Source organism: Lytechinus pictus, chromosome 3, assembly GCF_037042905.1.
Source record: "Lytechinus pictus isolate F3 Inbred chromosome 3, Lp3.0, whole genome shotgun sequence".
Taxonomy (NCBI): Eukaryota; Metazoa; Echinodermata; class Echinoidea; order Temnopleuroida; family Toxopneustidae; genus Lytechinus; species Lytechinus pictus.
The window spans coordinates 69,900,848-70,045,026 of NC_087247.1; the positions used below are offsets into that span (position 1 = coordinate 69,900,848).

The 144,179-nt window shown below is 35.4% G+C and overlaps 4 protein-coding genes and 1 non-coding gene across 5 annotated transcripts in view; 3 read left to right on the forward strand and 2 right to left on the reverse strand.

Moving 5' to 3' along the window:
* The first annotated feature begins 8,756 nt into the window (after positions 1–8,756).
* On the forward strand, positions 8,757–27,699 carry LOC129255369 (folylpolyglutamate synthase, mitochondrial-like). The gene is made up of 12 exons (XM_054893730.2): positions 8,757–9,038; positions 10,841–10,963; positions 13,008–13,126; positions 14,393–14,594; positions 15,317–15,378; positions 16,318–16,420; positions 20,829–20,906; positions 21,660–21,822; positions 22,755–22,859; positions 23,845–24,071; positions 24,700–24,769; positions 25,379–27,699. The coding sequence occupies exons 1-12, from the start codon at positions 8,757–8,759 to the stop codon at positions 25,705–25,707; spliced, it is 1,863 nt and encodes a 620-aa protein (XP_054749705.2). The 3' UTR covers positions 25,708–27,699.
* TRNAL-UAA (transfer RNA leucine (anticodon UAA)) lies at positions 16,010–16,081 on the forward strand. The gene has a single exon. It is a non-coding gene; the product is annotated as a tRNA-Leu (tRNA).
* A 7,697-nt stretch (positions 27,700–35,396) lies between the features above and the next one.
* Positions 35,397–43,662, reverse strand: LOC129256126 (uncharacterized). Its single transcript, XM_054894406.2, has 3 exons — positions 43,389–43,662; positions 41,405–41,678; positions 35,397–39,000 (listed from the first exon to the last, which is right to left on the reverse strand). Exons 1-3 carry the CDS (start codon positions 43,434–43,436, stop codon positions 38,615–38,617), a joined length of 708 nt encoding a protein of 235 aa, XP_054750381.1. The 5' UTR covers positions 43,437–43,662; the 3' UTR covers positions 35,397–38,614.
* Positions 43,663–60,205: 16,543 nt separating this feature from the next.
* On the reverse strand, positions 60,206–69,013 carry LOC129255368 (uncharacterized). Its single transcript, XM_064096068.1, has 3 exons — positions 68,915–69,013; positions 65,168–65,372; positions 60,206–61,251 (listed from the first exon to the last, which is right to left on the reverse strand). Exons 1-3 carry the CDS (start codon positions 69,011–69,013, stop codon positions 60,206–60,208), a joined length of 1,350 nt encoding a protein of 449 aa, XP_063952138.1.
* A 52,061-nt stretch (positions 69,014–121,074) lies between these two features.
* Positions 121,075–144,179, forward strand: part of LOC129255367 (laminin subunit beta-1-like) — a 42,953-nt gene continuing 19,848 nt past the window's right edge. The window contains exons 1-13 of the mRNA XM_064096069.1: positions 121,075–121,147; positions 122,771–123,402; positions 124,249–124,512; positions 131,449–131,572; positions 132,512–132,700; positions 133,632–133,805; positions 135,685–135,794; positions 136,313–136,537; positions 137,856–138,011; positions 141,559–141,686; positions 142,414–142,534; positions 143,295–143,487; positions 144,011–144,154. Of these exons, the coding sequence (XP_063952139.1) occupies positions 121,075–121,147; positions 122,771–123,402; positions 124,249–124,512; positions 131,449–131,572; positions 132,512–132,700; positions 133,632–133,805; positions 135,685–135,794; positions 136,313–136,537; positions 137,856–138,011; positions 141,559–141,686; positions 142,414–142,534; positions 143,295–143,487; positions 144,011–144,154 (2,533 nt within the window). The remainder of the gene's footprint in view (positions 121,148–122,770; positions 123,403–124,248; positions 124,513–131,448; positions 131,573–132,511; positions 132,701–133,631; positions 133,806–135,684; positions 135,795–136,312; positions 136,538–137,855; positions 138,012–141,558; positions 141,687–142,413; positions 142,535–143,294; positions 143,488–144,010; positions 144,155–144,179) is intronic.

Sequence of the window (144,179 nt, forward strand, 5' to 3'; positions counted from 1 at the left end):
TCCCATGAGGATAAAAATTGGCAATTTTGGCGGCCATCTTAGGCCTATATTTTTCATGAAAGTCAATTGTTTTCATATTTTTGCCCACAGGTTGGGAAAAGTTTAAAATAATACGCTTGTCACTGTGTATTTGAGAGTAGAAATTGATTGTAATCGTTTATTGGACAGGCCTAGTGACAGTATTTGGGAAAAATTAGATTTTTTTGCCAAAAAATTCCATGTCTTGCGTTAAAAATTTAGATGTACATTGCTATCTATCTGTTTTAATGTGTACATCAGTAAATAATGCATAAAATTTATGAAAATATTAATATGTTTCATGGCAGTATTTATGTCTTAATTTGTTTAGATAGGGGGCAAATGCGTCAGAATACTATTAGTCCAGGATAGAAGAGGCATAACCTTGTTTTTTCATATATACAATATATTTTGATGGTTTCTTGTCAATTCGAGGGTGCTGATTACGAATCTGAATGATGCCACTCGTGTAACCTTGAGCATTTTCCGCAAATTGGCAAAATCCAATATGGCCGCCAAAATATGCATATTACCCATGGAAATCATACAATTGCCAGCAAATTGGCTATAAAATGTATTTATTTGTGTTGCAGGAGTGAAATACTTTCTGAAAAAAAAATTGACAAAATATTTATTTCTTGATATTCAAAATACCCTATAATGTACAATATGAATAGGGGAAATTAATATTTCACAAAATGATCGATTAACTGCAAGTAATTGTGATCTATGGACGAAGTAATATATGAAAATCATCAATGGTAACATGATATATTATTTATTATGTCATGTATGGGAAAATTGTTGTATTTAATAATCAAAATAGCTGCCACTGGCCCAAATAGTGTTATTTTTTATGGGAAAGGGGCCAACAAAATTCACAACAGTGAGCACTAAAATGCATATTATTAAGAGAAACGAGTGGAATACTGACTAAAAACACAATTGCTAACGAGATATATTATTTAATATGCCATGTATGTGATAAATGCTGTATTTTCATATTCAAAATGGCCGCCGAAGGCCCTAACAGTATTATGTACAATGAGAAAGAGGACCAACGAAATCACTAGGGTGAGCACTGAAATGCATTTTTTTGTGATGAATAAATGGGATACTGTCTGAAAAAACACAATTTTTAACGAAATTTATCATTCTGGTTTAAAGTTTGTTTTTAATACTTTATTTTAACTTTCAAAATGGCCGCCATAGACATTAATTGTTTTATGTACAATGCGAACTAGGAAATAAATTTTCACACGAGCACCATAAATGCACGTAATTGTGATCTATGAGTAAAATATTGTCTGTAAGCATAATTTCTAACAAGATATATCAGTTCTTATGCCAGGTAGGTATTAAATACTGTATTTCAAAAGTCAAAATGGCCGCTACAGGCCCCAACAGTAGTATGTACAATATGAATGGGGACAATTGATTTTAACAGATTTTGGCTTTGCTTGACTAAATGGTGTTGTATGAGTAAAATATTGTCTGAAAACATGATTACAAACGAAATATATCATATCATCTAAAATTTAGATGATAAATGTTATATTTAAAAATTCAAAATGGCCGCCATATGCCCTTTTGTGAAAATTATCTGTCCTCGTTCAAATTGTACAGTAATGGCACATGGCGGCCATTTTCCATTTCAGAATGCAGCATTTATCACCTTAAATGCACCAGATATGATATACCTCGTTAGGAACCGTGGTTTTAGACAATATTTCACTCTTACATCACAATTATATGCAATACTTATAGTCAAGCAAAGCCAAATTCTGTCAAAATTATATGTCCCAAATTACAATGTACATAATACTTTTAGGACCTATGGCAGCCATTTTGAATGTCAAAGTACAACATTTATTACCTCCATTACCAATATGTTATGTATTTATTTAGAAATCATGTTTAAGACAATATTTTTACTCATGCATCACAGTTACTTGCATTTTATGATTTTCACTCTTGTAAAAAGTAGATTCCCTATACGCATGTAACATAATTTAGTTAGGGCTTGTATCAGCTATCTTGAATGTCAAAATACAGTATTTATCACTCACATGGCAGAAGAAATGCTTTATTTCATAAAAATCACGTTTTCAAATAATATTTTATCATACAACAAGTAAATCCAAATTCTTACAAAATTACATATCCCCATTTACACTGTAGATAATACTGTTAGGGCCTATAGGGGCCATTTTGAATTTCACAATACAGCATTTATCTCATGCATGACAAAAGAAATGATTTGTTTCGCTAGAAAACATGTTTTCAGACATTATTTTACTACTACTAGGTGATCACAATTACATGCATGTTATAGTTCTTACTCTTGTGAAAATCAATTTCTCCAATCGCATTGTACATAATGTATAATGGGCCTATGGCGGCCATTTTGAATGTAGAAATACAGCATTTATCACATAAATTGCATTTTCGTTAACAACTGTGTTTTTCGCCAGAATTCCACTCGCTTATCTTAATACTAGTAATATGCATTTTAGTACTCATTCTTGTGATTTTCTTTTGTCCCCATGAACATTGTACATAACACTGTCAGGGCATTTGGTTGCTTTTTAAATATCAAAATGCTTCATTTATTACATACATGACATAACAAATGATAAATTTCGTTAGTAATCATGTTTTCGATCAATTATTTCACTAAAAATCACAATTACTTGCATTTAGTGCTCCCTTTTGTGAAATTTTGTTTTCCCCATTCATATTGTACGTAATATAGAATGCATGTGGCTATGGCGGCCATTTTGAATATCTAGAAAATAATTTTTTGTAAAAAATCTTTTTTTCAGAGAGTATTCACTCCAGCAACACAAATACATACATTTTATAACCAATGTGCGGGCAATGTTATGATTTTCATGGGTAATTTGCATATTTTGGCGGCCATATTGGATTTTGCCAATTTACTGAAAATGCTCAAGGTTACACGAGTGGCATCATTCAGATTCGTAATCATTACCCTCGAATTGACAAGAAACCATAAAAAAAATTGTAGATATGAAAAAACAAGGTTTGGTCATTTTTCTATGGGGCCTATCCTGGACTATATTCGCTATTGCGCTAACATGAGACCAAAGGCAACCTCATCCTTGCAGCCACAACAATGAAAACAACTACAAAGCGTTTGATGTCCTGGGGGCGTTTCATAAAGTTGTTCGTAAGTTAAGAGCGACTTTAAGAACGACTGGTGAACCTTTCTTACGCACTTAACCATCACCAGTGAATATACCATTTACCTGCACAAGAATTCAAGAAATGATCACCAGTCGTTCTTAAAGTCGCTCTTAACATACGAACAGCTTTATGTAACACCCACCTGGGTGGTGTTTCATAAAGCTGTTCGTAAAGTAATACGCACAACTTTACACACGACTGGACCTATTCTTAGGCGCAAAATCAGTTACATAGGGATATAGCATTTAGCACAAGAAAGGGTCACCAGTCGTGCGTTAAGTCATTCGTAACTTACGAACAGCTTTATGAAACGGGCCCCAGGTACGTGGGTGTTACATAAAGCTGTTCGTAAGTTAAGAGCGACTTTAAGAACGACTGGTGATCCTTTCTTACGCGCAAAACCCTCGCAAATGAACATTTTTGTGTACACCATTTACCACAAGAAAGGTTCACCAGTCGTTCTTAAAGTCGCTCTTAAAGGGGAATCCAGCCTTGGCCATAAAATGTTGTGTTGGGAAGGAGAAAATACATTTAACAGAATGGTGAAAGTTTGAAAGAAATCGGACAAGCAATAAGAAAGTTATAGCTGCTTAAAAATTGAGATCACTAATAGTATGTAGATTTCAAATTGGCAACTGGGTAAGTAAATTATGACAAGGGGCAAGGACAACTTTTCCATAGGCCATGTACTTTATTATCAGGGATTTGTGGTTTTCTCCTAAGTACCCATTCCCCTGGGGCAGTAATCTAAATATAACCCAGGTAGTATATTGTTTTATGTCCTCATGAAAGAAAAATATAATTTGAAATAAAACTTTTGGGGAAAATGACATTTTAGCCATAATATGTATTGGAGTACATAGAAGAGTAGTCCTTGCCTTAGATCACTATGACATCCCATATGCGGCCAATTTGAAGTCTCCATGGGTATAGTGATTACCAATATTTACAATTTTTAAAAATTCATAACTTTCTTGTTGTTTGTCCAATATTGTTCAAACTTTCACCTATCAACTTGTATGATTTTTCTCTTTCTTATAAAAACAAGTTTTTATTTGGGTTCGATTCCCCTTTAACTTACGAACAGCTTTAGGAAACGGCCCCCTGGCATCGTATTGTTTGTGTAGTACAAGTGATGTACGTAGCAATAGAAATGTACATTATACATAATAATCAAATTCCACCATCTTAAAGCATGTTCCCCACCAAGGAACAAATAGCAGATTTAAATAAGGTTATATAAATTAGGCTTATATGAGATTATTTTATATTTATGTTGATTTATAAGCATAAAGCTTAACGTTAGAAGTGACTATTAGGAGTACCCCTTCAAAGAAACAAACAAAAATCAACTTCGAGCGGCCGATCGGGGAAAACGTGGCTGAAAAAATTCCGCCGCCCCCCCCCCCCCATTGGCGAAGGCTGGATCCGCTCCTGCCCAACCGATTCCTTATTGCGACCCTGTATTCGAAAATATCATCTTTTTGGAACACCAATTTGGAAGAAGGTCGCTTATATGCCATACTATAAAGGTAAACGATTCTTTTATTTTGTATAAACATTGAAGAAGGCATTACTGTCTTTACAGTTTACAAGTTACATTTACAGATGATTTCCAGCACACCGAAGCGTCTATGTGGGAGCCTTCTCAGGTTCCCCATCCCTTTACGTATTCGACATAAGAAACACCCCATGGGGGGGGGGGGCGTTTCTGCTATAAATTCACTTTTATTCATTTTTTCCCAAAAAACCTCTTCATATTTTTCAAAGGGGTTTTTAAGAAGATTTTAAAGACGGGGTCTTATACAGCGCGTCCCCAAAAAATGTCCCTCTGGCTGAGGGCCGAATTAATTAAAAAATGTGGTAGTATTCTCAATTAAATGTACAGGAGTAGAAAGCTCATTTCATAATCTAACTTCTATAAAAATTTCATTGGTCTCGCTTCAGCGGTTTTGAATAGCCCATTCCAAGTTTGCAGCATTGATACATTTCTTCATTGTCTATGGCATGTTAACCCCCAATTTTACATCCAGGATCTGAGCATGGACACTTCCCTAATCCTATCCAGACTCTTCAAATCATAATCTTGGGCGTGTTCAGAAGGAAAAGAAAATTAAAATATGAAGTTTGTTTGATGATTAACATGATTAAGGGGAATCAGTGCACCAACTTGAAAGAAATTATGAATGATGGATGGAGTAAAATAAGGTGAACAATGAAGGGGAATCCACAAGTTACACATTGCGTAAGGGAACTTTACCAGTGGAAAGAAAATCATTTAAAAGAGTACATTGAATTAACTTGACTTCAGTAGCTTATAAAGGAAAAAATGAAAACAAGAATGCAATATTCTTTGAATTAAGCATGAAACAGACATGACCTGCATGTTGTCTCCATCATTGTGCATCTTTAATTGTCAAACATGACATGAACACTCAAATGTTGTTGTTGTTTTTTAGCCCTTCTGAACATGTTCAAGGTTGTGATTTGATGGGCCTGGTTAGATCATGGAGATTTCCCTGGTCAGATCAGGGAATTCTCTGGTCAGAATGATCAGTTGATAATGCTCGAAAGTGCAGAACATACAGCAGTGCTGCATGCACGTAAACTTGGAATGCGCTGTAAAGCTCTCATTCATAAGTTGTATAACAGTATTACTGCGTGAGAAGTGATGTCATTCTATCCGTAACTTTGACCGCATTTAATCTATTCAAGGAGTTTAGTTTAAAAGACGCTGGTCGGTTCTTGAGTCGCGTGTTATCATGAAGGTTGTTCCACTTTAAACACATTTTTGATCGTGTAGATTTCTCGTCAATACTTGTCAAGATATGAGCGCGGTTTGTACCAAAACTATATAGACAAATTATTGTTATATACTCATTATTTAACAAATAATAACAATTATATACATATTGACATGTTTTTTGTAATAAAAAAGATTGTTACTATATAATATAAAATGTTCTTTCATTATTATCTAGAATTACAATTCCATGTTCCATTATCTATATAAATAATAGCAATTCGATTTTTTACAATATAATAAACTTTATAGATATTACAAATGATTTTTGTTTTTCATTATTCAAAATAATGACATTATATACTTCGTTATTTATAAAAAAAATATATATTGTACACTTGATATTTACAAATAATGTTATTTTGTTTTTATCATTGTCCAGTTTTCTTTTATTGATAGATGATAATCATTCATTAATGATGACAGTTCAAAATTCTTTATTCATGAATAATTTTCCGCTGTTGTACATTAATTATAATTACTTTTTTAGTTTTCCATTATTTATTGATGATTATTTGTTAAATGATGATATACTTCATTATATAATAAATATCTTGTTTTAGCTTTATTTATAAATGATCATCACCCTCACACGCACTTGGTTTCATTAATGTATGTCTATATTGTGCTATTCGTTTTATTAAGATGATTGTCTTTGCCTTGATATTGGTACATTTTTATTTACAGATTTTTTTTCAACTGATTGCTAAGATGTAATTGAATGTCATGTGTGCAGTTTAAAAGGAAATATTCTTTTCGAAATATTGAATTAATCAAGGTGATATCTCAGGGACTACTGATGATAATCCAGAGAATATAGCATTTTACAGAATTTAGAAAACAATTGAGAAAGTTATTGAGTACTGAGTCAATGGCAAAGAAATATTGGAAACATGTTAAAAATAATCGCTAGAGGGTATTCATTTGTCTCGCAATCTACTACATGGTCAACAAGGAAATTCGTGATCACTCTCGCAAAAAGTGTTCACTAGCTTACAAGTTCACGAGCTTTTGAGTGCCGCTGCAACTCTTTATCAAGTGACGAAATTTATCTGATAACGAAGTCTATTTATACCAATCCCCAGGACCGTACGCACGAACGCGGGAACAATAGGTGGGCACTGATCCGTAATGTGATTGGTCGAGCGTATATGCAAATAAGCCGGAGGTATATGCAAATTGCCGACTCGCGGCGTATTGGTTCTCATCCAGAAATTGGGAGAGTGATCGCGAATTTCCTTGTTGACCATATAGTCGATTTGCCATTTTCCGAACCTAGAAATGTTCTTTCCGATTAAGTTTTTTTCTTGATTCATGTTCCTATGGGGTCCTAGAACAAATTCAGCTTGGTTGCCCAAAGTTGCCGTTTGGGCAATTTCGCTAATTTGCATAAATCCAAAATGACGAAGAATAACTCCTTTTTAGGATTGTGTAGAATCCATTTCTGTTATTATTTTTGTAATATAAGGTCATATTCATGTCAAATCCAAGATGGCCGCCATCAGATGCCATCTTGAAAAAATAAATTTGAACCCTTTGCCCCAGAATTATGAGTAATACCTTTGTTTCGGGGATTTGGGGTGTGTAGAATCTATTTCTGCTATCTATTTTGCAATATAATGTCATCTTCAGGTCAAATCCAAGATGGCCGCCAGATGACACCGTCTTGAAATATTAACTTTTGAACCCTTTGCCACAGAATCATGAATAATAACTCTGTTCGTGAGTCATTTGGTATGTTGATTCAATTTATGCTGTGATTTTGCATAAAGGAAAATTTTCAGATCAGATCCAAGATGGCCGCCAAACGCCATCTTGAAATAATACATTCCGAGGCTTTTACGTGTAAGAGCTAATGTAAAGGGATATCAGTAAAAATACTCATTTGTTTTGTTAATTCCCAAGTCTTAGGTCAAGGTGGAGTCACATCTGAGATGTCAGATTTCGGCATTAACTGCTCACCTTAGAATGAACCCTCTTTAGGTTTGGGCTATGATCCATTTCGCGTATATTTTTAGTTGTTTAATGTCCATCCATACTTTTGTACTAAAGAGGCTTTTAGAGTCTTATTTGAATTTGAAAGTGTTTTCTCCATATTTTTCCGAAGTCAATGTGTCAGATGATTGGTAGGCATCAGTTCGTCTTAAAAGACGATGGTGTAGTGCTAGGTCTTACATTTTCGAGAGTGGCTGTAAGTGGCAGTCTCTATAGCAAATTTGTGCAGATGAAGGAGAATGACGCTTAGACATGTTTAGATGGAGATGCTGTCCTAGCCTTCCTCCTCGGTCTTTGGTCTGCCAATTTAGCATTCCGATTATTTCCTGACGTCTTGACCCCTGTACTTAGTAGCTCTTCATAGAATGGTGACTATCATCTACATCTTCATAAGTGTTAGTGTCTATGCCGGCATGTTTTATGTCACGTTTGCAGGTGTAGCTGGGATGAGACCAATCACACAGCTCACCTTACCTGGGCGAATCGCTTCTGGGATTCGCCAATGTTTCATGCGGCGAACATGCCCAAACCACTTGAGGCGCCTTTGACTAGAAAGCGAGAATAAACTGAGGATGCCAGGACGTACGCTGAAGGCCTCTGTATTTTTTTTACTTTGTCCTGCCATTCAATGTGCATGATACGTCCGAGGCAGCTGACATGAAAGGTGTTTAGCCGCTTTTCTTGGTCGGCGTACGTTTTCCGGGACTTACTTCCGTACAGGAGCTTTGCCATGACTGTGGCGGATTTTCCTATTCTGGTGCTTATCTCATTGTCCAGTGAAAAGAAGCTAGAGACAGATAGTCGATCCAAGGTAGGTGAAGAGTCCTCCACAACCAGACGAGTCCATGCTGTTGATAGAGATATCTGGAGGACAGTCCGTGTCTTGAGTCGATCAGGATTTCTGTCTCACAGGCTGATGGGTGATCCAAACTCCTTACATGCACAGGACAGGCGGCTGTATGACTATTTCTTGTACTCCCGCTTCTTAAGAGGCAAGGGCGACATCGTTTCCGTACAACATCTTACGAATGAGAACCATCCTGACCATTGTTTTGGCACGTAGTCGGTCTCTGGTACGGATATAGAAGCCTTTTGTGCATTCGCCAAATGCATACTGGTGAAACATTGAGAAGAAGATCCCAAAGAGTGTCAGGGCCAGGCGCAGCCTTGCTTCACGCCACTGCTCACAGGAACTGAGTGAAGTTACCAGATGTTCCAGCGTTGTAGCAAACTGTTGTCATGGAATGATACGACCATGGAACAGTCTTGGGGAAGCCTATCCTCTGCAGGAGGCTAAATAGTGCACTCCTGCTGACCAAGTCAATTGCTCTTGTCAGGGCGAAAAGTCCGATGATTATAAAGGAAGGTAATAAGTTAACTAATTTTCTGAAAAATCACTTTTTAATTCAAATAACACTTCGAAGTCCTTTCACTAGAAAAGTATAGTTGGACGTAAAAAAATGATATGGACTCCCGAAATAGATCATATAGCCCGAACCTTGAATTGTTTCAATCTAAAGTGAGCGGTTAATGACGAAATCTATCAACCTTCTGACCATCTTAGACATGACTTAACTTCGAACTAAAGATGGAGTGATTAAAAGAAATGAACAATTTTTACTGAAATCCTCTTAAATGAGCTCTTACACATAATAGCAACCTCTTCAGGAAAGCGTGTACGCTTTAAGGGAGAGTACTTCTTTACGGTTCAATAGTCTCGGGAAGTATTTTTTTAATATTGCGTTTAGCGGCCATCTTGAACATGTTGGATTTGATCTGAAGATGATCCAATATTGCAAAATTATTAACAAGAATGGAATCAACATACCAAATAACTCACGAAAAGAGGTATTATTCATGATTCTGGGACAAAGGAATCATAAGTTAATTTTTCAAGATGGCATCTGGCGGCCATCTTGGATTTGACCTGAAGATGGCCTTAAATTGCAAAAATGATGATAGAAATCGGTTCTACACACCCCTAAACCCCTACAAAGAGTCATTATTCATAATTATGGGGCAAGGGGTTCAAAAGTTAGGTTTTCAAGATGGCATCTGGCGGCCATTTTGGATTTATGCAAATTAGCAAAATTGCCCAAACGGCAACTTTGGGCAACCAATCTGAATTTGTTCTAGGACCCCATAGGAACACGAATCAAGAAAAAAAATTCATCGGAAAGAACATTTCTAGGATGGTGTATTGAGCCTATGGGACTGTCAAATCGACTAATAGTAGATTGCGAGACAATCACGAATACCCTCTAGCGATTATTTCAGTCCGCAATAATGAACCTATTTAGTATGTTAAAAATAGATTTGATATTCAATTAAGACCGAATCAAGGAGAGAAGGATGGTATACCGGCAGATAAAGGTATGAAAATAAAAGGCGGGAATAGAGAGTGTCAAGAGTTAGTGGGCAGAGAAAAAAATAGAGATGAGATAAGAGGTTTATTCATTCAGAAATAAAGCGGTTATATTTATTCAATTTGTTTTACGACTGACGTTTTGTAATCATTTATATATTATGTACCAAAATACCTCAATCTATATACGTTAAAATATGATTGTTAGTTTTTATAACCAAAGATTGATGTGGGGATGGGTATTAATAAAATGGTTAATCATATGGAATATGGGAGAATTATAAACGCCTCGTGTTGATGCTTGTTATTAAGGTCAATGCTTGCCTGTTCACGAACAGCTATAATTCAGAAATTCTATAACCTAGGTGATTTGTAAATAATACATGGATTGAATTGGAGATATGTCCATTCATTCATGGTTTATTTGTCTTTTTCATTTTATCCTTCAGTTATTTGTTGAAAAGCACGGGGAGATAAAATATGAGAAGCAGCTGTATTGTCCAAATAACAAGGATTTCAAAAGATACATCGGTAATGATCACAGAATCTTCTTGGAAAGAGTTGGAGTTACGGTAAGATTTGTCCAATGTTTTAATATTATCAATCTGTACTAGTGTGCCTGCAATCATGAATTATGCCTATTTGAAGTTTGGAACACGCAATATGACAATCAGACTCTTGTAAACTTGTAAAAAATACCAAGTCACATAAAATTAATGATTAGGTTTCAGAAAACCTTTATTATAGTAAACTATTCTAACAAGGATTACAGATTATGTATGAACAGATTTTTTCATCTTTTTCATTTCATCTATTTTCCACAAGTCAATCAGAATACAAAGCATAACTGAATCTAAAATAGTATAAATGATTACAAAGGTAAATATAAAAGAAATACAATCTTGAGCGTTGCATTTAATGTGGATGGACCAAAATCAAAGCAAGAGCTTGTTGTGAATAAGTCCTTAACAAATAAATATGCAATTATTCATAGACAACTGGGAATAAAATATAATAAAGCAAAGCTCGGAGAAAGAACTGCACAAAGACAAAGAACTGGGACACACAGGTTACTTCACAATACAAGGAAGGGAAGAAAAAAAGAAAAAGACCCGTCTATACTATTGCCATTCAAGTTTAAAATGATCAGAGGGGGGAAAGGGCATCTGCAGCTGTAAATATAGATACAATGTAATGTGTTTACATGACAGACGGAGAGACAGAAAGAGAGCGACCGGTAGACAAGAAAATAGTATCAAAGGAAACAAACTTTAAAAAAAATATTATGTAATTCATGGCAAAGTTTCCCTGACAACCGGATGCCCAACACAATCCTTCTGACTGTCTGACCGTCCTATAAACTGACCTATATACACAAGTGAATGTAAGTAAATAAAAAATAGATTGTGTTACAAACTGTTTTCTACTGACACATGGGTTCTATGAGTTACAATACAGACTCAAAAGAGACGTCTTCAATTTTCTTTTAAATACAGTTAAACTAACAGATCTTTTTATCTCACAATCAAGGGAATTCCAGTATTTAGGACCTGAATAAATAACTGTACTGTGGGCAAGTTTTGTTCTAGTTTTCGAAAGATGAAACGAAAATGCTTGACATGTTGGATAATTATGGAATTGGTTGTTGTTAATGAACATATAACTAAGTGCCGGATGCAGGTCATTAATGTTCAATAATATTAAAACGTAAAGGAATTACCCAACTGCAAATTAAAAATATCGGACTCTTTAAATAACCCCATTCATGTCATTATGTCTCCTTTTTTGGTTATAAGGCTTCCCTTTTCCGGGATAATCCTAAGAAATCTGACTCAGAAGTACATTCTAAAAAAAGTTTACCCAATATAGTAAAATGAGAACATGCATGTTTGTTGAGTAAAAATATACCAAATATTTTGTAAAATTTACGCAATGTTACGTTGAAATTCACTCTTCAAACATGCATTTTGCCCAATATTGGGGAAAAATTACCCAGCAAACATGCATGTTCCCTTTCTTCCAAATAGTGGGTAAATTTTTACTCTGTGTAGCATGAGTAGTGTAACGTTTGACCATAGACCTAGGTCCATGCTTGTAAAGACTTTCACTGGACGTTTTCTACTTCTTCCTAGGAATTTTGTTCAGAACTTTGGAATGTTGTACTTCTGCATTCATAAACAAGTTCATAAATGACATACATATTCAAAAACAGCATTGCATGCATTACACAATGATATGAACAAATTATTTCATTATAATCAATACACATTTATAATCACACAATTATAAATTCATTATCACATGACACATATAGTAAATATAGTCATTTCTTGACAATAAGGTATATAGGTTCAGGATTTTTTTTAAAGAATCACATAGGCCTACAAGAAAAAGCGTTATGTAGATTTAAAAAAAATACGCGATACACACATACTTTTTTCCTTATTTGTTGAAAAGAATGTTATACATTGAAAGGAAACAACTGAAAAAAAACATGAAAACTCATTCAAAACAGTTTCGATTATATATCAAGTTTCAAATAAAGATATGTGGAGGGCTATTCTTGATATTTTTTAGCTTCTATGATGATCAATCCGGTATACATATTTCCTTTAGAGACATGATTTGGACTCTTTGTCGTGCATCCATGTAGCCGGCACCAAGGGAAAAGGCTCAACATGCGCTATGACAGAAAGGATTCTGAGGAATTATGGTTACAAAACAGGTCTCATAAGGTAAGTTTCAAAATAAGTGGAATCCTTTTGAATTTTTTGGAGTACTGACTGCAATTCGACAATCTTTACAAACTTAATTTAATTTTTTATACCCAGTCCATGGAAAGAAAATTTGAGGAGGCCTATGGATGGCAAGGAAGTAAGACTTTTCTTGAGAGGGATTTTACAGGCTGATCAACATTCATATTTTTGATATATCATATCAATGTTTGATGAATAACTCTTTTAGGTATCTCACTGTATGAATTCATAGTAAGAAGGCGAGTCCGCTACGATCTTCCAAAAAATGAAAATATAAGGTACCATAATAGTACAATAGAATCACCTCAAAAGAATTTGCCTAGCGCCCACCAGGTACGGAGGCTTACATGTTAGTGTCAACCAGATAACGATTTAAGGAGACGAGAAAACGAGTTAAATGACGAAAAGACGAATTGTTGGAACTCGGCGAGTCAACTTGATAAGGACAAGAAGACAAGATGATGAGATGGTGAAATAAAACTTGGCAAGTCGACTTGTTTGAGACGAGAATTTAAATACCGCCCATACTATTTATATCAGTGATTCATAAAACGACACTTAACTTCAAAATTGTGTAACTTTCTTGTTTTACGTCATATTTCGTTGAAAATTGACACATATGTCAGTTATAAATTGTACTCTACCTATTCAGATCAATTTGATATGTGAGCAAACGTGCGTTGACGTATACCCCCTCCCTACTCTTGCCGTTCTCTCCTCACCTTTTTCCGGAAAAAAGTTGCGGCCGTGGTCTCCCCCCAAAACGTACGGATCAACACGCTCGGTTTGCTAGTAGGTCCATGGTGTGACCAAGGCTTAAACGCAAACGGGCCATTAAAAACCGAAAAACTCCGAACTTCTCGTTCTGATTTGTGCTTTGGGCTTAAACTTGATCGTCGCAGTACACATAAAGGAGTTTGCTATTGGAGATCATTCTTAACGTAAACATTTATTTGCAGTTCAGCAGACGAATGAATATGAATATTGTTTTTACGTATCGTTGTGACTTCATCGCTAAAGTTGCATGCAAGTCAACGCCAAGTTGAGGTCTAACCATATCCAAAAACATTAAATATGCATTCAATTGAGTTTTTATACATTGTTTTTGCAAAAATTGATAGAAACTAATCTGCCAATGAGTTGCAGGAAGTAAAATATTTTTTCCTGCTTGTAAGCTTAGAACTTTTCAAAGATCTTAAATGAAATCCATAAAATATATTCTCTTTTTCTTTTCTTTTATTTTAGTTCTCCCCCTCTGTTAGAAGTACGCGAGCGAGTACGAATCAATGGGGCTCCAGTTTCCAGGGGCAAGTTTGGAAAATACGGATTAGAATGCTTAGAACTACTAAAGAAGAACAAGGGAAAGTATGGTAAATCGTTCGTAGATATGCCAGGAACATTTTCGATATTCACCATCGTTGCATATTACACACTCGTCAAAGAAAAGGTAAGTTCGCTGTCAAATTTGTACATTATCTGCACATCATTACGAAATTTTCTTTCAAAGACTCTTACATCTATTCTAACACACATACCGTCTCTCTTTTCCCCCCCAATATACATTTCAAAACTGTCAAAGTTTAGACCTTCATGAGGTCACAAAAACACACACATGCAAAACCTCATTTTTTTAAATATTTTATATAACATGCGCAAATAAGTTGCCAAAAACGACTTCATCAGCGTGATTTATAATGAAAGAACAATAAAGATGAAATAATATACTCGATTTTAGTACAGAAATTGAACCCCGGTCTTTTCATTTGCGAAGTCAGGTGCCTATAGCTCCTCACCTTAATCACTTTTTCCTCCTTTCTCTCTCTCCCCTTCTCTCTCTCCCCCTCTCTCTCTCTCTCTTTCTCACTCCTACTGCTTACGACATCACGTAATCATATATTTTTGACCATTTATTTGTTTATCATTCATCACCGCCATTATAATTGTAATATAATAATCATTATAACAATTCACTGCAAGATTGACAATGCTCCTTAAAAAATAAAGCGAAACAGGTTTGATTGAGAAATAAATATCCTTTTCAAATTTGTTTGAGATTTTTGTAATTTCTGTTCAAACTTTCTAGTCAAAATTATTAGATGTGAGATACCAGAGATTTCAGAGATAAGAACAAGACATGGTAGTTTTGATAATAATTGCTCATCCATGCAGGTTGATGTAGCTGTTGTGGAAGTTGGACTTGGAGGTGAATACGACTCAACTAATGCTATTTGGTAGGTGCCAATGTCATCCAATCTTACTAAGATATCAAGAAATCACATGTTTAAAGGAATATTACCATTCCGACCACAATCGTTTTATTTGGGTCTCTGTTTTTCCTCTATCTAGCTATAATTGACCATGACGGTAAGTATTAGTTTATTTGAATAATTGGTATAGTGTCGAAAATCTGTCTATCTGACGGTCAATCGGATCGGGGTCGCCTTAGCCACTAACCCGTCTCTGTGGTCTAGTGGTTAAGGCACCGGCGTTCAAAGCTGGAGGCCCGGGTTCGATTCCCGGCAGAGACATTTTTTCGGCATCACCAATTTTTCCAAAGGGTAGATAGCTCTGGGGAACCTTGATTTAAGCTACGCCTACCATTGTTCTCTTCAATCATTTTTTTACAATATTTAAAATAAATAGACTTGCCAAAGCTGTTGTACATGTATAACTTCACACATTTGTTTACTTTCTCCCATACGTGTACTGTATCAAATCAATAGCTTTGATCCAGCTGAGGCATGGCGGCTTGCATTGTTCAAAACCCACCTTCACCCGACAAAGGAAATTATAATTGGTATAGTGTCGAAAATCTGTCTATCTGACGGTCAATCGGATCGGGGTCGCCCTAGCCATTAACCCGTCTCTGTGGTCTAGTGGTTAAGGCACCGGCGTTAAAAGCTGGAGGCCCGGGTTCGATTCCCGGCAGAGACATTTTTTCGGCATCACCAATTTTTCCAAAGGGTAGATAACTCTGGGGAACCTTGATTTAAGCTACGCCTACCATTGTTCTCTTCAATCATTTCTTTACAATATTTAAAATAAAAAGACTTGCCAAAGCTGTTGTACATGTATAACTTCACACACACATATATATATATATATATATATATATACTGTATATGTGTATTTTTCTACCTGTTAACTTTAACACCACATTTCCTCTGAAGGTCTCCGACTGTTACTGGAGTTTCTTCCCTTGCCATTGAACACGCCTCTCTCCTCGGCAACACACTGGCTGAAATTGCCTGGCATAAAGCGGGTATATTTAAGGTAAATTTACATTTTTATACTTGAATTATTAGTTTATTTGAATAATGATATTTAAAGGGGTCGTGATGATAGTGCTTTAGACTATGTAGGTATGTTTATTTAGGTCAAGTCCACCCCTGAAAAATAAAGTCAAACCAGCATAACGCTGAAAATTTCATCAATCGGATGTAAAATAAGAAAGTTATGACATTTTAAAGTTTTGCTTATTTTTCACAAAAATATGCACAACTCAGAGATATGCAAATGAGACAGTACATGATGTCCCTTACTCAATATTTCTTTTTTTTCTATTGTTTGAATTATACAATATTTCATTTTTTAAAGATTTGACAATAAGAACCAACTTGACTGAACCATATAGTATTTAAAAAATGCTAGTTCCACATGTTGCAGGGAGGAATTAATCATTGTTTCAATTGACAATGAGAAGAAAATTACAATATTTCATATTTTATATAATAAAATTCAAACGAAATAGGGAGTGGATGACGTCATCAGTCTCCTCAATACCGACCAGGATATAAGCATAGAACTGTTTTGCGAAATTAAGCGAAGCTTTAAAATGTAATAACTTTCTTATTTTACTTATGTCTCAATGTATATGCACCAACAAAAAAAGAACGAAAAGAACAAATTTTATAAAATGCTTAATGTTTGGTTAAAAGATGTAAAAGATGAAGATGATATAATTATTGCAGGTGGTGACTGGAATATAGTTCAGAATAAAAAGGTAGATACCTGTGGACTGTCATATACGCATTCAAAAAATGAAGTCTTTAATTTTTTTCAGCAAAACAATAATTTGAGTGATATTTGGAGACAATTTCATCCGTCAAAAAAACAGTTCACCTGGAGACAGATGTCTTTAGGTATCTTTTCACGTCTAGATTATTGGTTGATAGCAAAACATTTAACTTGTAAGGTACACTCCACAGATATCAGGCCAGCATTGAAATGCGATCATAACGCTATTTCTCTTAAACTGAAAATGTGTAAACAAAATAGGGGTAAAGGGTATTGGAAAATAAATAACTCTCTTCTAAATGATGAGAAGTACATTGCTGAGATAAAATGTGTTATACAGAAAGTAAAAGCAGAATATTCATATTTAAATGATCAACTGAGATGGGAAATGTGTAAGATAAAAATTAAAGAATTAAGTATTAAATATTCTAAAGATAAACAAATTAGAAAGAAAATGTACTATTCCAAATTGGAAAAGGAATATACAGACATTTGTGAGAAAATTGATGTCAGTGCAAATGTACAAGATATTGAAGAGATGGAAAAAATAAAATATGAGTTAGATGCCTGGTATAAATATAAATGTAAAGGTGCGTTTGTGAGATCTAGGGATAAATGGCTAGAGCATGGTGAAAAGTGCACGAAATATTTTTTACAGTTGGAAAAAAGAAGAAGTGTTAAAAAAGAAATAAATTGTGTAGAAATTAAAGGTAAAATAGTACATGATGGTAAAAAAGTTTTAGAACATATATTAGATTATTATGAAAATCTGTATAAAGGGGATTGCAATCAAGATCAAGAGTTCGATGAATATTTTACAGGATTAAAATTAAACACTTTATCAGAAGAGCAAGCAAATTTATGTGAAGGTTTATTAACGGAAAGGGAGTGTTTTTATATACTCATGTCAATGAACACGAACAAAGCACCAGGTAGCGATGGCCTGAGTGTAGAGTTTTACAGGTGCTTTTGGAATGATTTAAAAGATATGTTAATTAGTAGTTTAAATACTGGTTATGAGGAGAAAAAAATGTCATCCTCCCAAAGTCAAGCTGTTCTCACATTGTTATATAAAAAGGGTAATAAAGCTTTATTAGAAAATTGGAGACCAATATCACTCCTTAACATTGATTATAAAATAGCTGCAGGTGCATTGGCAAAAAGAATGAAACAAATTATTCCGCATATTATTTCGGATGATCAATCGGGATTTAGGAAACATAGGTCGGCATTAGAGAATGTGCGACTTGTACAAGACGTTATTGACTATTGTAAAATGAATAATCAATCAGGTGTTATCATGTACATAGATTTTCAAAAAGCGTTTGATAACGTTAGACACGATTTTCTGTTCACTACTTTACGTAAGATGCAATTTAAAGAGTCATTTATTAATTGGATACAAACGTTTTACACAAATGCAAATGGTAATGTCTTGAACAATGGTTGGTTGTCACAAAAATTTTATTTTAATCGAGGTGTAAGGCAGGGATGCCCGTTGTCGGCTCTATTGTTCTTGGTAATTTCTGAAATATTAGCTCAAAAAATTAAACAAAATCCATTGATTACAGGTATAGCTGTACCAACTAAAGAAATATCTCTAGTCCAGTACGCCGACGATACTATAGTATTCGCCAATGGAACAAATTCTGTACAAAATATAATGACTGAGATTAATAGATTTGGAAATATAGCAGGGCCGAAAGTCAATTGGTCTAAATCTAAAATAATGAAGTTAGATGAAAATATAGAGTTAAATGACCTAGAATGCACGGTCGATCCAGTAAAATGTCTTGGAATATATGTTGGTAAAAACCATGTTGATGTAGAAAAAAGAAATTGGGAAGGGAGACTTGGAAAAGTCGAAAATATACTTAATTTATGGAAAATGAGAAATCTGACTTACTTTGGAAAAATATCTGTCATTAAGATTTTAATTGCATCACAATTTGTTTATGTTGCTTCGGCAGTTCCTGTGCCCGATTATATTTCAAAGGCATTAAATAAAAAATTATATACATTTTTATGGAATTCCAAAAAAAATAAAGTTAAGAGAAATGTATGTTTAAACAAAGAAATTGATGGTGGGTTAAACATGGTTGATATGAAAGCCAAATTTTCATCACTTCGATTAGCATGGATTTATAAATATATGGATGAAATAAAGGGAGCATGGAAAACTCTTTTTACCTATTGGACAAATAAGATTGGTGGTTTTCCATTATGTTTACATTATAACTGTAATAGTGTAGACATTGTTAATTTAGGGAAAAGGTATAATCTACCCTCCTTTTATATCGATTTTCTATATGTTTGGGCAAATTTGAGATACCAGAATTTTTTTTAAATTACTGATATTCCAAAACAAGTTTTATGGAATAACAGTAATATAAAAATACAAAATGAAACACTAAATTTTAAAAAATGGAGGAAGTCCGGTGTATTAATGGTAAATCATGTTATAAAAGAAGGTAAATGGAAAAACCTCAATACGGTATTTGATGATTTTGAAAACAGAAAATTATTATACAATTTTGAACTACAAAAGTTGAAGAAAGCATTTCCCAACACCTGGCTGGAAAAAAGATCAAATGCACAACAAAAGGAAATAACGATTATACCTAATCTTATTGAAATCTCAAATGGTGATTTAATTGATGTAAATATCTTGAAAGCTAGGCATTATTATCATTATTATTTAGAACATAACAAAACAGAAGCATCTTTCTTTATGTTTTGGCAAAATTATTTGGGACTTCAGATAGAAATTAATTGGGACAAAGTCCTGTATTTTAAACTTAGACAAATAAAAGATAACAAAGTTAGAGAATTTAATTTTAAGCTCCTGCATAAAATACTTCCGTCCCAATCAAATTTATTTAAATGGAGTTTAAAAAATGATGATAAATGTAATCTTTGTTTACTTAAGGGAACAATTATGCATATGTTGATAAAATGTGAGAATATAAAACCTCTATGGAAAATGGTAGAAGACACAATTCTTTCTGTTTCTAAAGTACAGGTCTGTGTTAATGAAAATATAGTAATTTTAGGTTGGAATATACAAGAACCGAAATACTGGTTAATTGATATCATTTTGAATTTTACTCAATACACCATTTACAGAAATTATATTGAAACGAGTATGAAAAAAGGTTATTACTTTGTTAATGTAAATAGATTATGGATGAATTTGAAAATGAAACTGAGATGGTATTTAAGTTCAAAATATGTTACCAAAAATAAGAATACAAAAGAAATTGACAAATTGATGGAACTCATTTATTGATTGATTAATTTGATTACTGTATATACTTTGTGATTTGTAAATTGTATTATAGAGATGTAAATAAAGTCCCTCGAAAGAGGTTTAAAGAGAAAAAAAAACTTTCTTATTTTACATCCGATTTCGATGAAATTTTCAGTGTTATGTTTGTTGGATATTTTTTCTTTTTATTCAAATCAACTTTTGTTGGGGAGAAATTGTCCTTTAACGCAAATGACATTATATAAGTGAACAAATAAGAAGAAATACATTGATAACCTACGGTGAGAGAAAGAGAGAGACAGAGAGAGCGGGGGAGAGAAAGGGAGAGTGAGAAGGAATAGAAATAATTTTCTTTAGACTTCATATTCTTACAAGATTTGTTTATTTTATTTTCAGGATGGTCGACCTGCCTTTACAGTTCCTCAAAGGGAGGAAGCAATGGAAGTTCTTATTAATAGAGCAAATGAACGAAATGTAAGTCACATGTAATAGAATTATTAAAGGCCTATATAACAAACGTAAACGTCGAATTGAGCTTTGAAAAATAATATACATGAAAAATATGGTTATTTGATACAATGGACACCATAAAGTAAAAATACTTGAAGATTAAGACAATATTGGTTATCAAGACCAAACGTGGTTTATAATTTTAAACATGATTTGAAACTCTTTATTGTATTTGAGCGCCATCCAATTCATTAATCTTCTCTAAAGTATCAAATATAATAAATTTATTTCATTTGAATATAGCGAATCCAAGTAAGACCTCTTTGATAGACTACTGAATTAATTCAAAAATAAAATATTCTCAATTAAGAGATATAGAATGCCCAAATAATTTTGTAATTTGTGTGAAAATTGGTCTTGAAACATTGGTGATCTGATTGGGCTTTTGTAATATATACACTTAAGTGAGAATGAAACTTAAATTCGACAATATTTGTATCAATTATTGTATGGTCTATGAGAAGTATGTTTATATTATGGGGACACGGTACATTATATCAATCTCTTTACTTTGCACTTTATTTAGTATTTCACTATACTGTTCTTTAAGATATTATCGAACGTCATTTATTGTCAAACACAAGAATCTGATATGTCTTCCATGATATCTATTAGGCCTAATATCTATACATGTTAATGACTTAAATCAATCAATTTAGGTGTGTTGAATATCAATACCCATGATCAAAACAGTAAGTCATTATTCATCCTATGCAGACGACGTTACAACTATGTCCTCCACTGAGTGCTTATGAATTTAATGACGACAGTGTCCAGTTAGGTCTCGCTGGAAAACACCAACGATGTAATGCTGCTTTGGCTGTTCAGCTAACTAAAACATGGCTCGAGGAGAAACATCCAGGGAGTGTTCATTTCCAAGGTATGCAAGAATGCGATTGATAGAGCACACACCATCCAATTAAAGATACTCATGATATTTAACAGTTTTATTGTATAATCAAAATCATTAATTTCTTTTATTTTTCAAAGACGACAACAATATTCCAAATCAAAAATTCAATTTTAGATGCTCTCTATATAAAGAGCCTAATCATGCTAATGGTAACGCATTGCTTACATAATAGCAGCGAACGTTATATCCTCCAACAAATTCGAAGGAATATACAATAATTCCGAAAATAAAGAGAAAAGGAGAGAATGGAGATAAGCCCAACATGCCCTCAGTTTGGAGTGATAAACTTTTGTTTTTTGGGTGTATTTTTTTTTCAGGAAACCAAGCGCCCTTCGTTTGGGAGTGATGACCTTTTCTTTTTCTTTTCTTTTTTGCTTGTAAATTTTTGGCACGAAATGCACCCCATTATAAAAATAATGAATGAATGACTATTTATTTTCATTAATTTAAAAATTCCCCTTAAACATTCATAAAAAAACTGTACGCCTACTGTTGTCATGTTAGAAATTGACCTTAGCCTCGGGTCGGAAATATTGAAGTCCTTGGTCCAAGCCTCGGCGTCAGAAATATTGAAGTCCTTAGCCTTGTCCTCGGCGTCCGAAAAAATTGAAGTCCTTGGCCTTGGCCTCGGAAATATTGAAGTCCTTAGCCTTGGCCTTGGCCTCGGGGTCGGAAATATTGAAGTCCTTGGCCTTGGCCTCGAGGTCGGGAATATTGAAGACTCAGACCTTACCACAAGGTCGGAAATGTCGAAGTTCTTGGTGTAAGTTCTAACCTTGTGTATAGCCTTGTGAACAGTGTATTTATCGTTAGGATGAAGATTATTATTTAGAATATATACAATTAGGCCTACTGATATATTTTGAAGAAATTTTTCACTAATATATCCTTATTTGCAGTAATAAAATCAACTATTGATGACTGTACGATCAACGGTGATAATATCAAGGAATGCAAAGTTCGCAGGGCGACGCCATTTGTAATCCCAGACGAATTCTTACAAGGTGATTATTTCTTTATTCATGATTCATGATTTATTGATACAAATTTATATACCATAGTAACGAGTATTCGTTATCCGTTTTAATGAACTTAATATGTTTGTTCATTACTTGAAATTGTGGGCACTGAGCATGTTGAATAGTTATGAAATGATTCCAAATTAATGGCTACATTTTTCTGCAGTGTTGAAGGACAAATCCACCCCAACAGAGAATTTATTTGATTAAAAGGAGAAAAATCCAACAAACATAACGGTGAAAATTTCATCAAAATCGGATGTAAAATAAGAAAATTATGAAATTTTAAAGTTTCGCTTAATTTCACAAAACAATATGCACATCCTGGTCGGTTTGCAAATGAGCAGACTGATGTCACCCACTCACTATTTCTTTGTATTTTATTAAATGAGATATGAAAAATTCTAATTTTCTCCTCATTGTTATGTGAAACAAAATTTTATTTCTCCCTGAACAGGTGGAATTGTCATTATTTCAACAGTTTATTGATAAGTCAAGTTGGTCCTTATTGTCAAATCTGTAACAAATGAAATATCGTATAATTCAAATAATAAAAAACAAAAGAAATAGTGAGTGAAGGACATCATCGACTGGCTCATTTGCATATCACAAATAAGCAAAAATAAAAAAAAGTGTCATAACTTTCTTATTTTACCTCCGATTTTGATGAAATTTTCAGCGTTATGCTTGTTTGATTTTTCTCTATCGATTCAAATAAAAAAAAATTATGGGGTGGACTTGACCTTTAAGATAGAGAAAAAGGTCTATTATAGTGTAAGGTATGCAAGATGATAGATAATTGGCGGGGATTAAAGTGCGGAGGGTTTTGCTGAGAAGCACTTTAAATGTGTAAAATGTGTTGAATTGAACTTATTTATTTCATATTTTTGATAAATCAGATACTCTTGAGAATACATTATTCATGTTATTTACTGATTATTGTGATTTATGATTTGTATGTTTTATTCAGGATTCGCGTTAGCTAAGTGGCCGGGACGTAACCAAACAATCCGAAAACCTGGAGTAACCTACTATATTGACAATGCCCATACCCAAGATAGTGTAGCATTCTGTAAGAATTGGTTTGACGAAGAAGCATCAAATGAAGCAAAGACGATCCAAGGAGTTGTCAAGAAAATACTTATCTTTAATCTAGGAGGAGAAAGAAGTGCCTACAATATCATGCCACCACTTGTGGTATGTTCCTTTTATTCACTTTAATTGTTTGTCGAAATCGACACATATTCAAATAGTGACAATGATAATGTCATTTACCCAGGGTAAGTTGTGAAACCGCACTACCTGATTGCTCTGCATAACATGTTATCATTGACCCTCTCCATTCTAAATCTAGAGTTCCTAGCATGATGGCCTGAGGATACCATCTCTAAAAATTGTTTATGACTCGGTCAGGAATCGCATTCATCACCTCTCATTCATGAGGCGGATGCGCGTCTATATAGGCCCTAATTATGAATTATTCTACTTGATGTTTCCCCTTACTGTAGAATGAAAATATCTTCAAAATTTACTGATGCATTCATTAGGCGCAAGAATTGTGACTGAAAATATGTATTTTAAAAAATATATCGAAGTATTTACTGAATTAAAATAGAGTGAACAAAAAGTTAGGATTGAACGAAATATATCGGGCCTTGTATAAAGAAATTAAAGAAGAACATATAACATTTTGCGTTTACCCTGATAAATTTTATCAAATTTCTATTTCTTTAGTTATAATCTTGAAATTCAACAGAAAAATAATTTCCTTTTAGGAAAATGTCGATTCAATTTTACCACATTTTCCATCTATTTCCGTATTCAGGAATACGGATTTGATGGTGTAGTTTTCTCTGTTATGAGGACTGTAGAACATCAAGAAAATGAAGTAAGAGGTAGGTAATCATCTCATGCCTGTTGATCTATTTGGATTGGAAGTAAACACGACAAGAATGGACAGATCTAAATGTTTCGTTCATATAACGTTATTAGTATATGGTTTATCACGGGGGCCGCGGAACGGTTTTGAAAGTGCGGGGGCTGAGCCGAAAGTGGGGGTGCTGAGCATGCAAAAAATCATAATCAGATTGTCATTTTTTACGTTTTTGGACATGGTTTTGGAATAAAACGTGCAGGGCTGAAGCCCCCGCAGCCCCACCCCCGGTTCCGCGGCCCCTGTATCATACTCAAGGGGCTGTATAATGAATGATTAAGTAATATGTATCAGACATTTTTTCACACTTTTTATTGACCGTTTCATCATGCTTGTGACATGTCTTATAAAGTAACATGGCAATATACAGCACATTCAAGTGTTCTTTACATTTTGTTATTTTCTTATTGGGTTATTATGACATACACTTTTCATGATGGAGAGTTAAACAAAAATATCACAATATCATTGAGAAATTCCTTTAGAATCCTTCATCGTATCTGCTTTCAATAAAGCGTTTTTCTTTAAAAAAAAATCACTAAGAGTTTCATTTATTGTAAAACTTACACAGATTACAAATCCGATGACTCGTTGGATGATCAGTTGATCAAATGCCAGCAGCATCTAGCAACCTTCAAGAAGCTTCAAGCTGAAATGTGCAATTCAGTCTCCGGTCAATCACCAATCTTCAAAGTAGCATCTTCTGCTACAGCAGCTCTTCAATGGATTTTAGGTTCTCGTCTTGAAGAAGATGGTAAGGAGACGGCTGAATTGCCATATGGGGAAGGATTCTTGCAAGAAGCTGACCATCTTCAGGTTCTGGTCACCGGCAGTAACTTCATCGTAGGATCGGTTATTCATGTAATCCAACCAAATATGCTCGAAAATATCAAATATTAAATTCATAGTATATAAATATAGAGAATAAAACGATGCAAGTGCTTCATGTTAAAACACGTACCGAACAAAGGTACTCCTTTTTTTTCATTGGGTCTCCCTGGTTTTTTGTGATAATCAAATTTACACATTTTCATTCAGTTTCAACACTTGCATCAAGACTTGATGGTGGGAGGCTTTTCTGGTCATTATCGTAGTTCCATGTGATTTATCCCATTTTGAAATTCATGATTTTCTGCTTTTCTTTAATTGCTTTTTTCCTACGAAGTTCTCTCAGTAAAATGAAAAACGAAAAATAATATTTTCATGTTCTTTATTTGTCCTTCATGTCTTCTCTGGGCCCTGATGAAATAAAAAGAATACTGTTGACAATACTGCTGACATTACTGCTTACAAGTCGAATAGCGGAAAATATGTGCCGGAAAATGATATTTAACCGATGTGCACATATACCTTCCCATGCCCTTAACCTTTTTTGTTTTCAAATTTATAATTTGTAATCTAAATTTTATATTGCATTTATTGCTTTACTTTAATTGCTAATTTGATTGATATATGTATAATGCATGGAATATATGTTTGTTGGAAATGAGAAATGATAAAAACTGAAACCTACCTCACACACAATAAACTTTCTTAATTCCCCATCACTAGGGCCAATTTTTATACCATATGCTATTCCACCGAGTTTCATTTTTAGGAGGCTAATGATCTAATGATAAATGATATTATTTGTTCGGTATTCAATATCGTAACAATAGCATTTAATATATAGTTTATAGATCCGCGTATTTACAGTATACAATGCGTCCCAGAAAAAAAGGGAAACAGGGTTTCCCACATATTCTTCCTTCAAAGGCAAATTAATTATATGTCATTTACATCTTCGTATAATTCAATTATTCCTCTACATTCGATACCTAATATGTGACGAACAGTTCTCGCATTAATGAGCAAGACGAGTTTTAAAATTTCAATGTCAACATCAGTTTTCGCAGAAAAAATGGACAAGATTGATTGTTGACACGACAGCCGTGCTTATTTGACAATTGACTAATTAGCATTTATTTTGTATTCTTTGTTAAGTTTCTCTCGCTGATTCTTGGAATGAGGGGTCACGCGTGTATCGTGTGTTAAAATATCAGTGAAAAATATCAAATTAAAATATTTTCGAATGTTGGGTTGAGTCGAATGAACATCATTTGTCTTCCTGTTGTAACAAGGCTCATGGCACCATGAATGTGGATTCAGATTAACACTTGAGTTTCTGCGCAAATCGTTTCTGATAGGCCTCAATATTTATTGTCTGTAACCTGCCATGCGTGAATGATTTGCTAAGCTGTTGGTCTGAAATTAAAGATGAGATTTCACTTTTACCATAAGTATCAAATTCATACTAAAAGAATGTTCAATAATTGTAATATCTGAAAACGGGTTTCTTTTTTGTGGGTCGTACTGTAGAGTAAGTTACTTCACAGTGTGCTAAGGGTTTTTTTTTTACTTAAAAGTGTGTAACATAAATTCAACTGCAGCAAGTGGACTCAGTAAACACACATCTCACCATTCCCTCTTTTCCTCTCTTATTCTGTTATATTTTTGCTCCGAAAGTACTTTGTGACATACTTGATAAAGATTTTTGTGCTGTGCAATCCTTACCATTTCAAGTGATAGTCATCGTGACTTAAAAACATTTTCTGTAAATTAATAACTCATTGAAATATACATTCATTATAATATACCAGTGAATAATTTCTAAATACTTGATAATATTGATTAAAAATATGTATATCGATGTATACCCTTTGAATAATTATTGTGTGTTATAATCTATATTGAAACAAATTATGGTTATAATAATAAAAAATTTAATTTTCATCACAAGTGTATGAGAGCTGAAATGTAATGAATTATTGTGTGTTGTGTGTCATGAAACACGAATGAGATATTCTATTGACTAAATATGACTAATAAAATCAACTCTTCATTATCTTCTTATATCTTGATATTACATGAGTTCACGAATGAATGAGAATGGAATATTACAGTACAATGAATTTGAGATTATAATTTTTTTTTTATCCATTCTGAATTGATCATGTGAGCTCTTGGGAACATGTTTATCCATCAAAATCCACAAGCATACAATCAGTAGCGCCCAATTAGAACATTATATCTATGGGTTTACCATAGCAACAAGGCGACACGACATGTGCTCTGACGACAATTGCTCCAGTCCAGGGGCGGTGATCCGGAGGGAGGGGGGGGGGCACAGTTCCCCCACTTTTTGAAGCACTTGAAAGTGCCCTTTTTTACGCAAGAAAAATGACCCCCGTCAATAATTTGTACTGTGCCCCTTTCACATGAGAAGGACCCGTTTTATGTGCTACCAAGTGCCCCGTCTCGTATAAGTGCCAATTTTTACAAAAATACCCCCTCACGAACGTGTTCTGTGCCCCTTTCACCTGATAAGGACCCGTTTTATGTGTTAAGAAGTGCCCCTTTTTCTTCTGATAGGTGCCTGTTCTTCATATCAGATAAGTTGTCCTTAAAAACCGCTCTTTTCGTGCCCGATGAGTACCCGGTTTCTTTATTTTATCGTTCTGCTTCCTTGTGCAAGTGCATCCTTTAATCGCATAATCCCTTTCAAAATATGATTTCCCCCTTTCGCTACTTCTTTTTTTTTATAATGAAATTTATCCCTTTTAACGTATATCTAAATGCCCTACTTTAATATGCCCTTATTTACCTATAAAATGTCACTTTTCTATTCTAGATTGTTAAAATGTTCAGTCTTTTAATGTTCTGATGGCTTTCCTTTTCCTTTAGAACAAGTGTTTCTGTTATATGATTCTAGAAAAACGCATTTTAAATTGATGAATTTCACATAAGACACAACTATTGCCAAAATATTGTCGACAGTACAATACACTTTGGCAATTCCCATAAAAAATAGCATCATTGGTAAGACCATGGTCCATGGTAAGACACAAGAAAATAATATTCTCATTTTAATAGGTTATTACTTATTTGTTCAACCTCGCTCCGCCGCCCCTGATCCGGGCTTTATTTCGTCTAAGATACAGGGATAAGGGTTGCAATAGGGCTTAATGATAGGTTTAGGGTTAGGTTAGAATAGAATAGGATGTAGTGTTAAATCCAGGGTTGAGGTTGGTAATTGCATTAATGTGAGGAATTTGCAGCTGAGCAATTGTCGCCGGAGCAAATGTCATGGAACCAGTATAAACAGACACTTGTGTTTCTTGACCAATCAAAATAAATTAAATTTTGTTTTAGATCTGACAACCTGGCAGACGACAACATTTTAAAAAGGCGCTCATGATGTTTGAAGGTTTGCATGGTTGTGTTGGTATGGTATCGCTAAGAATAGTTAAAGTATAATATTGACCATAAATAACAAGGCGAACTAACATTTTTGGGACGAGTGGTAAGAACGTTTTTACCACAAAAAAGTTGTCTGCATTCGAATTTGAATTGTCTTTGAACCACCCATTTTGCCAAAAACAAAGTATGAAATATTATCAAGACAAAATTCCTTGCAATAATTATAGCTTTTTATCCAAGAATAAAAATATTGTTAATTCAGACATGATAATAATGTTGAAGATGATGATGATGATGGTGATGATGATGTGATGGTGATGATGATGATGATGATGGTGACGATGATGATGATAGTAGTAATGGTAGTAAAGATAACTACTTTTCACGAAGGTTAGTACAATCAGCTATAGACAGGGGCGGCGGAGCAAAGATCAAAGTGGGGGCGGGCACAGAAAATCCGAAAAAGAGGCACCTTTTCTTTCGAAAAAAAAAGTATCTACCCCACTCACATGATTCATGAAACTAAAGGCACATGGGATTATTCTTACAAGCTTTTTCCTTCATAAGAAGTAACATCTAAAAATGAAAATGTTGTTTTCTTGTTTCATAACCAATGATGCTGTTTCTTCATGGGAATTTGCCAAAGTATTGCTAACGCTGGCTGTTCCTGTCGACAATTTTTTTTTTTGCAAAGGCTGTGAGGTCCAGAGCTGCCCAGAACACGTTCGTGGGGGGGGGGCACTTATCTTGGGTAAAAAGGGGCACTGATACGAGAAAGGGCACCTATATTATAAGAAGGCAAATGAGCACTTGCTCACACATAAAACGGGTCCTTCTCAGGTGAAAGGGGTGTAGAACACGTTCCTGAGGGGAAACTTTTTGTTAAAATCGGCACTTATACGAGAAAGGGCACTTGGGTGAAAGGGGCACAGAATACGTTCTTAAGGGGGCATTTTTTTGCGTAAAAACGGCACAGTTTTCAGTGCTTCAAAAAGTGGGGGCACTGTGCCCCCTGCCTCCCCCCAGTGTCGTCGCCCCTGGTTATACGCTGATCTTTTAGCGGGCATGCATCAGATAGGCCTACTTCCAATATCATTAACCTAGTTTTATTCTTTTCATTCTTACTATTTTTATCAGTTAACTACTTGTATTATACAAGGAGTGATGAAGACACGGTGAACTGCAAATATTTTATCATGAATATCTTAAAGGGATGGTCCGGGCTGAAAGTATGTATAGCTTAATAAATAGAGTAGAATTCATTGAGCAAAATGCCGAAAATTTCATCAAAATCGGATAACAAATAACAAAGTTATCGAATTTTAAAGTTTAGCAATATTTTGTGAAAACAGTCGTCATGAATATTCATTAGGTGGGCTGATGATGTCACATCTCCACTTGTTCTTTTGTATTTTATTATTTGAAATTAGGTTTATTCAAATTTTTTCCTCCAAGAACTAGAAAAATTGGATTGACAACTGATTTAGTGCATTAGCTATTTATTGCTGCAACTTATTTCATTATAAGGGAGACATATTATTCACACAAGTATGAAATAATGAAACAATTATGATTTTATGTAATAACATAAGAAAACGGAAAGTGGAGATGTGACATCATCAGCCCACCTAATGAATATTCATGACAACTGTTTTCACAAAATATTGCTAAACTTAAAACCTCAATAACTTTATTATTTGTTATCCGATTTTGATGAAATTTTCGGTATTTTGCTCAATGAATTCTACTCTATGTATTAAGATATAAATATTTTCAGCCCGGACCATCCCTTTAATATGATTATACAGCTGTGCTCACTTGGGTTGTGTATAGTATATTGCAATCACCATCATGAATATGCGAAGACAAGTGCAATAGCATTGTTTCGAAATTTGTAAAGGGTTAGAAATTACTTAACCACCTGAATGTAAGCTCGCACGGATCTCAGTGATGTCACCAACTGTTCGTCTCTTATTGACTCTGTATAAATCTCAAAGTTCCCACTTAAGTTCTTGTCTTCCCTCTCTCAGACCAAAGTCTCTTCACGCCAAATATGTAAACTAAATATCCCTGCATGCGTCTATGTTCTCTCACAGGTAAGGAGAAGCAAACTGATATAAGCAGAGCAGACTTTTAGGTTAGGCATACCCATTTATAAATAAGATAATCGACGAATAATACACAATCCAACTACACTCGATTGAAATGAACTCCAAGATATGCCCGAGAAAAACTGCTCTCAAAAATTCGAATTACCATCCTTTTTATGAGAGCTAAATCGAGCAAAGCATCCTTGAGCTAGTTTATATCCTTTCTATCATGTAAATTAATTTACCCTAAACTTTGAATATTGGACTTACTCTTTTGAAGGTATAGTCGATGCGCCAAAGTTGGCATAATAAAGGTTTACATTTTCATATTTTGTGTGTAACAAAATGATGCCATCAAGAATTATCCAAGGGTGTTCAAAATTGACTAAACTAAAAGAAAATTGGAATTAAATCAGCAGATTGAATTTTACAAAAATCATTTAATAGATTGTTCTTTTCATAATCTATGATTAAATTCATTTCTCAATTTTGTGTAAAAATAGTGATCATATTATTTAAGGTACGATTGACGATGATTATCTCAAGTTACATCAAATTAACTTGCCGGTCATTCAGTCAAAAGAAAACCCTTTTTAGAGTGTTTACAGTTGCTGAAAAAATAACAAGGGTTTTTCGCATCCACAACGCACGATCGATTCAAGAATAAAGAAAATGTATTGACAAATGACCTTCGTGACAACGAACAACCAACAAGTCTTCGTCGAATATTGGTTACTCAAAACAGCAATTTTTCGTAGGAAGAAGCTGTTGTTCCTTTTCACCATTAAAAAAAAGATCTACTGGATGTTCATTGTCATTTGATGGGCATTTTCGATACATCTTCTGTTGTCTTGAATCCACCGTGCGTCATAGCCCCCCCCCCCCCCAAAAAAAAAAAAAAAAAAAAAAAAAAATCCGTTATATCTATTCAGCAACATAAACATTCCTAAACTATTCTCTGCCGGTGTTTTTATCAATAATACTATAATCTTATGATCATCTATCCTAGAAGGGCAATAAGTGAATTTCCTTTGTCTAATCAGGGAAAATATATCATAGTCAGGTCCAGATTTGAGAAAAGTAGACTGCCTTAGGCAAATCGTGTTAATGCTGAATTTAGAAGTGTTTTAGCATAATTTGAGGGCGCCGAGTCCAAATTTGCTGTTTGCTTACCTTGATTATTTTCAAGATGGCGTCTAAGATGGCCGCCATTAAATGAAAATTAAAATAACCGACACTTTATCTACCCTAGACATCGTTTTCGGTGCATACATTTATTCAATGGTGGAGGGGGTAAAAGGAAAGAATGAACATAAGCACTCCAGGGTACCTGAAAATCCAAGATTGTGTAAAAATGGCTGCCATGGCCTAAAAATTCACAATTCATCTATTACCTATTTTAGTGTCTTATTTTGGTTTTATTCATTGGTGATTTCAAGGGACAGGGAGTAATCTGGGACAAGTTACAAGGACAGTCAACGGTCCACTATGTCCTAAAGGCCCCCTCACACCTAACCGAATTGCCTGAAATATGCCTTGCGATGGCTGGCGAAAGGCATTTTTTTCTAAATCGTTTTCAATGGTGACTGATATTAAATCATATTTACCCTTCGTGTTTGGGTTCGTAGATCTTCTGAACCATGTGAACTAACAGCTGCGATTATTCAAGTTCGCGCGGAAATTTTGAACATGTTTAAAATTTCCCGACGAGTTGAAAAATCGTTGGTCATCTGTTTGAATTCACATCTCTTATTTAGTCTGCGGTAATCGTTCGTTTATCGTTCGTGTGTTTTTGTCGCGCATAGTCCCTCTTCGCGCTTTTGCCACAGTGGACCGATCTCGAAAGAACCCGTAACGAAACAACACGATGACACAACGAACAAGATTGCCTGATCTATTGCCTCGTCTTCGTTTCTAATCGCACGCCATATCAAACCATTGCTCACTGTTCCTTCGTCTTATTGGGTTATATCAACCCTTCGCTCGCCTTCGGTAGCAATTTTCTCAAAGAGCTGAACCGAAAAATCGATATCCTTTGCATGTCATATTTATCCTTCGCTTATATACCGTTCGTTGATAAAATTGGACAATAGTTACTGATCGCATGATTTGACGGAAATTTTCGTTGAATTCGCGTGCATTTCGTCCATTTTCCCATTCGTCACCCTTCGTCCGCCTACATTCGGTCAGGTGTGAGGGGGCTTTTAAATCCAATATGGCTTTCAAAATTGGAGTCTAAAATAGCTGTTTTTATCTAAAAACCCTAAAACCCGACATAGTCATGATAGTTTGTTTAATATCTGCCTTGAGGATATGATGTTGGTGTCTAACCCATGGATTTAATGGGTCAAGAAATACGTTGGGACAAGTAACAAAGACAGTTCATGGTCCTCCATGTCCAAAAATCCAAGATGGTTTGCAAAAATGGAATATAAAATGTCTGTCGTTAATTACAAACCGACACAGTTTGTCTAATAACCGCCTGGAGAATATGATTTAGTATGACCCATGGTTTCAAGGGTCAAGTATTACATAGGGACAAGTTACAAGGACAGTTGGTTGTTCCAGTATGTCCAAAAACCCATAATGGCTTCCAAAAATGGAGTCTATATAATGGCCGTTCTTACCGAAAAACTGACATAGTTTGTTTAATATCAGCCTGGGGTATATGATTATGTTGTTTAACCCTTGGTTTTAAAGGGTCAAGTATTATACTAGGATACGTTACAAGGGCAGTCGATAGTCCTGTCTGTCTAAAAATCCAAGATGGCTTCCAATAAAGGGGTCTACAATGGCTGCTGATACTCAACAATTGACATAATCCATTTAGAATCTATCTGGGAGATAAGATTTTGGTGTCTACACTATGGTTTCAAGGGTTAAATAATGCCTTTGGTTTAGTTACAATGGTATGAAGCTGTCAATTTTGCCTATTACTCAAAGATGGCTTTCAAAATTAGTCTAAAAAGACTTCCATCACCTAAACATACTCATAATTAGGTGAACAAAAACTACCTTATTGTGGTTTGAAGGCTAGAATAATGAATAGGGACAAATACCATGGATGGTCAGTTTTCCTTTTCGTCGTAAAAAATCCAAAGCGACTTCTAAAATTGCGTAAAAATAACTGCTGTCCCCTTATCATGAAACCATATATACGATAGTCCTATATAAGCACTAAAATGACGTGTCTTGAAATTATTTATGGAACATTTTAGGTGAAAGTGTACCTTATTTTTGAAAGTTTGTTTTTCGGATATTTATTTATTGTTGCTCCACCATCTAATTATGTTACTAACTCTTGTAAAACATATTTTTAAGAGTCTTAAAAAACATGAGTATAAAAAACAGAGACACCAAAATAGTGGCGCTAGATGGGATATGAAGTATTGTAAGTTTTGTATCAATGGTGGCCAAATGGAATGTAATTTTTGGAGTGTTCCACTTTTTTTTTTTTTACAAAATAGACAACAGCGTGTCCTTGCAATTCGAAAATTTTCGTGAATTTTTTCGGACCGCGCCGCTCGCTGACTTTGTAGCTTGAAGTCTCGCGCAACTTTTGAAACCTAAATTTGTAATAATCGGGCATGCAGTTATAAAATTGGGCAACATTATGGACTTTTATTAACAGTCATTTGATTTGATGGTATTTATGATTGAAATAATTTCCCCGAAGATTTTTTTCGAAAAGCACTAGAAATAAAAAAGAAAAAAAAAGAAATACATAAGAATTTTTTTTTTAATAATAAATTACATAATAAATTGATTTTCCTACCAGATTTGTTTTCAATTATAGTTGTTAAAATGTCATAAAGAATATTTTCACCAAAAATTAGCTTTGTAGGAGCTTTATTTAGTGAATAGAAGCAAAAATATAATTGTATGAATAAATTAGCATAATTAATTCATATAAAACATACATGAATTTCGTGTGATTTACCTATGCAATAGTGTATACATTGATATGTCATTTTCTACCTTCGTGCCAATTTTCGTCACGATCGCGCGATCCGCAGCGGAAATCTGGGAGGGGGGGTGGTCTAAAATCCCCACCCCCGGACTTTAAGCTCTCAAAATGGCCCAGGTAAGTTAGGGTTCAATGGTCAGATATAAGATATGAGATATATTTTCTTTTTACTGGTGGTAAGCATCACAGTATCCCTAATTTAATTCTTATATATTTAATAAGTAGGTTTGCTTACGGCTATAATGACACGAATGCCTATCGGGAAACAATTAGAGATGTTACTCCTAAATATATTCACAGTCAAATTTCTAAACCAATTTCTTTATTGTTTGTCTTATAGTAGCGCAAATATAATACTAGGTTACATTTTTACTATACAGATTTCATGCAGAAAAAAAATATGTCACAATCACTTGAATGATAACAAATTTCAGTGCAAACCAATTTAGTACATTTTCACTACAGAGAGAACTGTTTGCAAATAATAGATACAATATATTGTTTCGCCATCATTTTCCGCTATTAACATGATTAAAGACATCACCGGGTTCTTAAGAATACTTAAAACAAAATTTCAACTTTTGTATTATGTACTTTAAAAGGGAACAGGGTATGCGTCATCATCTACCCGAATTCAATCATTAGAAATCTATGGGGTTCTACTTTCTTTAGAAATGAAGAATGGCCAAAGGTGATTAACATTAATACATTTACAAATTTACAATATAAAGGACGTGACAACTCCGAAAGCACATCTTGTAGCGAGAGTTCCATACAAAGTAGACAACAAAAACAAAGAAAAAAAAAACAGTAAAAAATAACGACCAAAACATGGCAACTATACACATTATGTCAAATGAAACAGTTAATGAATCGTAAACAAAAAATCCCACACTGAAACAAAGCAAACCCCTCAATATTGGGAACGGACATATTTCATTAGTCTAAACTTAAACCAATTTAAAGATTGTGCATTTCTGATGTCATTAGATACTTCATGTACTTTGTTCCACTTTCCCGACCTATAAAACGAATATTATGTTGATAAATACACGGCTTTTGTCTTGGCAAAAGTACGAATGAAGAAGAGCGTGTATTTTATCTGTAAATCCTGATTTGTATTAAACAAAATGCACAGGCATAAGCCGATAAAAATGAATCGCTGGTAGGTGGTAATATATTTTAAAGTGAGCAGCTTAAGGCCTGGTCCCACTGGCCGACGGACATAAAACGTATTCATAACGGATACAGCGGACAAGCACAATCGGGGTGGCTCCATCCGTTTTCATCCCCCGGTTTCATCCGCTCCAGACAATGGACAAAAATGGGCGAACAATGAAATCACATTGGACGGATAACGTTTTCTAACGGATGGCAAGATTCTTTTCCGTTTACATCCTCTCTGCATCCGTAAGTGCAGTTGGACCAAACCTTAAAGTCCTGGATATTATTGTTGTACTAACTTTTGATCTAGCGTTTGCTCCAGCTATGATTCTTACAATTTTATTTTGCTTTGTGACCAGTTCTTTAGATTAGACAGAACGTACTTCCCCAAACTAACAATTAGAAAAGTACAACATTCGTAACATATGAGTTGGTAAAAGTACAATTATCTGGATTTTCTTCTCTATAAATATATTGTTCTGTATGTGAAATTTCCATGTTAATTTTGAATCAATAGTTACACCAAGAAATTTTGTTTTTTCAACCTTGGGAATCTCCACACTATTCAGTTTGAATTTTACAGACTCTGTTATGTAACTTATTACGATTACTGAAAGTGATGAAGTTTGACATCATTTTAACACTCATTTAACAGATCGCCTTTTTGCCTGGAACCACGTGCTCAGCCCACCTGTTCTTGCAGAGAAGCTAGATCTTTACCATTTGACAGTATATTTGTATATCATCAGCATATAATATGAATGATGGGATATTTGACACATTTACAATATCATTTATGCACAATATAAGTAATAGAGGCCCTAACAAGGACCCTTGTGTCACTCCGGACACTATTTTGTTAGGTTCTGGAAAGCAGATATTATGTTTATTATATACCAACTATGTGCTAGTCCTCAAATCCTGTGGTGCATTTGGCTAGCATGATATCATTATCAAAAGCGTTTGAAATAATAATAATAACGTAGTTCTTGTATAGCGCATATCACATTATGTCATAACGTCCCTATGCGCTTCCAAAGGACTTGGATATTATTACCCTGACTTAACCCCCGCAGCCTTTTTACAGCGCGGTGGCATTTCAAGGAATAAATTCCTGCCAGGTATCCATTCATCTCACCAGGGGCCGTATTCTGAAAATTGTCTTCAGAAATATTCTTGTATCTTTATAGTTACAATAAAATCCGTATTCTGAAAACTCTTGTATCTTATCTTGTAAATTTTCTTGTAACTTTCACTAATTAAGCGCTTATGACGTTAGAGTTACAAGTGATGCGTTAAGTTAAAAACGGAGCATATACCTCTGTGCGCAAGATAACAGTCGAGATAAAAGGTATTCTGAAAATTATTATTCTCTTATCTTTGTGTTCTCTCGGTCAACAATGATAATTTCTTGCTGCATCCCGCAAGAACTTCATGTTTTACAAAAGGAGACATTCCAAAGACGTTATAACGACGGATTGGTAGACTTTTCAGCAATTGAAAATTGGCATTCCAGATGATGAATCTTTTCAGAGAAAATGACTCTGAGAAAAGCCACGTGTATTTTAGCACAGTAACGTACAAGCATAAGCGTCGGTGGCGCAAAGGAAATTACGCCGCATGTCAACAATGCGCCTAATAATTTTTTTTTCTTTTTTTTGGTTGACCGAAACATATAAAAAGTTTAATGATTGGTTGATGATAAAATATTAGGCGTGTCAGAGATTAAATAGGGGAAGTCCTTACAGAGATAAGACAATTTTCAGAATACCGATTTAAGACAATTTTAGCGGGTTGGTATCTTGCTGAGTTACAAAGAAAGTCAAGACAATTTTCAGAATACCACCCCTGGGTTGAGTGCAGCACAACGTGGATGAATTCCTTGCTGAAGGAAATTACGCCATGGCTGAGATTCGAACCCACGACCCTCTGTTTCAAAGTCAGAAGACTCATCCACTGGGCCAGAACGCTCCAAATATCTATAAAAACACCCACAATAAAACAATTGGGTTCAAAATCGCGTCTACAAACTTTTCTACAATAATAATAAAGGCCATAAAAAAATCTTGTTTCGAAAGCCACACTGATAGCTACCCATTATACTAAATTTATTTAGAAACCTAACAGTGCGTTTATATACAAATATTTTCCAAAAATCTGTAAAGAAACAGCAGAACAGGAATGTTAATTAGATTGTTAACATTTATCAACACTCTTAAACGCAAGTGATACTCAAGCAATTTCTAGTTTACCCGAAAAGATTCCCTTCAAGTGTGATCCCATTTTTCACATTTGTTTACTTTCCACCAAGATTGAAAAAAAAATTACCTTATGACACATCATTTTCCTATTTTGAATCGACCAACACCGTGAGTAACACTATTATCAAGCCAATAATCAAGACACCGACAACAAGGAAAACTTGGTATTTTGGTGACCTCTGAATATTCTGACAGACACTATTCACTAGGTCATACAGCATGTACGGGTAAATGCCTGGGATATGCTCTGGTGATTGGCTAGCATCCATGAGGAATGCACGTAGCTCCTCCCACTGACTATTACCAAGCTCCACCTTCTCATCTAGTTTCCCTCCCACCATGATGAGGTTAGCGCATTTGAAGGTTGTTGGCTGCTTGGAAAGAAACGCATCCATCTGATTGCGGTACTTCTCGACCGTGTCCAGGTTGTCTGCTCTGAAATCGTGGACTAAAACGCAGATCTTTGTTTTGCCTGTTGATAAATGTAAAAAAATCATTAAATAAAATTTGTGTTCGTTAGATTCATAATTTCTTTTCAAGGTTTCAACGGGCATGGACACGGAGAAGCGGGGTGCTGCGTATATTTTTTTCCATAGGCAGCACCCCCTGGAATTTTGGTAGGTGTGAATTTTTTTTCAGCTTAACAAATTTACATCAGCACCCCTAGTAAAAGTATACCAGGATATAAATAGGTAAAGTTATACATGTACAACAGCATTGGCAACTCTTTTTATTTAAATATTGTAAAGAAATGGATAAAGAGAACAGTGGTAGGCGTAGCTTAAATCAAGGTTCCCCAGAGCTATCTACTAGTGTGCTTTAATAATTTATTATCATTTCAGAAGTTCTTTCATTGCTATTAGATATATAGAATGCGGTATGGTGTGAAGGATATATATATATATATATATATATAAATCCACATATGAATAGTGCAAATCACCATGTTAAGAGTGCTCGACTATATAGGAGCAATAAACAACAAGTAGAAATTAGTGTAACTTCATGCACTACAGATCTGTTACAAAGTGAAGTGATCTACTAAATCACTTCACTTTGTACCTGAAGAGTGGGAGCGGCGTTCTTGCTGTTCCTACGAAACAGATCTATGTAGTGCATGAAGTTACACTAATTTCTACTTGTTTGTTTATATAATAGATATATATATATATAAACCCCTCAAAAACAAGTTTGGAAATCTGAGTTTGGCCATTAATTTCTCCCAACTTCCAATTTTTACACAATGCATATTTGACATCATTTAAAAGATCATTTATTTCTCTTTAAAATGATACCATGCTTGTTATGATCATGCCATCAAGAAAAGAGCAGGATTCAAAAGTGTTGGATGAGGTCTGAATTGAAAAGCTGCAAAACGAGCAAAAAAAATTTGGAAATCTGAGTTTGGCCATTAATTTCTCCCAACTCCCAATTTCAAACAATGCATATTTGATATCATTCAAAAGATCATTTAATCTTCTTTAAAAAGATACCATGCTTGTTATGATCATGCCATGACGAAAAGTGTTGGATGAGGTCTGAATTGAAAAGCTGCAAAAGGAGCAGAAATAGTCATGAACAGAGGGTCAATACAGAACATGATTCCTTTGTCTGTGTCAATAGAGATGAAAATCCATTCAAATCAAGCCCCTGCTTCTGTAGTGATGGTTCTGTGAGATAACATGGTTTGAGTCGTGGTTTGAAATACCCATGCATGTTTGTTTGTTATGTGTTTGCTTGTGCAGATGTGTGTTTATGTTGATGAAAACAAAAGAAACCGCTGAGAAAAGAACAGTGACTTTCAATATTGTGTCATTTTGCAACTTTTGAATTTTGACTTGCCCCACATTCCAAGGAACTGCACCTCTATGTGAACAATAATCACATCATGTAGGCTATCACTTCAAAGAAAATTAAATGATCTATTCATTGATATTAATTACACATTGATATTTACTAAAACCGATGAGGAATTATCGATTCAAAGTCAAAAGAAACCGCAGAGAAACTCACTCATCACCACGGAAAAAACAGTGACTTTCAATATTGTGTAATTTTGCAACCTTTGAATTTGACCTTGCCCCACATTTCAAGGCACTGCACCTCTATGTAAACAATAATCACATCATGTAGGGTATTACTTTAAAGAAAATTAAATGATCTATTCATTGATATTAATTACACATTGATATTTACTAAAACCGAGGAGGGATTATCGATCAAATTCAGATTTCCAAACTTTTTTTGAGGAGTTTATATATATATTTGGAAGATTATGTCTCCTCACGGCGTTGTCTTCTTTTGTTTCTATATATATGTGTGTGTGTGTAACCAGGCATCTTCTCCTTAACATGACTACTGTGTATATATATATAGTATATATATATATATATATATATATATATATATATATATATAAATGTGTAAAGTTTTACATGTAACAGCTTTGGCAACTCTTTTATTTAAATATTGTTAAGAAATGGATGAAGAGAACAATAGTAGGTGTAGCTTAAATCAAGGTTCCCTTTGGAAAAATTGGTGATGCCGAAAAAATGTCTCTGCCGGGAATCGAACCCGGGCCCCCAGCTTTGAACGCCGGTGCCTTAACCACTAGACCACAGAGACGGGTTAGTGGCTAGGGCGACCCCGATCCGATTGACCGTCAGATAGACAGATTTTCGACACTATACCAATTATAATTTCCTTTGTCGGGTGAAGGTGGGTTTCAAACAATGACAAGCCGCCATGTATATATATATATATATATATATATATATATATATATATATATATATATATATATATATATATATATATATATATATATACATATATATATATAGATAGATATATATATATTTGTTGTATACACTAACCGAGCGCTCTGACGGCATTTGGCAGGAATTCATCATAAAGGGCATCAGTAACATCTGTGATGGCGAACCTTCTGTTGTTGATAGAGTGACACAAAATCATGACGTCGATTCCCTTGTTTCGAAAACTAAAATGATCAATATCGTTGTAGGGTAGCTCGAAGTAGCGAACATCGCTTACGATATCGGTATATTTCAGAAGCAACACATCGATGAAGGCTTGGATGTTGAATACTTGGGCAGAAGTACACACCGAGACACGAGGCCTTCTGGTCGTCTAAATATAAAGACGGGTCAGGGGATTCCGGAAATAACATTTGAAACAGAAGCAAATTATGAAACAAATCAAATCGTGAATTATATCAATCGCATTGCGTATCCCCCTCCCGTAGTTTTCCATTGAGCCCTATCCTATGCCCAAGACAACCTTGATTTGGGTCTATTTTATTATTATTATTATCATTACTATTATCATTTCTATTATTACAATTACTAGATATCATTATCATTATTAAATATTATTGTTGTTGTTATTATTTCTTCTTTATCCCCTTCTGTAGTTGAAGGAATGGTAAATAAAAAATAATGATAAAACATGAGTACAGAGATGGCAATGCACAATATTACGTCATAATGATGAATAAGATAGTGCCTACAACAACAAAATACAAAAATAATGATTTTCATGATAACAATAATGATGATAAACTTAGTAAAATGATATTGATAATATTTACAAAATCATTATTAATGACAATAATGATACACAGCTACTCATTACACTTCTACTGATACTAGAGCTTAAGCATATTTAGGCTTACCTAATTCTCTTAGTTGGTAATATACATCAATTACAATAATGATAGAGAAATCATGTGACTAGTCCATTATCTCACATCACTTCCTTTCTCAAACATGTCTATTAAAAATAATGTAGGGAAATGGGATTTACAGTGAAGCCTTCCACAATAGCGTACATGCCTGTGAGTAATGTCTGATCCAAAAATAAAGAATCCGTGAGGTGAAAAAATTCGAGAGGGACTCTTTTCCACGTAATTAAAAGGCAAAAGAATATTATGCAAAGATATTTTTTTGTCTTCGTGGGAGGTATTCACTAGCGTACCTACGGGGGGGCAGAGGGGACAGACTGCCCCCCTGACGAGTCACAACCCATGCAAGGGACATATCCATGCCCCCCTGACGAGTCTTGAAGACTTTTTTTTGCTTGTCAAATTTTTTTCTGGTACGAAATCCTGTATTTGTGGTTGAAGACTTTTTTTTTTGCTTGTCAATTTTTTTGGCGGACGAATTGGCCCCCCCCCTGTGGAAAATCCTAGGTACGCCACTGGAGGTATTTATGACATTTAATTTAAAATCGACTAGCAAAGAAATCTATACCAAATACAATAGAGGTCCCCATTTTACATCTCTTTGATTTCACTGTCTTTCTGTTGTACTGATCTTATTACTCTTTTTCTAGAAATCTCAAATTAATGACCAAATCTCTTTTTCAATTAAGTTTTTTATTAACTTTTTTTTTTCAAGCAAAGAGACATCTTTGAAAACACTAAACTGCCCAAAGGCACCTCTGTTTTCATGGTAAAAACAAAATCAATTTATAAACTAAAAAAGGGAAATATTTTTTAAAAGAGAAACTTATTTACCAATGCTGATGAACAAGACAGGCCCTGTCATTAATGATTGCTTTTAACTTTTCATAAGTGAGAAAAAATCTAGAATAGATTTTTTAACCATTTAATTTTTCACAAGCCCTTGGTTTCCATCCTATGATGAACAGTAGGCAAAATAAATTAGGAACATTACAGAAATCGCAGCAAAATTTGATATACGCCTAAATGGGAGTATATTGGACTGCTAGACAGTTGTGTTTGAGGTAATACGATATATAATAAGTGTTTGCCATGCAAGGCTAACTGCTGTGTACTATATATTCCCCTTGAACATAACATTAAAATATGAATGTTACCTGGTTCATGTTTACGACAGTGTCGTACCGTCTGTCTCGAGATGGCATAATTTTTTGTCACTCCTCCTTCCTGGACTGAATCTATAGCTTTTTTTAATCGGTAAACTGTCGGTATACAAGTTTTTATGGATTTAGTCTAAAAGAGAATATCCTGTGTGAATCTATCTCGATTTCCCTGTTGACAACCACCAACTATGTCTACACTACATAGGTTTCGTATACAATAGAACAACGATAACATTCGGGGGAATCCCCAGCACTATACGCCGAGTATGTTTTACATCGGTTATTATGGTGACCGTGCAGGGTTAAAGTTCACTTGAAATTACCATCATCTACAGTGTTAGAGATACAATTATGATATGAACTCAAAGCCTAACAAGAGGAGTATGCTAATATTAAGAGAAATTTTGTACCTTTTAAGATGCTGATATTGACAATAATGATTAAAACGATAAAGAAAACAGGGTTACAGTAATATTGCAATACTGATGATTTTACTCCCATGTCCGTTTGTAGGGCTAATTTACCAATAACTTGTTGTTTCTCCAAAGCAATGAAAAAAAATGAAAATGCCTAAAACTACAAATTTCTTCAGATTTGAGGAAATTTTGGTATTTTGCCCATTTGATATTACTCTTATAATTCAAATCATCTCTTAGCCGATTAGTACCCCTCCATTGTCACTTTATTCTTTGATTGTACGGATATTACTAGTATGATCTAATTTCTAATATTTTTCTTGCACACAAATATCAATTATTAAATTTTCGGAAACAAAATTGAGATTTCAGACCAAAAAAACGAGAGATTCTAAGTACTTTTCTAATCATGATGAGTATAGGTATAAAACTATACAATCGATGCAAGCGCGAAGCGCGAGCGGAAATAAAAATGAGATTTCAAACCTAAAAACGAGACATCAGTGCACTTTTCTAATCATGAACAGGATAGGTTTGTAACTATACAATTGATGCGAGCGCAAAGCGCGAGCGGAAACAAAATTGAGATTTCAGACCTGAAATGTAAATCAAGAAAATGATGGGTAATTGGATATATTCTTAAATTAATAATGTGAGCGCGAAGTGCGAGCAGAAAATTTTCAATATTCTGATCTGAAACTCCACACTGAATGTAAAATGGTTTGAACAGATAAAGAATACTCAGACGAACATAAGAATAAAGATTTGATCAAAATCAGACAAGGAATCACAGTTATTGCATTTTAAAGATTAGCATTATTCCCCACTTGTTCTTTTGTATTTAATTATATAAAATTAGATTTATTCAATATTTTCCTTTCAAGAACCAAAACAGTTGAATTGACAACTGATTTAGTCCATTAGATATTCTTTGTTGCAACTTATATATATCATTCATTCTGGTATGAAAAAAATGAAACAATTTTGATTCCACAAGGAACAGCTAGGATAGTGGGGATGTGACAGCAATGATCAGCCCACCTATTAAATATTCATGACGACATGCATATCACCATTTTCATAAAATATTGCTAAACTTTAGAATTAAATAACTTAAGTAATCGTTATCAGATTTTGATAAAATTTATTTATTTTGATAAAATGTATTTGATATAAATATTTTCAGCCCGGAGTACACCCCCCCCCCCCCAATCAAGCTGCGTATCTGAATAAAACATGCATGCGCGTGTTTAGAGTTAGACCTATAGTATCTGGGCATTCTAAATACATTTTTTATGATAAAAATAAATAATGCGAGCGCGAAGCGCGAGCAGAAAACATTTGATATTCCGATCTGAAAGAGGGTGAATTTAAACACTATTTCAAGTAATGTGTCGGAAAATTCTGAAGGGGGGGGTCTACAAAACGTCGTTCATTTTAATTACATATCTGTCATTTATCATACCTACCACTAGATTTCTAGGAGATGCGCTGCCTATATATATGGAAAATAACACACGCAGCACCCCCAAATTTTGGGGGTGCTTCACCCCCCAACACCCCCGATTCCCAGCCCGTAGGGCCATGGGACAGGGCGAAAAAGACTGTGAAATTTGATTTCTATTACTTGTAATTTTTGTATACAATACACGGGCGGTCGGGCGCGCGCTCACTAAATTGATTCGACATAAAACCTGGAAGTTTCAAGTCCAACCACCCCAGTTTGTATCACGTATTGCGCGCGACTACGTCTGTATCGGAGTGCTGCCCCGCTGGAGCTTGATTGAGTCGCGTTATATAGGAGGGATGTTATTGGAATATGTGAAAGACTATGTAAATGATTTGCGATTGTCTGATGTGATAATTATGTACATTATAACATATAAAAAAAAATACAGGGGGAACCTGATTTCGTGGGGGTGCTGCCTATGGAAAATAATACACGCAGCACCCCCAGGATAATTTCTGGGGGTGCTTCAGCACCCCCAGCACCCCCGCTTCTCAGGTCCCTGACAAAGCTAGGTACTGTTTGTAAAGACTAGATCTATAAGGCGAGCGCAAAGAGTGAGCTGACATTGATGAATATTGTCGGTTTTTATGATTACATGTAGTTCCCTTTTATGCACTCTTTAAAATCTCATTTGTTTGTTATGTTAATAATGATAAAAATACAAAGCGCTTTTTGCCCGAGGATACAAAGCGCTGCACTGCAAAAACTCCGGTGTTGATTTAACACCAGCCCGAAATCTATATATGTCCACACCAGAGAAGTGTTAAACAACACCGGTTTTGGTATTAGTCTAACACCAGATAGGTGTTTATACAACACCAATTGGTATTAAAACAGCATCGGTTTGATTCCAAGCTGGTGTTGTTACAATACTTCTCTGGTGTGAACATATATAGATTCCGGGCTGGTGTTAAATCAACACTGGAGTTTTTGCAGTGTGCTATTATTACCCCGGCTTTAGCTCGAGCTACCATCACCGGCGCTTAGTGCATGTTCTCCACATATTTGACATAATAAACCTAAATAAAGGGAACTAAAGAAAAACGGGGTACACCCTATGCGCTAGGTTGTGGGCAGGGGTAGATTTTAAAGATATAATGTCATATAAAAGAGATAATGTCATAAATAAATTATAATTTCAAAAAGGAATAGTTTCATTCAGTAACAATAAACATAACTTACGAGAAAAAAAGTGGAACGCCTCTGGCAGTCTCGCCTGCATTACGCGATTCGATATAGCAGCAGTGCTGACTTTGAAAACAGCTATTAAATAATTATTCACAAAAGAATACTATGTCCATTGACCCAACATGACCTTTGACCATGATCATGTGACCTAGGACATGTGCAAAACAATCATTCATACTTGATTACCCTTATGTCTATGTTTCATGAACTACATGTGTAGATCCAAACACTTTTTAAGTTATGATGCAAATTCAACAAATACCCCTAACATGGCCAAAGTTCATTGACCCTAAATGACCTTTGATTTTGGTCATGTGACCAGAAACAAGCACAAGGTAATTAGGGATACATGGTTACTCTTACGTCCCAAGTTTCATGAACTAGATTTATAAACTTTAAAGTTATGATAATTCCACCAATACCCCCAACATTATCAAAGTTCGTTGACCCTAAATGACCTTTGATCTAGATCATGTGACATGAAACTTGCACAAGATGTTCAGGGATACTTAATTGCTCTTACGTCTAAGTTTCATGAACTAGATCCATAAAATGTCAAAGTTATAATGACAATTCCACAAATACCCCCAACATGGTCAAAGTTCGTTGACCCTAAGTGACCTTTGACCTTAGTCATGTGACCTGAATCTCAGGCAGGATGTTCAGTAATACTTGATTACCCTTACGTCCAAGTTTCATGAACTAGGTGCATATACTTTCTAAGTTATGACATTTCAAAACTTTAACCTTGGTTAAGATTTCAATGTTGACGACGGCGCGCCGTCGCCAAAGCGGTGCCTGCTATGCAGGCGAGACAAAAATTGATGTTCATCATGCATAAATACGAAAACCAATCCAACCATAATCCTGGGGAGTGTTTCATCAACATTTTCATCCGACAAGTTGTCAGATCTGACATCTTTCTCTGATGTTGATTGGCTGAAAGGTACTGTTACTATGGTAACTGTCGGATAAAATGGGACTTGTCGGATAAAACGTCCGACAAGTCCTTTCATGAAACGCTCCCCTGGTCATCTTGCACTCCCTCCTATTATCAGCGTGATCATACTTGTCATATGACTTCGTATTATGATTCATCATAATTATCATTATTATCAACCGTAAATTATTGGTGGAAATAACACAGGTCATCCCCCACCTGATATATTAATTGGATATTATACAGATATTGCCTACCTAGAGTTTGAATATAACTTTTCCTCTCCCCGACGGAGTTATATTTTTCCCAAGAGATTATATTTTGCCCAAAGCGCGCAGCGCTGAGGGAAAATATTCTTCCGATGGAAAAATATAGCTTCGGAGGGGAGTTGAAATGTTTTATTAAAGGATAAGTCCACCCCCAAAAAGTTGATTTGAATAAAAAGAGAAACATCCAACAAACATAACACTGCAAATTTCATCAAATTCGGATGTAAAATAAGAAAGTTATGACATTTTTAAGTTTCGCTAAATTTCACAAAACAGTTATAAGCACATCTTGGCTGATATGCAAATGAGGATACGTCATCCACTCACTAATTCTTTTGTATTTTATTATATGAAATATGAAATATTCTCATTTTCTCCTCATTGTCCAGTGATACAATGATTAATTCCTCCCTGAACATGTGGAATTAGCATTGTTTAATACTATATAGTTCAGTCAAGTTGGTCCTAATTGTCAAATCTGTAAAAAAAAAATGAAATATTGTATAATTCAAACAATAAAAAACTAAAGAAATAGTGAGTGATGGACATCATCGACTGACTCACCTAGTTGTGCATATCACTGTTTTGTGAAAAATAAGCTTAACTTTACAATGTCATAACTTTCTTATTATACATCCGATTTTGATGAAATTTTCAGCACTATGCTAGTTTGATTTTTCTCTATTTATTCAAGTCAGCATTTTCCTGGGGTGGACTCGACCTTTAAAACGATAGACCAGGCAATATCTGTTATATTATATAGTCTATGTAGATTCGCCATCAGAGATTGCATTCATCATCTGGGGCAGTATTCTGAACATTGTCTTTTCTCCATATTTTATCTTTCCTCAGAGATATGACAAAACCGGTATTCTGGTGGATGTCATAAGTTTTGTCAGTCTCAACGAACGTAGAGGGCAGCAACACACAAGCGTGTTGCTCTAAGGAAGGTCAACTCCGCTCGAATTTTGTGACCACTCTAAAAAAATAAGGTGGGTTTTGGGGAACTTTGTAGAGTTGATTTTTTTTCATTTGTTAATTTTAAATGTTTTTTAATGATAAACTTTTAGATCGGTTATTCTGGGTAATAATATTAAAAATATTACTATTATTTTTGAAGAAAATATTTCACCTTTAATAATCATGATTTTGAAATTTTTCCTCATTTTGGAATATTAAGTCTATGACGAGGATACCTCTAGTCTGTTATTTTCTTCTGCTAAATTTCGCTGCACCACTGATAAATGCACAGACAACCACCGTAAAAATCGAGGTCATTTTTCTGGCCTGGGTGCGCCGAGTCTGGGCCGGTCGTGTAGCTAGCTAGTGACGCTGATGATGCGCTGGGGCTTCAGGCGACTCGTCATAGATCTAGCAACTTAGACAATGACGTCTAATTTGCCTGGCCTGATTTGAAGTGTAATGGCTTCAGGGCTGATGTTTATCAACGATGATTGTTCAAGGTTAGATTTCAAATTTTAAATGTCATTTGACTTTTAAGTCTATAAATCTAAAATAAAGGTGCTGTATCCCCGAAATCCGGGTCTAAATTTCAACTCCGAGTCCGAGACCATGGCATGGACGGCGAAAAAAAAACAACCCACGCATCGGATGCATTGCATTGGCTGCGCGCTGCGCTGCAGCTGCACTGTGATGATGGGTTCAGCGAAGAGCTCAGAGAAAATAAGGTGGTTATATTCAATCCCGAAATGCTTTGCGAGTGGTCACTAAATCGTCTCGGCGCAAATCACCTAATACAGCCGTCTGGTGAAATCGCTGAAAACAACAATCACCGATTTGGTAATGATTTAGTTTCTAAAACTAATATTTGTAAAGTTTTAAATATCAACGTATGTTTTTTAATGTTATCTTTGATATCGTTGTAGTCATATTCTTTCATATTGTTTTCGTGATCGCTACTAATGTGTTGTTGTATTGGATCGGCGTATGATTTCGTTGGCATAAATCAACGAACGTAGAGGGCAGCAACACACAAGCGTGTTGCTGTAAGGAAGGTCAACTCCGCTCGAATTTTGTGACCACTCTAAAAAATAAGGTGGGTTTTGGGGAACTTTGTAGAATTGATTTTTTTTCATTTGTTAATTTTAAATATTTTTTAATGAAAAACTTTAAGATCGGTTATTCTGGGTAATAATATTAAAAACATTATTATTATTTTTGAAGAAAAAATTTTACCTTAAATAATCATGATTTTGACATTTTTCCTCATTTTGGAATATTAAGTCTATGACGAGGATACCTCTGGTCTGTTATTTTCTTCTGCTAGATTTCGCTGCACCACTGATAAATGCATAGACACCACCGTAATAATCGAGGTCATTTTTCTGGCCTGGGTGCGCCGAGTCTGGGCCGGTCGCGTAGCTAGCTAGTGTCGCTGATGATGCGCTGGGGCTTCAGGCGACTCGTCATAGATCTTCTAGCAACTTAGACCAATGACGTCTAATTTGCCTGGCCTGATTTGAAGTGTAATGGCTTCAGGGCTGATGTTTATCAACGATGATTGTTCAAGGTTAGATTTCAAATTTTAAATGTCATTTGACTTTTAAGTCTATAAATCTGAAATAAAGGCGCTGTATCCCCGAAATCCGGGTCTAAATTTCAACTCCGAGTCCGAGACCATGGCATGGACGGCGAAAAAAAAACAACCCATGCATCGGATGCATTGCATTGGCTGCGCGCTGCGCTGCAGCTGCACTGTGATGATGGGTTCAGCGAAGAGCTCAGAGAAAATAAGGTGGTCATATTCAATCCCGAAATGCTTTGCGAGTGGTCACAAAATCGTCTCGACGCAAATCACCTAATACAGCCGTCTGGTGAAATCGCTGATATCAACAATCACCGATTTGGTAATGATTTTAGTTTCTAAAACTTATATTTGTAAAGTTTTAAATATCAACGTATGTTTTTAATTGTATGTATATTCTCCAACATAATTTTTTAATGTTATCTATGATATCGTTGTAGTCATATTCTTTCATATTGTTTTCGTGATCGCTACTTGTATTTGATCGGCGTTTGATTTCGTTGGCATGAATAATTAAATGTGCGCGCAGCTCAGCTGCATGCGCGTATTGAGTTGACCTTCCTTAGAGCAACACGCTTGTGTGTTGCTGCCCTCTACGTTCGTTGGCATAAATGATAAAATATGCGCATACCTCAGCTGCATGCGCGTATTGAGTTGACCTTCCTTAGAGCAACACGCTTGTGTGTTGCTGCCCTCTACGTTCGTTGGTCAGTCTCTTATCTTTAGCACGCACCAAATGCGCGTAATCCCAATTCAGGAGCAAAAGATATGACAAAATTTATGACAGGGGGATAGCGGTAATAAATTTTGTCATAAGTTTTAGTACCAAATATCCCGATAACCTGCCGTCTAAATGTCAAGCATATAATAATATTAATTAGATTAGGTTGTGGTATTAGTTACACTTATCATCCATGAACATTTTCAAAAATATTTGTTTATGCTACAATATCAGTTAGGCCCTACACATTATAATTCCTCCGTTTTCTGTCTGATTTCCTTTTTCTATTTTTCTCCTAAAATCCTTTACAGCTCCCTGTCTCTCTTTGTAATTAAGCGCATCAATATACGCGTAGTTGCGCGATGCCAGCAACTGTTAAGGCCCGTTTGCGCGTTTCCGTTTTACACCCTGGCGAAGGCATTTTCCGCAAAAATAGCCACAAAGCGACTAGTGAAGAGTCTACACACGTCGCTGGTTGCAGCGTGCGACACAGGCGAGTCCAGGGGCGGTATTCTGAAAACGTTCTTATCTTAATTTTGTTCTTATCTACGTCACGTTCTCAAATTGGTATTCTGAAAACGTTCTTATCTATTTCTTATCTTTTGTTCTTATCTTTTTCTTATCTTGCTTTCCATCGATGCTGAGCGCGTAAATTTATAATTCGCGCATATGATACAAAAGCGCGCTAAAAGATAAGAACAAAATAAAGATAAGTGGTATTCTGAAAACGTTCTTATCTTTTTTCTTTCTTATCTTTCACGATATTTAAGATAATATTTAAGATAGCTAGAGGGTTATCACATCTCACGATGTCCGCGTTTTTTCTTGCTCAAAATCGATGGCCACTAGTAGTAACAAGTACCCACAAGTATTCCTCCCACCCTTTCTTTAATTCACCCTTTATTTTGCCCGTCTCTTCTTTTCTATCCCTTCTTTCTTTCTTTCTTTTCTTTTATTTATTTTCTCTTTTTCTTCCTTTCTATCTGTCCGTCTTTCTTCTTTTCTTTCATTCTTCAATTATATCTTTTGTTTTATTCTGTTTGAATTTTTTTTTTGCTTTGTTTCATTTATACTTCATCTTTCTTCCTTTTTATTTTCCCTTTTCGTTTTATCTCTTTCTTTTTTACTTTACTGAGTCTTTATTACTGCTTTCCCCCTTTTCTCTTCCTTTCCTTTCCTTTTCTTTCTTTTTCATTTTTCTTTCTTTCTTCCTTCATTTATTTGTAATCTTTTTATTTTTCTTCCTTATTTTTTGTTTAATAAGGCTTTCGTTTTATATATGCCTTTCCTTTTTTTTATCATTGATTTTCTTTTTCTCCCTTTTCCTTTGTCTTCCTTCCCTTAATTCTTAATTTTTCTTTCTTATTTTTTTTTTATTTCCGCTTTCTGACACTTTTGTGTCTTTTTTTTCTTTATTTCGCTCATTTTTTTGTTCGTTCTTCATTTACTATTTGTCTTTACTTTCTTTCTTCTCTCTGTCTTTCTTTTATTAATTTTTTCTTTATTCTTTCCATTGATGTTTTTTTTTTGGTTTTCTTTTCCTAACTTTTTATTTCCCCTTTTCGTTTTTTGTTCTTTCTTTCTTTCTTTCTTTCTTTGAATTTAGCTTTCTTTCCTTTATGTTTTTGTAGTCTTCATGTTTGCGTTAATTTTCCTTTCATTTTTTTCTCTCTCATCTTTATTCCTTTGTTTCATTTTCCTTTTTTTTTCTTCACTTTTTACATTTTTATTCCCTTTTTTCTCTCTTTCTTTTTTTTTCTTTCTAACTTTCTTTCATTTGTTTTTTTCAAACTTTTTTCCTTTTCGGTTCCTTGTTACTTTTTTTTTATTTTCAGTCTGACCTCTTTCTTTTTCTGTTCCTTTTAGATTCTTTCTTTTCTTTATTTTTTCTTTATTTTTTTCCTTCACTTTATCATTGATAATTGTTCTTTCTTCTTTTTCGTTCTTTTATTCATTCTTTTTTCTTTTTAAGTTATTTCGCTTGCTTTTTTTCTCATTTTTCTGCTTTGTTCCTTTCATCTTTTTTTCTGCTTCATTCTGACCCTTTTCTGTCTTCTTACTTCAATACCTACTTACTTTCTTTCTTCATATTTTATTCTTTATTCGTACCTGCTTTATTTACTTTTCTTTCTTTATTTTGTGCACGTGGACGTCTCGAAATAATAAAATCAGTCATTGCGTACAAAATGCCTATTTCGCGCAATGCGCCAGAAACAGTGTACGCGCAGCGCCCATGATATTCTCTTCACAAAAGGAACGCTTCTATTGGTTAAACTGCCAATATAAAGCGCATTTTGATTGGTAATATCCTTAAAATGGGCGTGTTGAAGATAAGAAGGAGGCAGTCCTTACAGAGATAAGAACGCGTTAAGAAGATTTTCAGAATACCGATTTGCAATGATTTTAGCGCCTTCTTATCTCAGTGAGATAAGATAAAAGATAAGAACAAAGATAAGAACGTTTTCAGAATACCACCCCAGGGGTGGTATTCTGAAAACGTTCTTATCTTTGTTCTTATCTTTGTTCTTATCTCAATGAGATAAGAAGACGCTAAAATCATTGCAAATCGGTATTCTGAAAATCTTCTTAACGCGTTCTTATCTCTGTAAGGACTGCCTCCTTCTTATCTTCAACACGCCCATTTTTAAGATATTACCAATCAAAATGCGCTTTATATTGGCAGTTTAACCAATAAAAGCGTTCCTTATGTGAAGAGAATATCATGGGCGCTGCGCGTGCACTGTTTCTTGCGCACTGCGCGAAATAGGCATTTTATACGCAATGACTGATTATTATTTCGAGACACGTGCACAAAATAAAGAAAGAAAGAAAGTAAAGAAAAAAGGTAAAGAAAGCAGTTACGAATAAGAATAAAACAGGAAGAGAGAAGTAAAGTAAGTAGGTAAGTAAGAAGACAGAAAAGGGTCAGAATGAAGCAGAAATTTAAAAAAATAAAAGGATCAATGCAGAAAACAATGAAAGAAAGACAAGGTAAACGAAAGAAAGCAAGCAAAAGGAACTTTATAAAGAAAATTTTAAAAATGAAAAGAAATAAAAAGGAAAGAATACAAGAAAAAAAAAGGAGGAATACATAGAATGGTAATCAATGATAAAAAGAGGAATATAAAATTGAAGGAAAAATAAAGAAGGAATAGGAAAAAAAACTTAAAGGGGAAAAAACGAAAAAGTACAAAATAAACAGATTAAAAGGGATAAAATGAAGGAATAAAGAACCAAAAAAAGTTAGAAAAAACGAATGAAAGAAAGTAAAAAAAGGAAGGAATAAAAATATGTAAAAAGTGAAGGAAGAGAGAAAAGGGGAAAATGAAACAAAGAAATAAAGAAAGAGAGGGAGAGAGAGAAAGAAAGAGATAAGAGAGGGAAGATAAAAGATGAAAGGAAAAGTAAAGCAAAATTGAAAACTAAATACAGATAAAAAGAAAGGTAAATTCAAAGAAGGAAAGAAAAAGAAAGGGAAAATAAAAAGGCAGGAAAAATGAAGAATGAATGAAAAAACGAAGAAAGATTAATGGAAAGAATAAAGAAAAAAGTGAAGTATAATTTACCCCAAATAATGAAGAAATAAAAAGATTACAAAAATAAATAAAGTGAAGGAAGAAAGGAAAAAAAAAACAGAAAGAAAGAGAGAAAAGGTGAAAGAAAAAAAACTTAGTAAAGAAAAAAAGGAAAAAAATCGGAAAGGGAAAATAAAAAAGGAAGGACCCCTCGGTAGACCAGCAGCACCATGATTGATGTTGCTGAGCAGGGCCATCCTCCCGTTTTTCATTTATCAATTCACATGTATAATTTTATATGTATTGTTATTTGTTTTTAACGGAAATAAATTCAATTTAAAAAAAAGAAAAAGAAAGAATAAATAAAATAACGCAAAAAAAAAATTAGGAAGAAGTTAAAAGATTCAAAAGAATAAAACAAAATGAAGAATGAAAGAAATGAAAAAAGACAAACAGATAGAAAGGAAGAAAAAGCGAAAAGAAATAGGCCTAAATGAAATAAAGAAAGACAGAACGAAAGGAAGGACGAAAGAAAGAAATAAAGAAATATAGAAAAAAAGAAAGAAAGAAAAAAGGGATAGAAAAAAGAGACAGGCAAAATAAAGGGTGAATGAAAGAAAGGTTGGGAGGAATACTTGTTACTACCAGTGGCCATCGATTTTTAGCAAGAAAGAAGGCGGACAGCGTAAGATGTGATAACCCTCTAGCTATCTTAAATATTATCATAAATATCGTAAAGAGATAAGAAAGAAAAAAGATAAGAACGTTTTCAGAATACCACTTATCTTTATTTTGTTCTTATCTTTTAGCGCGCTTTTGTATCATATGCGCGAATTATAAATTTACGCGCTCAGCATCGATGGAAAGCAAGATAAGAAAAAGATAAGAACAAAAGATAAGAAAAAGATAAGAACGTTTTCAGAATACCAATTTGAGAACGTGACGTAGATAAGAACAAAATTAAGATAAGAACGTTTTCAGAATACCGCCCCAGGTCTTTGGGCGAGTCCCACACCACCGCATGCAATCTGCACAGTTACTGATCAGAGCATAGAGTTCCTCGGCACTTCATGTACAGAGAGCAGTCATATGAGTGAAATCCGAACATGCTTTTTTTTTTCTAAATATAAATTATTAACTAAATGAATAGAATGACAGACAAAATAGAAATAAACAGATACATATAATAGAAAGAAAATTGAAGTTTGATGGATTAATTGATACACTTAGATGCCGAAAGATAGATATAGAAGACTGATAAATAGATAGAGACATAGATAGATAGATATATAGATAGATAGATAAATAGATAGATAGAAGTAGAGAGAGAGAGAGAAAGACAGAGAGATGGATAGATAGATAGATAGATAGATAGATAGATAGATAGATAGATAGATAGATAGATAGATAGATAGATAGATGGGGGAGAGAACTTGAGAGATGGAGAGATGTTATAGATAGATAGATAGATAGATAGATAGATAGATAGAAACGGATAAAGAAAAATAGAGAGAAAAAAAAAGACAGACAGATGGATAGATAGAGAGAGAAAGAGAGAGAGAGAGAGAGAGATAGAGAATCTGAGAGATAGATAGATGTTAGATAGATAGATAAAGAATGAGAGAGACAGAGAAGATAGATAAATTAACAGATAGATAGATACTGTAGTTACATAGATAGATAAATAGATAAAAGATAGATAGATAGATAGATAGATGGGGGAGAGAACTTGAGAGGTGGAGAGATGTTATAGATAGATAGATAGATATATATATATATGGACGGAAAAAGAGAAATAGAGAGAGAGAAAAAAAAGACAGACCGTATGGATATATAGATAGATGGAGAGGGAGATAGAGAATTTGAAAGATAGATAGATGTTAGATATATATATAGATAGATAGATAAATAGATAGATAGATAGATAGATAGATAAAGAATGAGAGAGACAGAGAAGATAGACAAATTAACAGATATATAGATACTGTAGTTACATAGATAGATAGATAAATAGATAGATAGAAGATAGATAGATATAGAGAAATAGAGAAAGACAGACAGATGGATAGATAGATAGAGAGAGGGAGAGAGAGAGATGTTATAGATAGATATATATGGACGGAAAAAGAGAAAGAGAGAAAACAAGACAGATGGATAGATAGATAGGTAGATAGAGAATGAGAGAGACAGAGTAGATAGACAAATTAACAGATAGATATATCATGTAGTAGGCCTACCATAGACTGATTTATAACATAGATAGTGGATAGACAGATATGATAGATATAAGGATAGATGTAATATGAAAAAAAGTAATTATGTGTTTTATTTTTCAATATTTTAGCTATTATTCGTTTTCATTCATATAAACGATCATGAGCGATAAAGTAAAAAAAATCATGAAGCCAACGTATATAGTTCAGCGGAACAACCAAAATACAGAGACTGAAGCTTTTGGTCTGCTCAGCTGCATTTGCACGTATGTTCTGCGGATATCTTCGGTGCGGACTTTTGGATCGCGCGCCCAGCTGATTATGTAAACAAACGTAGAAATAGACTCTTCACTAGTCGCTTTGTGGCTATTTTTCCGGAAAATGCCTTCGCCAGGGTGTAAAACGGAAACGCGCGGCCCGTTTACACTTGATCGGCTTTTGGTTCAGAACCAACGAACGTAGAGGGCAGCATCACACAAGCGTGTTGCTCTAAGAAAGGTCAACTCAATACGCGCATGCAGCTGAGCTGCGCGCACATTTTATTATTCATGCCAACGAAATCAAACGCCGATTAAATACAAGTAGCGATCACGAAAACAATATGAAAGAATATGACTACAACGATATCAAAGATAACATTAAAAAATTATGTTGGAGAATACACATACATTTAAAAACATACGTTGATATTTAAAACTTTACAAATATAAGTTTTAGAAACTAAAATCATTACCAAATCAGTGATTGTTGTTATCAGCGATTTCACCAGACGGCTGTATTAGGTGATTTGCGTCGAGACGATTTTGTGACCACTCGCAAAGCATTTCGGGATTGAATATGACCACCTTATTTTCTCTGGGCTCTTCGCTGAACCCATCATCGCAGTGCAGCTGCAGCGCAGCGCGCAGCCAATGCAATGCATTCGATGCATGGGTTGTTTTTTTTCGCCGTCCATGCCATGGTCTCGGACTCGGAGTTGAAATTTAGACCCGGATTTCGGGGATACAGCGCCTTTATTTCAGATTTATAGACTTAAAAGTCAAATGACATTTAAAATTTGAAATCTAACCGTGAACAATAATCGTTTATAAACATCAGCCCTGAAGCCATTACACTTCAAATCAGGCCAGGCAAATTAGACGTCATTGTCTAAGTTGCTAGGAGATCTATGACGAGTCGCCTGAAGCCCCAGCGCATCATCATCGTCACTAGCTAGCTACACGACCGGCCCAGACTCGGCGCACCCAGGCCAGAAAAATGACCTCGATTATTATGGTGGTTGTCTATGCATTTATTAGTGGTGCAGCGAAATTCAGCAGAAGAAAATAACAGACTAGAGGTATCCTCGTCATAGACTTAATATTCCAAAATGAGGAAAAATGTCAAAATCATGATTATTTAAGGTAAAATTTTTTCTTCAAAAATAATAATAATGTTTTTAATATTATTACGCAGAATAACCGATCTAAAAGTTTTTCATTAAAAAATATTTAAAATTAACAAATGAAAAAAAATCAACTCTACAAAGTTCCCCAAAACCCACCTTATTTTTTAGAGTGGTCACAAAATTCGAGCGGAGTTGACCTTCCTTAGAGCAACACGCTTGTGTGTTGCTGACCTCTACGTTCGTTGTTCAGAACCAAAAGCCGATGCAGAATCGGCTTTTGGTTTATCTTGCACTGCGTTTACACGCTGTTACAGCTCGCGGTTCAGAACCGCGAGCCGATGCAAAAACCTGAAATGATACGCACAACAACAATATACGTCATAATAAAGACAACGCTGGATCCGTGCACTTACAATTACGTCACAATGGAAAAGTAAATGAAATGCGCACCAATTGCCGATGCAGAATCGGCTTTCTGTTTACACGTAGTAAAAAAGCCGATTCTGCATCGGCTCGCGGTTCTGAACCTACTACTTTGGTGGTGCAAATTGCCGGTTCTGAACCGCGAGCCGATGCAAGTTAATCGCGTTTACACGCTATGAAAAAGCCGATGCAAAAGCCGATTAAGTGTAAACACGGTATGTATGGGGAATACGCCCTACCTGCGACCGGGCCTTCCTATTGGCTAGAAGTGTTCCCACTGGGAACTAACGATGATTTTGATTGGTTTGCTTCCGAAAAGATGGGCGGGAACTAAGAGAGATTATGACAGGGAAAAGACAAAGTTCAAAATACCGATTTGTAACAATTAAGAAGAGAAATGACAAAATTTATGACAAAAGTTATGAGTGTTCCAGAATACCAACGGCTCCAACCTGAAATTCTTGCTACAGCTCGATCTGGGGAGTGTTTCATCAACATTTTCATCCGACAAGTTGTCAGATCTGACATCTTTCTCTGATGTTGATTGGCTGAGAGGTACTGTTACTATGGTAACTGTCGGATAAAGTGGGACTTGTCGGATAAAACGTCCGACAAGTCCTTTCATGAAACGCTCCCCTGATCCATCTACATCATAACATTTTTTTTTATAAAGAATACATCAAGCGCGTTCTTCATGCAATGGATGCGTTAACAATCTCTCCCCTATTAGTGGAGAGATCAGTGACCCCCCCCCCCCTCCCCCGGGATCGACACCGTAATGACCATAGACATGGTAGAGCTAAAAAAGCGATCATACGTCGCCGGTAATTAGATAGCGGTTCACGTCGGTTTGCCCCTGACGACGGATGGTATCAGAGCCCTTTATTCAAACGAGTTTGGCATTTCGTCTTTTAATGTGCTACGAGGCATATATCTTATGTTGGGCAAGCACAATTCAAGATATTGCGAACGTTGTACCCCATTGAAAAAGTGTGTGTGAGGGTGATATGTGTATAAAGCCCGTCTCACACTATGCGATCCGGTGCGACGCGATTTTTCAAGAAATCGCATTTTTCATTAAATATGAAAGTTCCAAGAAGTAAAATTATTTTATTTGAAGTTTGACATGTTGTTAGGAAAACTAAAATCATATATATTTTCACTTTGCGGCAAGCCCTATGTGGTCGGAGTAAAGTCCAAATCGGATTCAAGTCGCAGCCGATGATGACGTCATTACGATTTGGAATTGAATTTGTTTTTATTCATTCAGGGAGGCTCTAACTGGACTGAATTTCGATTTCAGTAGTCCTACCACTATTCTGAACTCTGATCCGTAATATTTTATTAGTTGGAATATCAATATCAAATGTTTTCACAATTAATTTGAAATTCGGATCGCAACGAATCGCATAGTGTGAGACAGGCTTAACAGAGTACTGTCAAACGTGTATCAATCAGATACTGAAAGAGAATTAGTCAAACTCTTCAAAGATTCAATAAGTTAGCTTTATCTTTTGCCTTTATCTTTCAGCATCATTTATAAGATTAAGAAATGATAACACAATCAGTAATCGTTGTATCTTATACTACCCAACAATCCTGAATAATTATCTAAACATGATTGATAATGCAAGTCCGTTTTCCATGATTAACTCCATACGTATATTTCCCAGTTATGCCAACGTCAATAATTTTGATGAGGATGAAGAGCACTATAAATCGTATTTATTGCGAGAATAGCGCGACGATTGCTCTCTATGTCGATAGGAACGTTGAATTTTCCTTCTGCAGTATGGGTTGCAATCAGTGTCGGTGCCGTTGGCATTGTTCTTGGTCGTACCTCTACTAATGAGTTACCATCGGCAAAGAAACTACGACGATGCTGCTTGACAACATGAAGGTCTTCAAAGATGTTCTTGGGTAGTTCATACTCAGGTGCTTCCATTGCGTCCACCATTGAAATCTTTCTAATATCCTTCCTTTTCTGAATTTTGTCAGAGATTTTCGATACATAATTCAAGCTGTTCATGCGATTGAAGGTAGTTGAAGGAATGACAGGAAGTGAAGCAGGTATCCTAATTCTGCCATCAGGTAAATGAACAGCTCTGGGACGATGGTGTAAACCTGTCAATTGTAAAACTCGTTTTATGTGACGACGACTATTGTCTGATAATACTGGCGCAGGCCGGGATGAGGGCCTCACAAAATTCTCATTACTCCATCCGAGCGTATCAGAATCTAAAGAGCCTTCTGATACTGTAGAAGTACTTAAATTAGACAGATAACCGAAATGTTTTGTGCTGTCTGCATTCTTAGTTATGTTAGATGCAGAGTGTGTTCTAGCAAGAACATTGGACACTGCCGAAACATCTTCCAAATCTTTGTCTATCATAACTTCCTCTGGAGAATATTGATTCGTTTTCTTGTCTTCCGAAACAGGGTTTTCTAGGAGTAACATAGTATTCCTTAACCTCGATGTTTGTCCTCTCTGAAAAGAAATCTTGTGAGATTTCTTTTGAACCATCGACTCCCCATGTCCACTGTTTGCCATTTTTGTTCTTCCCATGAACGACTTTTCTTGGAAGCCATCAAGAGACGTGGCTTGATTCATCCCCGACTCTGAAAATACCATATGAATGACATCACCAGATTTCTCAATGTGACTAACAGGTGTCCCGTTTATCTGCTTTGATTCCGATTTCGTAGATATTCCACGAACATCATAAGAACCTGAACAAGAATGACATGTGCATGTATATGAAGTTATTATAATACTTAATTTGACAAAATAGGTGACGACATGCATAGTGCATTCTACGCAACAACTTATACAGCGGATACACAGCGGCATTCAGTTCGTAATAAATATTTTTTCTAATGTTTGTTAATAAAGAGGCAGGCCTACACTCCATCTCTCCCAAAAGACCACGACGTCGCCTCCTAAAGTCACAAGAGGTAAAGGGCATGATCGATCAGGACATGAAGCACCCTCTTCAAAGGGGAAGTTCACCTAAAAAATAAGTTGCTTTTAATAGATGAAAACAATCCAGAAAAATGTTGGTGGAGGTTTTCATGAAAATCCGGGAAAGCAATACAGAGTTATGATTTTTTTTCATAGACGAGCAGCTCCCCCGTATATGCAATAAATTCTCAAAAATGCTATTTTCTCAAAACACTAAAGGTCACTTTTATTTGACCGGAGGACACGGTAATCATCAGAAAAATCACTTCATACCCCGTTTAAAAAGAAAAAAACTTTTATTCATAATTTTCCATTAAAAAATGAAATATATGGAATTTATATGACACGATAATGGGGGAGCTACTCGCATAATGATTATTATAATTATGACGTCACAAATAAGAAATTTCAGATTTTTAATGGATTTACGTCACACCTTTACCAATATTTTTTTCTCTATTTATTTCAGCTTATATTAAGACAAACTTATTTTCATGGTAAACTCCCCCTTTTCGAAAAGGATTATTCATTGCTTCAATGCGTAAAGGCCCAACTATCTGTTTTGTGTGTTATAAAATATCTTTATTTCTGTGCCTGTTTTGAATGATCAGACGATAGTCACAGAAGAGTATATGTGTATACAAGTTTCAATATGATTAGTTTACAAGCATATAGTGTACATTGACTATCATGCATGGACCTGGGAAGTGGGGGTGCTGAAGCGCCCCCAAGAATTTACCAGGGGGTGCTGCGTGTATTATTTTCCATAGGCAGCACCGCTTGGAATTCTGGTTGGTGTGTCACATAAAAGAAATGTATAGAAAATAATTGTGTTGAAACCCCTTTTTGGCTCATCAAATTTCTTGGCACGAAAACGACCTTCATTTTGTAGTGAAACCTTGTTTTGCTTCTCAAATTTTCTTAGGCGGATCCAGGCCAGGGGGACAAGGGGCCAGGGACTCCCTTTTGGCGGAGAAAAAAAGGGGGAAGGCATTTAAAAAGAAAAAGAAGGGAAAAGAGAGGAGACAATAAGAGGATAAAGAAGGGTAAATAAAATGAGGTGAAGGGGACGACTTGGAATATTAAAAAACCTTTCATGTCACAAGTTTTCGCTAGCGCTTCGCGTATGCATTGCATGTTTGATGAGATAGGCCTACATGAGATTCTTCCGCATTAGGCTGATATGGAGCTTAAAATATCAGCTTTTGAAGTCGATATACCAAACATATTTCAGCTCCGACATCGAGCTTTAATTATTTTGTTTGATTTATAAATTGATTTTCAAAATGTGCTCTGTAAACTTTCCGTTTTATTGTCTCAGTATCAACATTTTCAGCTCGCGCTGCGCACTCACGTTATTTCATTTGTCACTAACTATTCTCTTCGTGTATTCCATAAAGTTCTCAAAATGTCCCTTAATTTGCAGGTTTGATCAGTTGATTGTCAAAATCTATCAGCCAGCGCTGCGCGCTCGCATTTTGATTGGTGAGTAATGTATACCTCAATAATTTCCTATATACATAATAATAAGCAATTCTAAAACAAACTACTTAAAATCCCCTTTTCATGACATCGCCATTTGCGCTCTCATTAATTTGTTAAGAATATATTAACCCATGCATCCTATTCATAATTACAAAAGTGCTTAAAACATCCAGTTTTCAGGAATTAATATCACCAAATTTCGAGCTGTCATTAGGCTTTTCCTTTTAGATTAATAAATACAAAAATAAAATTTTCATTATTTCCTAATAATGAAATTGTCCTTTTTTCAGAATGGAATATCTCGCGTTTAGGAAGAGGAAACGAAGAAAGCCATCATTTTCATATGACAAAATGTCGTTAGAATGTCCAGGTCCTAGGTCAAAATAAAATATTAAAAATATCAGCTTGCGCTTCGTGCTCACATAATTCATTATGAGCGATCTGTAATATCCACTTCACGATTTTCCTACACAGTGCTTAAATTAGTGCTTAAATTGACCCTTTTTCAGATAGGAATATCAGATATTTTCAGCTCGCGCTTCGCGATTACATTATTGATTTTCATGATAAAAATATGTTTTTAATGCCCAGATACTAGGTAAATCTTAAACACACGGACGCATGTTTATTGAGATCCGCAGCTTGTTCTTTATTTAAAAAATGCTTAAATTATTTCAGAATAATTTTTTCTGCTCGCGCATCGCGTTCACATTATTGATTTAGGATACCCAATTATCCATTCTTTTCATGATTTACAAAACATGAATAAAGTGACCCGTTTTTAAGTCTATATCTCATTTTTTCCGCTCACACTTCGCGCTCGCGTTGTTTAGTTATATGCCTAATTGCCTATCCTGCCCATGATTACAAAATATGCTTAGAATTTCAATTTTTAGGTTGGAATGTCAAAAATTGTCAGCTCGCGCTTCGCGCTCGCTTTAATAATAATAATAATATAGGGTATTTATATTGCGCACATATCCACCTTGTTAGGTGCTCAAGGCGCTCCTATATACCCGGCTAAGCTAGGCGTTCATAGCGCACACAGCTTTTTAAGGAATTACTTCCTACCGGTACCCATTTACCTCACCTGGGTTGAGTGCAGCACATTAAGGATTTTATTTGATTATTGAATATGTATCACTTTATGGCTTACTACAAACAGTCCTCAACAGGTCCCTTTTCGATCAGCTATATACAGATTTTGTTCAGGATCACAACATTGCCCAGAATGTTCGATTTTCAGGACAATACATGAAATTTCAAAAAATTAGCTCGCGCTTCGCGCTCGCACTATTTAAATATGGCCTTTGAGATTACTAGTTTTATAAGAATAAAGCCAAAAAGTAAATGTTACGAAGAAACAAACAAAAATCATCTTTGAGTGGCCGATCGGGAAAAATATGGGTGAAATTGTTTTCGCCCCCCCCCCTTGTTGGCGAAAGGTGGATCCGCCCCTGAATTTAGGCCTACTTTAGCACCCCAAGCGAAAAAAATCGTTTCCAGTGCCCTGTTGACTATTATTTGTATTCATATTATTTTGATTACTTTTGGAAGGTCATTTCATATGGAGTTTAAGGTCTTTACTTGATAGGAGATGACACTGAGTTAATACATACAATTTTTATAGTAATAAGTATAAATTTTGGTTTAAAAAAGGCTACTATATGACACATCATATGATTAAAAAAAAAGCTAAAATGCTTTATCATTATGTATTTCACGAGTTGTCAAAATACATGTATGTTTTATTTTGTTAAAGAGATGATATTGAATTCGCAACATTTAATTTTGTTTGTGTAAAAGAATTGAAGTTATTGACAAATGAGAACCAGTGTATTCAAAACAAAAACAAAATTAATAGGCAATACACAAACAAGAAAAAAACATAGGCAATACCTTATTTATACCATGCCATTATTCCTTAATCAAAAAGCTCTGAGAATGCCAGATATATTGTCTACCAATGTGCAATATTCGTATGTTAATGCTATCAAAATTATTAGCAAGTTCCATAGTTCAATACCCTCAAACTTAATATCCATGAACATCAAACTTGATTTTCAAAAAAATAAATCACACTCCTTTAACGAAATTATCATTTTACAAAGTTTATGTCTGGAATCGAACTTCTAATTGTCTTTCGAATGGCATAAGCCGAATTTCTTGTCTTGCTTCAAATCAACTACGATTCATTACCTGTACAACTGTTCTTTGAATATCGACGCCGAAGTGCTCGGAGTAAATCTTGGTCACCTAGGGCAAGCATAAGCCTTGCTGCTTCCTTAGATCTGGTAAGTGACTTCTCGTGGAAGATACGATGTAATATTTTGTAACAAGCTTTGCTTTCATCGGGATGTGCCGCGTTCTCAGCCAATTCTGAAATCAGTTGACGAATATCAGCCTGCGATTACAACAGACAAAGGGATGGTTGATGACAAGTGTATAGATTTAAAACGAAATTACGTACCGGTTTCATGCTCAGTTAACATTAGACCAAAAGCTTCGGTCTTTCTTACATTGGTTGTTCCGCTGAACTCCGTTGGCGCAACTCACCAGTAGACCAATTTACAGAGGAATAAAAATGAAACTCCTGCCAGCTGTCTAAGTTAACATTGGCTTATAGCGAAAGGGCGAGTGAGGCACGTCTTCTTCTTCTTCTTTTTCTTTTTCTTCTTCTGAATCCTTCCTCGGTTGTGTCGGAGATCCACAGGATATAAAGAGCTGTACTTAATTCAAACATAATGTAGACATCCAGTCCAGAAATGCTTAGTTGCATGCATTGTATTAAGACCTTTTCGAGAAATTGTAGAATCTGAAGGAGGTTCAAGGTATATCTTGCTCGATGAGGATGGGATAAGTCCGGTAAGAGGAGAACGGACAGGGTAAATTGCAAGGGGCATTATTCACCGAAGTATTCTGTAATGTTTGATAACTCTTCTTCTGCAATATATTACTGATGAGCATCTTTCTATGACGACTGAGCTAGCACAGGGCATTCTGCAACAAAGTGGATAACATTCTCCACAGCTGAAGTCTTACATTAGTAAATGGTCTTGCTTTAGTTGGGTAAGTTTGACAGGACCATTGAGGTCTTACATAGAAAGCTTTTCTTAGTATTGGACTTGAAATCTGTTTATGATAATATATGTTTTTGTCTTGCAAAATCCTTCCAATCCAGTGATTCAGGGTAGATTTGCTTGCCACAGCATTCTACAAGATAGATGTGATGTTGCTTGTAGTTGTAGATGCTACTATCCTAGTTTCTTCCAAACTGGGTACGGGATGCCAGTACTTACAGGGGGTGCACAGATTTGGAAGATTACATTTGCAGAGAGTTTTCTCATATAGTAGGGGAGTGCCACTGATATTGACGAGCGTCGCGTTAAGGGGAACCCCACCCTTTGTCCAAACAGCCATTATGGAAAAATTAATAAGCGTAGTTTCGTCAATATCTAGTATGTTGTTTATATTGCCTAAAAATTTTCACAACAAAATGTTAGGCAGTATTATAGAGAAGAAAATGGAATATGATTAGATATCTGCAACCATTGAATTCTTATTTTTTAATTTTAGTGTGTAATCTAAAGACAAAGAGATTAAGGCTTCAAAATTTTGTCCAGACACCAGACCCCCATCCTTTATTATTCAAAATAATGGTTAAAAGACTGATTGTATGATGGTGGTCCCCAAGTCTCCGCACCTAACGATTTTAGTTAATATTCAACATGAATTATTTTTATTTCACAAAACCTTTAAATTAATAATGATCCTCATATTCTGATGAGTAAGTGTGCCAAAGACCTCATAGAAATTTGAAAATAATATAAAAGTTCTTTGAAAAACCTCTGGCAGTCAATTTTAGATTGAACAAAAAATGGTGCCCCATGTCTGCGCACCAATTCACTTTGAACGCGATTGGCGGGGATTTTGATGAGAAAGGCTGCATTCATTTTTTTCCACCATTTTTAGTCGGATTTTTAAAATGAATATCTGTCTATGTATAACTATTGCATGTCACGTGTAAAGTTTGGGTTCGTTTCGTATTTTCTTTTATGGTGGTGTGACCTTAATTCGCGCGTTACCTAATTTTGCGCAAGGTCGGATATCTCTTTATCTAATTAATATCTTGAAAAACTCATATCACCAACAGAAAAAGTGGCCCAAAATTACTCAGTATGGTAATTTAATTTCTTCAAGGTAAGGTCTCAAATTGTGAAAACATTGACAAAACATCGGCGAATTTTGTTACCTTTTGTGTCCGCTCCGAGAAAATCCGATCTTCTTAAGTTCTCGACAAGCATCAAGAAATCGCCAGTTTGCAAGCAGAATTCTCCAAATAAGTCAGTAAAATGTGAAACCAACCGAATTTATGGCATTTTAACCTCCATCTGATCTATAATTATCTTACCTTTGTCTGCTTGATTTCTTTTCTAAAGCTTTGCAAAACGATCGTGCGCAAATTAAGGTCATACGTTTTATGACACTTTTTCAGCCGAGCGCGCACTAACGTTAATCGATCGCCTTGGAATTTTGAGATCGCGATACGAGCGAAACCCTTGACCTACTTTATAATTTCCGTCAAGCGAATTTGACTTTGGGATCTTGCCTTCCGTCTGGTATTTATGATTTTGATTAATTTTTTGTGAACTGTAAGAATATTTTTAATTAAAATCAACTTCAAATAATTTTTGAAATGTGCGCAAATTATGGTCTTCTTCTTCTGTATCCTTCCTCCGCTGTATCGGAGATCCGCAGTTTAATACTGCATGATAAGCAGTGGCGTACCTAGGATTTTCCACAGGGGGGGCAAAACCGTCCGCCCAAAAAATTGACAAGCAAAAAAAAAAAAAAAAATAAAGCATTTCGTTCCAGGAAAAAATTGACAAGCAAAAAAAAAAAAAAAAAAAAAAAAAAGGTCTTCGATCACAAATAAAGGATTTCGTTCCAGGAAAAAAAAAAAAAAAAAAAAAAAAAAGGGCTTCAAGCTCGTCAGGGGCATTAGAGGTCTTAAAGCTCGTCAGGGGGGGCAAAAAAGGTTTTTCAAGCCCGTCAGGGGGGGCAAAAATACGTTTTTGCATGGGTTGTGACCCGTCAGGGGGGGGCAGAGTGCCCCCCCTGCCCCCCCCCCGTAGGTACGCTAGTGATCATAAGCATTAAATATTTTGACGTGAGAGTAAGGTAGAGTAGAGCGAGAGAGGTGAATCTTATGCAAGAAATTTAAAACAAGTAGGTTGAGGTCGTTTTTGGAGGAATCTGTTAATTCGACGTCAGGTAGGTAGAAACAGGACGAAAATAGTATTGTTGAGGTTCTTGATTATTGAAATGCTTCGAAAAATACTGCAGTTCCTTGTCTTCTTTTATTAAGTTTAGAAGTGTTTTCCTCTGTGTGTCACCCCATTGAAATGCTCAGAAAAATACTGCAGTTCCTTGTCTTCTTTTATTAAGTTTAGAAGTGTTTTCCTGTGTGTGTCACCCCATCATACTAACTTTACAATCGCGCAGATACGCGTATGCGCAGACAAGGGGCTTACACACTCATGTTACAGGCCCCTAACAAAAAGTTTGTGCTCGTTGACGTTGCCTGTCGTTGTTTACAAAATATTACGGTATTACTATTATACATTGGCGGCAGAAGCCAACAATTTTAGGGGGACCACCAAAATTTTTTGATAAGCAAAAAAAAAAAAAAAAAAAAAGGTTATCAACACAAAATTTAGGGGGGGGGACACGTCCCCCCGTCCCCCCCCCCCCCGCCGCCTATGCTATTATAGACTCTATAGGCCAAGAGTCTGTTAGTATTATCGTATTATATTATTCACAATTATTTTGTTATTGAATGCAACTTTTAAAAGTTAAGAGTCCAGTGTAACTTGTTAGACAACGCAACGGGAACGGACCCCATCATAATCTAAAACATAACGTTAGGCCTATTTTGAGATTCACCTTTATCAGTCGATACATCTTCATATATTTTGATAACTCCTCCTTCTTGTCTGGATCAGTAGATTCCACATTTCTATACCAATAACTTTCTCGAGGCATCTTTCTCCTATTAACGTTCTTCCAATGAAAATATCAGGACCAAGTCAAGACAGTGTTCACATCATCACAATATTGTGACCCGATATTGAACCCAGCTAGCTATGAAGAGATGTGCTCGGACGTCCCGGTTTCATATTTGTGAATCCAGGCCAGCGCGCGCCAGGCGCTAGAAAATGCATTGTTTTGTTTTCACCAACGAACGTAGAGGGCAGCAACACACATAGCGCAGAGTTATCAATAGACAACCACCGTAATAATCGAGGTTATTTTTCTGGCCTGGGTGCGCCGAGTCTGGGCCGGTCGCACAGCTAGCTAGTGACGTTGATGATGCGCTGGGGCTTCAGGCAACTCGTCATAGATCTTCTAGCAACATAGCTAAGTTAAACCCGACTTCAGAATACGGGCCACTATATCTGGGCATTGTAAATACATTTTTTTATTTAAAAAAAATGAATGATGCGAGCGCGAAATATTTGATATTCCGATCTGAAAAAGGGTGAATTTAAACAATATTTTAAGTACTGTGTCGGAAAATTCTGAAGGGGGGGGGGGGGGTCTACAGTTTACGGGCGTAGACACGAATTCCTTTCTTTTGTGAGTAGGGGGATGGAGTATTCATAATCGGTCGAGCGGGACGTAATTCTTTTAAGGGGGGTGCAATTTCATAGTTTGCTATACATACAAACAATTACTTGAGCAGTCACATAAATAATCTGGGATAGCTAGTAAACACACCATTATAGGGGAAGTTCACCCTGGCAAAATAAATGATGTAAAAATAGCAGAAAAAAATAATTAAAACAATATTGTCAAAGGTTTAAGAAAAAATGCATCAAAGAAAAGGAATTATTAGATTTTTTATTATTTGATTTGTGACGTCATATGCGAGCAGCTTTCCTACATAATTGAATGGTAAGAAATCAATGAAATGTCATTTTTCTCAGAAAATTGAAACCGGTTTTTATTGTACCACCAAATTATTTTACACCCGTTCCTAGTACAAACGAAAACAAAAATAACTCATTACGAACCATCAAAAATTAAAATTTCGGTGCATTTTCTAATACATAACACGTGGTCCAGCTGCTCGTTTATGACGTCAAAATCCCAAACTTAAAAATCCAATAACTTAAAGGTTTTTCCTCAAACCTTCACTAATATTTTGTATTATTTAATCAGCTATTTTAATTTACAACAAATTTTTCTTAAAGGATGAACTTCCCCTTTAAAATATACACTGCACGCACAAATTGTCTATGTAATTTCATAATAAAAGTGGTTATCTATCTTTTGTCCTTAATACCTATATGCACTATTTGCCCCCCCCCCCATTCAACGATTCTATAGCCACATAAAAATGTATAAGTGGGTCCACACGCAACAAGTAACAGTAACACAAGGTACTTGCATATATACTAACAAGAAACATTGGATTGTAATTTACAAATATAGTAGCGAATTATCTGGGGAAAAAATATGATTGACTTGCTTTTTCGCAAGCACTACACGGACACCATGGTCATATAGCCTGTGATTCAGACACCCTAAAAATTCGTAGCTAATTGCGATCCAGTCACCGAAAAAATCGTAGCATGTAGGCTACACGGGCCTATTAACATTGGGAAAGCAAGAGATATTCATTCGAGCCAACCCATTGCTATTTTTTTTATTTTGATATGGCTGATTGACAAATTGTATGCATATGATTGTCCATCTAACACTGATTCTATTTTTGGTAATTACTGAACTTCCTTTTCCCAAATTGGGAAGAACCAATTAATTTTGGACTATATTTTGACTGGCGGAAGGATTAGGGCTATTTAGCTGTTTGAGGTATGTGTGTGTGTATTTGAGTTTTGTCAGACGTGTATCAATCAGATATGATTATTTACGTCTGGGACCGACCTTTAACGTCACCAGCATCCGAAAGACGTGACCAGGGTCGAACCTCTGCATCAATTTGTAACTTCCCCGCATAGCTTGGATTACAGGCGCACGCCACAACGCCCTGGGGCGGTATTCTGAAAACGTTCTTATCTTAATTTTGTTCTTATCTACGTCACGTTCTCAAATTGGTATTCTAATATGAAAATAATAATAATAATAATAATATAGGGTATTTATATTGCGCACATATCCACCTTGTTAGGTGCTCAATTATACACTGGTCAAGTTGACCGGCATGTTTCCAGTTTCACTGAAACATATAGTCAATTGACCGGCATGTTTCCATTTTCATAGTAATACCGGTCAATTGACCGGCATGTTTCTATTTTCATAGTAATACCGGTCAATTGACCGGCATGTTTCCATTTTCATTATACACTGAAACATATGTTAAACTGACCGGCATGTTTCCATTTTCATATTATACCGGTCAATTGACCGGCATGTTTCCATTTTCATTATACACTGAATCATATGGTAAACTGACCGGCATGTTTCCATTTTCATATTATACCGGTCAATTGACCGGCATGTTTCCATTTTCATTATACACTGAATCATATGGTAAACTGACCGGCATGTTTCCATTTTCTTATTATACCGGTCAATTGACCGGCTTGTTTCCATTTTCATTATACACTGAATCATATGGTAAACTGACCAGCATGTTTCCATTTTCATATTATACCGGTCAATTGACCGGCATGTTTCCATTTTCATTATACACTGAAACATATGGTCAACTGACCGGCATATTTCAATTTTCATATTATACTGGTCAATTGACCAGCATGTTTCCATTTTCATTAAACACTAGAACATATGGTCCATTGACTGGCATGTTTCCATTTTTTATAATACTGTCCATTGACTGGCATGTTTCCATTTTAAATAAAATACCTTTTCTAAAACAAACACATCACACAATTGGAATGTAGCAATTATCATAATTTTAAGCTTGGAAAGAGAGTCAGTTGATTAAGAGCTGTAAGAAACTTCTATCCTTCACATGCACACACAGCAAAAAAATAAACCCATCCCTGATCGTTGTTATTGTAACGTTAAAATAAATAAAACGACTGGGTATCTATTCTATGCTCACACGTCCAGTGAACACATGTACAGCACGCTTCGCATCACATACACACACGGAACACACAGACACCGCACTGTCTTAACTGACCAATCAGAGAACGGCTGAGAATGGAAATCCGTCGGTCGCTAGCCAGCAGTCATTTTTCTGGTCAGATATGGATGGATTGCCAGATATATATCCTATCCACTGGTAGTAAACATTCGACCCCCGAATTTCATCCTTATTTTTTATGAATTAGGCCTGTGAGACCTGTACTCCAGTCGCTGAAAAAAAAAATATGCGGGCGTAATCTCCGGAAAACACGGACATTTTCAGCGGGCAAAACGTTTATTACGTCCGGGCGGACGGCAATGCCTGAACGACATCAGGTTGTTTTTTTTGTCCGTCTTTGCATTTCCGGGCGTTTTCACCGCCCGGGCATAAAATCTGCTACACCGGCGCGCGGCTTCAAACTTTAAAAATTTCACCAGAAATCTGAAAATAAGTCACCAAACTTTACAAATTAGACCAAGTGGCATGTAGACGAAATGAATGTTAGACTATCTGGAAATTAGACCAAGTGGAAATTAGCCGAAGTGGAAATTAGACCAAGTGAAAATTAGCCGAAAAGGAAATATCTGCACATTAGACCAACTGCATACCGTAGACCAACTGAGTAATGGACCAAGTGATGATTAGCCGAACTGGGCATTAGACCAATTGGCCATTAGACCGAGTGGTCATAAGACTAATTGGCTATTAGACCAAGTAGTCATTAGACCAAAAGAAAACTGGACTTAATGCGTTTAGCCCGAATGTTGTTAGCCCATCTGATGATTAGACCAAGCGATGTTATAGACTGTCAGTAAACCCTCTGAGCACACCCTAAGTTATCTACCTGGATTCATAGCATAGCGCCATCTCAAATAATATTGATGAATATTTTGTTTGATACCAGTCCCTCAACTGAAACAGTTCTTTCTCCCCTGTCAAACTTTGGATGATCCTTGTAAACACCGAATTGAAAGAAAGAAATCTCAAGCTATTAAACTCGATCGACCGGATCCGTATACCGTGTGCTCGTTTGGCAATTGGTTTCGCAGCGCATCGCGAAACTTCCAAGAGCCCTCGATCTAGCCCGCGATCAGTAGATGGCCGCTGCTTGGACGAGGAAGGGGCAGAGGAAAGCGGTGGAAAACTCTACTTTGGCATGTAAAGCCTGATTCCTGAGTGGATTGGTGTGTGAAGCATAAGGATTACACTTTGGGCAACCTCAAGAGAGTGTGGTTTTCATCTCTCTAGGCCTACCTCGTAAGTACCGGTAAGTTGTTAATGTATTACTATTGTTATTGTTAATGTTAAAGTTAAGGATGGGGGTCGGGTGTATATATTTTTTAATTTTAGGCCTTCTTTTTTGTCTTTGAGACTTTGGATTGCACTAAAAATATGAATTCGATAGTTATACTTATAATCATCTTCTATTTTGTTCTCTAGGCCTATAATATTTCCGAAAATTCTAGATGAAAAGTTAGATTGTAGGAATTATGTCAAGGTAAATAACCCAAAAAAGCTTGTGAGTCGTAGTAAAGTTCTTGAGATGTATAATGAGTTACCGTAGACCTTGTTGAGGTATGTACTATGGCGTATTCACAATCCAGATTGATGTCGATACACATGGAGACAGCATGATACATTAAAGCAGTCTCGACTAGATTTTTTGTTGATCTCTTCTGAACTCAACTCTACATTTTTTAGTTGTGATATAAAACCAGGTTATCGTTCGGACCATTCCCTTGTCGACATCTCATTTGAATTTAAGCAAGTAGAGAGGGGTAAGGGCTTTTGGAAATTCAATAATTCCCTCTTGAATTTGAAAGACAAAAAATATGTTAATATAGTTAAGGATACCATTTGGAATGTAATCGATCAGTATAATGCCACACCAGGTCAGAATTATGCCCATGTACACCATAACGATTTGTTTTTCACTATAAATGATCAACTGCTATTTGAGATGATTTTAATGGAAATCAGGGCAAACACGATATCGTATGCATATTATAAAATAGACATGATGGTGAAGTTGAACATGATCTCGAAAATGAGATCGTTGCTTTGACAGATTTGATTGCTCGGGGAGACAATTTGGTTAGCGAACTATTAAAAATTAAAGAGGGTGAGCTAATAAGTATACGAAAAAACAAAATGGAAGGTGTCCTTATAAGGTCAAAAACACGTTGGATGGAGGAAGGAGAAAAGCCCTCAAAGTATTTTTAAACATGGGAGAAGAGAAAGAGGGTGAATAAAACCATTGGTAACATTATTAGAGAAAGTGATAATGTTAGTTTAATAAACTCAAAAGAAATTATTATAAAAAGTTGTACTCAGAAAAATTTATTGACGAAAATATTGACTTGAATGCTATTTTTGACAAATCAAATGCGCCCACTTTGTCAAACGAACAGCAAGAATCTATTGAAGGACCTATAACATATAGAGAACTTTTTTCAGTCTTAAAAGAAAGCAAAAATGGAAAATCTCCTGGCATACAGTAGATGGATTTACTTACTAATTTAATAAGCTTTTCTTTTGAGATTTAGATTGGTTATTATTAAGGTCTGTGAATTATTCTTATGAATCTGGACAATTGTCTGTTACACAAAGGACAGGTGTTATTACCCTCATACTGTACCTAAAGGAGATAAACCGAGGGAGTTTTTAAAAAGTTGGATGCCGATATCTCTTCTAAATGTTTCATATAAACTTGCGTCAACCTGTATTGCTGAAAGAATTAAATCATGTTTACCAAGTATAATTAGAGAACAGCAAAAGGGATTTATGGCTGGTAGGTTCATTGGTGAAAACATTAGACTGATGTATGATTTATCGCATAGTGCTGAAAGTGACAATATTCAAGGCTTACTTTTATTGATTGATTTTGAAAAGGCGTTTGACTCTGTTTCCCATCTTTTTCTAAATAAAGTTATTCGTAATTTCAATTTCCGTCCGTCAATACAAAAATGGATTAAATTATTTTATAAGGATGCAAAATCATCAGTAATGGTTAATGGTTTTATATCAGAAGCTTTTCAAGTTGGAAGAGGGTGTCAACAGGGGGATGGTTTGAGTCCGTACCTACTTTTATTATGTGCAGAGGTATTGAATATGATGGACAGAAATAACCAAAATGTTATTAAAGGTACATGTATTACAATCAATGATATTGAATATTGTACATTGTATATCGCAATATGCAGATGATACAGTAATCTTCCTTGATGGTTCTGCAACTTCGATGTGGGCGACCTTTAACACTCTTGATTTTTTTGCAAAAATATCAGGTCTAAAAGTAAATATATTGAGAAGACAAATTGTCTGTGGATAGGTGCTTACAAAGATCGCATAGATACTATATATATGTAAAGATTTGAAAGTAAATTGGGTAGGTATAGACCAAACTCTGGGAATTCTTGGTATTCTTTTCTCAAGTAAATTAGATGAAATGGTTTCTCTAAACTATGATAAAGTGTTGCTTTCAATAAAAAAAATAATAAAAAAACAATAAAAAAGTCAATGGTCTAGAATAGGGATTCTCAAATGGTGGCGCGCACGCCACTTGTGGCGCACCGAGCCTTCCGGATTGGCATGTGGGAGCCGGTATAGAAAAAGAAAAAGCATTAGAAAATAAAAGGTTGATCTACTATTAATCTGGAATCGAGGTTTGATCATTTAATTTCAAAGGGAAAATAAAAACTCCTCTGATTTTGTGTAATCTAGCATTCGATAACCCCTATTATGGAGGATCTATTTAATGTATTCATTTACGATTGGTACAAAGACTATGTACATAATATGTGAACATAGATTTGTGAACAGTGCTTTTAATAATAACAATAATAATCATAATTACGTTTTATTTACTCAGGGTAGCCATTTCGGTTAGGGAACTGCAGCGGGCCCTGCATTCCCATGTATGTTATTACTACCCTTCTCCAATCTATGTAAATGCTGAGCGCCAAGCAAGAAGGCAGAAGGTTCCATTCCTATGTATATTTTTTTTGTATGACTCTGTTGGGGATCGAACCCACGGCTTCCCGTTCATGAGGCTGACGCTCTACCACTAATCAACATACCCGGTTTGCTTTTCAAACATGACCCTCATCAAGAACAAAATTTAATACAGAAACATAATAATTAACACTAATTTGAGCAAGTCACTTATCATTTCTTTTAAAATAAATTGTGAAGTTGGTATTTTTATATCTTATGTTGATTGAGAACCCCTCTCGGCCATTTAAAAAGCTTTTTACTTAAAGGACACGTCCACCCCAACAAAAATTTGATGTGAATAAAAAGAGAAAATCCAACAAGCATAACACTGAAAATTTCATCAAAATTGGATGTAAAACAAGAAAGTTATGACATTTTAAAGTTTTGCTTAATTTCAGAAAACAATATGCACATCCTGGTGGGTATGCAAATGAGGAGACTGATGACGTCATCCACTCACTATTTCTTTTGTATTTTATTATATGAAATAGGGAATATTCTAACTTTCTCCTCATTGTCAAGCGAGACAACGATTAATTCCTCCCTGAACATGTGAAATGAGCATTGTTTCAGACTATATGATTCAGTCAAGTCGGTCCTTATTGTCAAATCTATAAAAAATGAAATATTGTATAATTCAAACAATAAAAAACAAAAGAAAAAGTGAGTGAGGGACATCATCAAATGAGACATCATCGAATGTCTCATTTGAGTTGTGCATATCACTGTTTTGTGAAAAATAAGCAAAACTTTAAAATGTTATAACTTTCTTATTTTACATCCGATTTTTATGAAATTTTCAGCGTTTTGCTAGTTTGATTTTTCTCTATTTATTCAAATCAACATTTTTCTGGAATACTTGACATTTAAGCTCTTCAGGTGGTCCTGCATTCCCCCCCCCCCCCCATACCACAATGTTTCGCTCTTCGCGTGTTGGATAGTGGAGCAGTCCAGATTCTCAACAAGAAATTTGGCGCTTCAACAAAATTAATTGAGAATGGCTGGTCTAGAAGAAACCTCACTGTATTAGGAAGGGTCACTGAACATGTAAAATCTCTCCTCCTTTCAAAGTTAACATATTTGATTTTAACTATTCCAAATCCACCAATAGAAGTTATCAATGATCTTAATAGAATTCTTTACAAGTTCATTTAGAAAGGTATTGATAGAGTACTAACTAGAAACCAAATGATTCAAGATTATGGTAGAGGTGGGGTAAGAATGGTTGATGTTCAAATATACATGTATATCCATGCACTTAAAGTGACATGGATAAGGAGAATTTTAAGAGCAGACAGTATGCAGTGGTGTAACTTTTTTATAAACACAGTTAACATACCTTCATTATTTTATATTGAAGGCGGTTCACAAAAAATTTGTAACGTATTATATCCTAATCAAAAAAATAAATTTTGGATAGATGTTTTACTAGCTTGGGGTAATTTTTGTTCCTCTCATGTTCCTCAAAACAGTTACGAAGTAATGACAAACTCTATATGGTTTAAAGATAGAGTTAAAATTGGTGGTGATTGTATATTTTATCATCATTGGGCAAAGAAGGGAGTGAGATTTATGAATGATATTTTGGATGATTCAGGGAAATTTCTTTCGTTAAATAAATTTAGAGAAAGATTCAATGTTCGTACAAACTTTATAAAATACGGTGGTGTAGTGAGTGCTATTAAACAGTCTTTGGGTTCTTTTCTGACAAATTTATCGAAGTAATTACTCAACCTTTTAAACCTTTCCACTTTAATTTTCTTTTAAAAGACAAAAAAAGATTGAGGAATATTTACGACAAGCTAGTTTCTGTTAAAAAGGTAACAAGGAAGTTTGTAGATAAATGGACTACAAAATTATACCCCTTTCATAAACCTATCCTCCAATTAGCCGCCTAATAGTAATGCAGATAATTCAATAAAAATTGCGTTCACAAACTCCGAAAATTATCCGCATTATTTTTACGAGCGCCTGTCCTGAAAAAGGCGGATCGTCGTCATGACAACTGGACACGCCCCCTCCGATGCGGTTGTGTTGGAAAAGGGTGACCTTGTGACCGCACCATGGCAATTATCCGCATTATTTGGAAATACGTTCATAAACTCAAAATCTTGTCCCGATGCTGCTATTATGCGGATAATTGCAGCATCAAAATAATGCGGATAACTCTGGTCCTCCTCCGATTTTACGACCAAATTATGCTGCTATTAGCCGCATAATTGGGTTTATGAAAGGGGTATTAAATGTTCATTACAGTCAAGATGTCTGGTCTGTAGTTTACAACATTCCACTGAAATGTACAACAGACACTAAATTATTTAGATGGTTACAGTTTCGGCTCATTCACAGAATTTTGGGAGTTAATTCATTTCTTTTAAAGATAAATAAAATTGATTCAGGATTATGTTCTTTTTGTAAACGTGAAGAAGAAACATTAATTCATTTGTTCTCTGAATGTCCGATAACTTAATTATTTTGGAACAAAATTTTACAAATATTAATTTACAGTTTGATCGAGAATTGTGTTTATTTGGAATTAGATCATTTAATTTTTGTGCTTTAAATACCATTTTATTAGTTTCTCGCTTTCATATATATAAAATGAAAATGAATAATAAATTACCTAATTTTAATCTACTTAAAAGTGAAATTTAGAGATATTTTGTTTTAGAAAAGTACATTTTATAAAAAAACAATCAATGTGAGAAATTGGTGTAATCTAAAGACGAAAAAGAAGACTTCAAAATTTCTGGAAATCCCCATCATGGGGAAGGGGGGGGGGAGTATGGGAGTGCTGTGGTCACTCCGGGATAGATTATACTACGGACTGACTAGATCTATCTAGATACCTTTATCATACCCGTCATTGTCCATGGCCATGGCTCATAACTGTCCTGTGTAAAAACTTTCAATCCCAAACTGAAGCGTTGACATTTCTCATTTTTAGATTTGAAGATTAAAAAAAAAAGATTAACCTTTCAGCTGGTCCTTCAACGTACATCATGTAACAGGATTTTGCCAGGATTTAGGTACATGTAGGCCTATATCTAACTTAAGCCAAGTTTGATAATATAAAGAGTCAAACTCAACTGTACTTTTACTCAATATTACAACATGAGCAGACTTGTCAAGGTTGCTTAGGCAGGGCCAAGGTCTTTAATAAGAAACTGATTTAATAAAGTTATTTTGTTTTTAGGGGATGAATTAATGGATCCTATTGGCAAATACTAAAAACCTAGCAGTAAGTGTTAGTTGATTGATATCTGAAGTTAACAGTGGAGGATGAAGAATTGCCAACGGAAGTTAGAGAAACAAATATGGAACAAAGAGAAAAAAGATGGAAAAAAAGGAGGAAGAGAAGGAAGGAGAGGGTCATTAGGGGAGAGGGCAACAAGGAATATAAGGAGCAAAAGGCACACAAAAAAGAAGGATTGAATCTTAATATGACATTACCCAGGCAAAGAGATTTTAAATAACACGATATCCATTCTACATATCCCATTATCCATTAACACTTAATCAGTAAACTTTTCATGCATTTAAATCTTCTGGTCCTTGTTTTGTAATTTCTTCGTTAATAAACACACCTCTATTATACCCAGCTCCTAAAAGCACAGTCAGTAGATAGAACGGGGGTTTCAGATTCTGATGATCCTGGTTTGATTATCACTTGTGTCTTTTAATACTGTAGGTCATTTATCCTCATCGCTAGGTCCCTCAGAAAGGACCTTAAGCCTTCGGTCTGCTGGTTGCTTGCTTGCTTACAAGCATTATGCTTTCTTATAATCAGGGGAAAATGTCACCGCCACCATTCCCTAAATTTCCTCAATAGCTCATTAAAGTCTAGACAAGTCTTGCTGTTTTCCGTCTGTACACCTATAAACCATGGAGCTATTAAGAGAACCTCACCACCCGTAATGCACTAGTTATAGCAGATGCCACAGAAAAACCACAGAAAAGTCACCATCCCAGGAAGTAACCCAAGTGTCATGGCTTCCAAATCATAACAATGCATGCCACAGAGCTGTTATTTTCAGGATCCTGATGATTTTTTATTCTATTTATTGGGTAATCTGATTTGCAGTAAACAGTTGCGGATTTAAAAGTGCAACTTCGTGTCACTTCGAAGTTGTGAGAAAGTATATTATGGTTTGACATTGTTCTAAATCCTGCAAAATATTCCCATTAAAAATGTGACCATGCAGACAAGAATGGTTTTATCCTTTTCGATAGTGGTACCAGGGATGAAAGAACTTGTCAGATTTTTGATCCCATAAGCCCTGTATTATCTGACAATTTCCATAGTAACAGTGCATCAGTAAGCCAATCAGAATCAAAGAAATTTCAGATCTGACAACTTGTCAGACAAAAATGTTGATGAAATGCTCCCCTGGTGTATAGTGTATTATTTTGTATTGATTTTCTCATATTTTTACTTTAGTTGAAGTACAATTTGTCACGCTGTTTACCAAGTAAAGTAATGTTGTTTTTTTCATTACTCATTTCAGCAACGCATTGCTCTACTAGCAGGTAGCATACATATATATGTTAAAATCTTTTTGGAATACATTTATTTTCTAATCTCAACAGGAATAAGATCTGTCAATATGCTGCATAATATCATTTTGGTGCTCTCAATTAGTGGTAAGTACAGTTTATCATTTCTCTGTACTTGAAATATAAAGGAGGTCTTAGTGTAAGTTAATAGCTAAAACAGATTAATACTGTGTGCTCAAATTGTATTTTATGTAAGTTTGTGGAACAGCTTGGAGTGACCTTTTCCAAGGAGTTCCCTGCTCTTTTTCCATTTTATAAGAGAGTGGCACACATTGAATGGGCATAGAGGCCTACATGTAGGATGGGATTTGAGCATCCATTCAATTTTCATCTCTTCTGTCAGCTTAATGCTTTGTGTTCTGAGAGGTAGGGTGGTATGAAGAGATCTATTGTGTCATGTCAATCCCTATTGAAGATAGAGAATATGCGCTGCATTGTACAATATAGGATCTCTGCTTGACTGAATCCCTTTAGAAGTGGATATTCTAGGGGCTTTTATTGAAGTGTCCAACTTGTACATGTTATACCATGTATAGGCAAATTTTGTAACACCATTTTGATTGTTAATATTGAGATGAAGGTGGTTGTGGTTTTGTGATATGGCTTATTACCCTATTGAATGTATGCCTTCTAACTTTATTTCAAATTGTATGTATTTAAAGTCTCACTTTGAATACCACTCCTTGCCAATTATGAATTATGCATGTGAGTAGAGTTATTAAAGAATAGATTATATGTCACCACAAAATTGAGCATGCTAAACATTTTAGGTTTTCTTTTTGATGCTCAGTAATTGATAAATGTTTCAAGCAACGTTTTCCTATTGTCCTACAGTATACGTGTATGCTCAAGAAAAAAAATCTGTATTGAGTAATGGATGACAAACATGTACAAGTCACCTGTTATTTCATTAACCTGAAATTCTGGATTTTTTATCAGACCAAGTTCAACAGTTAGCCTATTTTAATAAATTTGAATTTGTTTATTGTGTGGAAAATGTGAGATTAGATGTTCCTGTTTTAAAGACAATCATTTTTACACAATATTTTAATAAAGAAAAGACAACAGTCAGGAGTGTTTGTTGTGCAGAGTTCTAACTTATAATTAGGTAAACTGTAATTCCATAGAATTTAAGTAACTCATCATTTGACGTAAAATATGTGCATCTTGTATGTTTTATTACTTCAATTCTGGTTACATAAATCACAAGTTATTGAAGGGTAACTTTAAAATATTGGGAGTGTTATTTGGTGAGTGATATTTAAACAATCTTGCTTGGAATGACAAGTGGAAAGAGAACCATTAGGTGGTTTCAGACCGCCTCGAAGTTCGTCAGTTCCAGGTATTCTCTGATCGGGAAATTTACCCCGATCAGAAAATACCAGGTATTTTGGTAATGTGAAAGCAAACTACGCGTAATTTCCCCGAAAGAAAATACCCGCTAAATAGTACATTGGTACTTGGCGAAATTACGAGAACTTTCGCGGGGATTTTTCCAAGGTCGCAGGTATTTTGGCAATGTGAAAGCAATTTACGGGAACTTTTAGCCCAGTGTGTCGTTGGGCGCGGGCGCCGTGGGTGGCTGCTGGGCTAGTGGTTTTGAATCTCGCGCCTTGCCTGCTTATTAGACCATACTGCGCATGCTCCTAACTTCAGGAATTTATCCCGAAGGGTATGTTTCGGGGCGGTGTGAATGCAGGAATAATTAATGTGTATTTTTTAGCCTAAAATGTTCTCGTAATTTAACGGGGATTCTTGTGATTGAGGCGGTTTGAAACCGCCTATTGAAAGTGAGTGGTACAGTAGGTTCCCCAGAGAGGACAAACTACATTCCTCAGTGATGTGGTAATGCTGTTAGCTTGTTAAGGACCTCCTTTCAAACACAAATTGTGTGCTGTATTGCCTGTACATGTACAAGGGTCAAATTCAAAGAGCTATTTATGAACTGAACTGAAGAATTAGGCCACAACTCTATGATTAGATTCTTACTATTTCAAATATTGGTTGCATTGCTATAGATACATGTAGGGCCTGTATGAATAGTACCTGTCTTGCTACCTCAAGACTGATGTTCGTGCAGGCTTCACTACTGCTACACTACGCTCCATCTACCCGAACTTCAAGGTACAAAACTCGCTCGGATACTCTGAGTGGCAAAGGTGGGAAAAAATGCATATTTATTTTAAAAATATGCATCGAAAAGGTATCAAAAAAGAATAAAAGCTTAATTTCTTACTTTTTGCTCCATATCTGTCCTCCGATTAGCCTCAAAATTGGTGATTTAGAGCCAACATGGAGTTCCTCACACATATAAATAATTTGCTGCCAATTTCAAAACATCGCATGCGCGAGGGTCTGAGCTCGGACTCTCGCGCATGCGATGTTTTTGAAATCGGCAGCCAATTATTTATATGTGTAAGGAACACCATGTTGGCTCTAAATCACAAATTTTAAGGCTAACCGGAGGATGGGTATGGAGTGAAATTAAGGTGTAAACAGTAAAGTAAGAAAATAAGCTTTTATTCTTTTTTTATGCTTTTTTGTCATATAATTTCTACAATAAATATGCATTTTTTCCCACCTTTGCCACTCGGAGTGTTCGAGCGAGTTCACCACCTTGATGTTCGGTTAGGTGGAGCGTAGTGTAGCGGTAGTGAAGTTGAGTGAAGCCTGCACGCACATCACTTGAGGTACTCTGTCTTGCCATCTTTAAGTAGATCAATAATTCTATACACCATTAATTTTGAAATGTACTGTACATGTATGAACTAGCAATGCTGCATCCACCATTACATCACATCGATGCTCAACATGTCTTTTTACATAAATTCTTCAATTCACATTTTTTAATCTAAATAAAGAATCATTTATAAACTCACATTGTCAAGGACATTATCATTTTTTGTCGAAAAAATCCTGATCTACACATCACTCAGAGATGACAATGATTGTGGAAATTGTATTTATACCCTGACCTGGAAAATTTGTTGACATGGAATAGGAAAACAAATTTGTGTAGGTGGCACCTGGCAGTTGCTTTGATGAAGTCCTTGAACAAAACTGTGAAATGATATGGTCTGCCAAGTTTATCATTTCAGTAAATATAATACAACTCTGGGACTTGAATGATATTGTTTATTTTAATTCACAAATGGAAAGTGAACCTTTTAAGCTATAGATATCTAAAATGTATAAAATTGTAGGCCCAATTAAAAACCTGTCTTAATGATTTTTAGATGACTATTTATGCAACAATTTACTTTATTTGAATTTAAGTTTACTCACATGTCCAATGTGAATCTTTTTGAATATCAGACTGCAGTACGGGTACATCTTTTTAATAAGAAAGGAGCATGTCGGCCTAAAGCTCCAAGTCCGAGAAAAAAAGAAAACATGTCATTCCATTAGAACAATTTCCTCTGTTTCGATCAGAACCATGTATCAATTTTAAACTTGATGGAAGAGTCTACTCCAAATTTACTTTTGAATGGGCCTGGAGCCACACTGACTTTTAACAAAAATAGAATTGTCTGGCCATTGTAGGTTTTATCCCGACACTAGTAATTTATCCAATATCATAAGTTGGGGGCCTACACCCATTGCGATTTTGTTTCACACTGACAAGACCAGCCTGACTACATTCATATCAATAGTTGGGCTGTACCAAAATCTTCACCATACAACCAAGGTAATTAATTTAAAAGCAGTTCTATGAATTTCTATTGGCTCACCAAGAGCTTGGTGTGAAAGGTACTGTATGGTCCACATTAGGGCCAGGCAAAGAGGTGTACTGTGCAGGGGCGGATCCAGCCTTCGCCAATAGGGGGACCCAGAATTTTTTCAGCCATAATTTCCCCGATCAGCCGCTCGAAGATAATTTTTGGTTTCTTTGAAGGGGTAGTCCTAATAGTTACATCTTAGCTTTATTCTTATGAATAAACATAAATATATAATATGATAATCCTTATTTATATAATGCGTTCGCGCGAGCTAATTTTTTTTGGAAATTGTATGTATTTTTTCCTAAAATCTTGAACATTCTGGGCAATGTTTGTTATCCTGAAAAAGATGTGTATGCAAATGAATAATTACTACGGACGTGAAGCGCGAGCAGAAATGAACTGATGGAAAAGGTACCTGTTATTAAAAGACTGCTTGCGGTTAGCCATGAAGACGTTACATATCTAAAAAATCAAATAATGCGAGTGCGAAGCGCGAGCTGAATTTTTTTTGACATTTTTACCTAAGGAATGGAAATTCTAAGCACTTTTGTAACCTAAACAGAATAGGTATATAACTTGATGCGAGCGCGAATCGCGAGCGGAAAATCTCGAGATTTATAGACCTGCTGAAAGAGACACTCTATTCAGGTTTTGTAAATCATGAAAACGATGAGTAAGTGGGGATCTTCCCGCGAGCAGAAAATTTTTATATACGTTTTGAACTGATTGAAAAGGTACCTGTTAAGGACTGCTTGCACTTAGTCATGAAGACGTTACATATTTCAACAATCAATTAATGCGAGCGCAAAGCTCAAGCGGAAACAAATCCAGATTTAGACCAAAAAATGGGACACTATTCATGTTTTGTAAATCATGAGTAATATGGAATCTTCCTACATTAATAATGTGAGCACAAAGCGCAGGCAGAAAATTTTTGATATTTGATCTAAAACTGGATAATGATTTAAATAGAGAACAAGTTGAGTATCTGAATAAACATGCGTGTTTCATATAAGACCTAGAATACATTTTTTATCATGAAAATCAAAGCGAGCGCGAAGCGCGAGCTTAAACTATTTGATATTCCGATCTGAAGAAATAGTCAATTTCCGCTCTATATTTCAAGCACTTTGTAGGAAAATTGAAAGGTGGATATGGATCGCACTTAATAAAGAGCTGATATTTTTCATAATTATTACTTTGAGTTTTAACATAGGACCTGGACATCCTTGGGACATGCATATGAAAATGATGACTATCTTCCTATTCCTCTTGCTAAGCGCGAGATGAAACAAATGGGACAATTTAATTATCAAATTAATATCTTATTCATTAATGCATATAAATGAGGGCGCGAAATCTTATGATATTGTGGCCTGAAAACTGGACATTTCAAGCACTTTTGTAATTATAAATAGGATGCATCAGTTAATATATTTTAACCATTAATGCGAGCGCAAATCGCGAGCCAAAATTTTGATAAACTGTCATGAATAGGGGATTTTAAGTAGTTTGTTGTATAATCAATATTGAGACATACATAACTCTACAATCAAAATGCGAGCGTGCAGCGCTAGCTGATATGTTTTGACAATCAGACCTGAAAAGGGATATTTTGAAAACTATGGAATACACGAAAATGATATAGGTACCTGATAAATCAAAATTTGCAAGCATGCAGTGCCAGCAGATAATGTTAATATTCAGACTATAAAAACGACATTTTTACAGAGCACTTTTTAAATATCAATTTGTAGATCACACAAAATAATGAAAGTTCGATTTCCGAGGTGAGATATGTTTTGTATATTGACTTCCAAACTTGATGATATTTAAACTCCATATTGAACAAGATATGGAAATCACCTGACAGGCAATGCGAGCGCGAAGCGCGAGCGCAAATTTTATAAAGTGACATGAAAGATTCTTTTTATTTTCCAAGTCTTCCCCTCATCTTGTTTTATTCACTCGTCTTCCTCTTCTTTTTTCTCCTCTCTTTTCCCTCCTTTTCCCCCTTTTTTTTTTGCGCCAATAAGGGGGGTGGCAGGGCCCATCGGTCCCCCCCCCCCTGGATCCGCCTATGCTGTGGAGGGAAAGGGGCCTACAGCATCTATCCTTTCTCTCTTTCTGGTCAGTATGCAAATGAGGGAACCAAGATCAACCATTTTTCTTCATTTATTCAAATTAACATTTTGTTGGGGTGGTCTTGGCATTTTATTTTAAGTTAGGTTTTTTTTTGCTTTATACTATGGGGGGGGGGGGCAACTTACACAAATTATTCACATGTATTCATTAATTGTTGCTGTCGGACATGTCTTTCTAAACTCCAAACTGTAACTAATTTGTCAAAAACTCTGACTTTTTGATAACATTATACATGTAGAAGCAAATTCTTGGATCATCAATTTACATTTTTAAACAAAATCAGCCAGCAGTTTGACTTGTCAGGAAATTATCAATAACTGTCTTAAGTCTGAGCTCACTAGTTGGCTGTAAACATTTGCGCAACAGATGGAAGTGATATCATCAACATGAAAACTGAACTTAGCTACCTGACTGCCATTTTCAAGGGGAGTAGGCTAGTATGATGGTTTGGTTTTCTTTCTTTTTTCTTTTTTGATTTTTTTTAACTTTTTTTTTCCTGCAAATTTCTTTCATTACTCAAGTAACTTGGGGTCTACAATGTATGTTCTAATGAAACTATCGTGGTTTTCAGATTCGATTTTAAAAAGCACCTGTGCCGGGAAGTTGGCCGTATACATGTACCATGCGAGGGTGTTTTCTTAACAATTTGCATTTATTTTGTTAGCATTATGTGATGATTCGTAATTTGCTTGTAGTATTTCTACAAAATGGTGTCTCACATAACCTAACACTTTGTAGATTAGAGGAATGTTTTTTACAAGATGCAAAACTTGATAGCGCGCCATGACGTGATTAGTTGAGTAATCATTGCAAGCCAATAAAGTTTGAGCAAAACATAAAATTCAAAACTTCTAGATGATGCTGTCAGTCAAGCACAAAAGTAATGTTCACAATTTCTCTCCAGGTTTTTAGTTTTAGAAGAAAAAAAATTATATTGTTCCCCTCCCCCTTTTCCTCCTCTGTTACAACCAATTTTTGTCAATTCATTAGGCCCCCTACATGTATATGTTTTTAGTTTAATGTAGTTATTAACAAGAATGAAAAGCATTTGACTTTCAAGGTACTGTATGACATTTTGATATAAAATTCACAAGTTTGATTTTAATTTCTTCTTTTTCAAACTCTCAAAATCTTAATGTCTTTGTTTCAAATTTTGATTCAAATTTATTTGTATACTTTGTGGGTACCACCTAGTTATTTCCCCTTTAAAACTCATCAACTTGCAACAAGGACATTAGTCCAGGATAGGCCCCATAGAGAATTGACCAAACCTTGTTTTTTAATATTTTTTGATGGTTTCTTGTCAATTCGAGGGTGCTGATTACGAATCTGGATGATGCCACTCCTGTAACCTTGAGCATTTTCCGCAAATTGGCAAAATCCAATATGGCCGCCAAAATATGCAAATTACCCATGAAAATCATAACATTGTCCGCCCATTGGCTATGAAATGCATGAAATTGTGTGGCAGAAGTGAAATTCTCTCTGGAAAAATAATTTTTGACAAAATATTTATTTTCCTGATATTCAAAATGGCCGCCATAGGCCATTCTATACTCTATTATGTACAATATGAATAGGGAAAACTACATGTAATTTTCACACAAATGAGCACTAAACTGCAAAAATCGCGATGTATGAACGAAGTAATATATGCAAATCATCATTACTTACGAGATATATCATTTATTATGTCATATATGAGAACATTGCTTTATTTTTATGTCTAAAATAGCTGCCACTGGCCCAAAGAGTATTATGTACAATGACAATCATATGGCCGGGGCCAAAAAATGAAAAGAGTGAGCACTAAAATGCATATTATTAAGATAAACGAATGGAATACTGACTAAAAACATAATTGTTAATATGCCATTTAGGTGATAAATGCTGTATTTTGAAATTCAAAATGGCTGCCATAGGCCCTATATTTATCATGCACAATGCGAATGGAGAAACTAATTTTCACACGAGTAAGAAAAATAAAATGCATGTAATTGTGATCTACGAGTAAAATATTGTCTGATAATATGTTTTATTGCAAGACATATCATTTCTTTTGTCATGCATGAGATGAATGCTGTATTATGAAATTCAAAATGGCCCCTGTAGGCCCTAACAGTATTATCTACAATGTGAATGGGGACATATAATTTTGTAAGAATTTGGATTTGTTTGACTATGACATCCATATAATCCTGTTGTATGAGTAAAATGTTATTTGAAAACATATTTCTATATAAATTATAGCATTTCTTCTGCCATATAGTTGATAAATACTGTATTTTGACATTAAAAATAACCTCTACCATGTCTACAAGCCCTAACTAGTATGTAACATGCGAACAGGGAAACTAATTTTCACAAGAGTGAGAATCATAAAATGCATATTTACTGTGATGTACGAGTAAAAATATTGTCTTAAACATGATTTCTAACTAAATACATCACATATTGGTCGTGGTGGTAATAAATGCTGTACTTTGAAATTCAAAATGGCTGCCATAGGTCCTAAAAGTATTGTGTACATTGTAACATAGGACATATGATTTTGACAGAATTTGGCTTTGTTAGACTCTAAATATTGCACATAATTGTGGATTGTGATCTAAGGGTGAATTATTGTCTAATACCCCTTTCATAAACCCAATAAAACCGAATGATGCGGCTAATAGCAGCATAATTTGGTCGTAAAATCAGAGGAGGACAAGAGTTATCCGCATTATTCTGATGCTGCTATTATCCGCATAATAGCGGCATCGGGACAAGATTTTGACTTTATGAACGTATTCCAAAGTAATGCGGATAATTGCCATGGTGCGGTCACAAGGTCACCCTTTTCCAACACAACCGCATCGGAGGGGGCGTGTCCAGTTGTCATGACGATTATCCTCGTTAAAATAATGGGGATTATTTTAGGAGTTTGTGAACGCAATTTTTATTGAATTATCCGCATTACTCTTAGGCGGCTAATTGGAGGATAGGTTTTATTGGGTTTATGAAAGGGGTATAAAACCATGGTTTCTAACAAGATCATAATGCTGTGTAATTTTTGTGATAAATGCTGCATTTTTTAAATTGAAAATGGCCAACAAAGGCCCTTATCGTATAATATACAATTTGAGTGGAGACAAATAATGTTCACAGAAAGGGCATATGGGCAGCCATTTTAAATATTGAAATACAGTATTTATCACCTAAATTACATAAGATATGATATATTTTGTTATAAATCATGTTTTCAGACAATATTTCACTCATACATCACCATTTGGCCAAGCAAAGCCAAATTCTGTTGAAATGATTTGTTCCCATTCACATTGTGCATAATACCGCAAGGGCCTGTAGCGGCCATTTTGACTTTAAAATAACAGTATTTATCACCTAACTGGCAGAATAAATGATATATCTTAATAGAAATTATACTTTCAGACAATGTTTTACTCATAGATCACTATTATGTGCATTTATGGTGCTCACTCGTACTCCCGTGAATATTGGTTTCCCACTTTGCATTGTACATAATACAGTCAATGTCTATGGCGGCCATTTTGAAAGTCAAAATACAGTATTTAACACAAACTTGAAACCTGAATGATATATTTCGTTAGAAAATTTTAGACACTATCCCATTAATTCATCACATATATATATATATGCATTTTAGTGCTCACTCTTTTGATTTCTTTGCTCCTCTTTCTCATTGTGCATAATACTTTTAGGGCCTTTGGCAGCCATTTTGAATATCAAAATACAACATTCATCACATACATGGCTTACTAATAATATATTTCGTTAACAATTATGTTTTTGGTCAGAATTCCACTCGTTTAATCTTCATAATAAGCATTTTAGTGATCACTCTTGTGAATTTTTTGGCCCCTATTGCCATTGTACGCAATACTGTTTGGGCCAGTGGCGGCTATTTTAGACATCAAAATACAGCAATGTTCCCATATATGACATAATAAATGATATATTTCGTTAGTAAAGATGATTTGCATATATTACTTCGTTCATACATCGCAATTTTTTGCAGTTTAGTGCCAATTTTTGTGAAAATTAGTTTTCCCTATTCATATTGTACATTATAGAGTGTCCAAGGGCCTATGGCGGCCATTTTGAATATCAGGAAAATAAATATTTTGTCAAAAATTATTTTTTCAGAGAGTATTTCACTCCTGCCACACAATTTCATGCATTTCATAGCCAATGTGCAGACAATTTTATGATTTTTATGGGCAATTTGCATATTATGGCGGCCATATTGGATATTGCCAATTTGCGGAAAATGCTCAAGGTTACACGAGTGGCATCATTCAGATTCGTAATCAGCACCCTCGAATTGACAAGAAACCATCAACAAATATTGTATATATGAAACAACAAGGTTATGCCTCTTCTATCCTGGACTACTTGATTTTGTTGATTGATTCTTCAAATATTAGCCTGTAACTTGGCAAGTTCTTTGTCAAGCTTTCTCCCATTTCGTCTGGTAGAATACCCTGGAGTAGATTGGTATCAATATGACATAATCAACAGACAAAGATGTATTTGTTGTGGTAAAAACTGCATATTTTCTTAGTGAGTAATTATGGGTAGTCCCTGCAGCAACTCTTAATAATGACAGAAAAATCTCAAACTATCCAGCAATATCAAAGTTCAAAAGTTCAAGGGTCATGTAGACAGTTGTACAATAGTGCTAAGGGTAGGTCCAACCTTTGTTATATTTCCAGGATTTTCTCTTTAGGCGGTGCTGCACCATCCCGAGTTTGCTCAATCTCAAGATTTTAGCCCGATCGGCCCTCTTCGTAAATGGGATGAGAGATAGTAAAATTTGTATCAGATTGACAACTGGCTTAATAATTTACTTTGCATATTAATGTTGGATGATGAAAAGCATTCATGTATACAATGGCTCACTTTGTCAGTGAGAAATTTACATTTCATAAACTTTGGCAGCTCGTGAATATCAAACCATCTTACGAAACTAACATTCAACCTATCAAATTTCTCCCCTAGTAAAGCTTGATTTCGTTCACAATGTTCACATACCAATATGGTATGTGATCTTCTTTTTGGTGTTTCAGAAAACTTTTCCTTCTGTACTTTCAACTAAGTTTTTAGCCATTTTGTCTAAAGTTCACTGGTTAAGACGAACAGGTGTATAATGTATATATAACAGACATAATCTAGGGTCAAATTTGAATCTGATTGTGGCTTATTGATATACTTTACATATTGATAATCATTTTATTTTTTTTTACATGAAGAACCTTTTTGTCCCACATTTTATTTTTTACTAACAATTCACCGTAGACCGCAATTAATTTTGAATCTGATTGTGGACATTTATGCAGACATTTATATTTTACACTGATTACTATTCTAACTAAGAAAAGGAGATGCATGCATATGGAATCATCATGATTTTCGAATTTCCTGGTTTTTTTTTTATATAATACTTCCACAGTAATTTAACTTTTTATATAGGAGTCAAGTTCGTGATTACAGTTGATATAGCTATATACGCTTACATTGTCACCCAGGCTTAGTCCACCAACACTTCTCCATTTCTATCCGATGGGAACTGTAATTCATTTTCTCTGTGTCAACATGATAGCTTATTCGGGTCATTGCAAAAACTTCTGAATCTAATTTTCAAATTGACTATGAATCGAAGATTGAATTTTTCATTTCCACATCAAGATAAATCTTATGTTAGATGTATCGCACCAAAAATAGGAATTTACTTATGTAACTGCACTCAACATTATTTTGCCTCCCTGCTTATGTGTTTTATATTTCTTATAATTATTTGTACTTTAATCTTTCAATACATACATGTATAAATTAGATGAACCTGGAACAGAATAGGGTCAAATTTAAATACGATTATTCATATACTGTACATCATGGATAAAGATACAAAACTTTGTTTTTTGTCCTTCATTATGAGAAAAACAAATTACCACGCAAGGCAATACATGTAAGTATGAATACAGTGTGAATATATAGATAATACTTGAAATTGATTTTATATACAGACAGAATATCATATTTGAATAACCTGGTTGGTTATTACTTTTAGAATTTATTGTTTTAACTCGTTTTAGCTAAATTTAATACCCAATAAGTATTTTCCATATTTTTTTTCTGATCAGTTCACTGGGAGTACACCAGTCTACAGTTAAGATCTTCAGAATCGCTCAATTCTGGTTGATGTATATTTAATTTAATAGTCATGTTGTAGTACAAAGTGGATGCATACCTATTTCAGAACCCTCAATTAAATAGTTGTATAGGGTTACAGATACGTCTACGGGGACCTTTACAATGTTGAATTATATATACTGTACCCTCCCCCCCCCCAATTTTTTTTATTCTGTTCAAATCTACTACAATCAACAAATATTTTGCTTTCAATGATCTTTTGTAAGTGTCAAATCTATGCATGTATTATGTTTATGTGTATATAGTCTACGGGACAGGTGAGCATCTAGATTTAGCCATACAGCTAATTCGTATTCAAATGAGAAGTCTTAACCTAGAGATTGATGCATTGATTGAAAGCAAAGTATCTATCCTGATTATTGCATTCCATAATACACGTGTCTGATGTGTAAATTTGAACTTTGCGGTCACGATTGCATGCACTTATTATGTCATTCTACATATTCCCACGTGTTTGAATTTTTTATCATTCAAAGTCAGTCTGCTTTTACAGACCATTGGAACTTCTATTACTGTCTGTACCAAATTTCTTCACAAGGTTCAACGAATCCCGGATGATTTCTTTGTTTTCTCCTATTTCTCCCCCCTTTTCACTCGATTTGTCACTCAGCAGCCCGGAGTCTGTTCGTCACACTGTGTACGCACACCCAATCCGACACATCCTTACATTAAGCAAATACACTACACCCACCTGCACGCACCTTTCACCCTTGGTATTGGTAACCGAAATTTCAGCCATTTATGAAGCTGGGTGACGTTTTAAACAACGCTTTATTTACACCTCAGTGTAAATACTACACTGCAAAAGAATTCAATATAGCTTTTAATACCACCAAAATCGATAAACCAATCGACTTTAGCTTTATGCACGTTAATATTAGAAGCTTGCAAAAAAACTTTGATACTTTCAGTGAGTTTTTATCCGTATTGAATACTTTTCCATTTTCTTTGATCGCAATGTCAGAAACCTGGTTACATGTACATTCAACAACTCCAAACATTTTCAATATTGACAATTATACATTAAAACATAACGACCGTAAACATGGAATGGGAGGGGGTGTCGCTTTTTACATTCATAATGATCTACATTTTAAAATAAGACATGATATTAAACTTGAAGGTATAGAATCGTTATTCATAGAAATTGTTGAGGACAATAAAAAAATAAAATAGCTGGTATTGTCTATAGACCACCAAATAACACCATTAACACATTTTTGGACAGATTGGAAACATGCCTTGAAAAGATATCACGCGAAAACAAGGACGTTTATTTCATGGGTGATTTCAATATAGACATTTCAAAGCCTTACACTCCACTTGGTCAACGGTTTATTGATTTATTTTCCTCATTTTCTTTTAAATCACTCATTAATAAACCAACGCGGATAACTAGTACAACACACACAATACTAGATAATATATTTTCCAATGTAGGTACTTTGAATGATAAAGACAACAACGGAATAATTTACTATGACATTTCAGATCATTTACCCATATTCACGATATGTCAAGATGACAAACACTTACCAAAACAACATAACGAAAAAATTGGGCAGATGTTTATAGAGAAGACAATATCAATAAATCATATGACATATTTTTAAATAAACTTCTTTACTATTATGACAAAAATGTACCTTTGACAAGAATCAAACCTGGTAAAAATAAGAATAAACAACCATGGATCACCCAAGGTATAATTCAATCAATATTCACCCGTAATCGATTATATAAGATATCGCTTAAATCACCAACTCAAGAACATCAAAACAAATACAAGAAATACCGTAATAAATTAAGCTCAATAATTCGCTTGGCTCGTAGATCGTACTTTTCTAATAAAATTGAAAACAATAAGGATAATAACAAAACATTGTGGCATACAGTAAATGAAATGTTAAATAAAAATACGCGTGATTTTAACAATGTTGAGTTCCTTTTAAACGGGCATAAAACGCAAGACCCTTCAGAAATTGCTAATGCATTTAATTCTTTTTTTACCAATGTTGGTCCTAACCTTGCATCTAAAATTGCAACTAATGCCAATGATTTTTCTACATATTTAGGTAATCATGCCGAATATTCTTTATTTTTTAAACCTACCAATACTCATGAAATCATAGAAATTGTTCGGTCTTTTAAATCTACTAAATCCAGTGGCCATGATGGTATCAGTGTATGTTAACTTAAAGAAATAATTCATTTTTTAGCTTCTCCGCTTTTATATATTTTCAATTTATCTCTCTCAAATGGAATTTTTCCGGATCAACTAAAAATTGCAAAAATAATTCCTATTTACAAAAAAGAAGACCCTTGCCAAATCTCTAACTACCGTCCCATTTCATTATCACCCAGTATATCCAAAATACTTGAAAAAAATGTTTACAAACGATTGTACTCTTTTCTGGACACAAATAAATTGTTAATCTCAAATCAATATGGCTTTAGGAAAAATCATTCAACTGACTATGCAATCTTACAAAATTTTACATGATAAAATAATAGATTCACTTTATAAAAATGAACACACCGTTGGGGTCTTTATGGATCTATCGAAGGCATTCGATACTATGGATCACCATATTCTTTTGTGTAAATTAAAGACTTACGGAATCAGAGGTATTGATTTATCATGGTTTAATGATTATTTATCCAACAGACGTCAGTATGTTAATTTTCATTATAAATCATCCCAAGTTTGTACCGTTAAGTGTGGGGTACCACAGGGCTCCATCCTAGGCCCTTTGTTATTTTTAATTTATATGAATGATATAATTAATGCATCACCTCTACTTACCTATGTTCTCTTTGCAGATGACACTAATGTATTTTATTCTCACAAAAACTTAGACATGCTTGAAACAATACTTAATCACGAATTAGATAAATTGTCTATGTGGTTTAAATCAAACAAACTCTCCTTAAACATTAACAAAACAAATTTCATATACTTTAAACACCTTAATCAAGGCTCCACATTAACTTTTTTTGGTGGTGGCCCGTTCGGGCCACCAAAATCTTCAAATAATTTTTTTTGGTGGCCCGATATTAAAGTTTGGTGGCCCGATATTAAAGTTTGGTGGCCCGAAAAATATAAAAAAAAACATTAAAAATGAATAAATGGGTATAAATGGTTAAACCACTGTAAAAAAAAATGAAAGAAAATAATAAAACGGCAAAAAAAAGTGTGAGAAAATTCCTTCCCTAAATTTGCCAAAATGTTGGAAAAATTCACATTTCATATTAATGAAATGCCTTCCCAAAGTATTTACTTTCTCAAGAGTTGTTTAAGAAATCATTTATAAACAAGAAAGAAAGTAACTGTCTGTTTATTTTTGGCTAGAAAAGACCGGAAAAGACACAGCTTCGAAAGAAACCAAGTAACAACATACATACAAATGCACATGTGGGACTGTGATGTACTCACCTATGTGTTTTTATGTGTATTATTTTCATTTGGAAATCGGTCTTTTTGAGTCAAAAGAGAGGTCATGATTCCTCTTTTTAATGCTTGCAAATAATCAGGATACACCAGATTTTAGCAAAAAGGTCTGTAGAAGGGCATTTCATTGGTGTAAAATGTGACTTTGACTTGGATTTTCACAGTTCTGTGGAAGATTTCTTAGCAGCAACATTTCGTATTGCAGCTCCCCGAGTCTGAATAGGCTGCTAACGCACAGCTGCTTCAAGCATGCAAAGCTCACGCCAGCCGGCCGGCGCAGCCGGCTGGATAAAAGCTACTTAATGCTATAGCGGTAGGCCAACTTTGTGTGTGTGTTTGTGTGTAGATCAACAAAAAGAGCGCATGACGAACTGGCTTGCAATTTGAATTGTAGAAAGTTGATAAATGCGTGCAAAATGGGGAGAAAAATTGCGCTATTCTGAAAATTATTGGTTGCCCGATTCGGGCCACCAAAACTTAATATTTTTTCATTAATGGTTGCCCGAGGTGAATTTCTGGAGGCCCCGGGCCACCGGGCCACTGCTAATGTCGAGCCTTGCCTTAATTCTAAACATACATTTCGTGGTTCCATTCAAATTAATAACATCAGTCTCATTGAAAAACAAGAGACAAAATTTTTAGGGGTAATAATCGAATCTAATTTAACTTGGAACAGCCACATTCATAATGTTAGCACACTAGTTGCCAGAGGTATTGGTATATTATATAAACTCAAATATTGTCTTTCCCAAAGATCACTATTTATGTTGTACAATTCTTTTATTTTATCACATATTTCATATTGCAATATATTGTGGGGTAATAGCAATAAAACAAAAATAGATTCAATTCTGCGCCTTAAAAAAAAAGGCACTCCGTATTTGCTCCCATTCGCAATATTTAGCTCACTCTGATCCCATTTTTCGGAAACTCAAAACGTTGAAAATAAACGATATCCAAACTTTACAATCTGCCATTTTTATGTACAAATTCTCAACCAATGCTATACCTACATCCTTTCAAAACATTTTTACTTACAATAGGGACATTCATTCATATCCTACACGTCACTCATCAGACTTTCATTTGACAAACCCGAAAATAATTTTAGCACAGAAAACAATTAGACACCACGGCCCGGATATATGGAACAACATACCCAATCATATTAAACTCACTGCATCTGTCTTTTCTTTTAAAGCTTCATTAAAAAAATACCTTTTATCCAGATATTCATAAATCTCTCACCTGCACTTGCACCCACTAGCACACACTTCATTTTTCAATTTCTACTTTTTTCCCCGTTATTTGATGATTCATGACATTAAAAATTTTTTTTTCTTACAGACACAATTAATTTCTTAGGTTTCCATGTAGCCCTTCCCTTTTTTGGCTGCTATGCTTCAAGCATATATTTGCTTATATAGTTTGCCTCTGCATTTTACTTATTAGGTGATCTGTCAATCGACAGATCAACTATTAATTTCGTACGAATTTTCTTTTTTATTTCTTTATTTATTTTTATTTTTTTTTTTTTTCCGCCCTTTTCTTGTTGCCATAAAATCTCAAAATCTACATCTTCAATTTTCTTCAAAATATCATCAGTTATGGGGACTTATCCTGTCATCTGTATGAAACCAGTTCAAGGTCAAAAGGTCATCGTGACGTCATCTAGACGCCATTTTGTAAATTCACATTATCAATCATATCTTCATTATCAATTATCGAAAATAAAGCATATTTACATCACATTAACTTCAGGTCAAGGGTCAACTGTCCATGTCATCAAAGGTCATGTAAAAGTCACGACGTGCGCGTACGCGCGCGTCAAAATTTTAAAATGCTCAAAATCACTTTTTGACCAAAGAGTACGAATCAGGTCATTTTAAGCATTTCAAAAAATTGCGCGCGCGCACGGTAACGGCACTTTACAACATAGGATCGGCCTTTTTTTCATATCAATGCATTGATAATATAATTCTGAGTAATTTGATACCTTGATCAACCTTCTACGACAAGTAATAACGGAATTAGCCTCCATCAAAGTTTACAGCACGCACGCGCGCGCGCACTAACCAGAGACAATATATGTGCAAAAACATGCCTATACAAAACTCATTATAGCTCTTCAGGTAGTCCGTTGACCCCCAATTTTTTTTTCATATTCGAATAGAGTATGGATGGGAGATATGATTTCATGTCACATTTGACCCGAAATTTTATCATGACGTCATCAAAGTGGCGTCGAAACTCAAAATTACCACATTGCTACCTATGACGTCATCATAGTTATGCAAATTTGACACTAACTCCTCAAATATTGGCCAATTTTCGCTCAGTTTTCGATATGTTGTAGCTGAGGACATACTCTTTTTAAATTAATGGCTATATTTTCTTTTAAAGGAACGGATCATCCTAAAAAAGGGCAAGTTATAGAGGCATGTCATTTTCGCTCATTTTGTGTGCAATCTCTATGGGAAATGACTTTTTCTCAAAAGTGGATTTTACATTCTTCTATTTCGCGAGCCATATCTCCATTTCTCTTCATCGGTTTTCTCTGAGCTTGGAGTATGTTGTAGCTGAGATTGTAAGCTATCGCAATGTGGTCTCCATTTTCCGATCAGATGCCGATATCATGCCCGTATTTCACTTGCAAAATTGGATTTGAGATCCTCTCAATTTGCTATGTGTAAAGTCTATGGGAAATAGTGCTTATGTATATTAGTCTATGGGAAATAGTGTAGCTCAATGGGTAAGGCATGAGACTTGCAATCATAAGGTAGAGGGTTGGAACCTCGGGGTGAACTTTTTTTTTTTTTTTTTTTTTCTTTTCAACATTTCACAAATGGTCCTTCATGACCATTACAAGGTATATAAATTAAAACATTGCACTATAAAATAGTTTTAAAAATCCTTTTAATATAACATGTACATGTACCATGTGTATCATTTACACCTATTTTCCAAAGTTTCTCATTTCTTTCTTTTCAAGAGTATTCAACACGTTCTTTTCGTAAGAGAAGTTCAGTTTCCATCATGATGATCATATTGATCTCAATAAACATGCTGATTGTCTTCGTGATCATGAAATCAGAGACAGATAACCTAATTCGTCCTCATGACGAATTAAAATTCTAGTTAGGTGATCTGTCAATCGACAGATCAACTATTAATTTTGTACGAATTTTCTTTTTTATTTATTTATTTATTATTAGGTGATCTGTCATTCGACAGATCAACTATTAATTTCGTACGAATTTTCTTTTTTATTTATTTTTTATTTATTTTTATTTTTCCGCCCTTTTCTTGTTGCCATAAAATCTCAAAATCTACATCTTCAATTTTCTTCAAAATATCATCAGTTATGGGGACCTACCATGTCATCTGGATGAAACAAGTTCAAGGTCAAAAGGTCATCATGACGTCATCTAGACGCCATTTTGTAAAATCACATAATCAATCATATCTTCATTATCAATTATCAAAAATTTATCATATTTACATCACATTATCTTCAGGTTAAGGGTCAACTGTCCATATCATCAAAGGTCATGTTAAGGTCACGACGTGCACGTACGCGCGCGTCAAAATTTTAAAATGCTCAAAATCACTTTTTGACCAAAATAGAGTATGAATCAGGCCATTTTAAGCATTTCAAAAATTTGCACACGCGCACGGTTACGCGCGTAACGGCACTATGAAACATAGGATCGCCGTTTTTATTATATCAATGCACCGATAATATAATTCTGAACAATTTGATACCTTGATCAACCTTCTACGACAAGTAATAACAGAATTAGCCTCCATCAAACTTTACAGCACGTGCGCATGCGCGCACTAACCATAGACAATATATGTGCAAAAACATGCCTATACAAAATTCATTATAGCTCTTCAGGTAGTCCGTTGACCCCCAATTTTTTTTTCATATTTGAATAGAGTATAGATGGGGGATATGAGTTCATGTCACATTTGACCCGAAATTTTATCATGACGTCATCAAAATGGCTTCGGAACTCAAAATTCCCATTTTGCTACTTATGACGTCATCATAATTATGCATATTTGACTCTAACTCCATAAATATTGGCCAATTTTTGCTCAGTTTTCAATATGTTGTAGCTGAGGACATACTCTTTTTAATTTGATGGCTATATTTACATTTAAAGGAACGGATCATCCTGAAAAATGGAAAGTTATAGAGACATGTCATTTTCGCTCATTTTGTGTGCAATCTCTATGGGAAATGACTTTTTCTCAAAACTGGATTTTACATTCCTCTATTTCGCGAGCCATATCTCCATTTCTTTTTGTTTGTTTTCTCTGATCTTGGAGTATGTTGTAGCTGAGATTGTAAGCTATCGTTAAAGTAGTCTCCATTTTCCGATCAGATGCCGGGATCATGCCCGTATTTCACTTGCAGAATTGGATTTGAGATCCTCCTAATTTGCTTATGTGTAAAGTCTATGGGAAACAGTGTAGCTCAATTGGTAAGGCATCAGACTTGCGTCCTCAGGGTCCAGGGTTCGAGCCCAGGGGTGAACATGAGAATTTTTTTTTTCTTTTTTTTTTCTTTTCAACATTTCACAAATGGTCCTTTATGACCATTACAATGTATATAAAATAAAACATTGGACAATAAAAGAGATTAAAATCCCTTTTAATGTTGAATATGTACACGGCCTACACTTTTTCGCACAACTTTCTCATTTCCCTCTTTTTCAAGAGTATTCAACACATTCTTTTCGTAAGAGAAGTTCAGTTTTCATCATGATGATTATATTGATCTCAATAAACATGCTGATTGTCTTCCTGATCATGAAATCAGAGACAGATCACCTAATTCGTCCTCATGACGAATTAAAATTCTAGTTATATATATTTTTTATATATTGTATTTATACCGTATGTCTTTCTCCAGTCACTACATATAAGATTGTCACTTGGTTATGTACTTTATGCTATATTATGATTATGTCTCAAGCATTGTAAATTTGTTTTGTATATATTCCAATAAATGCAGAAAATCCTGAAAAAAAAAAAAATCTCTAGATTCAAGAAACCCAGTCTCCACCATCGCAAGAAGAGCAATTCCTGCTCGACTGAGGCATCGATGCATTATGGTCTGACGCCGTGAATAAATAATCCCGAGTGCGTCTCCACCGACGAATTAGCGCGATAATTCGTAAAATAGCGCGCTATTTTGCAAATAATCCCAAGTTGACTTGGGATTGCAATCTCGAGATTAATCCTATGAACTAGCGCGATAATTGCGTCTCCATTGCAAATAATCTTGAGATTGTTCAGATCGGGATAATTTGCCGGATCAGAAATAGCGCGCTAATTTGAAAACTCGGGATGGTGCAGACGGCCCTTTTGTATCAGAGATGAGTATGAACAGTTGACTAAAGGCCACCGCACACCTTACGACCCGACTGGTCTACGACTGGCTTGCGACTGAGTGAGGGGAGGTGTGACGTCACAGCTCTTGTCAGCTTGAGAGTCACAGACCGGTCAGAGACAAGTCGCAAGGAAAATCATAAGGATTTGACCAACGAACGTGGAGGGCAGCAATACACAAGCGTGTTGCTCTAAGGAAGGTCAACTCAATACGCGCATGCAGCTGAGGTACGCGCATATTTTATCATTTATGCCAACGAAATCATACGCCGATCCAATACAACAACAAATTAGTAGCGATCAAGAAACGAATATGAAAGAATATGACTACAACGATATCAAAGATAACATTAAAAAATTATGTTGGAGAATATACATACATTTAAAAACATACGTTGATATTTAAAACTTTACAAATATAAGTTTTAGAAACTAAATCATTACCAAATCGGTGATTGTTGTTATCAGCGATTTCACCAGACGGCTGTATTAGGTGATTTGCGTCGAGACGATTTTGTGACCACTCGCAATGCATTTCGGGATTGAATATGACCACCTTATTTTCTCTGAGCTCTTCGCTGAATCCATCATCACAGTGCAGCTGCAGCGCAGCCAATGCAATGCATCCGATGCGTGGGGTTTTTTTTCGCCGTCCATGCCATGGTCTCAGACTCGGAGTTGAAATTTAGACCCGGATTTCGGGGATATAGCGCCTTTATTTCAGATTTATAGACTTAAAAGTCGAATGACATTTAAAATTTGAAATCTAACCTTGAACAATCATCGTTGATAAACATCAGCCCTGAAGCCATTACACTTCAAATCAGGCCAGGCAAATTAGACGTCATTGTCTAAGTTGGTAGAAGATCTATGACGAGTCGCCTGAAGCCCCAGCGCATCATCAGCGTCACTAGCTACATGTAGCTACACGACCGGCCCAGACTCGGCGCACCCAGGCCAGAAAAATGACCTCGATTATTACGGTGGTTGTCTATGCATTTATTGGCGGTGCAGCGAAATTTAGCAGAAGAAAATAACAGACAGGTATCCTCGTCATAGACTTTTAATATTCCAAAATGAGGAAAAATGTCAAAATCATGATTATTTAAGGTAAAATATTTTCTTCAAAAATAATAGGAATATTTTTAAAATTATTACCCAGAATAACCGATCTAAAAGTTGTTCATTAAAAAATATTTAAAATTAACAAATGAAAAAAAATCAACTCTACAAAGTTCCCCAAAACCCACCTTATTTTTTAGAGTGGTCACAAAATTCGAGCGGAGTTGACCTTCCTTAGAGCAACACGCTTGTGTGTTGCTGCCCTCTACGTTCGTTGGATTTGACATGTCAAATCCTTATGACTGGATCGCAAGCTCAATCCAACTTCCAGCCAATCAGACAGAGTTGCACGATGCGTATATGATAAACAACGCGCATACGCAGTAGTAAGCGCACTTTCTCAGTTGCTATGGCAAAAAGCAAAAAGCGCATGCGTGAGTCGCAGACAGCATGGTAGTCGGATCGCAAGATGTGCGGTGTTGAGGCTTATGACTACTTTGCGATTCATCTTCCCTCACTCAGTCGCAAGCCAGTCGGGTCGTAAGGTGTGCGGTGGCCTTTAGTCTGGTAAATGTTTCTGATATCAAATTCATTCTGAAATTAAAAAAAATGAATTTAAAAAAAAACATTGTAACCACATATATTATTCTAAAGAACATGTTTTGAGTTATCAGTTATTTTTCATCCTTTCCCTCCTTGTATATTTTATTTCTAATACCCAGTAAATGAAATCATAGGGCATTCTTAAGATCCCCATTAGCTATTGTGCAAAAAATACAGATTTATTGCCCACCAGTTTGAGGACCCCTTCTCTTCAACTTTTTGAATTTGTTGTTTTGCATGTAGAAAGTTTTGTCTGATCTTGGTTCTTCCCCTTCTAAAAAATCTTTAAAAAATAATACTTTCACAACACATAAGAATATGGATGAAGACCTAAATTTGTAAAGTTAAACTTTCATATGCCGAATGGGCAAAAAATTTGATAATTGGTATTCTTCCAAATTTAAATTTCTCTGTCTCCATACAGGACTAAAGTCCCTCATACCTCAGCCAGAGAGATCTTGTTGGGTTTTTTGTCTCGCCTGCATAGCAGAGCGAGACTATAGGCGCCGCTTTTCTGACGGCGGCGGCGTCAACATCAAATCTTAACCAAAGGTTAAGTTTTTGAAATGACATCATAACTTAAAAAGTATATGGACCTAGTTCATGAGACTTGGACATAAGATTAATCAAGTATTACTGAACATCCTGCCTGAGTTTCAGGTCACATGGCCAAGGTCAAAGGTCATTTAGGGTCAATGAACTTTGACCATGTTGGGAGAATTATTTTCAAAATCTTAACCGAAGGTTAAGTTTTTAAAATGACATCATAACTTAGAAAGTATATGGACCTAGTTCATGAAACTTGGGCATAAGGTTAATCAAGTATTAGTGAACATCCTGCTCGAGTTTCAGGTCACGTGACCAAGGTCAAAGGTCATTTAGGGTCAATGAACTTTGGTCAAGTTGGGGGTATTTGTTGAATTACTATCATAACTTTGAAAATTTATGGATCTAGTTCATGAAACCTGGACATAAGGTTAATCAAGTATTAGTGAACATCCTGCTTGAGTTTCAGGTCACATGACCAAGGTCATAGGTCATTTAGGGTCAATGAACTTTGGCCAAGTTGGGGGTATTTGTTGAATTACCATCATAACTTTGAAAATTTATGGATCTAGTTCATGAAACTTGGACATTAGATTAATCAAGTACCACTGAATATCCTGTGCGAGTTTCAGGTCACATGACCATGGTCAATGGTCATTTAAGGTCAATGAACTTTGGCCGTGTTGGGGGTATTTGTTAAATTACCATCCTAACTCTGAAAGTTTACGGATCTAGTTCATAAAACTTGGACGTAAGAGTAATCAAGTATCACTGAACATCCTGTACGAGTTTCAGGTCACATGACCATGGTCAAAGGTCATTAAAGGTCAATGAACTTTGGCCGTGTTGGGGGTATTTGTTGAATTACCATCCTAACTCTGAAAGTTTATGGATCTAGTTCATAAAACTTGGGATATACACAATTGTATATATCAATTGTATATATCTTTTAGGCCATCTTCTACCTCTGCAGACACAAGTGTTTCAAGGCTGGAACAATGTATCTGTTTCATTCGTAGCTGGATGCTCAACAATAATCTGAAATTAAATGATAGCAAAAGTGAATTTTTGCTCATTGGCACCTCACAGCAGATCTCTAAAATTAATATCAACTGTATAAAAATTGGAGTATCCAATGTCAAACCATCTGATACTGCAAGGAATTTAGGAGTTTATTTTGATACAAACCTCAATATGGAAACCCAGGTCACGAATGTATGCAAATCAACATATTATCTCCTGTATAACCTTCGGCGCATTCGCAAATACTTGATCAAGAAAGTATCAAACTGGTGGCGCATGCTCTGATTACAAGTAAGCTTGATTACTGTAATGGTTTGTTGTTTGGAATGCCTGATAGTCTCATTTCTAAGCTACAAAGAGTCCAAAATTCATGTGCAAGACTTATCTACCGTGTCCCAAAGTTCAGTTCCACTACACCTCTTCTGAGAGAACTCCACTGGTTGCCTGTACGTCAAAGAATTTCATTCAAAATTCTGTTAATTGTATATAAATCATTAATTGGTCAAGCCCCACACAGTCAGACCGCAGGTCCCTATGCTAATGAGCAAAAAGGCCAGATTCATCCAAATCATCTCGTGACTGAATCCTCCTCCTTGCAAAATCTCGTGATTCGTGAGATTTTCTTTCTCAAAGAATTTACCTGTTTTAACCTCAAGTTAAATGAAATGTTATTGCACCATCAGATAGAGTAAAAGTTACTCTTTCATATTGGTCATTTATTTTGTATACAATATTTTGTTAAATAAGTAAATTTCTGGCCTGAAAATGTGCCTCAAAACTGAATTTTCTTCCTCTGTTTTCTTTTGCAAATTGTGCAAAACTTTTTATTTTGAGCCTCAATAATATCTATATCACCATAAAGCTGAATTTCTGTACTTTCTCACAATACCACTCTTGATATGCGGCACCTTTTAATCGGGTCAAGATCACACTTTTCCCAACAAGGTACAAGACGAGATTTCTGAAATTTTGTACTTGCATGAAATCCAGAGTTCTGATTGGCTGGATAAGGTTCACAGAACTACAGGCGCGGGGTATTTGAGGAGATTACCACATGGGAAGTGTGACCTTCCCACGAACCCAGGCACTGGGACCGTTGGAATTTGCCATTGTGTGGTCTCTTTGACCAATCAGAGTGCAGTATTCTTGTTTTCAAACTGCTTTATGTACTTGGCAAATGAAAAGTGTGATCTTGACCCGATTAAACCAATTCTTATTTTGAAACCTATATCATTTCAAAGCATACATATTCAGCTTTATCATGATATAAAAATCATTTGGGCTCAAACAAAAATAAAGTGTGAAAATAGCAGCTTTTGTCAGGTGAAAATATTTCTTTTGTAGCATATTTTAAATCAAAATTTTAACCTATAATACAAAATCTTTGAATAAATCCAAACACATGACATGAAAGAATGATTCTTCTTCTTTACAATGGTACTAAATTCATGAAATTCGATGCACCATTAGAGCAGCAATGACCAAATGAAAAGAGGTGTTTTGGTCCGCATCAAGCTCATTAAATATGCAAAACATCTCAAGTCATGAATATCACTTGGATGAAAGAAGCCACTTTCTTGGGACCTGCAGTCTGACTGCACATTACTTTACAGAATTACTCAAACTTAAAACCCAATCACACAGTCGAAGCCTGCGAAGTTCCACAGATAAATTATTGTTTCAGATCCCATTTCACAAAACAAAAGTCAAACTTGGTGATCGTGCATTTGCACTTGCTGCCCCCAAACTATGGAATAGCCTGCCAATTGATATAAGAAGCTCTCCATCCTTGGCTCTCTTCAAATCAAAATTAAAAACATATCTCTTTAGTTAAGAAAATATGCTGTGTAGACATAAGTAAAAAGAGCTCTGAATATGAACAAGCGCAGCTGAATATATCCATATAAAAGCTGCACTATATAAATTAATGCTTATTAATGCTTATTATATAAGAGTAATCAAGTATCACTGAACATCCCCTGTGAGTTTCAGGTCACAAAATCAAGGTCAAAGGTCAGTTAAGGTCAATAAACTTAGGCCATGTTGGGGTAATTGTTGAATTGCCATCATAACTTTGAAAGTTTATAGATAGAGTGAATGAAATTTGGACATGGGTGTAGTTGACAAGTCTTAAGTCACCGTTCAAATGTCATTTACGGTCAATGAACGTGGTATTATGTCATTATATGAATGGTGTTTTTGTGAATGATTATTTTATAGTAGTTTTCAAAGTTAGCACTGCTGCTATATTAAATCGCGTAATGCAGGCGAGACTGCCAGAGGCGTTCCACTTGTTTCTATAGAGCTGACTTTGGTCAAACTTAAAATGCATATTTATAGTGTCAGATCATATAAAAGAAAGTTTGTATTCACTATTTCTATTAAGGATACATACAGTATAAATATAAAAAGTCCTGAGGTTAACTGATACAAAAATGATTTTCTTATGTTTGAAGAAAAGAATCTTAGTTGGCTCAAATTTCAAGTGTTTCTTTTCTCAGATCTTATGATCCTATTTGAATATTGGGTTATATTTCCCTTTAATTCAACATAATTGTATAATCTAGAGGTGCATTCATGCAAATGTTGAGCCCCAAAACACACATAAATATGCCCAATAGAATAACATCTACAAATTTGTTAGTCATGTAGAAGTGTGTTCATGGAACTCATGTCATCCATGAATCTTACCAACTTCCAGCATTCTTTTGCAGCATAGGGCCTATACCTGTAGGCCTATACTATCACAACATCCAGGAACCTTGATTTTGTATGTACATGCGTAGCCCAAGATTTTTCAAATTTATCTTTCTTTGCATAGAAGAAATTGTAGATGCAGAAATTGCATGAACGCAACCTGGTTGTGTTCATGCTATTCATTTTTCCCCTCTGATTCATGTTTGAACTTAACATTAACCTGGGCACCTGGCATACATGTAAACTTTCCATGGTACAAAAAGATGATGAGAAATGAGAAGTACATATACATATGTAACTGCAGAAGTAGAACATTTGTTCTTCTATAATGCTCAATGGGATAGCATTGTCTGCAGTGATATTGCGTGACTTGCCCAATACATTTTTGAAGCCATTTATAGGCAGTAAATTTTCCATAACTGTAAAAGTTTGTTTTATCACTTTTTGCCCTGACCTAACCACAGCCCTGTTGTAGTATGTGACCTCAAGATGGCCCAAAGCAGGGCCAATCTGTCAGATATCGCAGTAACAGGTTACTACATGTACTAGTTACAGGTGTTTGCAACATGGCCCTTTTTGTGCAATTTTATAGGGCCTACATGCATTACCCATTTCATGAATTCACGGATGCTGATCAGATCTGTTTTTTTTTATTCATGAAAGGAAGAGGACCAGAATACAATGTACATTGTACTTGTACATGTAGCTGCATCATTTGAGTCTTCTTGTTAAAAGGACTCGAGCCTCACTCAATTCGCATCCAATCTCATTTTTGTCTTGCCTGTATAGCGGAGTGCTTTTCCGACGGCGGCAGTGTCGTCAACATTGAAATCTTAAGACTTAACGAAGGTTAAGTTTTTGAAATGTCATCATAAATTAGAAAGTATATGGGTCTAGTTCATGAAACTTACACATGAGAGCAATTAAGTATCCCTGAACATCCAAGCAAGTTTCAGGTCACATGATCAAGTTCAAAGGTCATTTAGGGTAAAAAAAACTTTGATAATGTTCGGAGTATTTGTGGAATCGTCATCATAACTTAAAAAGTTTACGGATCTAGTTCATGAAATTTGGACAGAATAGTATCCATTAATCCCTGAATATCATGTTTCAGGTCACATGACCAAGATCAAAGGTCATTTAAGGTCAATGAACTTCGGCCGTGTTGGGGGTATTTTTGAATTGGCATCATAACTTAGAAAGTTTATGGATCTACACATGTACATTGTACATGTAGTTCATGAATGATGAAACATAGGCATAAGGGTAATCAAGTACGTATGTTTTGCACATGTCTTAGGTCACAAGATCATGGTCAAAGGTCATGTTGGGTCAATGGACATAGTGTTGTATTATCATAAACATGAGTGTTTTCTTTTGTGAATAAGCTCTGTTTTCAATGTCAGCACTGTTGCTATATTCAATCGAGTAATGCAGGCGAGACTGCCATAGACGTTCCGCTCTGGCATATTTAGCGGGGGGGGGGGGCTCTAAATATCAATAATTTCAGCTTGCCCTTTGTGCTCGCACTAATTGTTTAGATGTACATCGTGATAATGATTACAAAGAGTGCTTAGAAATAGAGGTATTCAGTCTTAAAGGAAAATGAAACCTTTGAAACAAGATACATGTAGCTTCTGTGAAAACAGAAAAATCAAAGAAACATATGAACAAAAGTTTGAAAAAAATAAGACAAATAATGGGAAATTTATGAGCATTTGAATATTGCGATTACTAATGCTATGGAGATCTTCCCATTGACATTGCAACAAAGATGTGTGATGTCACTTGTGAACAACTCTCCCATAACTTTTGCAGGGCGCGACAAACCCGCTCGCCTGCTTGCCCGGGGCAAGTGAAAATGACGTGCGGGCAAGCATTTCTCAAAGTCAATTGCCCGATCGGGCAAGTGGTTGTTTTGGAAATAAAATATCAGTAGACCCTCTAAATTTCAATATCTTTTGGATAATCACAACTATCTCAGATTATGTCAAACCAGTAAAAAAAACAGTGGAAACTGATGTAAAATCAGCGCCAATTACCAATAATTTATCGCCAGGTACCTCGTTCGAAAAACAGTGCCATCGCATCTTACGTTCTACATGTATGTGTGCAATGACTGCGCATGCGCTACTTAAGCAATTTGCCGATGCAAAAACCACCAAAAGTGGCTAAAATTTCACATTTTGCAAAAATCCATGAAATTGCCATCTATTTTCCATATTACCTTGAAATTTTGATTTAGTTAAAAATGAAGAATATTCAGCTCTTTTAAATGTGTGTTCTTTTATACTGTACATGATTCTCAATTGTTGTTATTTTGTATGACCTTTAAAAATAAGAGTAGTGCCGTCATAATTCATAATAAAAAAAAAATCATAAAACAAATAGGGCAAGCAGTTTTTTCTATCGGGCAAGCAAATTTTTTTTTTGTAGAGGCCTGACTTATGTATATATTTCACTTAATCTGCCTCTTTTATCATATCTATCAGTAAATCATGTATTCTTTCTATAGAACGGCATGTACCAGTAGTAAAGATTTTCAAAGAATAAATTATGGTGAACTCATGAAATGGGTACATGATAATTTATATTTAATCCTATTTTCATGTAGAATTCATGAAAAACTTGGGACCACTTAAGGGATAATTCAAGTATCAATAGTCAGTTATTATTTGATATTAAAGGACAAGTCTACCCCAACCACTAGTTGGTTTGAATAAAAAGAGAAAAATCCACGAAGAATAAAACTGCAAATTTCATAAAAATCGGATGTAAAATAAGAAAGTTATTACATTTCAAAGTTTCGCTCAATTCCACACAACAGTCCTATGCACATCCTGGCCGGTATGCAAATGAGGAGACTGATGACGTCATCCACTCACTATTTCTTTTGTATTTTATTATATGAAATATGAAATATTCTAATTTTATCCTCATTGTCAAGTGAAACGATTAATTTCTCCCTAAACATCTGGAATTAGCATTGTTTGATACTATATTGTTCAGTTTAGTTGGTCCTTATTGTCAAATCTGTAAAAAAAAATGAAATATTGTATTATTCAAACAATAAAAAACAAAAGAAATAGTGAGTGAGGGACATCATCGACTGTCTCATTTGCCTGTCACTGAGTTGTGCATATCACTGTTTTGTGAAAAATAAGCTAAACCTTAAAATGTCATAACTTGCTCATTTTACATCCGATTTTGATCAAATTTTCAGCATTATGCGAGTTTGATTTTTCTCTATTTATTCAAATCAACATTTTTCTGGGGTGGACTTGACCTTTAAAGAATGCAAGACACATTGCTTATCATATTTACACAATGTATCATGATGTTAAAACCTTTTGAATATAAATGTAAATTAAAACCTTTAAATTTGAAGTTATCCTATACAGTAGACCCTTTACCAATTGTGCAAAAAATATTTCTTACAATGGTTACCTTGCTATTTAACTATTTATAATGACAATGTAGTGTTTGATTATTGAACTAAAATATAGAATGTCTCTAATCTTATAAAAATGTTAATGTTTTCAAAAGTCTTGCTCCATTCCTCAGATACATGTACATGTATTGTACTGTAATTGTACATGTATCAAAAATCAAATTGAATTGTCTTTTAATAGCTACAACTTAAAAAAATGTTTATCTCAAAATATGTTTTTCTGTCTCTTGGATTATACTGTACATTTAAGATGGAGATCTATTTATTTGAATTAAGTAGGGCTATTCTTTTAAATTCATTTAAGAACACTATTTTTGTTTAATCCAGAGATGAAAGATAAACTACTCCTTGCTATGGAAAGAAGAGATGAAAAATCTCCAACATGGAGAAATGCAAGAGTAATGATAAATCTAGAGCATAAAAATGATTTATGAATGGTGACAGGGACCTCTGTGCTTGCCTTGTTAACGCCCCTCAACCTGCTATGCTGGTAAATTGCCAATTCATCTATTGCCAACTCGTCCACTAATCACATGGTCTACATGTACCTTCATTTAATCTAATGCCATTCTGTCCATCAACCATGTGGTCCAATCATCACTTCGTCTAATCATCAGTTCGTCTATGACCATTTTGTTTCATAACCAGTTGGTCTAATACCCATTTTATTTTCAATCATTTCGCACAATTCATTCAATTGGACGAAATTGTATATATAAATGGCTATTTGACCAACTGGCTATTAGACAAAATGGTGAGAGGATGAAATTGCAAGTAGACCATGTGGATAGTGGACGAACTGATGGTAGACCAAATGATAGTAGACAAATTGGTAATTTGACGCATTGGCATTAGACCAATTGAAAATAAACTGCTTTGCTTTCCTCTTTAAAAACTGAATCCACTGAATAACTAGCAAAGCAAATACTGTTGATTTGAAATCACATTGTTTTATGTCACTTTGTTGTACAATTCAAAGACTGTTTGATAAGACTAAATTCAACATCTCATGGGAAGAGGAATAGTATTCACTATCCTCTCCCATCAATGGGATGGCCCAGCCCATTGAGGTCAATAAAGGTCAAATCCAATGCTGTGATAACTCCCGACTTGGTTTCTTCCTCATTTCCATCAAAAAAGTGTTGGATCAAAGAGGAATGGAAACTCTGAATTCCTAAACCAGGATGAAGATGAAAATGATAAGTTCTCCTGAAACCCTATAGCACAAGACTAAAAGAGAATCCGGATTTTAAACACAGCTGCTTTGTCGTCTGGACCTATTTTCTCACAAGTTTAGAGACCAGGTTACAATACACATGGACACTGTGAATGATATAACTTCATCATTGCATTGATATGAGATTTCCCTTTGAAATATTAAAATACATAAGTTTGAAGGCGAAATGTTGCAGGATTTTTTTTTTTTTTTCATTTTGGAGGGTTACATGTACTTTTCACAACTTACTTCCTAGATTTGAAAAATTTGATAAGCTTTTAATAACATTGCCATGAATAGGGAATTTCCAGTGCTCTTTTTTGAGTTTCCAGGGCTCGTATTTCAGGGGTGAAATCACCTCAAGTCCCATTATCCCTGAAATGGTGTGTATGTTAGTTATGTAAAGTTACATATTCCATTGTTATGATAAATTCTTGAGAACGGAAAGTGAATTTTCCTTCTAGAGATTCAGTGTAGTTGAGTGCTCAGAGCTTCTTGCTCTCATGGTGAAAGTGTGAAGCTAGGATGAGACCAAGATTCATGGTTAGAATGATTCCATATCAGCATCTCATCACTCATCAGCTACACTGGTAGATCAATTCATTTATACATGAATTAAACAAAAAGGTATCAATGCGCTGTTAGTCATGTACAGTGTTTTAGATAAATATGTTTACATTCTGGCTATTGAATTGCAATTCTTTAGAGGTGAATTTTTTTTATAGCTCTAGGACCGTAGAGTTGTTAACCTGTTTGCATCCCTCAATGCTGAAATTGTGTGAACCCAGCGGTATTGTAATCTAAAAGTTTCAGTAAAAATATTTCCACCAATCAACTGATTATTAATTAATCATTATTTCATTACATTATCAATTGGATAATATCAAAATAACAAATAAGCCCAGCTACATGTACATGTAGCTTTACTCCATTTGCTAAACAATCTTTGCAAAACTTGGAAATCTGAGTCCAAAATTTGGGTTATGGACAAATGTGCTCATTACATATAACTTCATACATTTATGTGCAGAGCTTCAAAAAATCCCGAGATCATTGAAATCACATCTAGGGAACAAGCCAATCAAAAACCCATTACACTTTAAATCTTAACAAGCCATAGATATTGCAGCTTTGCAGTTGTTGCCGGGGGGGGGGGGCACTCAGTATATAATGCGATATGGGTATGTGCCGTGGAGGGGACCCCCATTTTTACACTCAAATTTACGTTCCAAGGCATAGCATTTTTATCTTATTGAGAAAAAGAACAAAGAAAGCCACTCCAAAGCATAGCATTTTCTTCTTATCGAGAAGAAAAAAATCCGCTCCAAAGCTTCGCATATTTTTCGTCACGCCGTTCTGGCCGCATTGATCCACTGCAATGAGCTGCGATTTTGGTGAAAAGCGGCCGCAGAGCGCTGTTCGACCATCGCCTCTACTGGCTCTGCACGAGCGCACCCGGCGCCCGTGCTGCGCCGCCGGGCTAGCTGCATGCATGTATGCCCGTTCCATAGGGATGCATACATGTATGCACTCACACGCAGGCGACCGTTCCAAGCACCCCCGTTTTCACAAACATTTGTAGTTCCGAGGACCCTCCTTTTTACAATAAGCCTGCTCTACATGTAGGCCCCCGTTTTTTGTCTCACCCGCGGCACATACCTACCACTTTTTTGGTCGAGTACCCCCCCCCCCCCCCGGGAGTTGTTGTCCATCAAAAGTTAATTCATTTCCACTGGTTACAAGAATGTGAAACATAATACTGTAAAAAAACAGGCCTACATGCATGTACAAATCAGTGAATTAACAATAGGTGGTTTCAGACCGCCTCGAAGTTCGCCAGTTCCAGGTATTCTCTGATCGGGAAATTTACCCCGATCAGAAAATACCAGGTATTTTGGCGGTCTGAAAGCAAACTACGCGTAATATCCCCGAAAGAAAATACCCGATAAATAGTAGGTACTTGGCGAAATTACGAGAACTTTCGCGGGGATTTTTCCAAGGTCGTGGGTATTTTGGTGGTCTGAAAGCAAATTACGGGAACTTTTAGCCCAGCATGTCGTTGGGTGCGGCGCCGTGGGTGGCTGCTGGGCTAGTGATTTTAAATCTCGCGCCTTGCTTGCTTATCAGACCATACTGCGCATGCTCGTAACTTCAGGAACTACTTCAGGAACTTATCCCGAAGGGTATGTTTCAGGGCGGTGTGAATGCAGGAATAATTAATGGGTATTTTTCAGCCTAAAAAAGTTCTCGTAATTTAACGGGGATTCTTGTGATCGAGGCGGTTTGAAACCACCTATTATGAACATGTGAGATTTCCATGTCTTTAATTTGGCGATCATGACTAAAAAAGAAATACAACGTTCAATGGTTGAAAAAGCCTAGTACATGTCGGCCTATATCAATACTTATTTACCAGGTGAAATCAATGGTAGTCTGATGAAGGGTTTGGTGTGCACAGGGAAAAAGTTACACAGACTCTGGACAATCAGATGTAAGGTTAAAGTTAATCAAGTGTGCAGATTTAGGTTGTGAAAAGTAGCCCAAATATATATATATATATATATATATATATATATATATATATATATTTATATATATATTTGCCTGATTTCGTGTAACATTTGCCCTAGCTTGATGTTTTAATTGGTTACTGAGCTTTCTTTTGGGAATTTTTTTATTATTTGGCTTTTGGCAAAAATACCTGGAATTCTTAGATTGGGGTAGATCAGGTTGAATTTTCTGATCCAGAGAATACCAAAGGCCTACTTGCCTACTTGTATTCTCAAACTTCAATTCTGTCTGAATACACCTCTTGTCAGAGATTTTATATTGGCACACCTTTTTCAGGAATCGTCTAACTAGGAACATTGTCTAATCCTGGTAAATGTTTGGCCAAAGACTGTTCTAATGGTTTTTTTTTTTTCTCATAGTGGGCCTGTCAAATATTAGATTTTTATTTGAGAAACATTGACAAGCAAACATGTGGGAGAGTGTAGGAAAGTGATGAACCCAGCTGATATGTAGTGATAGCATACCACACATAGCATGTGAAGTATATAAGGTCATCTGACCCAGTGCATCATCTACCATAGGGTCTTCACAGATGACGTTTGGAACACTACCTCTAGGCATCAATCTTCATTTTAGAATAAATGCTATGGTACATGTAGGGAGTTAAAGGAGAAGTTCAGCCTGATATCCAGTTGGTTTTAAGTTCATATTCATTAGCAGAGAATCAAATGAACATAATATGTTTGACAAAAATCCATCAAAGAAGAAAAGTTCTTTTTAATAGTTTGTGGCAACACAATCACATGCAAGCAGCTGTCCTATGATAGTTTTGGTCATTTTTTCCCCCCAATTCTTCATATCTTTTGTTCAGTGTTGACATATTATGATAGAAAGTGTAATATAAATCATAGATTTGACATTTATATATTTCTATGAAACGATTTTGAAAATATAATAACAAACAATAGAATACATTTGGCACGATTCATATTACTTTTTTCCTTCAAAGAAAATTCCACCTGAAATATACTTTAATCCCAACGGCATCCCAGTCATGTGAAAGAGTGTAATACTGTATGCTCTTTCATTTGATACCAAATTCGTCATGGTAGTATTTAGGCCTATATTTTTTGAGATACATGTATAGTTAATTTTACGATGTTTGGCAAGCGAACAAATTTCACTTAATTCCATGGGTGTATGTAAACTTTTGGCCTCAACTGTATAGGGGAGATTGGGGTTAGTTGGAACATTTTTTGCAAAAAATGGCTGTAAAATCCAAATAAAATTTATTCGAGAAAGAATCAATATACATGTATCAGCTTAAAACATAAAGGACTTCAAATTCATCCCATAAAATTTGTAACTCTATGATGGTTACGACCATCGCAAGCGTTTCAACTTACCCCATATACGGGGTATGTTGGAACATGGTACATGTATGGGGTAAGTTGGAACACTGCATGGTCAATTAATCCCCTGTTCAGACTGTCACCCGGGACATCCCCGGAAAATCGACAGTCTGGACGGTCTGGAGGATTGTCCCCCGTCTCTCAGTTCTATCCCCCAGGTTTTTCGAAGGAAGCGCGACCTTGGCTCGTAATCCGAGATCGCGCATCTGTTTTAATCATAAGTGTGCATGCGCGAAATGTGGTGTCAAGAGAACTGCTTCCGCTCAGTACTGTGCTAGTGCCCGATAAGCTGCAAGTAGTTGCATTTCCCGCGTTATCATGTGCGGGCGCGCCTTATGTAACCATGCCGATGACCTAGCCCACTCCTCCCCCCCGGTGCCAATCTCCCGGACACCGGGGGATGTATGGACGGTTGGTCGTAAAGAGATAAGATTTCACTCCCCCTTCCCCCGGGTGACAGTCTGAATGGCCTGTATGAATTATACTAAAACTACTTTAATTTACTGCAAGATTACATGTACATGGTTTAAGCCTATTTCCTTTATTTTTACTATTTCAAAATATTAAAGGTGTATATTCTGATTTGTTGTTTTCTATTATACAGCCACTCACGCAAGCCGACTGTGTAGTAAAATTCGGTGTATATTTGTGTGCATTTGATTTTACGTGCAATTAAGTGTATCAGCAATTTAATGTACTCCTCCATGGCTCCATCACATATTTTACATGACAATTTAATTGTTTATATTTTTTAATTAATGAAAAATGCAGATAAGCATACGAAATTCGCCCCCAATTTTTTTTTTTTTTGTATGTTTTTGCCTTAAGCCCTTAACTGGATTTATTTAGCTAGTAGAAGGCTAATTTTTTGTAAGAGTATCAATTTTTACATTAATAACAAATATCTACGAAAAAAATTCAAAAAATATAATTTCTTATATATTGATTTGTATTTCTTTGGTTTTTTTTTAACCTTTGTTTTTTTTCCGATGAACTATGTCGGGGACGCTTTTGCGATCATGAATAGCATAAAATAAATCCATTTGAACCAACAAAAGTAAAAATAATCATACATTTATGATTTTTGGTTGAAAAAACAATTTTCATTGACTTTGTACATGGAATCATGTTTTTGAGCAATTTTAGGTCCGACATGCACGTACAAAATGTTGCATAATTTTGAAAAAGCGCACCTGGGCATCACAAATTTGGTGTCAAATGATGCGCAAGACTTAAAAGTAAAAAGTCAGTGAGCGGTGCGGTCAAAAAAATTTGCGCGATGGCGTAGTGACAAAATTTGTTGAGGGAGGCTCAAGTTGGCTCCCCCAGTTTGATAAGGGTTAATATTGCATTAGGGGCCTACAATAGACCTTAAATTCGCACTCAGACCTAACTGACAAACAAAACGAGCATGGCTTACAAGACACTTGCAAAAGAGTGTGAAATACTATATACAGTAAATTTTTTTATTCATAATTATGTTTGGGGTAAGTTGGAACATGTTCCAAGTATCCCATCAATTTTGTCCCAACTAACCCCAGAGGCCCATTTGACATTTATAAGCTTACAGCACATACATGTATATAAAAGGACTTCACCATGGCATATTAATAACCTTATTTTGTAGCTTGGTACAAGTGTCTTAGAGGTCGTTCTCATTACGCTTTCTAAAACTAGTTTACTGGAAACCGATTCAGGAAACCACTTTGGAAGATCGCTTTGCTAGCGTTCTCACTTGATCACACGAAAGTGGTTTTCAAAATCACTTCACGTAAAGTGCTCTTGTTGCTGTGGAAACGCTCTCAGTGGGGTGACACGTTTCGCGCGAAATTCGAAAACGCAGCATAGGCATTCTACACCTGTCGTGTGGAGTAGTGCGCTCAAAATGTGCGAAGATCGCTTCCCGAAGAACGGTTGTGTCCTCACTTATGCTAAAACCAGTTTAACGAGGCAAAGCGATCTTGAAAACTACATCGCGAGGTGGTTTTCCAAACTGGTTTGGAAGATCGCTTCCAAGACCGCTTCGACCGTTCTCACTACGCGTTAAACTAGTTTCCAGTAAACTAGTTTTAGGAACGTAGTGAGAACAGCCTCTATTATACCCTCAAACTGGCCAACTTGATCTATAAACTGCTCTGAGATAATAAAACATTTCTGAAAGAGAAAAAAATTACTCAGAAGGTGAAAAAAAAAAATTCCTTTCGAACTTCACCAGGCTTGTTGCACATGTGTTGTGTGTAATATGGTGGATGACTGTTGATAATGGCAATAAATTGAGGGCAGTATTGCATAATTGCATATAAAGGCATTAAAGAAAATTACAATGTTTCAACTTACCCCGAGTTCCAACTAACCCTGATCTCCCCTATGTACAATACTATGTACTTAGACCTACAACTATTATTGGAAAAACAAAGTGATTATCAATGGTTGATACAGGAATCATTAGATAACTGTCTGGTCTAGTCTATATCCTTTAGTTTTTATACTGACTTTTTCTAATCATTTGTAGTTTGCTATCATACATGTAGGCCGACCTGACACTCAATCACCCACCCTTTATTGCAAATGCATTTTACCTCTCTACTATGGTAAAAATGCGATCAATCCATTGGCATTGAAGTGTGTTACTATTATTAACTGCAATAGCAAAGTCATTGTCATTTTTTAGTATTTCTATGACTGAATAAAAAAGTTCAATTTGATTTCTATCTTGATAAAATACTACATGTATAAAGGTACTTTGTGTAAAGTACACAGTGATCTTACCCAAAAGTGGGTTAATTGCAGACAGCATTTCTTCGATATTATTAACTAACCAATCTTTATTGGAGTATTCAAACAGGATATTGCCAAGAAACACAGAAATTAAACAATACCTATTTTATTTATGAATCAACATTTTCACTTGATTCTATTCGATAAGTTTATCATCATTATCATTATACTGCATGTATCCCCCACCCCTCATTTCTTATCCAACTTTTTAAAACTCTTTTTCTGCTCCCTACCACCCCCTCTTTCCCCCTCTCTCTCTCTCATGTATGAAACCAAAATGATTTCTTTTACATTTTAGGGGGTGGATGTGAAAAGTTGTAGAAAAATAAAATAAGAAAAAAAATTGCATTTTGTGATTGATGAATTTTAATGTGAATCAGACACTCAATAGTAGACCCTGTTATCATCAAGTATAGTGGGAACTGGAAACCAGTGTAACATTTAATGGGAACAGTTGAAGCATCATGTATAATGGAGACTGGAAACCAGTGTAACCAGTATTATAGGAACAGTCGAAGCATCAATCAAGTACATGTATAGTGGAAACTGGAACCAGTGTAAAGTGTAATGGGAACAGTCGAAGCATCAAGTATAATGGAGACTGGAAACCAGTATAACCTGTATTATAGGAACAGTCGAAGCATCAATCAAGTACATGTATAGTGGAAACTGGAACCAGTGTAAAGTGTAATGGGAACAGTCGAAGCATCAAGTATAATGGAGACTGGAAACTAGTGTAACCTGTATTATAGGAACAGTCGAAGCATCAATCAAGTACATGTATAGTGGAAACTGGAACCAGTGTAAAGTGTAATGGGAACAGTCGGAGCATCAAGTATAATGGAGACTGGAAACCAGTGTAACCTGTATTATAGGAACAGTCGAAGCATCAATCAAGTACATGTATAGTGGAAACTGGAACCAGTGTAAAGTGTAATGGGAACAGTCGAAGCATCAAGTATAATGGAGACTGGAAACTAGTGTAACCTGTATTATAGGAACAGTCGAAGCATCAATCAAGTACATGTATAGTGGAAACTGGAACCAGTGTAAAGTGTAATGGGAACAGTCGAAGCATCAAGTATAATGGAGACTGGAAACCAGTATAACCTGTATTATAGGAACAGTCGAAGCATCAAGTATAATGGACACTGGAAACTAGTGTAACCTGTATTATAGGAACAGTCGAAGCATCAATCAAGTACATGTATAGTGGAAACTGGAACCAGTGTAAAGTGTAATGGGAACAGTTGAAGCATCAAGTATAATGGAGACTGGAAACTAGTGTAACCTGTATTATAGGAAGCATCAAGTTTAAGTGGAAACTGGAAACCAGTGTAATGGGAATAGTCGAAGCAGTCTTTGAAGCAATCTTTAGTGGTCTTCCAAAACAGTTTAGAAATCCCCCATGTGAAATGGTTTTCGATACTACTTTGCCTTGTTAAAATGAATTACCGGTAAGCATAGGTGAGGACACAACCGGTCGTAGGGAAGTGATCTTCGCCTGGAAGTAGTGTTATGCGTGCATGTTCGGCACACTACTCAGTACACACATTTTTCGCCTGGAAGAAGTGTCATGCGTGCATGTTGGGCACGCTATTCAGTACACACATTATGTAGAAAACCAATGTCATGACTATGCCTATGATGCAGTTTCAAATTTTGCGCAAAAACATGTGGCCCCACTGAGAGATGGGAGATGAGACTCTAGAGAAGTGATCATCTAAACTGGTCTCCCTACACTGCTATGAGGGAAACCAGTTTAACAAAAGTAGATGAGAACAGGGTCATATTTCTCATGTTCCAATCCTGACCCTTCTCACCTAAATAAAAATCCCCCTTGACAAAACACCCCATTACAAATAGATATACAGGGGTGACTCACAATGTACCTTACACCCCAAGGCTCAAACAATTCTTATCCTTGGAAGTTGTTATAATAATGGTCTTCATGAAGCACTGCACACTTCATTGGACCTCTTTATTAGACCATGGACCTACAGTATTACAAGGTCCATGATTAGACCAGTGTAAGCTGTACATGTACTACCAGAAAGAGGCAAACTGCCTACTTCTATACTTTATCACACTGCATCCCAAATTGCTGTTGACAAAGCCCATGCAGGGAACAAGTTTATTTTCCCCCAGAACTGGATTGAATAATTTCATTATTCAGACATGCAATCGTCTGCTAATACAAGTGGATTTCCATATACATCCTCTGAGCTGTTCCAGAACATGATCAGGGAATGTAGGCTTGCTTTCTTCTTAAACCTATTGATCACATATCAGAAGGAGATCTAACAAAATAGTATTGTCTGATGTGATACAGTGAGCACCAACAATAGATTGGATCTATCTTGGTGCTAGAACCTAGATAAGCCTTAATACTTAGTGCACACTTAGGATTCTATGATTGTATTGAAGAAGCTTTGTGAGGTTTTTCTTCACAATTGTGCAACTTGTTTTGCTTAAGTCCACCACATGCACAGTGAGAATTTTGGGTTTTTTTCTTTGCCTGTATGAGGGGGTCAGAGACATGTCAGTAGCTTTCTCTTGCTTTGTCTTTCTGGAACCTATGAAAGAAACATAATTAAAAGTAGACAAGCACAAACTTAATGACACATAACTTTGCAACATTAAGTCACTTTTCAACCATATTTGGATTGTAGATGTTCTTAGGGGACCTGCATGTTATGGTGCAGTTGCAGGTCTCATGGTAAGGTCAAAGGTCATTTTGAGGTCAACGTTAAAGTTTACATTCATGTCAATGTTAAAGTTTATGTGCAAGACTCTTTAATATGACACATAACTCTGCAACCGTAAGTCTCTTTTCACCCAAACTTGAGTTGTAGGTGTACTTAGGAGACTTGCATGTAATTGTGCCGTCGGAAGTCACATGGTAAGGTCAAAGGTCATTTTGAAGTCAAAGTTAAAGTTTATGTGCAAGACTCTTTTATGACACCTGTAGGTAAACAAATGTTTCCCAAAGAATTAAATTTTAAGGCAAGGTACTTATTTCTACAAGATTATTAGTCATCTGAGTCCTAACATGCAAAGATAAAAAATGGCTCATCTTACCCTGCCTTCCCCTATAGTACATATATTAGCAAATTTATTATTGCACTTTCTTTCATATAGTGATATTCAAAATTGCCTTATTATTGAATATTCTATTCGTTTACATTCCACTTGAAATGAGGCTTTGCAGACCTCAATAAAGGAGAAAAGAATATTTAAAAGAGTACAAACTGTTTGTGTTTGCTGTCCGAAGTAAGGGTTAAGAGTGTATTGAGGGTGAATCGGCCAATTATTTGCACTGGCAGGAAGTCTCAATGTTAATTGGGGCTAAAGAATGACCCCATGCTGAATAAATTTGAAGGGCTGGCTGTGGTATGGTTTGGAGGTAATTATAAGTTTGGCAAGTAGTTAGGCTTGGTCTAATGGTCTTCATCTTCTATATTAAACTACAGTGGTTGCAACTGTAGTCTGTCAGTTCTGTTTTAGTACATCAACACACATTGACGTTTACATATCTGAAGACAGAATTGTGTCATCACTTCAACATCATAGCAAGTGATCAATGATCTTAAAATTCAGTCCCCTGCCCCATACTTTTGATGTTCATGTAAATGATATGATATGACTTGCAATCTAACATTTCAATCTGTTAAAAGTTGTGTGACTGTTACGCCTGTAGGACCTATCATTTTACACTGATTGGATTTGACAACTGATCAGATTAAGACCTTCTCTCTTTCTTGGTAATCCAAAACTGGAATGTTTAATGTACCAGTAGTTTTAATTGTATTAAGTAAATGTTCATGTTTGACGAATGAAGCGTCAGAAATCTGACACCTTTGTTTCCACATAGTAAGATCTATTAACCTTTTGATTTCTCTAAACTTTTTTTTTTTCGTTTCAGCTGTAGTCAACTATGGCCAGCAAATTCCTCCTCAGCAAATCCCTGCCAGTAGCGCATGTGAAGGAGACAGTTGTTATGCAGGTGACTTGCTTATAGGTCGTGAAGACAAACTCTATGCCTCTTCAACTTGTGGTCTGAATGGGGCAGAACCATTTTACATTGTCAGCCATCTTGAAAATCGAAATCGTGAGATCTTTTACTGTGACTCGAGGACACCATGGCAACAAGGTGTCAACGAGCTCAACCACGAAATCAAGCATGTGGTAACATCCATGGACAACTCACAGAAGAAACAAAGGTGGTGGCAGTCAGAGAATGGCTTAGAACAGGTCTACATCCAGTTTGACCTTGAAGCAGTCTTCCATTTCACCCATCTCATCATGACCTTCAAGTCATTTAGACCAAGGGCCATGATCATAGAGAGATCTTCAGATTTTGGACATACATGGAAGCCATATAGGTACTTTGCCTATGATTGTGAAGGAAGTTTTCCTGAAGTGTCTAGAGCACCCATCAGGAATATCAGCCAGGTGATCTGTGAGAGTAGATACTCGGCAGTTGAACCCTCGACTGGAGGGGAGGTAAGGACTTATATTCAGGTTTATTGATTGAATCAAGAGCATTATACCTTTCGCAGCATTACAATGATCAAAGAAGCCTCTATTGTCAGGTCAGTCCACTACAAATTGGTGGAGCCTATCCCTTGATGTAATTTCTCAAACAGAAATATCAGTTCATTGAGGGAAGGATAGACTGCATCTAAATTACACCTATAAAATCCCTGAAATATATCCTGTTTTTATCTCAATGAAACAATTTCTTCCTGTTGGGTTTCATTCATGTAAAGTATATGGTTTGGCAATTGTAATGCTCCCTGGATGGAAAAATCTCTTTCTGGTATATTTAAATCAATAAGACCACAGGCCTGAATATCTGAAATGGTATAAACATATTATCATTTGATAATGTAAGATCTGTTCTCACCAATTTACTTTTTTCTTTGACACTTGAATTAAGATAGACCAAGATAATAAACTGATCCAAATGTTTTCTTTACCATTTTTCACTATCTTGTGTGATGTGATTATATATTTTTCCTTCCAGACTGTAGCAGGTAGGAACTAATAGTGTGCACTGAATAGCTTTTTATCAGTGAACCCCCATTACTGAAAAGTTAACGTTATAGTAACTTTGCGATCCAATGGTCACAAAACCATTTATTCTTTAATAAAGCTATTGAGAATTTTTAAGAAGGTAGTCATTTGGTGGCAAATTCTATTCAACAGGACCAAGTACATATGTATGCTATGCATTCATGATATATTTTTTTTTGTATTGGAGGTGGAAAGGGGCATAATACATATACTGCTGGGTTATTCACTGAAAAATAACTAAATGTTGATGTTGAAATTCTTGGTTTACTTCAGGTGATTTTCCGTGTGCTACCACCCAATATCCCCATAGAAGATCCTTACAGCAGAGAAGTACAGGATATGATTAAGGTGACCAATCTCAGAATCAACATCACTGAGCTTCATTTTCTTGGAGATCACCTCTTTGATGATGGTGATGAAGTCTTCAACAAGTACTATTATGCCTTGTATGAGATGGTTGTAAGAGGTAGCTGTCACTGTTTCAACCATGCCTCTAGCTGTCAACCAGCAGATGGTATGGAGAGTAAACTACAGATGGTAAGAATTTGTTTTATATAGGCTTCACTTGTATTGATTTTGCAAAATTTAAAGCCTGTCCAAAGCTTTGGTAAATGTTTGATAATCTGACTAGTATTGAAATATTTTGATAATTACCAATAAGTATAGTGACCGAAATATCAGTTTTCATTAACTATTTCTCAATGAAAACTGTTTTCTTTTTCAGATTTAGTTTGTGTTTGTCACTGTAGGTTTTTTTTTTGTAAATAAAGGACAATGAATCAAATTGTCACAAATTTTGTGATTACATATAAAAAAGCTACATGTATGAAGGTTGTATCCTAAATTTTCTACCACTTTCATGCTTGAGAAATGTTTTTTTTTACCAAAAATGAATAAATGGCCTTTTTTCTTATGCATATATTTATTTTTGGCGGGAATGCAACAAATATTTGTAAACTTTACCATAATATATCTTATTTTAGATTAAAACTTTCACATAAATACGCTTTTCCATGAATCAAATTTTAGATTTTTAAAACATAATGCATTCATTAAAGTTTAGTATTTTATGAGCAAAGAATAGGTGAGGATCTAGATTGTAATATATATTTCTACGAAAAATGCCCAAAACATGTATAAATGACTGCAACATGTACAAAAATATGTGTGTTATAGTTATGGTCAAGTCAGGGAGGTAGCCAGGTAAAAAAAAAATCCTCTTTTGTTTTCAAGTCCAAGATGGTTTCAAATGTTTTTTCCTGCTCTTCTAAAATTGGTCAACACAGTCAAACTTATAGGCCTATATACTTAAGAGCATAACAAGATTATTTTTTTTATATTATAAGTACAGGGGTTTCTTTTCACCCAAGTTTTTTTTCAATGAAAGATCAAATATCTTGGTATGTGCCTGATAAATTTAAACATATTTCTATTAAGGAATGTGAACTAGATTGATTTTTTTTTAAGTATCAAGTATTCTTTTAGATTGATTTTTTTTTATGATGTGAAGTCTGCACTGCTTGCAGGAAAAGGTATTGTTTATCCCGAAACAGACTTAGACATAACAGTCATAAACAAAATCAATTTCCTCCCACAGTCTGTTTTTTTAATACTATTTGGTTTGTCAGTCTGAGAGTTTTCCCATCATTGATATTAACTGAACCTAACATTCAGTTTTGTTTTTACCTTGTTCATGTCACCTCATTCTTTGTTGCCATCACTATGTTTTGACTGTGAAGGAAGTAAGTTTTCTTTCATTTACCTATGAATTGTAGAAATTCCAGGGTGTGTTGATTAACACTTTCCATACTATTTTAGTAGTGAAAAAATAATATATATGCTTATGATATTGTTTTTGAAATGTATTTCTCAAACAATAATAGTGCTGGTGATTATTCTATAGATATCATTTAAGCATGCATTATTCTATCTGGTACAATGGTGAGGGAAACTAATCATTATACGTAGTTGTTATAAAATTACATTATTTACAATGCTGAGGAGTCCCTTAAAGATACACAGATTTCCATTGTTTTCTTAATGAAGAAAGTGAAACTATTTGTGATATCTATAAGTGTTGGTCACCTAGTAATTGTACTATTCTAATATCTCACTGTGATACTCTGGTGGCAGATGGGAAACCAGGTCACTCAATCAAAATAATAATATAGTATGATCACTCCAGATGGACCATGGAGTTTCTAGTTTGGGTCTCTCCTTATTTGCTCATTCCACTATTTTTTATCTCAAATACCTGTATTTATTCAGTGCTTAAAGTTTCCTATCCCCCAACCCCTGTCCCTCCCCCTAAACACAACCATGCTCTGTAGGGCCGTCTGCACCATCCAGAGTTTTCAAATTAGCGCGCTATTTCTGATTCGGCAAATTATCCCGATCTGAACAATCTCTAGATTATTTGCAATGGAGACGCAATCATCGCGCTAGTTCGTAGGATTAATCTCGAGATTGCAATCCCAAGTCAACTTGGGATTATTTGCAAAATAGCGCGCTATTTTACAAATTATCGCGCTAATTCGTAGGTGCAGACGCACTCGGGATTATTTATTCACGGTGTCAGACCATCATGCATCGATTCCTCGCTCGAGCAGGAATTGCTCTTCATGCGATGGTGGAGACGGGGTTTCTTGAATCTCGAGATTAATCGCGAAGAGGGCCGATCGGGCTAAAATCTCGAGATTGAGCAAACTCGGGATGGTGCAGCACCGCCTTGTGGGTGTTTTTTACCGTCATACATATGGTTCCATGGCATTTGCTCCAGTGACAATTGCTCCAATAGAAAACCTGCACGTTATTTAAAAGGCCAAGTCCACCCCAGAAAAATGCTGATTTGATTAAGCAGAGAAAAATTAAACTAACATTTCTTTTATTTTTTATTGTTTGAATTATACAATATTTCATTTTTTACAGATGTAACAATAAGGACCAACTTGACTGATCCATATAGTATTAAAAAATGCTAATTCCACACGTTCAGGGAGGAATTCATCGTTTCTTTTGACAATGAGTAGAAAATTAAAATATAATAAAATACTAAAGAAATGGTGAATGGGTGACGTCATCAGTCTCCTCATTTGCATACTGACCAGGATGTGCATATAACTCTTTGGTGAAATTAAGCGAAACTTTTAAATGTCATAACTTTCTTATTTTACTGTCTATCTGATTTTGATGAATTTTTCAGTGTTGTGCTTTTTATTATTTTATTCATATCAACTTTTTGTTGGGTGGACTTGTCCTTTAAGCCGAACATGAAACCTAACCTCCAAAACTGTAAAATAAACCCTAATCCTACAGTGTAATCTTAAGATTATTCTGAACCAAAAACTCTATGACATTCCTAATTCTATGTCCTCTGACATATTACGTCCGGAGCAAATGTCGCAGGAGCATATGACGTGTCATCTACATTTCATCTGCCTTCCCTTTATCCCGACTTCTTTAATTTTTGTTCTCTTGGAATTTGCATGTGTTGCTACTGGTCCTGGATGAGATAAATAAATGAAATGCTTATAGATCGTCTTTATGTTTGTAATTTCCAATATTTCTTTATAGACTTGTAGTTTTGGTGAAAGAACTTTTGTTCAGGGTTTTTTATATGTTTTTTGATAGTGATACACTCAGCCAGCTAATAAATCAATTCCAGAAAACAATATTACACATGCTCTTGGGTAGATTAGTCACACACTGACATGATTAGGTCATTATTATTAGATTTAACATGTTACGCACAGACATTCCCCTGTTCCTTTGAGATCATAGTTTTGGAGTTGTTTTGTAACTATAACTTATCCCAAGAAAGATGTATGGAAAGTGATGTATAGTTTCATGTAGAATCATATATTTCTAGTTTCAATATTCATTTATGTTGCCAGAGGAAGACGGGGTAGAGGACATGTTTACTTATTAACCTGACATTCACAAATCTGATAGATTTCCATGATTTAAAACATTTCTTGACATTTTAATTGCATTAAAAAGGTCCTAGCTATTGATATGACATTTCTAGTCTTACAAAGAATAATGTTCAGTAAAAATATCCATATCACATTATCAGCCTTATTACTTCTTGTACATGATAATAATTATACAATATAACTTCAATGCTATTATGTGTTGAATCCAAGTTAGTTTTCAAGTGTTTCTTATATTTCACATAAGAGGTGGGCTACATGTAAGCCTACATGCGCAAACCTTATTGAAATACCCCCACAATGAAAAGCTTTGTTCAGAATTGATTTAACCTGTTTCCAGTGTACAAGCTTTAATAATAACCTACATGTACACACTTCTTTATGTGCAGTGTAAATGGGGCTTGTGAGACACAAAGATCTGTCTGATCATCTGATCCCTTTCACATCTCATCTTCTATTTCTGTGACATACCAGTTTGATGAAGTGTCTTTTCACTACTAGCATCAATCAAGAAGGTTATCTTATGATAGTAAACTAGCCTCCCTTGTATACACTCCTGTATTTATCTAAACATTTCAAGCTCAATCTGGCTTAGTTGATTTGCATTTCATTATTGTTTTTAATCATATCAATGTCTTTACTCCGAAAGGTGGTTCATGTCATAGACATTCATTATAATATTTTGTATTCATTCAATGACTTAATTTTTAAAATTTGTATTTCAAAGTCTCTAAAGATTATATACATGTCTATAATTTACCCATCCTTTCATGTGAATTCATAACACGGCAGGGAATTTATGCTAAAAAATTTGCTGTCATTTGTCTGGTTTTTTTTGTTGTTGCTTTATTGTTTATATAATGTAAACAATGTAAAGAAAGTACTATACATGTTACTTTACTCCGGGGGGGGGGGGGGGGGGGGGCACTTCCATTAATGAGTGGATACCAAGCGCAACCAAGGAAACACGTACAAAACCTAATAAGGATTTCAAAAACACTAAAATACTTTAAAAAGGGTAGGCCTATATATTTCACTAGGAAAGCTTCGTGTTAACAGTCAAATTTGCGAGGGAATAAAAAAGACTAAATGCTTTATATAGGATTACGTGTTTAGAGTCGGATTCGACTGAGGTGTGGGAGGTGGGGCGGTAGGAAAGTTAAAGTCGACATCCCGGACATAACAATTAAAATATCACTGTACTTGTTTAGGGGGTCAATTCAGGGAATACTTGTCATGGATACCGTTTTGTTTCCAATACTTGATAAGGGTAGGGTTTCACATGCCAATACATGTACTTGTTAAGGGGTGCATTTCCAAAATATGGAAAATACTTGTTTAGGGTGCTTTTCGAAACCCCATGGTCACGCCTGGTATCCTCTCGTAAATAGAAGTGCCCCCCCCCCCCCCGGGTTTGCTCCCTACCCACCCCTATTAGAAGAGACCTTGCATTGGATGGTCTTTATACGAGGCTAATGTAATTTATACCTAATTTGTTTTTGCTCATTAGTAAAGCAAGGCCCTATGACTTAAGATGACTTTTATGTCATAGCCGACACTGCATTACATAGGAGTCAATTATCAATCTGATATGAAAGGCAAGTCTCTGTGTTAGAGATTGTATACCTCAATGAGATGTTCAAGTTTCATATTTAGATCTCCATTGAGAGTATCATGATGGCTTACTTTTGAAGGGATACATTATGGATCTTACACACGTGTATCTCTTGTGAACTCATTTTGAAAATTTGTAATCTGGTCCAGAATTGGCTTATGATAAAGATATGACAGAAAGGTTAAAGCCACCCTTGCATTTTCCAGGACATCACTTATTTGATGTTTATTCAAAGTCTGCATTTCTCGATTTCCTATCCATTATTTCATCGCGTGAGGATCACAAACTGACCAGTTTTTAAGATGAATAATTGATAGAAAGATAATCTATTTCTTCCCAGTCAGGAGCACCTTGTTATGAATCATAATTGAGGGAGATTATCCATGACTTTCATACAAGGACAATGGTGAATGTGTCACTAGTGTGTCAGTCTTCTCTGATAGGTGGACAGGTGTTGTTGCTTTACTTATAGAGAGAGAGAGAGGGGGGGTTCTAGGAAGGGTCAGAGGGGTGCAATCTTGCCCTCATTTTTATCTAGGGCTGCGTTTATGCGACCTCAAGCCAGAATCATGATTTTAAAAAAAACATGAATCACAATACCACAGAATTAGCGTTAAGACGACCTTCATTTCAATGCTGTTTCTCCTCAGATTCGGGCCGATCCAGTGCGCAGTTTGAAAGAGTAAGGTCAACTTTTTTGCTTGCGTTTCAGCTCTCGAAAAATCAATCTTTTGCTTCCAGAATTCATTCTATTATACCTCATTTTGTTTACTTTTCATCTTGTTGGTTTATCGAAAATGGTGTTCGGAAGTGAATTTCAGCGTAGATCCAATTTAATATTGACACTGTTAAACTAAACAAAAACTGAGATCATTGCCTGTCCAGTTCACTTGAAGTTGAAGACATGACCAAAAAAAACAAAAAGCGGTGGACAATGCGATGACCAACTCAGAACTTGAAGTTAAATGCACGTGACAAGAAATGCATGCATAGCACATATGTACATACACTTTGCAATGAGCATTGGGCGCTTGAGCTTGGCAAGAGTCAAACCAAAAGTAGCCCGACGCAGTGACGTCATAGAATCATGATTCAAATCACAATTGCGTTTATATAACCTTTTTCATTCATGATTCTACAGAATGTCTTTCCAAATGCCCCTTTTACCGTGTTTTATGTTTGTGATTTGAAAGACATTTATTTTCACTTTTGACTACCTAAATGCAATCGTGATTCTGCAGAATCTTGATTTGAATCATGATCGAATCAGGATTCTAGGGTTAAAAAAACGGCGCATAAACGCACCCCTAAAGGCTTGCTTCTCAGTTTTTTATTTTATGCTAACTCCATAAAACACTCTGGAGCTACTTCAAAAATCTGTTGGACCACTGATGGTTCCACCTTTTTCTATGAATGTGGTGTAAGTTACTGTTGACTGCCAAGTTTATTTTTTTTCCAAGTATGAAAAGTTTAAGATCAGTTACACTGTCTATGAAACAGGAAGACACCCATTTGTATTGTAATCATATTTGTTGGACATTACTGATGACCTTTCCAAATTTGTCTTGCCTTTTCCCATCACAATAGTAAAAGCTAGATAATTCATTGTAAACCTACCATTTCGTTGAATTGAGTACCATTGAGGTAGAGAGGGATAAAAAATAAAATGTTTCTCAATCCGTTATGTATACTACAAACTTCTTGTAGGTTCACAAAGTTGTCCTATTATCATCCATCGAGTACAGAAACCTGATCAAGTCGGAATGGTGTTTTTGCGACTTGACTCCATCGTTTCCTCAATTTATTATTCAAGTATTGAACAGATTCAGAATGTGGACGTACAAATTATTGCCCCATAGTGTTCTTGAAAGAGTACTAATTGATCAATTTTAAAGTTGATGTCTTACATGATTTGTTTTATTTTAGGTGAATGGGCAGTGTGAATGTATTCATAATACAGAAGGGAAGAACTGTGAGAGATGTAAGCCTGAATACAATGACCAACCATGGAGACCTGCTGGATTACAAGGCGAAAATAATGAGTGCAAGAGTAAGTCAATGTATAAGATAATAATAATAACCACTAGCAGTATCCTCTCCATGGTTTACCATATCACAGCTATTACAAAACAATCAGCAACAAAGTACATAAAATAGTGTACAAGTGTATATATTACAAAGTAAAGGAAATGATCTACTCACTATTTCTTTTGTATTTTATTCTATGAAATATTCTGATGTTCTCAACATTATCAAGTGAAACAGCGATTAATTCCTCCCTGAACATGTGGAATTAGCATTGTTTAATACTATATGGTTCAGTCAAATTGTTCCTAATTGTCAAATCTGTAAAAAAATGAAATATTGTATAATTCAAACAATAAAAAACAAAAGAAATAGTGTGTGAGGGACATCATAGACTGTCTCATTTGCATGTCACTGAATATGCATATCACTGAGTTATGCATATCACTGTTTTGTGAAAAATAAGCGAAACTTTAAAATGTCATAACTTTCTTATTTTACAGTACATCTGATTTTGATGAAATTTTCAGCATTATGCTTGTCTGATTTTTCTCTATTATAAATTATCAACATTTTGTTGAGGTGAACTTGACCTTTAATATTGACCATGAATTAATTACCCATCACATAATATCTGCAGAAATCATCTTGGGAGAGAAATCATTCAGTGGGGATATATATGTGTAGGAGCATTTGTGTCACGTAGTTCTCATCTGATGAAATATGTTCATCCCTCATTTGAGAGTGGAGATGTTGAGACCACATGGTTTCAAACTAATTAATGAAAGGTCAAGGTCATAATTACTTCGCTGAGTTTAAATTAACTTTTGCTCACATGTATGCACATATGCATTGTCCTTTTTTTTTGCTTGTTTTATTTTGTATAGGAAAATAATTTTCCAAATTTCCAAGCCTGATTTTTAGTGTGTAAATATATTTTTATTTGTGTGTGTCTCTATGTTAGGATGTAACTGCAATGACCATGCAAACAGCTGTCATTTTGATGAAGCAGTATACCAGCTGACTAACGGTGCGAGTGGTGGTGTATGTGATAATTGCCTGCACAATACTGTTGGTCGCAACTGTGAACAATGCAAGCCGTTCTTCTACATGCATCCAGATCGTGACATCAGGGATCCTAACATCTGTGTTCGTGAGTTGAACCATTTTTTATTTTCTTTATCTTGGGGTGTGGAGCATGAACAATGTGTGTTCAGAAAAACTTTGAGTGAAATTGCACTATTGGTTCCAGATGGCTTGACATATTCCCCTTAAAAGCTTCTTATGAAACTTTAAAGAAAGTTGTTATGGCAGAGCTTTATAATAGCACTTTATTCCCAAAATAGGCTTTATTTATTTGATTGTTTTAAAAATAAGATCTATAGAAATGAAATATTAAACAGATTTCTTGTTATTGTACTGTGCTTTATTTTCTAATTTTCTGAAATGGACCAAGTAGTTAAAGTCAAAGATTGTTAATTTTTCTTTCTTTATTGCTTATTGACATAAATAATGCTTCTTTGTTTACAGAGTATTTTAGTGATTCTAATAGTAGTAAAGATACCAGAATCACAATGTTATGTTTTGTAAGATTTGTGATGATATTTTGTTCTTTTCTGAGGTTTACGTCATCTTTTCTTTTAGAGTGCCAGTTGTAATAATTTGTGTTTTCTAACGTGCTATAAGGTTATGCTTATAAATTTAGATTCATCTTGGATGAATTGTATATTGAAATAATAAGTTTTATTTGAGTTGATTTTCCAGGGATGTGTCATATACCACCAAATATTTTCTGTAGAAATTATTCTATGCTCTAAGAGGGAACATGTAGACACAAACTCGAAGGAGCGAAAGGTGGAGTAAAACTGCTTCAAAATGTAAATTCAGGGACAACAACTATATTTTGAAAATTGGAGACAGTGATCTCTTTAGAAAATGGTATTATTCCCATCCCTGCAAAAGCATTAACAATAAAATTTTCCTTCCTGCATTTTTAAATAGCGAGAGTGAGAGATTGTTGTGTGCCATTCTTTTGAATTCACCATTAACACTGATTTTACTTGCCTCTGTGAATGCCTTGGTAGCATGTAACTGTGATCCTGCTGGTTCTGAGAATGGGGGTGAGTGTGCTAGCCACACCCAAGGTGACATGGTAGCTGGGATGTGCCTGTGTAAACGCTATGTGACTGGTCAACGATGTGATGCCTGTCAGGATGGATACTGGGAACTTAGGGAAGATAATCCAGAAGGTTGCAGAGGTAACGATACTCTATCCCTTCTAATCTCTATGAGAATGAGTTGATTTTATTTTTGCTTTCATAAGTCGAAGTTGAAGATCTGTTTGGTTGGTAATCATATCAGGCCCAGCGGACGGGTGCAATTAACTCGGCCAAAATGCCAGATTTGTTTTGATTTTTTAACGGTCGTCCACACACGAGAGTTAATTTTTTCATGAAATATTCATTTGCTTATTTTTTCGCGGTATGTGAACGAAATTTCCTCTAATTTTCAGGACTTATCAAAAATGATAATATCATTCTATCCTGTAAAGATGGTATCAAACAATCAAATAGTTTGAATTCCTCACTTACTTTCATTTTCATTGTCTCCAAAACTTACTCTTGATTTTTTTCCAGACATATCTATACCCCGCATTGAATATTCATGAGATTCGCTGTGCATATTTATGAGATATGTACAGATTTGCATGCCAAGTTTTTGCTGTGCCGAAGACTTATTTTTTGAGAAACCACTGTATCAAAATGGGGTTCTGACAAAAAATAACAAGGAGATATGATACCAGCGAACCCAATTCCCACGCGCACCACGAGGTGGGCCCTATAGAACATGACGTTAGAATTGATCGTATCGCTAATCATACACAATTAAATAGGTCCAATTAGCTATGGGACTCAGCCCTGCAATCAATCACTAGCCTTTCTGTTACAGTACGTCCAGGTCCAAGTGTTTACATGCATTTGAACCGTACTAACCAAGCTGAATGAAAGTTCAAGGCAGGCATAGAAATTTCCCTTTTTCTCATTATCGTCTGTATTTTACTTAACTGACATACGATTACCGTGATCAGTGATGAAATGACGCTTACAAAAAGCTACATTTCACTGGTCACCTTGCTAATACGTCAAATTATCTGATACATGAATAGGGATTTCGCACGCTACAACATTGACTGCTTCATCGTCCAACAAACAAAAAAGTGAGTATACGGGACTGAAGTTGGGCGATGACGTCATCATTTTCAGTGGGCTGACTTGGCGCGAAAACAAATTCATTGGTTGAAAATCGTAAGGAGTTGGATAATTTCCAGAAATATCTGTATCCCGTGTTTACAAGAACTGATCTTTCACACAAAGTTACCTGAATAGTTACTTTCTGACATATCTTAGTTTCATTCATGCCGAAGACCTAAAAATTTGAAATTTAAGCAATTTTTTTCGACTACTAATTTTCATTTTTTGACATATTTTTCGTATTTTTACTCCACAAACAACAAAACTATAACTTAACAAGCAGTCAAAGTAATCATTCTTCTTTCCAAAAATTTAAACATCACTCAGATTCATGGTTATTTTCAAAAGTTATGGCAGATTTACAGCGACACTTTTTCAGCGGTTTAGGTCAATTCAAAACAAAATCAGCTGATAATTGCACCTCTCCACTTTGCCTGATATTGCAGTATTTCAATCTCATATTACATGGGGAAGGTGATTATAGTGTTTTAATGTAGAATGCTTTGACATAAGCAATAAGTACTTTAAGCTACATGTAGTATAACTATTATGATCTTTATTACTGTATTAGTTTAATTAATGTATAAATCGAATTTAATTAGATTTTAGAAAAGAGAGTTTTCATAGGATCCCTGAAAGAATTTTCAAAGGATTATTTCTTTCATTGATAAACAAGAAAAAAATAATATGCTGATATATTGTATTAAAAAAATAAATAATTCAGAAAAAAAGTGTGATCTTAATACATGTAAGGTACATGTAATAATGGAGTTTTTGCAGGAATTTTTGCCTTTACCGGCATGTTTTTCATTTCTAAAACAAAATTTTCCCTGAATGTAATTTCCTTGACTGTTACTCAATTTTCTGTGTGATGTTACTATTTCAGAATGTGCCTGTAACCTTCTTGGATCTGAGAATAACATGGGATGTGATAAGACTACTGGTAACTGCAGATGTAAGAGATACGTCACTGGCCAGAATTGTGACAGGTGCTATGTAAGTATCTTGAAATCTTATCATTCTAGCTTGAACATTGATAGTAAATATTTACTGTTATACCTTTAGAATAAATATTAAAATTGAAATGCATATTGTACTTGAGAGTTATAGTTTTTTTTTGTATTTAGGTATGAGTGAGTGAATGAGTTATAGTTAAAACCAATTCTGTTGGATGTGACACAAATAGTTGTTGCAAAAATTCACACGAGTTATGAAGCATGAATGGTATTAGGGCTCCTAAAGAAACAGGTGTGTGCCAAGTACAATGTAAAGGTAGGTTAGAACTTGCATAGTTCATGAAAGCAAGTCTAATAAAGTGATTGTCTTACACATGAATGAAATGTCTATGAAGATTGTCACTAATATGAATAGCATGAACAATTTCTCTATTAAATCACCAGATCTCACCATCGTTTTATGGAATAAAAGGTAAAATAAAGGAAAGAACAAGTAATATGGTAATGATAATCCAGTGGATTCTCATAATTTTGATTTGTGATATTTGAAATTTACAGGAGGGATATTATGGCCTGAGTGCTGATCTTTATGGATGTAAACAATGTGAGTGTGACCCAGGCGGTTCGTACAACAACTCGTGCAACCAGGTTTCAGGACAATGTCCATGCCGACGTAACATTGGAGAACGACAATGCAACACTGTCAACTCAGGCTATTTTTATGTCAACATGGATTATTACACATATGAAGCGGAGTATGCACGAGCTGTCGCCGATCTTTCCGTGAGTGTAATCTTTATTAGTTTGCTACTGGAGCTTCTAATTTCCTTATTCTAACTGGGCGTGGGGGTTAATTTGACCCCCCCCCCCTTGACAAATTTTGTCACTACGCTGTCACACAAAATTTTTTGACCGTGCTGCTCGCTGACTTTTTACTTTCAAGTCTTGCGCATCTTCTGAGATCAAATTCTGCTTCTGGTTTTGAAATTACGCTACTTTGTAAGTGCATGTCAGACCCAAAATTGCTCAAAACCTGATTCTGTGTACAAAGGCCATGCAAATTGTGTTTTTCAACGAAAAATCAGAAATGTATGATTATTTTTACTTTTGTTGGTTTAAATGGATTTATTTTATGCTATTTATGATTGCACAAGGGTCCCTGACAAAGTTCATCGGAAAAACAATCAAAAATAAAAGTTTGAAAAACCTAAGAAAAACCTAATACCTTAGAATTTTAAAAACAATGAAATACATAAGAAATTAATTATATTTTGGCAATTTTTTTGTTGTTATTTATTAGATTTGTAAGAATTTATACTCTCACCAAAAATTAACATTCTACTAGCTAGTTAAAGGCAAAACCATACAAAAAAAAAAAAATTAGGGCAAATTTCATGTATATGCTTATTTGAATAATTAATTAATGAAAGAATATTTAAACAATGTTTTGAAGATTTTACTATACAGTCTTGCAGTTTACATTGAGCTCTATGTGCATACAAATTTTCTCTGCGATTGCGCAATCAGCGGCTGAGATCTGAGGGGGGTCAAATTGACCCTTCCCCCCAGTATATCCTGGTCTGAAATAGCCCAGTTAAAATAGGGTTAAGTTCATTGAATAATGCACCAGGTTCCTATAATCAACTAGTTGATTGATATTCATCATTTATAATAAATCTCTACATCTTTTATTTCATTAGATGAACTTCTTTAACTGATGCATTATAATGAAATTCTTTTTGTTATAGGGTCTATGAAATTTTTAATTTGCATTGAATATTTTTAGAAAAAAATTAGACTTGATATTTTGAACAAGCTTGATAATCATTTGATATCTGTACATACTGTTAATTAACAAACAAAATAATAGAGATATAGCAATTTCTTCTCTCTGTACTGAAATTGGATACAGTAACGTTGAAAAACTTGTTTTGATTAGTCATCTCTCATGCATTTTTTTTAAATCTTGAAAAGACATTAATACATTTTATGATTAATACCTTATTTGCCTCCTTTTAATGCATGCATTTGTTTATATACCAGACTCTCTAAAATATAATTTCATTTTGTTAACATAAATTTTTTATTTTTTCATCCTTAGTTGGTTGACTATTATCCTCGTATGAGAGAAGTTGATTACATTGGTTGGACTGGTCCTGGATTTATGAGGATACATGAAGGAGGTGGTATTGAGTTTACTGTTAGTAATCTTCCAATGTCTGGTGATTATGATCTTATCCTCAGATATGAACCATTGGTAAGTATGTCAAAGTAGACTAAATCATCATTTCATTGAGTACAGGATATGTCTTATTATTTTCGTGTACATATACATTGTATCACCAGATAGAAAATATAATCATAGTCAATATAATAAGTTTGCACTTTTCCAGTACGAATGGAAACATGTTGCTCACTCGCCCTTTTAACAAGTCATGATCAAGATTTATAATGTAGTTTTGGTTTTATTCATTGGTGAAATAATAGGAAGACCTTTAGTAACACTCAATTTGCTTTCTGCTATACAGCCGTCATCTTAGATTACTCTGCATTCATGATGATTATCTGAAATTCCTTTTCCTGTCCTCCACCAACTTATACAATTAATCTTTGTAGAGCATACTACAAGTATTAAATTCAAGTGGCATCCCTTACAAAAGTGTATTTTATGCAGTTAATTGTTTTTTATGCAAGGCATGACTTAATATATTACCCTATCGTACCCTATGGCTATGATAGTGGAAATAAGAGTTTAAAAAAAACAATGATCATCTAAAGCAAGGTTTCCACTTTGGCGAGTTAACATCGCGAGTAATGGCGAGTTATGGAGAGTTGCCAAAATGAGGCACTAGCGATAACTCGCATAAAGCTCACCATGAAACTCCGGATAACTCGCGACAACTCGGCATGGCTCGGCGGAGCTCTTTCAAGCTCGGGACAACTCTCCTTGAAGTCGTGAGCAGTTTCAAAATTTTTTAACATGTTCAAAAATTTTGCTAACTCGCTGTAACTCGTGTTGAACTCACCTAAACTCGTCATATACTCGCAGTACTCACAATAACTCGTAAGAAGCTCGAGATAAACTCGTCATAACTCGTAATAACTCGCCACATCTGAGTATACGCGAGTGCGTTCCGAGTTTTCAAGAGGGAGATACGAGCATTGCGATCGTTTTACGAGTCAAGTGGAGGTGCCCACGAGATAAGAGCGATTTTAGATCGAGCACCCCGAGTTACAGCGAGTTTCGTATGAGTTTATTCAGAGTGCGTTGCGAGTGCTCATTGACATGCCAGCTGAATGATAAATGTCCATGGATCTATATTTTTGCCATATATAAACCCCTCAAAAAATTTGAAAATCTGAGTTTGGCCATTAATTTCTCCCAACTCCCAATTTTACACAATGCATATTTGACATCATTTAAAGATCATTTAATTCTCTTTACAGTGATGCAATGCTTACTATGATCATGCCATCACGAAAAGAGCAAGATTAAAAGTGTTGGATGAAGTCTCAATTGAAAAGCTGCAAAACGAGCAAAAAAGTTTTGAAATCTGATTTTGGCCATTAATTTCTCCCAACTCACAATTTTACACAATGCATATTTGATATAATTCAAAAGATCATTTAGTTTCCTTTAAAATGATACCATGCTTGTTATGATCATGCCATGACGAAAAGAGCAGGATTCAAAAGTGTTGGATGATGTCTGAATTGGAAAGCTGCAAAACGAGCAGAAATAGTCATGAAGGGTTAATACAGAACATGATTCTTTTGTCTGTGTCAATAGAGATGAAAATCCATTCAACTCAAGCCCCTGCTTCTTCATTTCTTTATGTTTTGTTGTGGTTTATGTAGTGATGTTTTTTTTTGTTTTTGTTATGTGTTTCCTTGTGCAGAGGTGTGTTTGATTCCATGTTAATGTTGATGTTAAGGTGAATGAAAACAATTAAAAGAAACCACTGAGACACTAATCACCACGGAAAAAAGACCAGTGACCTTCAATATTGTGTCATTTTGCAACTTTTGAATTTGACCTTGATCATGTGACCCATAAGACTTGTCAGTTATACTTGATTACCCCTATATCCAAATTTTTTAAACTGTATCTAAATTTTGAAAGTTATGGCAGCAATCTAATAATAATCTCCAAAATGGCCAAAGTTCAATGACCTTAAATGACCCTTGATTTTGGTCATGTGACCTGAAACTCGCATGAGATGTTCAGTGATACTTGATTACTCTTATGTCCAAGTTTTATGAATCAGATTCATAAACTTTCAAAGTTATAATGGCATTCAACAATACCCCAATTGGCCAAAGTCTATTGACCTTAAATGACCTTTGACCTTGGTCATGTGACTTGAAACTCAAGCAGGATGTTTGGTAATACTTTAATAACCTTATGTTCAAGTTTCATGAACTGAGTTCATATATTTTCTTAGTTATGATGCCATTTCAAAAACTCAACCTTGGGTTAAGATTTTGATGTTGATTCCCCCAACATGGTCTAAGTTCATTGACCCTAAATGACCTTTGACCTTGGTCTTGTGACCTGAAACGCATGCAGGATGTTCAGTAATACTTGATTAACCTTATGGTCAAGTTTCATGAGCTAGGTCCATATACTTTCTAGGTTATGATGTCATTTCAAAAACTTTACCTTCGGTTAAGATTTGGTGTTGACGCCGGCGCGCCGCCGGCATCCATCTTTGAGTGCCCAAAATGTGCATTTCCTTCACCTTGATCGTATGAAACTCTTATCACTCGTAACAAAATCTTGATAACTCATAGCTCATAGCTCGCTTTAAGTCGTATAAAGGTCACTGCAACTCATACTAAGCTCGGTCTGACTCGTTTGGCGCTCGGTTCACTCGTACAGCAAGCGTAGTGAACTCCATGTTGAGTCTTTTGTCACTCAAGCAAATTCCAGAAAAAAATGTAAATTTCACGCGAGCTTGTGCGAGTTAAGGCGAGTTAGAGCTCGCGCAGCTCGCGTATGACTCGCAACTCCAACTCGCCAAAGTGGAAATCTTGCTTAACTCCAGCTAAATCGACTTCACTCAACCCATGCCTTTTGCATTCAGTTTACGGGCACACAGTTTTGGCCTTTGACCAATGCAGTTTTGTGATAATATTGAGATATTAAACAATTTTTTATTGAAATTAGCACAAATTGAATAACCAGTTATTGAGTAATTGCTGTGCCTATTAAAGTCATGGCCCAGGAACCAGTGCATATTTTTTGTATAATTTTCATGAAATTATCAATCTATTATAAGCTTTGACACTCTTGACAGTACTATAAAGCTCCTTTTAATTGCTACCCCAAAATTTTCTGATGTTTCTTATTTACTTATATTATTGTATTAATTGATGATAAATAGTGTTAGGTCTGTATTTCTGTTTTTTCAAATTGTTTTAGCCTAGTCAAGCTGTAGCTTGGCAAAGGAAATCAGGGTCAGTCTACCCTAATCAGGGTCAATCTACTATGACTGGCTTCCTACCAAAGTATTTTGAACTTGTCTAGATTATGTAGAAAGCCTGAGCAAAGTTACTGAACCAGGTTACTCTTTGTTCTAAGCTGGATCAATCTGGCCCAAATTAATTTGATCAGGTGCCCGTAACGCAAAGCTTAGCAATGATCGTAGAAAATTTTTCTATGATTGATTCCATTGACTACAATGTACAATCATCGTGAAAATCAAGTGTACGATTAATCACTAACCTTTGTGTTACAGGCCCCTGGACATTATAGTTTGTTATATTTCCTGATAATAAACCAAAGTGAATGTTTCTTTCAGCTTCCTGGAGTTTGGGAAGATGTAAGGATCACTATTAATCGTCCTGGTGAGATCCCAACACAGAGTGTATGTGGTAATACTATTCCTCAAGATGACCTTCTTGTTACATCCTTGCCATCAGGAAGCAGGTAAATACATTCAATTCAGATTGATTTGATATTCATGTACTGGCTATTTTGTAGTTGATTCTTTAGTTCTTTAGATTCTTTAGTGTCTTTATCTTTATTATATGTAATGCATGAGGTAGCGTTCTCGTGTTTGTTTAACTTGTTTTTCTGGGTACCAGGAAAGTCTGGCTAGCAACCAGGAATAGGCTGGTGGACTGCCAGGAGAGACTGACATTGGGGGTGCCTTGGGTTAGCTACTCGGGGCACCTGTATTAAATGGCTACAGTAACACAGAACGAAACACTCCCTTAAGGCTCTCTGAGAGGGGGGAGAATGATGAGCCACAGGTTGATCTTGATACCTACAAGAAACGTCTTAGACCAAGGAATTCACCCAATGTTTCTGTGTGCCAAGTTTGCTGGTGTGGAAGGGCATTTGGCAGCTTCTGAGGCAGCAGAGATGGGTTCTGCTTGGATTTGGACCAAGTATGTCCAAAGGAAGAGGGTAACCAGCAATTAAGCAACTTTATCTTGTCGTTTATTTCTTTCTTCCTTTCTTTTTTTTTCTGTTACCAGTTGGGAAGGTGGTGCTTTGCACTGCTGGCCCACCACCAAGAGGGAGTATTGTTTCTAACGGGCCAAAACTCCCAGTGACTGGTGGAAAACAACTGAAGATTCCCCCTGGTAATGCATGAATGATCCTGCTGTCATGGTTACAATAATTAAATAAATGATATGTTTATTTCCAGACATGTTGTCTTGAGTAATCCAGTGTGTCTTGAGACTGGGAAGACATATACTATCCGTGTAGACTTCACACGATACAGCTCTGATAACCAGGACAGCAATGCACAAATTCTACTTGACTCAGTAAGTAATAATAATAATGATATAAATGGTGTTATTTTATGAAGCGCACACACCATGGCACTATTCCAGCAACAGTTCCGTTGTATATAGTGTACTCAGACAAATTACAAATAAACATTTCAACAAATTTCTACAAATGGATGTTAAATTGCATAGTAGAAAAGGTACAATCTTTACCTCAAATACAATTTTGCACCACTCACCAGAATTCCTAGCTACACCCTGATGGGGCCTGGTGCCCTCCTGCTTGCTGCTCCATTCACCAACAATTTAAGGGACAAGCCTGGTCAGCTCACTACTCACAGGGATTGTAAATAAGTGCACCAGCCTCCAAAAGGAAGCAAGTGAGACCAGACCAGATAATCCTCATAGAAAATATCACTGAAATCCTCTATAGCACTCATGTTTATGTAACTGACAAAAGAAATTAGTGGAGAAATCAGAGAGATTCTGAATAAACTTACATTCCAATTGGAATATTTGATAGCTAGGGATCTGACTGAGCTCTGTCAATATATTGTGTAGCAATATTAATAGCTGCCTGAGATATATAAGGCCTTACAACTACACCAAGTACATTTTTTTTCTTTGAATAGTTAGCCATGTTTCTTTCTCACTTATTTATCCATCACATTGATCCATCAGAGATGATAGAATTTCTATGTCAAAGTCATGTTGGTGTATATTTTTAGCTTCATCATTATGACTATCAATTGTACATCAAGGGTGTGATTATTCTTTATTGTCTCATCGTTTGTAGTTGGTTGTGATGCCAAGGGCTACCATCTATCCCATCTTCCAAGGACCAGATCCAATTGAGCAATACCGTCGTGAGCAATGGGAATATTATCGTTGTGGAGAAGCTCACATGGCTGCTCACCATGCAACTCTATCTGATATCTGTAAAGAACTCATGTTCAGCATGTCTGCACTTGCCTTTGATGGTGCACTTCGTAAGTCACTTCATGATCCTTGTCTTTGAATATGATATCTTTTCTAGTAGAGAAATGGTCCAGAATGCAATTCTATTTATTTCTGAATATAAACTTAATGAAAGTGATAAGGTATGACTGTTTGGTTTATTGGCCTGAATGCATAACAAATAGAAAGTGCATTTCAAACCTTTTGCTTGCTTTTTGCTTGAAAGTGTGAATTGCAAAAATTGCAATTCTTTGTTAGAAAACATTTTGTTGGTCATTATTAGATGGCAGTCAAGGCTTTGATTTCCTTGAATGTATTTAATGTTACTGCTATTGTTGATACCAAATGCAAATCTCAATGAGAGCAAAAGATAACATAAGCAAATGCAATGTTTTGTAAGCAATTTCTTGGGCATTCTGCTTGCCTTGAGCTAGCATTTGATGTTTGTTTCAACAGAGCAGACTCGACATTGCAAACAATTCAAATGTAAGTTTGAATGGCACATTGAATGAATTGCCGTTTGAATGTTAACTGATCTCATGTTTATATTTCCAGCTTGCCAATGTGATCCCGCTGGCTCACTGAGCAACATATGTGATGAGACTGGTGGACAGTGTCAGTGTAAACCCAATGTGATTGGCCGTACATGCAATCAGTGTGCTCCTGGAACATATGGCTTTGGGCCTGAAGGTTGTACTCGTAAGTAAACCCATTCTAATTCCTC

What these genes read in the sequence shown, in the direction of transcription:
- LOC129255369 (XM_054893730.2), top strand. Translation starts at nt 8,757, where the DNA reads ATGACTGTGGCGGATTTTCCTATTCTGGTGCTTATCTCATTGTCCAGT. An exon ending in ACACACTCGTCAAAGAAAAG is followed by an intron (nt 14,595 to 15,316) that starts GTAAGTTCGCTG and finishes TCATCCATGCAG; the next exon opens with GTTGATGTAGCTGTTGTGGA. An exon ending in ATAAAGCGGGTATATTTAAG is followed by an intron (nt 16,421 to 20,828) that starts GTAAATTTACAT and finishes TTTTATTTTCAG; the next exon opens with GATGGTCGACCTGCCTTTAC.
- LOC129256126 (XM_054894406.2), bottom strand. Translation starts at nt 43,436, where the DNA reads ATGCCATCTCGAGACAGACGGTACGACACTGTCGTAAACATGAACCAG. An exon ending in CTGTCGTAAACATGAACCAG is followed by an intron (nt 41,679 to 43,388) that starts GTAACATTCATA and finishes CTTTATATTTAG; the next exon opens with ACGACCAGAAGGCCTCGTGT. An exon ending in AAATGCCGTCAGAGCGCTCG is followed by an intron (nt 39,001 to 41,404) that starts GTTAGTGTATAC and finishes ATTTATCAACAG; the next exon opens with GCAAAACAAAGATCTGCGTT.
- LOC129255368 (XM_064096068.1), bottom strand. Translation starts at nt 69,013, where the DNA reads ATGCCTCGAGAAAGTTATTGGTATAGAAATGTGGAATCTACTGATCCA. An exon ending in AGATGTATCGACTGATAAAG is followed by an intron (nt 65,373 to 68,914) that starts GTGAATCTCAAA and finishes TTGTAATCGCAG; the next exon opens with GCTGATATTCGTCAACTGAT. An exon ending in TTCAAAGAACAGTTGTACAG is followed by an intron (nt 61,252 to 65,167) that starts GTAATGAATCGT and finishes ATTCTTGTTCAG; the next exon opens with GTTCTTATGATGTTCGTGGA.